Genomic DNA, 112,688 nt, shown 5'->3' with positions numbered 1-112,688 from the left:
TGCCGCAGGGTGCTACCCGCCACTCTGCCTGCCCCACTCTCCGCCACTCTGAGTCCAGCCCTCTGGGTTTATCTGTGCAAATGTGGGGCCGCAGGGTCTGCTAGTGCTCGGACTGCATGCGCCATTTGTCCCACACTCCGCCAGTCTCAGTCCCGCCACAGCCACGCGAGTCCTCTCCACCCCGGTGCCCGTCTCCGCCCCTCCTACCAGTCTGGATGAATGTTTATTTTCTATTTCCTTGGTGTTGGTCCCCCTTGCTGTTCGATTTTCTGTCAGTTCTGGTTGTGCGAGGAGGCGCAGTGTGTCTACCTACGCCGCCATCTTGGTTCCTCTCTAGGCATTCAGTTTTTTTTTTTTTTAAACAATCAATGATTCTGACAATATCCCTAAAAGGCAAATGGCATAATGAGAATAGAGAAAGGTGTGGGATCCATGTCTGGCAATGAGCTATTGTGCCCTCCCCCTACTCCCAGAGGGCATTTGGCAACAGTTGTGGAGCTTAACAAATTGCTCTTTAATTACTATGCAGATGGTCTGTTTCATCTGCATAGTGTGGTTTTACTACAGTTAAATGCCATTGGACTTTGTTTTGGTGCATATAGATGTTAGCCATGTACTTCTTATTAGGGTAATTAGAATTGTATATATAAATATACATGATAGAGATGAGGCACGTGAAGTCTGTAGAACATGACTTGCTCAAGTGCTACACTGCAAACATTGCTGAGGTGAACCCATATCTAAGATCACTTAGTTTCAAAACTGTTTTTATTTTTCACTATATATAGCCTCTTTTATGAGAAGGGGTACATTCTTATCAGAAAGGAGTGGGTTATGAGTACCTGTTAGTTGTGAATACCTCTCTAGTCACAGATAACCTTCAGCAGACTACTTCATAGCATTATGTTTATAGGGAAATGCAGTCTTATGGAATGTGCAAAGGCATGGATTATAATTGCAAGAACAGCTTTGGGAATCATTGGCTGAGATTCTCTATTGCTATCCCCACTTAATAAATATAAAGTCACTGAATCTCTTTGTTTTTGTTTCCCAGTAGTAAATGGGGATATTGACTATCTCCTAGAGTTGTAGTGGGCTTTAAAATAGAATATACAGGTAAACGCAACAGTGTTTGTCACATAGTACACCAATTAATGCTAGATATAATTGCTAGTTATGTGGTTGAAGTAAGACCACCTTTTGGTGATTCACCCTGGCTCATTATAAATGAGTTCCTTTTGGGATTTTGGGTTAGAAGACATGTGGCTTGCATTTTCCAGGCCTTGACCAGTGTGACTCACTTGGTTGGTAGTTCTGCAAACCAAAAGGTCTCCAGTTTGATTCCAGGTCAGGACACATGCTTGGGTTGAGGGCCAGATCCCTGGTTGGGGGTGTGAGAGAGGCAACTGATTGACGTTTCTCACATCAATGCTTCTCTCCCTTTCTCCCTTCCTTTGCTCTCTCTAAAATTAATTAATTAATTTTTTAAAAAAGAATTGGCCAGAAAGCTTTGGAGAAGTGACAGTTTACCCATTATCTTAAGACTTTTTATGCAGATGGTCATCTGGGACCTGTAAAGAACTTGCCATTATTACTGTCTGTAACTACATGGTTCCAAGGGGACAGATTCTATTCAAGTGAGAGAATTATGAAAAATATGTGATTATTCCTATCAAAGACAAGATTTGAAGCATGGAGTTTTTAATACCCCTCCGTATGTGAATAACATTTTATCTCAACTCAAAGCAGATGCAAGGGACTGCTTAGTAAATTCTGTATGCGTTGTGTGGCACAGTAACCCATGGTATTTAGTGTGTGCACACAGGATAGTTGAAACCTGAGTCTGCAGGGAGGTACTAAGGCCATGAGAGGCAGTTGTCAGGGTACTTTGGATGATACTATTTTATTATTCCAAATCCATCTTACTGTCACCCCTTTGTTGATTGAATAATCATTGGACAGAATGAGTCTTGCCTGGGAATTTAGTCTTGAGCTATGAGAAAGGAAAAGATACAGAAATAGATTTGAGCTGTCCTCCCTATACTAAGCTGTTGCTTTCAAAAGGAAGAGAATAAAAAATAATGTAGCTGGTACTGACTAGTATTGGCTCAACTACATCCTGTGGGAAGAGGTTTTCTGTAAAAGGTACTACCTATTTTTTGATATAGTAATTAGACATCTATTTTGGGGTTTTAACACAAGAGCTCGGTGTTCGCAGCCACCGTCGCTCTCTAACACCAGCACCTCCTACAGCTCGCCGAGCTCCAGCTGAAGGAGAAGTGGGGTAAGTAAAGAGGTGCCTATACCATGGCTGGTACAAAGCAGATTGCCCGCAATTCGACCGGTGGTAAAGCAGCGAGGAAGCAACTGGCTACCAAAGCCGCTCGCAAGAGTGCGCCCTCTACTGGACGGGTGAAGAAACCTCATCGTTACATGACGCAGATCCTGGCCAGCAAGATCTGTTGTTGTGGTTGCCATATACACATACACATGGACTACAGAGGTCCTGTGGGGGAAAAGGGACTGCGCAGCCACTCTCTCAAGAGAAGAGGGCCTCTGAGCGCCTCGGCCACTCCCTCAAGAGGGGAGCACAGGACCCTTGCCTTGACAAGCTTTTATTGTTTTTCTAGGCCCCTTACATCAAAGAAGGTCCTCCTTTACTATACAAAGGTTTGTTTTGGGTGGTTATCTCTGCAGACACAGGAGAGGGTGTCACTGAATACCTCAAAGGAGGACATTTGTAATGTAAAAGGGAGAAGTGGTCCAAACCTAGGTTCCATACCTGGAAGGTCTAGCCCAGATTTTAGGAAGATAAAGATACTCAGTAACCATTTGCTGCCTCAATTCAGGGTGAGGGAGTTTTAGAAACAGCAAGTCTCATAGCAGTCCAGGTACAACGCAGGCCTGATTTCCCACTGGAGAACTTATCCATAGACGTGGGTCCTGCCCACCAACCTCGCTCCCCACTGGCTTTTCCAAGTGGGGGCTGAGCCACATTTCCCACGCTTGGAACAGTTCCCCAAATCTCCCCCCTTGTTTTTAGTTAGGACCACTATAGGTCCCACAAAGCTTGCAACTTGCTGGTCTCTCTCACAACCCTGGGAAAATAACTTGCAAATGCAGCGAAGTACACAGAGTATTAACATAATCAGTAAGCAACCAGTGGCTCCAAAGACCCACATTCTGGTTAAGTTCATCAAACAAGTTTTTTGGGTTTAGCCAGCCGAGATTGTCATGGAGGGTTTGGAAAACCTCTTGCTTAGTTAGGTGTTGAATGTCCTGCAGCTGCTGATGTAATTCTAGCTGTAATTTATCCATTTGTCCTTTCAAATTGGTAGAAAAAGTCCCTCTAGGTGATGTTGACTATCACTCCAGCAGTACTGGATGGAATTGCACTTCAGGGTGGGTGAGGTACAGCTTGCAGAATCCTGGATCAGAAGAGTCCAGTGGGGTGGAGGTGGGTCGCTGCCAGGGAAGCCTTTTCTCATCTGGCTTCACCCTCTTCAATGCAGCTCCAAAGGTCCTTCTGGAGAGAAAAAACAAGCATACCCTCTTCCCCAAGTTTATAGTGCAACTGGGCCTTCCCATTTCCTTCCCCTAATGGGTCTCTGTATGAGACCAAGGGGTGTGGGACTGCAGGCCTGTTTTGCCCAAGGTGTTTGTCTATGGGTGACTTTAAATTATCATCACAACTCAAAAAAATTGTAGGTGTATATTGCCAGCATGGTTAAAATCCTGGGGGGTACTGAGTAACTTCTGTTTACCAAATTATTTGAGGTCGCAACCCTCTGGGGTTAGCACAGAGAGCAGGGTGAGGTGCATTCCCCAGAGTGAGGAGGTCCCTGCCCCAGGAATTAAGTGGGGTGGGGAGGAAGTAAGACTGAATTCGTCCAAATTGCCTACTTGGACCAAAACAATTAAGAGACTACACACCTTTCCAGGGTTGAGAAATGTCCCCATTCTAGTTATGGAAATGTAAACATTATAGAAATCCCTTTTTCAAAATTAAGCACGCTGGGGCCTCCCCTTGGAGACGTGCAATGTGCACCAGTTTTAAGTCTGCTGCTAGGTGCCCGAGGAGGCTGGGTGCTGCGCGGAACCGCAGCCCCGGGGCGCCCCAGCAGGTCCCGATCATGCCGGTGCTGGGCACAGGGCGGTGGGGGGGGGAAGGAGGCTAACGGGACCAACGTCTCCTCCACCCTACCCGTCCTTGGCAGAAAAACCTGGCCATGATGCGCTGGGAGCGTGCATGCGCTGGCGCCAAGGCTGATAATGCTTTTCCGGGGCTACGACTAGTCCCACTGAGGAGACACTGTCCTCAAAGACTGAGGTAAACTTGCTTTAGCTCTTCTTGAGAGGCTGTAGCAATTAGGGTGTCTTCCATGGAATGATAAATTACACTTTGAGGAAACTGAGTTTGTACTGGCTAAACAGCCTGATGAACAAAATGCTGGCGGATGGTAGGGCTATTGAACATGACCTGCGGCAAGACTTTGCACTGAAACCTCTCTAATGGTTGACAATTGTTAAATATTGGGCCTGGGTTCAGAGTTTGCAAGGAAAGTGGGAAAGATGAGGATGGAGGTGCTTTGCTTAAATATGTTTTAGAAAAGAGTGGTTATGCGCCAAGGGCCTTTTGTGACTAACCGTTCCCTCCGGGAGAATAGCCAGTTCTTCCCCAAGGAAATGATCAGTGTTTACAGGTACTGAGTTAAAAAATGGTGCATATTCTTCTGCAGAGAAGGGCTAGTTCTCCCCGGAAGACAATACACCTATATTTCATTTTTACAATAAAAGGTCATGGCTCCGGCATAAACAAGGAGGATTCTTAATATTTCTTTAATACATCACACCCCCCATTCCACTTGTAACATGCTTTAGATTGACAAATTGAGGAACACATTCCTAACCTTCAGAACCAGTTTTTTCTCCACTGGCAAATATACTTATTTATTTAAAAAAATTTAAATTCTTTCTGAGTAGAATCCTTATGATGTAACAACATTAGAGATCTCATTCTGTTTACCAGAGGTTTAGAAAAATATTTTGAGATTGAGCTATTCAGAAACAAAAATAAAATTCAAACAAACTGGTATTTTCAAATTAAATCCTCTAAAGGAGGGAGTTAGACACTAGCCTGAGAATCAAGCATAGCCTCATGGCTCTGAGAGCAATCTGAGCACTTTGATTAAAAGCATGAGGATCAAGCCTGTCCTGATCCACAGCAGTGGCAAAATCCCCAGACCCAAGCAGCATAGAGAGGGTGACAGGATTATTCATTTGTGAATTTTCGGCTGCTTGGTGGATGGCTCGCCGAGAGTACTCCGAATGCCAGACTGTGAACTGAGCTGGAGTTAAGACTGTCCTGGCCAGAGCAATCCAGTCACAAGGGGCCATTCTATAGTTGTCAGTGATGGCCTGGAATAGCCCGTTAGTATAAGGAGACTGAAGCCCATTTTCTCTAATGCTCCTTTTTAGATCCTTGTACAGGGAAAAAGGAAGGGGCTCATGGACATTTCTTTGACCCTTGACTATAATGGGGAAGGCTGAAAGGGCATCTAAATCTCCAGCCTCCGCTGCCTGCCAAAGGCACCTTCACATGGCCCTAACAGGATACCTGTCTGAATTTTCTGGCTCTTTTGGTGGAGAGTCATCCTGTGAGGAGGAACGCTTCCAGAGTTGAAGTAAGGAGCGACGGTTATGAGGCAGGTTCTCTGGTGGGGCTGCAGGCAGAACTTTCATAGCTGGTTCTTCCACTACATCACATATGACTCTCTTCTTTGAACTAGACTCCTTATCCTCCTCTGTGACTAGCTCCTGTTTCTTAGCCCACATGGACATGAGAGCAGTCTTGACTAACCCCCAAGTTATTGAGTTTTGGGGTCCGATAGAAACACCACTGTCCTGTAAAGATTTTAACTTATTGCCTGCTTCTTCCCAAACCTCGATACCTAAGGTTCCTTTGTCAGGAAAATCAGGATAATATTCCTTTATAGTTCGTAAAAGCTGCATGAGATGCTGTTCCTTTACCTTACAACTCGCTCCCCGGAGAAGCTGCTGTAACACTCGCAGGTAAACTTCCTGCTCTTTAGATAAAGCAGAGCCCATTCTTGCTATTAAAAAGGCTTTTAACTTTCGATTGTTGTCCTTTCAGATTCCGCCACCTATGGTGAACCCTAACTAGTTAGCTGTTAAGGGATAGAGTGTGGTGGGTCAAAATGTGCTGTTGGTGAAAGACCATCAGGGAGACGGGCACCGGACTTCCTGAGTACCCTAACCCTGCTTATGGGTCTCGGGTCCTCCCCAAGCTTTTAGAGCTGTGAGGATGGTGCTCGAAGCACTAGGTGACCAGCCTTTATATGATGTTGGAGGCCCCTATAAGGCCTCTGCACGTCTTGGGAATTGATCCCAGACACCCTCGCAAGGTTCCGACTCACGTGGGAACACCCGATTTCTCAGGTCGAGGGGAGGAAGTGCCTTTTGTCTTCAGAGCTTGGCGAATGCCAAAAGCTCTCATACAAAACCTGTGACTAACACTAAATTCTTCTGGAAAGTGATCTTCGGAGTCCGGCAGAAACCGAAACACTCATTCCCTATCCGCTTTTCCTTATGTAGGTGGACGGAGCAAAAAGGCAAAAATCGAAAGGACCACAAGAGGCGGCTTGAATGACAGATTTTACTGAGATGCTTTTAAAATATGCCTGTAACTAGTTGCTCTTTTTAAAGCTGATTAAAGGGAAAGTCTTTGCTCTTTCTCCCAAGCCTAGACCTAGTTGGGGGTTGTGCCATGGGGGATGGGCTTGTGAGTGTTTTCACAGTGTGCCTCTCCTTGCATGGACTTTTGCTTGCGGCTGGCAGGGAAACCTAGTGTTCTGTCCTGGTCCACGTCGAGCTTATCCTCTCACGGGTGTCTTCTAGCGGCGAGTGCCCTTGTGGCTTTTAACTGCTCGACCCGTGCCCGCGAGATTGCGGCAGATGCTTGGGAGAGAGAGCAAGGCTCCTGCTTACTAAAGAAGGTACAGTTGCAAAGTGGTCACGAGCGAGGGCGACCTGGGAAGGAAACCCCTTTTCCCCTGAATCCAATACACCCTACGGCATAACCAAAAAGCACTCGGTGCTGTCATCCCTTACCCGGGCTATTGCACGCAAATCCCACGAAGTTGGTGTGTTGACCACAACTGGGGCTTGTAGCCCTGGGTCTCTGTTCCTGGGTGCCAGATGACGAAGATCCCGGCCAGCAAGATCTGTTGTTGTGGTTGCCATGTACACATACACACGGACTACAGAAATCCTGTGGAGAAAAAAGGGCTGCGTGGCCGCTCTCTAAGTTAAAGAGAGGGCCCCTGACCCCCGCCTGGACAGGCTTTTATTGTTTTTCTGGGCACATTACATTTAGGGCGATCCTCATTTACTATGCACAGGTTCACCACAGGTGATTACCTTTTAAGGAGGACAAAGGACAGGACACTGCTAATTACTTCAAAGAGAAGGATGTTACAGCTCAAGGGGGAAGTTGCTCACACTCCATACTTGGGTGGTTTAGCACAGACTTTAGGAAGATGAAGATACTCAGTAAACATTTGCTGCCTCAATTCAGGGTGAGGGAGTTTTAGCAAGACCAAGTCTCATAGCAGGCTAGGTATAATGCAGGCCTGATTTCCCACGGGAGAACCTGTCCACGGACGTGGGTCCTGCCCGCCAACCTCGCTCCCAACTGGCTTTTCCGAGTGGGGGCTGAGCCACATTTTCCACGCTTGCAACGGTTCCCCACATTCCATTCTCCTAAGAATTCCTGCTTCTCCACTGATCACATTATTTACTTCACTTAATTTCCTGATAGTAAAGTACATGTTTCTCCATATGTAATCATACATTCATTTGTGGGATTATTTGAATAATGTCTGTCTTCCCTGTCCAGGAAAGAGAATAGGAGCCAAGGTTGATTTTTCTTTTTACATTTTTATTGTTGACACTAATATAGATGTCCCCATTTCCCCCACCCTTTGCTCACCTCCACCCAGCCCCCCACCTTAGGCAATCCTCACACTGTTGTCTGTGTCTATGGGTCATGCATATATGTTCTTTGCCTAATCTCTTCCAGTCTCCCATTTCCCCCTGAGATCTGTCTGTTCCATGTATCCATGCTTCTGTTTTTATTTTGTTTATCAGTTTATCTTGTACATTAGATTCCACATATAAGTGAGAACACATGGTATTTGTATTTTTAAAAAATATATTTATTGATTATGCTATTACAGTTGTCCCATTTCCCCCCCTTCACTCCACTCCATCCTGCACACCCCATCCCATCCACATTCCCCCCCTATAATTCATGTCCATGGGTCACACTTATAAGTTCTTTGGCTTCTACATTTCCTATACTATTCTTACTCTCCGCCTGTCTATTTTCTACCTACCATTTATGCTACTTATTCCCTGTACCTTTCCCCGTCTCTCCCCCTCCCACTCCCCTGTTCATAACCCTCCATGTGATCTCCATTTCTGTGGTTCTGTTCCAGTTATAGTTGCTTGCTCAGTTTACTTTTGTTTTTGTTTTAGGTGTGGTTGTTAATAACTGTGAGTTTGCTGTCATTTTTACTGTTCATATTTTTTATCTTCTTTTTCTTAGATAAGTCCCTTTAACATTTCATATAATAAGGGCTTGGTGATGATGAACTTTAACTTGACCTTATCTGAGAAGCACTTTATCTGCCCTTCCATTCTAAATGAAGGCTTTGCTGGATACAGTAATCTTGGAAGTAGGTCCTTGCCTTTCATGACTTGGAATACTTTTTGCCAGCCCATTCTTGCCTGTAGGGTCTCTTTTGAGAATTCAGCTGACAGTCTCATGGGAACTCCTTTGTAGGTAACTGTGTCCTTTTCTCTTGCTGCTTCTAAAATTGTCTCCTTCTCTTTCATCCTGGGTAATGTAATTATGATGTGCCTTGGTGTGTTCCTCCTTGGGTCCAGCTTCTTTGGGACTCTCTGAGCTTCCTGGACTTCCTGGAAGTCTATTTCCTTTGCCAGAGTAGGGAAGTTCTCCTTCATTATTTGTTCAAATAAGTTTTCAATTTTTTGTTCTTCCTCTTCTCCTCTGGTTCCCCTATAATTCGGATGTTGGAATGTTTAAAGATGTCCTGGAGCTTCTTAAGCCTCTCCTCATTTTTTTGAATTCTTGTTTCTTCATTCTTTTCTGGTTAGATGTTTCTTTCTTCCTTCTAGTCCACACCGTTGATTTGAGTCCCAGTTTCCTTCCCATCACTACTGGTTCCCTGTACATTTTCCTTTGTGTCTCTTAGCATAGCCTTCATTTTTTCATCTAATTTGTGACCAAATTCAACCAGTCCTGTGACCTTCATGATTACCAGTGTTTTGAACTGTGCATCTAATAGGTTGGCTATCTCTTCGTTGCTTAGTTGTATTTTTTGTGGAGCTTTGATCTGTTCTTTCATTTGGGCCATTTATTTTTTTGTCTTGGTGAGCCTGTCACGTACAGGGGGTGGAGCCTTAGGTATTCACTAGGGCCGGTAAGGCTGGTAGATGCTCTGTGATGCTGTATGTGGGGGAGGGGCCGAGAGGGAGCAGTGGTGCTTGCTCCACTCTCTGCCGGATTTTAGTCACTCCCTCCACTACTCACAATCAAATTGGGCCCCTCTGGTGCTGATTCCCGAATGGGTGGGCTTGTGTACGCCCTAGGCCCCTGTGGGTCTCTCCAATGACCTCTCCTGTGAGGCTGGGAGTGTCTCCTGCTGCCGCCCCAACCCCCACGAGTGTTTTCAATCAGAGGTTTGAGGCTTTATTTCCCCTGCGCTGGAACCCTGAGTTGTGTAGTCTGCTTCACTCCCAAATCGTTACTCCTGGTTTATCTATGCGCGAATGTGGGGCCGAGGGGTCTGCCAGCCACCACCTTGTGGGGTCTGCTAGCTGCAGCCTGGCCTGCCCCGTTCCACAATCCGCCACCTCGCTGGGTCCGTCAGCCGCCGCTTTGTCGCAAGTCCTCTCCACCCCGGCTGCCCGTCTCTGCCCCTCCTACCGGTCTGGATGAATGTTTCTTCTTTATCTCCTTGGTTGTTGGAATTCCATACAGTTTGATTTTCTGTCAGTTCTGGTTGTTTTTTGTTTTTAAATTGTTGTCCTTCTTTTGGTTGTGCGAGGAGGCACAGTTTGTCTACTTACACCTCCATCTTGGCCGGAAGCCTGGTATTTGTATTTTTCTGACTGGCTTATTTCACTCAGCATAGTCATCTACATGTCTATCCATGCTGTCACAGTAGGTAAGATGTAGTTTTTTAAAATTACTGTGTATCATTCATTTGTGTAAATTTACCATAGCTTTTTAAAAATCATTAATTTGAGTGAGAAAGGGAGAGAGAGAGAGAGAGAGAGAGAGAGAGAGAGAGGAGAGAGAGCAATTTATTGTTTTGCTTATCCATGCCTTCACTAGTTGATTCTTGTATGTGCCTTGACTGGAGATTGAATCTACAATCTTGGCATATCAAGATCATGATCTAACCAATTGAGCTCTGAGGTCAGGGCCTACCACAGCTTTTTTATCCACTCATCTACTGATGGGCACTTGTGCTGTTTCAAAATCTTGGCTATTGTAAATAACAGTGCAATGAACATAGGGGTGCATATATTCTTTCAAATTGGTGTTTTGGATATATAGGATATATTCCCAGAAATGGGATCACTGGATCAAAAGACAGTTCCATTTTTAGTTTTTTGAGGAAATCCATACTGTTTTCCACAGTGGCTGCACCAGTCTGCATTCCCTCCAACAGTGCATGAGTATTTCCATTTTTCCACATCCTTGCCAGCACTTTTTGTTTGTCGATTTATTAATGGTAGCAAATTCTGGCAGGTGTGAGGTGATACCTCATTGTGGTTTTAATTTGCATCTCTCTGATGATTAGTGATGTTGCATAAGTCCTCCTCAGAGAAATGTCTATTCATATCCTTTGCCCATTTTTTAATTGGATTGTTTGTTTTCCTGGTGTTGAGTTGGATGAGTTATTTATATATTTTGGAGATTAAATCCTTGTCTGATGTGTTATTGGCAAATACGTTCTCCCATTCAGTGGGCTCCCTTTTCATTTTGTTGATGGCTTATTTTATTGTGCAGAAGCTTTTTAGTTTGATGTAGATCCATTTGTTTGTTTTTTCCTTTGTTTCCCTGCCCTAGGAGATATATCAACAAAAATATAACCACATGAGATGTCTGAGATTTTGCTGCCTATGTTTTCTTCTAGAATTTGTATGGTTTCGTGCCTACATTTAAATCTTCTATCCATTTTGAATTTATTCTTGTATATGGTGTAAATCGGTGGTGTAGTTTCATTTTTTCCCCCATATACCTATCCAATTTTCCCAACACCAGTTAATGGAGATACTGCCTTTACTGCATTGTATGCTCTTGCCTCCTTTGTCAAATATTAATTGATTATAAAGATGCGGGTTGAATTCTGGGCTCCCTGTTCTCTTCCATTGTTATATATGCCTGTTTTTATGCCAGTACCAGGCTGTTTTGATTACTATGGCCTTATAATACAGTTTAATATCTGTTATTGTCATACCTCCAACTTTGTTTTTTCTTAAGATTGCTGAGGCTATTTGGGGTCTTTTGTGGTTCCATATAAATTTTGGAATATTTGTTCTTTATCTGTGAAATATGCCATTGGTATTCTAATAAGAACTGTGTTGATGCAGAGCCCCCTGAGGCAGGCTGCTGGCAGCTCCAACTTGAACCAAACTCCACCTCCCACACCCGCCACCTGGCCTCTTTGTTGCCACCCACCCCAAGGGAGCTCCTTCACAGGGGAGCCCGGCCAAGTTCCAATCCCTCACCTGGGATCCTGAGCTGGGTCAGAGACAGTACTCAGAGGAATGTGTCTGCCACTGCCCAAAGACGGGGATGACCCTGGAGCATGTGGGCACCAAGGGCAGCCCTTACCTCTTTAGGCCCCACAGAGGCCAGGGCCAGGAGAGTGAGCACTATCAGAGCTGTGTGCAGCTGGCCCAGCCACGTGGCCTGGACAATCTGGGTCACAGCCCCTTGAATTTGGCAAGCGGCCCTCGGGTGGGCAGAGCAATGGCAACAGCCAACAAAGCAACCCTCATGGAGTGGAAGGTCAAGGTGTGCAGCGACTGAACCCACCATGTGGCCAAGCAACCTGCGCATGATCGCCTTCTAAAAACCCGGGTCCTGAAGATCTGAGAGGAGCACAGTGGCATGACCACATACAGCGACACCGTGAACAAGATGACGATGGGCCACTACTGGAGCAAAGAGGAACAGAAGCAGCACCTGATCCGGGCCCAGGAGCAGTGGAAGTGGCATGAGTTCATGATTCAGAGCCAGCTGGAGTGCCTGAGGGAACAGCAGAATGGTGACAGCAAGGCTGAGCTCAACATTATTGCCTTGTGCCACTGCAAAACCATGAAGAAGTGGAACAAGAAGATCCTAGACAACTGATTCACTATCCAGGAGATGCTGGCACACGACACTTGATTGGGTGACGGCAAGCAGGCCTACAACCCTCTGCTCTCAGTTACCATTGTCTGAGCCACCCAGATAGGAGCCAGCTGTACTTCATACACCAGCCCTCTGCCCCAGCCCAACTTCAGTGAGCCTCCAGGGACCCCGCCCCATAATGTGCTTTAGAATCTAGTGTGTGCCTGTATGTGCACAGGTGTGCACACAGGACTTTATTACCAGAGAGAAGCCTCTGAGGAGGAGCAGGGGCACTCCTTCAGTTGTGTGCATGTGTGTATGCAATATGAGCCCAGGCACATGCATGTGCACACACTCATGTACACCCCTCCAGAGCTCTCTCAGTTTGGGAACTTGGGCACAGGGAAGTTGAGCTGAAAAGGAGGTGAATAGGGTTGTCCTAAGCACAGGGGAATGTCCACCTTATGAGCTGAGCATTCTCTCCCCCTGCTGGGAGCCTCCACCATTTGTAGACAAAGGCAACCTTGATTTTTGTGGTTTTTATTTAAAAAAGATTTTATTTATTTATTTTTAGAGAAAGGGGAAGGGAGGAAGAGAAGTGAAACATCAATATGAGAGAGAAACATTGATCAGTTGCCTCTAATACACTCCCAGACTGGGTACCTGGCCTGCAACCCAGGCATGTGCCCTGACCCAGAATAGAACTGGCAACCTTTCACTTTGTGGGACAACACCCAACCAACTGAGCCACACTGGTCAGGACACAAAATAGAATTTTTAAAAGGAAGGTTTATAATGATAAAATCAGGGAAGGAAAGGAGGAAAGGAAGATGCACCAAAGAACACACAATTTAATTCATTAACATAGATTTGCACTTTATTGTAATTTTGCATCCTGAGATAATAAAATTTTTATATCTGACAAGTGAATGATGACAGAAGCAGCAGTGAGAGTTTCAGAGAGGCAGGTATTCTTCATTTTGGCACAGCTGTATATAGGTTGAGTTCTTGCTGGGGGGTTACTCCAGAACTCAAAGGAGAAAAATGAATTCATTCCACAGGCTATGTAACAAGACAAGATGCACGAAAGTTCTTGGTTTGCATGGACATAGCCACTTTTATTTTTTTTTAGTAAAGTTGTCCCAACAGGAATCCTCTGCCAAAAAGTAGAAATCCTAGGTTTTTCAAACAGTTGTTTTGATCAATGCCTGCTTCCTGGCTACCAGGATTTCTTGTTTTTGCAACCTAGACTCATATTTACATGTAGTTAGTCCAAGGATGGCAAAGTAGCTTGTAGATTATATAATTTCAAACATTTCTGACTTGTTTCAAAATCCAGGCATTAAAACAATTTTATACTACTTGCTTACTAGAAAAATGGCAAATTAAGAAAATTAAGCCAAGATAAATGCAAAGGAAATAAGCAGGAATAAAAGGAACTTTGAAAAACTATTGTCGTGACACATCACATTGAGTTTATACACAGAACTACTTTGAGACTTAGAAATTGATATTTACTCTAATGCTAGAACATGACATTTTAACATTTTGCACATGTGCAATCCTGTGTGTGTGTGTATGCTTTATACGTACACACCCAAATAAATCAGCTTGGTTATATAATCCTTAAACAAACAAACAAACAAAAACCTGAAGGCAAATTCAAACACGAAGTTTTATAGTTCAATCTACCCAAAATACATCAATGCACACAATCTAGCACTTCATTATTTAGGGATTAGGTAAGCAACCTGTGGAAAGAGTCAAATAATCTTAGTTCCTTTATAAAAGTGGCTCCCAACATTTCACCATAAGAATTCTTTTATTATTCCTCCCCCATTTTTCAAGTGTTTTGTTTACTAAATTGCATGTAACAGATTTTCTCATTTTTTATTAATCAAAATCATAACTGCCATTCACAGCTTTGGATCAGTGTATGATAACTAGTATTAGACAGAATTGAAAAAATATACACAAAATACATGGAAATTCATGTTTTAGTTGGCTTGTGCAACAGAAATATTCTGAGTAAATATGATTTCTAGTATACTTCTTGAAAAATTGAAAAAGGTTCAAGGATGCCTTTACTATTGTCTTCATCTGCCTCAAGTTGGGAACCACTAGTTTATAACTACCTGTTTTTCTTCCCTAAATCAAGCGTTAACATAACATAATGTAACATAACATACAATTACCCATGTTAACACATAGGGGATTGATAAAATTCACTACTGAAAAATAGATTAATTGCAACACTCATTCTGTAGGGTTTGACTGAGAAAGAAAACATAGATTTAAAGCAATACATTTAAAAATTACAAAATTATGATATCCAGTACATTTTCCAGTCGACTTCAAGAAGCACATTAATATATGAAAATATCCTCAATTCCCCTGTGAGGTAGGTCCATATTATTGTCCCCACTTACACAAGGAGGACATGAGATACAGAGGAATTAAGTAGCAGACTAAGAATTGAACCAACCAGAAGTGACTTGGGTTTGATTCCATACCACTTTCCTTTCCATCTAATATTATCAATTTGTTCCAATAGGTCTTTGTGAGGATATGGAGCTTATTAAGCTACTGAAACAATATTGTATAAGATATGAAACTCTTTTTGCATTAATGTCAAAGTAGATCCTTCCCTATCTCCATTGTTGTTACAGCTATAATTCTTGTCTGGATACCAACTACATAGTGAGATTCCACAAAGGCAAAGACCACAGACCTCAGTCCTCAGTTCCTGGGAAATTACATTCATCCTCATTACCATATAGGGCTGAGGTCTAGCAGGCATCAGGTTCTTTAAGTCTGTGTGATATGAATAACATATAAACTAGGAGCCAGTTGGTGAATCAAACTTTTACTGTGTGCAAGGCACTGTGAGAGTTCCTACCAAGGGTAGTAGATCTGAAAAAAAACCATTCTGAGATTCTGTAGGGTAAGAATTTCCTAAGGATTCCTAGAATCACAAAATACGATTAGGTAATCTTTAATTTTCAGCCCACCTCTAGGTTCAACCCCATGATTTTACAGATAAAGAGATTGGCATGTAATTTAAGTGACTTTCCTGGAGCCCGTAAGATTAGATTATTTTTTCACATAGTATGAACCTGACAGAGTCCATAGAAAATGAAATATATTCTCAGGTTGCCATCATCAAAATGAAAAGGCAGGCTCTGAGTCAGAGAAGATAAATTTGGGGCAAGATGAGAATATCTGTCTGTCTGTCTATCTATCTTACCTATCTATCTATCTATCATTTATTTCTATCCTTATTTTTAGTGCATGTATTACATAAACAGGTAATGTTAATAAACCTATTTCTTTTTTGTGGAAAATTTCCCTGTAGTTCATCATTTAAAGGAATACAATTTGATAACTGTTGCAAAATGGATTTTTAAATTAGAATTTTATAGGCATAAGATGACCTAATTTCAATAAATTTGAACATTTTACCATCAAATTAGCAAAAAAATTTCCACTGTTTGAAACTCCTCCCATTAAATGGAGATATATATATATATATATATATATATATATATACACATATATATATAAAATTTCTATATACTCCTAGGTCAAAGTCAATTCTAAGGAAATATTGTTTTAAGTAGTGAGATTTGATTTTGTAAGTGGTGGTTTATTTGTAAACAATATCAAAATGCTAATGATTTTTAAAGCTCATACATTTGAAAAAAACCTATCTATTCAAAGGCTTAGAACTTCACTCCAAATATTAAAAAAACACATAAATTTCATTGGAAATGGTAGAGTACTAAATATTAACACGGTTTGATTAACTGAACAAACATTAGTGTTTATAGGTCATAATAGTAAGAATAGTATGTCTATTAAATACTTAAGTGGGTTTTGGTGGGGCTTCAATCCAAGACCATTGTTATTCAAGAACCATGTTAAATTATATTTTCACTAGCACTAGAATTAAACTGGTTTTGAAAGTGACTGATCATCTTGTTCTGTAATAATGTTGTCACTAATGGATCACATGACTGGGGAAAAACAAGGAAAAGAGGATTTAAATATTAAGAAGAAATATAATGTGTCAGTGAAATATACTTAGTTGAAAAGATGGTTTTAAATCTAATGTTTATCAATTTATCCATTCTGCTTCCTTCCACATAAAATGTTATCTTTGTTCAAAAAAGACAAGGCACTTCTCCATCTACTGCTAACATTTAACTACAATGGTCTCTGTCCTAAATTACCATGAGGGGTTAAAAGGGAACAAAGAATAACTAAAGAAGGTTAAAGTTTATTTCATTTTATATACAATTTGGGTGTTTAAAAGGGTAATGGAGTAGAGATGCATAAGGGAAAGTTAGAGAAGAGCCAATTTTAATGTGCAACCTTAAAGCTTTGTGAAATTTATATACTTTGGCAAATACATGTTATTTTCTCTGGAAATAACAATAGCAGATTTCATAAAGGAATACGCACCAAAGAAATTCAAACTTACTTTTTTCAAAAACAACTTTCACAAAAATATTTTACTAACTTGATGAAAACATCTGAGTGTATACTATCCTGAGGATAAAAGAAAAAGAGGTCGACAGGGGAGGAATTAATGACCACAGCATGCTGTATCATTTCAGTATTCACTTTTTGCCAATTTCATTGAAAAGAAAACAGCCCCTTACAAAGCACTCCAACATACACAAATGTTAATCAGCCTTGTCCAGAGGCAAATAGTTTGAAAAAGCAGTCACATAAAGTAAAAAAGAATACTGGATATTTTTGGAATAGTCAAGAAAATAAGATGAGTCAACCAGCATAATGATCAATAAAATAATAAATTTAAGAGCAATTAGAGTAGGCTTTAAAATTAAGTTTATACATCCTGGCACATAGTTTTTGTAAAAAATACTAATGTCAATTGAATTATACTGTCACCTCCAGATGCATTCTATTCCTTTATCAATATTTATATCATGGAAAGCCAATTCACTACTTTCTGCTATTCTTTGAGTAAAACCAAGTGTGATTTATACATGGTAGAAAAGTTACTATGACCACCATATGAGTAAATTCTAAGTTCATAGGAAAAAATAAGATTTTATGGGTTGACACATAAAAGTATTCACTTGACACATTCTATAATTAGAAATTAGTGATAATTAGAAATTTTGTATTATTTTGCAAATCAATTTTGGTATTAAACTGTCATACTTTGAAACATAAACCTAATGATATTAGCTGGAACATAAACCACAGATACAATTTTTCCCTGACCTTAGCTATAAAACAAGACATTTGGTATGCATTTTCAGAGGTTTCCACCTTGCTTATAAAAATACACCTTCAATTGTGCAGCAGACAGACACATGATATTTGCAGGCACACACAACATATGAAAAGTTAGATTCTCAGTGGCTGGGTGTCACGGTAATGGGACTCTGCAGAGGGAGGTGAAAATGTGTTTATGCAAAAATTATAGTCACACACTAAATAAGGTTTCTTTTCCCCCTCTTCTATTACTGGTATAAGACTCACTTTCAAAGTGGGCAAAAATTTTCAAAGTGGTTTTAAAAGGTCTGACTTTGTATGAAGAAACGATTCTTCTTTTCACTGGGAAAAATGTTTGCTTAGAAAACTTTACTAAAAGCAATAAGAATAAGTTGATAAATAAAATATTATAATTTTATTTTTAGCACTAGGAATTCAAAATAATGCCTACATATAGGCATCCATTTGCAATTGAATTAACACAATTTAGAGCTTTTTTATTACGTTAAAAATTCAAATTCTAGAAGAATTAGACTGCAATGCTCTCACTTATCTTTTTTAAAAAAGGATTTTATTTATTTGTTTTTAGAGAGGGGAAGGGATGGAGAAAGAGAGGGAGAGAAACATCAATGTGTGGTTGTCTCTCATGCTCCCCCTACTGGGGACCTGGCTCACAACCCAGGCATGTGCCCTGACTGGGAATCGAACTGGCGACGCTTTGGTTCGCAGGCCTGCACTCAATCCATTGAGCCACACCAGCCAGGGCTCACATATTCTTTTATTTTTTTTCACATATTCTTTTTAAAAAAAGATTTTCTTTCTTTATTTTTAAAGAAATGGGAAGGGAGGGAGGAATAGAGGGAGAGAAACATTGATAAGAAAGAGAAACATCAATTGTTGTCTCTTGCACAGCTGGGGACCTGGCCAACAACCTAGGCAACCTAGGCACCTGCCCTGACTGGGAATCGAACTGGTGGCCTTTTGGTTTGCAGGACAACACCCAAACCACTGAGCCACATCACTTATTTTAATTGAGAGGAGAGATAGAGATATATGCACATACCAATGAAAAGTGTACATGTGGGGTGAATTTATAAACTAAAATGTTTTTGCCTATATACTTATCTTTCCTTCATGGACAAAGACAACAGTATTGTGATTACCAGAGGGAAGGGGGTTGGGGGGAGGTAGAAGAGGGTAAAGGGGAACGAATGGTGATAGAACGAGACTTGACTCTGGGTAATAAACACACAATACAATATACAGATGATGTATTGTAGAATTACTAAAAATACTCACCTTTCCTTATTAATAATATCCAAATGTTTAAAAAATCCTCAAAATAAGATTAAGAATGTTTTATTAATTGTGATTTACCCACCACATACATATTCTTCAGGTACAGCTTTTCAATGAATGGGCTTTCTCTTTCCCAAAGCAGAATATTAGAACCCCAGAAGGGCATTAGCAGTGGCTTTCATGGGGGTCTAGACACCATCTAAGCCATTTGAAATCTCAAAACACTTCCTACAGCTGAGAATTGTGTGTCTTTTCAAATGCAGAAAAGGAAACATTAAGGGTAATAAATGAGAATAGTGAGGCTGTAAAATGTGTCAGATGCCAAATGAATTCTTTTGGGGGTGGGAATGGAGGACAAAATGAGAATCACTGAATTAAATAGAAAAAAAATCAGGGTCTTGGTTTCAGGTGCAATGCAGAGTATCTTAGACAGTGATTTCAGTTTTAATCAACTCATTACAAAGGGCAACCTTGTCCTACAGTTGAAATTTTTCGCATACTTATTATGGCTTTGCCATACAACAGCATGTTAACAATCTGTACATTCAAAAGGATGCTTACAAACTTCATTCATATTAAAATCTATGCAGAATTGTTGGCAATACAGTAAGAATAATATTAAATTCTGTAAACCATGGCATATCACATTTTACATTATGCAAAGAGACAATATTTACAAGTCTTTAGGAGTTTAAATATTTTATCCACTAACATAAATGATAATTTAGCTAAGTGCAGGACAAAACCAGTGTTATTAATTGCATGTCCTTTGAAAGCAGATAAGAATAAAACCATTTCTAAAAGCTACCAAAAGCTTCTTTATGTCTGTTCAATAAGGGATTACAGAGCATTAAAGTAGCCTAGAAAAATGATGCATATTTAGAAACAGTGAGTATGAAAATTATAAGGCAGCATGCTCAAAACAAGTTTTTGTTTTTTTAACGCCAGTACTAATTAATGTTTTATCTTTAATAACAACTATACATATACACGTGTATTTATTTAAAAACAGAGTGCAAAACACAAGCCTCATTTAACAAAAAAAAGATGTGCAAATTTTCTTTTTAAACCAACACAAATAAAAGAGTGAGGAGAATATTCTACCATTATAAAGAATAAGTTGAAGAGAGCAATGAGACCATCTTCATTCCAAGATCACCTACAAGGCACTAAGGGTAGGAAATGACAGGTAACACAGAAGTGACTGAATAAAATTCCTCAGTCAGGTCGGAATATGGGATATTTTGGTAAGAATTCTATTAGTATTACCTGAAAAATAAAAGCAGACAACAATATATTGACAAAATAATTTTCATTTACTATAACTTATATATAACCCAAAAAGTCTATAATCATTTTTCTTCTACTATAAAGTATGTGAAATATATAAAACAGTTATAAAAAGAACTTACCACACATTTTCATTAGATAATAAATTAAATCAAAACTGTTGGACCATAGCAACAGTTTTTATTATCTGACTTACAATAACTATTTTTTTAGGTACAAAAAAGTAAACCCTATTACATTATTATGTCCTTTCATACCTTCCCTGCACCCCCCTTCTTTTAGCAAAGTGGAATGGATTAAAATTGTGCTATCCAGATTAGAAAAATACCTTTATCTGTATTACAACTACATATTTTTCAATTCGAGTTGCTATTTGATTGAGTATTACTATCTTTTACAAGTTGTTTATAAAAAATAATAGTGTCCAAATGGATTGATTAAAATACATTAATTAAAGGTTTGAAAATATAATTATGAAAACCTAAGATATTTATGAACTTATATAAATTTAACACGTAATTTTATAATAGTAGATTTTAGGTTTGTGGTCCTTTGTACATTTTCTCCCCGAAAGTATGCAAAGTGAAGAAAGATACCATGATAATCCTTATTTAGGAAATGGAAATGCAATATTTATTATTAAATATATACTACATGGCAGCAACATGAAACAAATAAATTTCATATTCTTTTCAATGTTAATAATGCTGAATTTGTCACATTGGTTATATGTGAAATTATGTTTTATGATTAAGATGCATAGCTTTCAGTAAAAAATACAGGGTCCAGCACAAATAACGCTCCTTTTTATTACAAAGTCATAAGTATGTGATTCTGTAACATAACAATATCACATTCAAGCACACCATATGACATTTTAGGTCAAATGTTCAAATTGCTGTCCATCTCACGAGAGACATTCACACACCCTACCAACCACACTCAAGCAGGTGTTAATTCTGCCAGACCCTGTATAGAAACTATGGTTTCTTCACTAAAAGTTAAATATAAGCTAAGTTAAAAAAAAAAGCCAGAAAAATAAATACAGAATTCAGAAGTCAGTTCCTACGTTATGCAAGTTTTGCCAAGGTTACATTTAGAAATATTTTGTTCAACACCAGCTGTGCCCATTGCTGTATGCAATGATGTGCACCTATGTTGAAAGAACATTAAGGTTGTGCAATATTTTCATCTGAGCACATTAGCTGAGATTTTTCTAAGATCTAAATAACTGCTAGCTTTCAAGATATTTTATGTTGGCTACAAATCTAAAGAAGGTGAAAGAAAACCCTCTATGTTACAACTGACAAAAGTTCAGGATGAGGAGAAAAGCGGTAGAAAGATGATTTGACAAATGATAAATATGGTAAAATGTAACAATTAGAATGAGATCCAAAAAAGTTGAATTAAAAACAACTGTATACTTACATACTCCATCATATTGCTAGTTTCACATTTCCTTTTAGTCAACTTCCAGTGTAAAGCAAGCTAAGAAAGTACAGTTTGTTAAGCATTTTGATATCAATTTATACTAATAATTACCTATACATTTGAATAAATTACAGAAAACAATCTAGGAATAAGCGTAAGATCCAAATCATAGCATTTTAAATTACTTGGTAAAGAATATACATTAAACATTCAGTATTAATTCTCTAGTTCATTCTTTTGTGACCTGAGAAATCCCCACTTTTTCAATTTAATAATACAAATATATGAATGGGGCACTTATTTGTTTAAACTTCTTACCTTGTGATATAATCTGTTATTTTCCCATTCTAACAACTTCTGAATTGATCTTCTGGTCTGAGAGAAAGAATCAAGACTTTGTTACAAGATGGCTTGAGCAGCTTTGTAAACTATGTGTAGCTATATTTTTCTGCTTACTTGTAAGATCTCATTATTTTCTCCTCTTGTTTTTCTTATTAGAAATCAGAAACAAAACAAAACAAAACAATGTAACTCACAGAAACTGCCAAAAGAGGAGCAATGTTTTGACTGGTTATTATACTATTATAAGATTGCCCTTTCTCCCTCTCATATACAGGGTCCAGCACAAATAATGCCCCTTTTTTATTACATAAAAATCTTTTATTACAGCCCTGGCTGGTGTGGCTCAGTGGATTCAGCACTGGCCTGCAAACCAAGGGGTCACCGGTTCGATTCCCAGTCAGGGCACATGCCTGGGTTATGGGCCAGGTCCCCAGTAGAGGGTGCGTGAGGCAACCACACATTGATATTTTTCTCTTTCTCTTTCTCCCTCCCTTCCCTTCTCAATAGACAAACAAACCAATAAATAAAATCTTTTATTACAAAATCATAAGTGTGGAATTCTGTAACACAACAATATCACACTCAAACACACCATATGACATTTTAGGTGAAATGTTCCAATTGCTGTCTACCTCATGAGAGACATTCACGTATTCTACCAACCACACTCAAGCCTTACTTCTGCTGGACCTTGTATAAACACACATACATACACGAATATGTGAAATTTTAATATATGCATTTCAAAATGAAATATGTACAAATTACTGTTGTGAGTTCATTCACTGAATTATTGTGAAAACATCATTAACACTGCTAGAAGTCCATTTATAGATTTAATCTACATTTTCATGTACTTTTTCGCAGGGGTATTTTTTCAGTATGCATGCAGTATGCGAAGTTAATCCAATTTCTCACAGAATAATTTCCTATCAGAGCTCCTAGCACAATGCCTGGCATACAGTAGTCAGTCAGGGTCTACCGGTTCAATAAAAGCAAGTCAATATACATCAGAATATCCACTGAAAAGAACATGTTAAAAACAGCCAGTCAGAAACTTGCATTGGGAGGTAAAATATAAACAAGAGAAACAACACTGTAGTAAACAGAAGGGCAGAGGCTAAGTTTTTCCATTTGGAGTGCATATATTTTGTAAGGAGAAAAAAAGTTTTCAAAACACTTGAAAACATTAAAGTACAATATTACTGGGCATTTTTGATTTTTATTTGAAGAGTTTTATAAAGTTCCTGGTAAAAAGGTCATCAGGCATTGTTAAATTTTAAAACTACTCCCTAAAATTAAATGATTTACAAATCAGACTATATCACTGAAGTGATTTCCAAAGCACCAACACAAGAAATTACTCTAACTGTTCAGTTATGTAAATTAACAACCAATGGCAACAATACCAGCTAGAGTTTACCATGGGGACCTTGTACTTGACAGAATCTCTTTAAACAAAATCAAATAGTTAACAAAGAAAGAGATTAAATTAGTAATTATAAATCTTTCCACAAGGAAAAACCCAGGTCCAGATGGCTTCAATGAGGTATTCTCCTAGTTAAAGAAGAAATAGTACTATGAATATAAATACAAAATTCTCAACAAAACACTAGCAAGCTGAATCTACCAACATATGAAAGATTATATACCAGGACCAGGTGGAATTTATCCAAGGAACACAAAAATATGTTGATGTAGTACATTATATTAATAGGACAAAGGACAAAAATCACATGACCATATTCATTAAAATTTAGAAAGCTCATCAAGATTTAGAAAAAGCATTGGACAGAAATCCTATACCCACTCATAATAAAAATCCTAAGAAATAGAAATAAAGGAAACTTCCTCAACCTGATACAGGGCATCTATGAAAAATGTACAGCTAACATCATTCTTAACAGAAGGAGACTAAATGTTTTCCTCCTAAGATTAGTAATAAGATGTCTCCTTCCACTACTTTTTTTCAACATTGTACCAGAAGTTATAGCCACTGTAATTACACAAATACAAAAAATAAAAAGAATCTAGATAGGAAAAGAAAAGTGAAATCTTCATTTGCAAACAACATGATCTTTTATAGAAAAAACCTTAAGGAATTCCCTAAAACACTACTAGAACTAATAAGTTCAGCAAGTTTGCAAGAAATAAGATTGGTATAGGTAGAAATATGGATCCAATGATCTTCACACCTTGAAATTAACACCTGAAAATGTTATGTTACATTGCAAAAAGGACATAGGAGGTATAATTAAAATTACTAATAGTTTGACTTTAAAATAGAGAGATTACCCTGGATTATTTTGGCAGACCCAATGTAATTCTATGAGCCCTTAAAAGCAGATAATCTTTTTCTGGCTGATGGAAGGATAGTCAGAGGGGTTTGAAGCACAAGAAAAACTTGAATCACCATTGCTGGCTTTAAGATGATAAAGGCCACAGAGAATATATAAGATAGAAATAGTTTCTGCCAAAACCTGAATTAGCTGAGAAGCAAATTCTTTTACAGAATATCCAGAGAGGAATGCAGCCCTGCCAGTACCTTTATTTTGGCCTTGTGAGATCTGAGTAAGAGAAGTCAACTGAGCTACACTGTATCCAGACATTTGACTGTTAAATACTAAAAGGGGGTTGTTTTAAGCCATTAATTTTGTAGAAACTGGTTACACTAGATGGAAAAATAATGTAAGGGTCAACATAAAAAAATCAATTGTATTTCTTTACACTTAGGAAAGAACAATCTCAAAGCGAAAGTAAAAAGGCAATGCCATTCACAGTAGAACTAAGAATAAAATATTTAAGAATAAATTTAACAAAAAGTGTAAATTCTGTAAACTGAAAACTAAAAAATTGTTAAGATAAATTAAAGAATACATAAATAAACAGAAAGATATCTCATGTTCATGAATCAAAAACATTTACAACAAATGGTGCTGGCACAATTAAATATCTAAAAGAAAAATGATAACTCAAAACTCTACTTCATACTATTCACAAAAATTAACTCAAAATGGATTAAAGACTTAATTGTAAGAGGTGAAACTTCAAAACAAGTAGGAGTAAATCTTTGTGATAAGTTAGGCAAAGTTTTCTCAGATATGATGCAAAAACCACAAAAAAATTAAAAGTAAGAAATTTTACTTAATTAAAATGCAAAACTTGTGTGTGTCAAAGATACCAGCAAGAAAGTGAGACCTGCCCTGGATGGAGTAGCTTAGTGGACTGGGCGCAAGCTGCAAGCCGAGGGGTTGCTGGTTCAATTCCCAGTCAGGGCACATGCCTGGGTTTCGGGCCAGGTCCTCAGTGGGGGGACCTCATGGGAGGCAGCCACGCATTGATGTTTCTCTCCCTCTTTCTCCCTTCCCATCTCTCTAAAAGTAAATAAATAAATAAATAAATAAATAAGACCTCTTCCCAATGGCCACGTGAAGACCTTTCACAAAAGAAATTAAAAAGACAATTACATTTACAATAGCATCAAAAGAATAAAATAATAAACTGAAGTAAGTAGGTAAAAGACATACACAGGAAAGTACAAAACACTGATAAAATAAAGACATAAATGCAAAGACATCTTGTATTCATGGATTGGAAGACTTAACATTGTTAAGATAACAATATTATCAAAAAATGGAAGGCCAAGATTGCAGAAGATTAGTAGGATTTGTCTTGTACTGCCTTCTAGAACCAAACTGAAAATAAAAATAGAAAGATCCAAGATGGTGGAAGAGTAATTAGAAGCTACACTACCTCCACTCAGGACCAATCTAGAATTACAACTAAATTGTAGAGAAAGTATCCTGAATAACCAACTGAACACTAGTTGGAGAGAAGCCTTATAATGAAGGACAGAATCCACTTCACCACAGCCTGACTTATAGGGAGTCCGTGGAGGCATGAGAGGTCTAGTTGGGCATCCATGGGTGGCAACTGAAGTTCCAGAGGGATATTTCAGCAGCCGGGGAGCTCCCCCTGAGAAGTGTGGGGTCTAAACCTCAAGCTGGGCTCCCTAGCCTACAACACCAGAGCCAAAAAGAAACACAGATAACATCCAGCTGTGAAAAGCAGCAAGGTTTTTATCTGTCAGAGAGAGATAGCTGGATGTAGAGTGCCTCTTAAAGGGCCAAAGCACAAAATTTCATTTGTAGCCACTTACCCCAGGCTCCCACAGAAAGAGAGAAAAGTGGACTAGAGACATGTGAGGACTGTGTGTGGCTGATGGCTCTGGGGAGAGAACTGAAGAAACAGCCTCCAGGATTCTTGTGCTGAGTCATTCCCCATACTGTAGAAGCCATCTTTCTCAGGCAGAGCACTCCCCTCCAAGTGGCATCAGCCTGAGGGGAAGCAGGAGCTCCGCACAAAGGAATTATTCTGCCCTACTTTGTGGAGCTTAATCAAGGCTGCTGATTACAGCTTGAGGCTATATCACTGATCAGTTTAACAACTAAGGCAGAAAATACAAAGCAGCAGCCAAAATGGAAAGACAAAGAAATGGACCCCAAATGAAAGAACAAGAGAATTCTCCAGAAGAACTAGATGAAATGGAGGCAAGAAATTCATCACATAGAGAGTTTAGAGTGATGATTATAAGGATACTCAATAGCATGAAAAAGACATAGAAACCATAAGAAAGACCAGTGAGAAATAATGCAATATCTGAAATAAATAATACACGGGGAGGAATAAACAATATGTTAGATGAAGGAGAGGATCAAATCAGTGATTTAGAAGACAAGGTAGAAAAGAACACTCAAGCAGAGCAGCAAAAAGAAAAAAGAATTTAACTCCGATCACTTGGTTGAGAGCCCACTGCAGTAACCGTTATGCCTCAGGACCCCACAGAAAAAAAGAATTTAAAAATATGAGCTTAAAAAACATTTCGGACAACACTGAAGTATAACAACATTCACATCATGGGAACACAAGAAGGAGAAGAGTGCGAACAAGGGATCAAGAACCTATTTGTAGAAATAATGACCGAACACTTCCTTAAATCTGGTGAAGAGAAAAGACACACAAGTCCAGGAAGCTCAGAGAGTCCCAAACAAGTTGAACCCAAAGAGGCCTACATCGAGATGCATCATAATTAAATTGGCAATGTTTAAGACAAAGCGAGAGTCCTAAAAGCTACAAGAAAAAAGCATGTAGTTACATACAAAGGCGCACCAATTAGACTGTCATCTGATTTCTCAACAGAAACTTTCAGGCCAGAAGGACGTGGCATGAAATATTCAAGGTGGTGAAAAGCAAGGACCTACAACCAAGACTACTTTACCCAGGAGGGTTATCATTTAAAATCGAAGGAGAAATAAGGAGCTTCTCAGAAAAAAAAAAAGATAAAGGAGTTAACACCAAACTAGTGCTGCAACAAATGTTAGAGGGGTTGCTTGAAGAAGAAGAAGAAAAAGAGAAAGAAAAAGGACAGCAAAATAGTCTAACAATAAAATGACACTAAATATGTATCTATAAATAATACCTTAAATGTAAATGGCTGAAGCTTTACCCAAAAGAAACAGGGTAGCTGAATGGATAAGAAAACAAGACCCAAATATATGCTGCCTCCAAGAGACTGATCTCAGATCAAAAGATACACACAGACTAAAAGTAAAGGAGTGGGAAAAGATATTTCATGCAAATGGAAAGGAAAAAAGAAGCTGGGGTAGCAGTACTTATATATGACAGAGCAGACTTTAAAACCAAGGCTAGTAAGAGAAAGGACACTACATAACAACAAAGAGAACAATCCAACAAAAGGACATAACCCTAGTAAACATTTAGGCACCCACCATAGGAGCACCTAAATATGTAAAGCAGATCTTAATGGACATAAGGGAGAGAACAACAGAAATACAGTCATAGTTGGAGATTTTAAGACTCTATTGACTACAATGGATAGATCTTCCAGACAGAAAATCAACAAGGAGACAGCAGCCTTATCCACACTCTAGATCAAATGGATTTAATTGATGTCTTCAGAGCATTTTACCCCAAAGCAGCAGAATGTCATACTTCTCAAGTACACATGGAATGTTTTCTAGGAGAGACCACATGCTAGGACACAAACCAAGTCTCAATAACTTCAAAATGATTGAAATCATATCAAGCATCTTCTTTGACTAAAATGCTATGAAACTAGAAATCAATCACAAGAACAGTGAAAAACATGTGAAGACATGGAAACTAAGTAGCATGTTATTAAACAGTGAATGGGTCAACAATGAGATCAAGGAAGAAATCAAAAGATACCTTGAGGCCCAGAGACATATGAAAAGATGCTCAGCATCACTAGCCATCAGAGAGATGCAAATTAAAACCACAATGAGGTACCATCTCACACCAGTCAGAGTGGCCAGCATAAACAAATCCACAAACAAATGTTGGAGAGGATGCGGAGAAAAGGGAACCCTAGTGCACTGTTGGTGGGAATGCAGACTGGTGAGGCCACTGTGGAAAACAATATGGAATTTCCTCAGAAAACTAAAAATGGAACTGCCCTTTGACCCAGCAATTCCGCTGCTGGGATTATACCCTAAGAACCCTGAAACACCAATCCAAAAGAACCTGTGCACCCCAATGTTCATAGCAGCACAATTTACAATAGCCAAGTACTGGAAGCAACCTAAGTGCCCATCAGCAAACGAGTGGATCCAAAAACTATGGTATATTTACACAATGGAATTCTACGCAGCAGAGAGAAAGAAGGAGCTTATACCCTTTGCAACAGCATGGATGAAACTGGAGAGCATTATGCTAAGTGAAATAAGCCAGGCAGTGAGGGACAGATACCATATGATCTCACCTTTAACTGGAACATAATCAACAAAGGAAAAGAGCAAGCAAAATACAACCAGAGACATTGAGGGGGGGGACAGTCTAGCAGTGGCCAGGGGGGAGTGGGGTGGGGACAGTGGGAAGAGGGGATTGCAGGAGCTATTATAAAGGACACATGGACAAAATCGGGGGGGGATGGTGGGGGTGGGGGAGGGAGGTGAGTTCGGCTGGGGTGGGGGGGAGGTAAGGGGAGAAAAGGCATACTACTGTAATTGAATAACAATAAAAAAATAAATTAAAAAAAAAGATACCTTGAAACAAATGAAAACGAGGACACAGCAATCCATAATCTGTGGGACACTGGGACAGCAATCCTAAGAGGGAAATTCATAGCATTATAGGCCTATCTCAAAAAAAAAAAAAAAAAAAAAAAAAGAAAGAAAGAAAGAAAGAAAGAAAGAAAGAGAAAGAGCTCAAATAAACGATCTAACTTTGCACTTAAAGAAACTTGAAAAAGAAAAACAAACAAAGCCTAAAGTGAGTACAAGGAAGGAAATAATAAAGATCAGAGCAGAAATAAATAGTCTAAAAAAAAAGATACAAAATTTCAATGAATCCAAGAGCCGGTTCTCTGAAAAGATAAGCAAAATTGAAAAACCTTTAACCAGACTCATCAGGAAAAAGAAAGAGGACCCAAATAAAATCAGAAATGAAAGAGAAGAAATAATAACTAACCCCAAATAAATACAAAGGATTGTAAGAAAATATTAAAAACAAATATATGCTAAGAAACTTGACAACCTGGACAAAATGGATAAATTCCTAGAAGCATACAATCCTCCCAAACTAAATCAGGAAGAATCAGAGAATCTGAATAGACAGATGATGACACTAGTGAAATTGAAGCAGTAATAAAAAAAAACTCCCAAGAAACAAAAACCCGAGACTGGATTGCTTCACAGGTCAATTTTACTAAACATTCCAAGAAGAAACACCTCTACTTCTCAAAATATTTCATAAAATTCAACAGGAGGACAGGCTCCCAAACTCATTTTATGAGGCCAACACTATTCTAATTCCAAAACCAGAAAAAGACACTACAAAGAAAGGAAATTATAGGTCAATGTCCCTGATGAACATAGATGCTAAAATCCTCAACAAAATATTAGCAAACCCAATTAGCAACCGCAATGTATCAAACAGATCATACACCACGATCATGTGGCATTTATTCTGGGAATTCAAGGTTGGTACAACATTCATAAATCAACAAATGTGATACACCACGTAAACAAAATGAAGGATACTAACCACATGATCATATCAATAGATGCAGAAAAAACTTTTGATAAAATCCAGAACCCATTTATGATAAAAACTCTCAGCAAAGTGGGACCAGAGGGAACACACCTAAACATAATAAAGGCCATATATAATATACCCACTGATGGCATCATACTCAATGGGCAAAAACTACAAGTGTTCCCCTTAAGATCAGGAACAAGACAGGGATGTCCACTTTCACCACTCTTATTCAACATAGTACTGGAAGTCCTAGCCAAGCAATCAGACAAGAAGTAGTAAAAAAGGCATCCAAATTGGAAAGGAAGAAGTAAAACAGTCATTACTTGCAGATGACATGATGAGTCCCAGAGATTCCACCAAGAAACTACTAGAACTGATAAATGAATTCAGCAAAGTAGCAGGATACAAAATTAATATCCAGAAATCAGTTCCATTTTATATACCAATAATGAACTAACAGAAATGGAAATTAAGAAAATCTATTCACACGTGCTTCAAAAAGAATATCATACTTAGGAATAAACCTAAACAAGAATGTAAAAGACCTGTACTCAGAGCATTATAAGATGCTGAAGAAAGAAACTGAAGAAGATACAAATAAGTGGAAGTACATACCGTGTTCATGGATAGAAAGAATTAACATCATTAAAATATCCATACTCCACAAAGCAATCTATAGAGTCAACGTGATTCCTATGAAGAGTCTAATGATGTACTTGACAGAACTAGGACAAATATTTCAAAAATTTATATGGAACTACAAAAGGCCCTACAAAGGCCTTTTTGTGATTCTGAGAAAGAAGAACAAAGTTGGAGTAATCATGCTACCTAATATCAAGCATTACTAAAGGGCCATAGTAAACAAAATAGCATGGTACCAGCATAAAAATAGACACATAGATCAGTGAAACAGAATAGAGAGCCCAGAAATAAACCCACACCTTTATAATCAATTAATATTTGACAGAGGAAGCAAGCACATACAATGGGCTAAAGATTGTTTAGTCAATAGATGGTTTTGGGAAAATTTGATAGATATGTGCAGTAATATGAAACTTGACCACTGTCTTATACCACACACAAGAATAAACTCAAATTTGATGAAATACTTAAATGTTAGGCCCAAAACCATAAAAATCATAGAAGAAAACATAGGCAGCAAAATCTTGGACATTGGTTGTAGCAGTATTTTATTGGATATATCTTCCTTGGCAAGGGAAACAAAAGAAAAAATAAACAAATGAGACTGTATCAAACTAATAAGTTTTGCACAGCAAAGGAACTCATCAACAAAATGAAAATATAACCCACTGAATGGGAGAACATATTCGCTGACATATCTGATAAGGGGTTAACATCCAAAATTTATAAAATACTTACAAAATTCAACACCCCCCAAAAACAAACAATTAAAATATGGGCAAAAGACCTGAATAGACACTTCTCCAAAGAGGACATAGACATGGCCAACAGACATATGAAAAGATGCTTGATGTCACTAACCATCAGAGAAATGCAAATTAAAATCACAATGAGATATCATCTTACATATGTCAGAATGGCTATTATCAATAAATCAACAAACAAGTTCTGTTGAGGATGTGGAGAGAGGGGAACCCTTTTGCACTGCTGGTGGAAATGCAGATTGGTATAGCCACTGTGGAAAGCGGTATGGAGATACCTCAAAAAATTAAAGATGGATCTGCCATTTGACCCAGTGATCCCACTTCTGGGAATATATCCGAAGGAACCCAAAACACTAATTTGAAAGAACATAAACACCCCTATGTTCATTGCAGCATTATTTTTAATCACCAAGATAGGGAAACAGCTCAAGTGTCCATCAGTAGATGAATGGATGAAACATCTATGGGACATTTACACAGTGGAATACTACCCAGCCATAAAAAAGAGAAAATTTTACCCTTTGCGACAGTATGGATGGACTTGCAGAACATTATGCTAAGGGAAATAAGCCAGTCATAGAAAGAGAAATATCATATGATATCACCCGTATGTGGAATCTAATGAACAAACTAAACTAACAAGGAAAATGGGGACAGACTCACAGATGGAGAGCAGAATTGACAGCTAGTGGCAGGGGAAGGTTAGGGCATGGAGGGATTGAGCAAAAAGGAAAAAGGACTCATGGACATGGACAACAGTGTGGTAACTGCTGGGGGGAGAGAATATAAGGGGACTAAATGCTAATGGGAAAAAATACAATAAAGATTAAATAAAAAAAGAAAAAGAAAGAGGCAAACATCCACCCGAAATAAACATATGAAGACTTTCTGAAGAGGAGACACTTAACCAAGGATGGGCAGAAACCACCTCAAGAGTGGTAGAAAGGGCAGGGATGCAAAAAGTGGCAGTGGGCAAAGTTGGCTGAATGGTTGTGGGAGTTTCTCCCAGAGAGGTTGAGCCTGGATCTCAGACTGGGCTCTCAAACACAGACCACAGGGTTGGGAATCACCCATCCACACAGCATCCAGCAGTGAAAGGCCCTACCATTTGTGCCCACTGGAGAGAGAAGGAGCCCTCTGGACAGAAAGCCACCTTTTTGGTTTTTCTTTTTTCCTCTCTTATGTTACAAGGAGCCAATGAACAAGTTTTATGTTCCCAGCCACTCATCTTTGGCATGGGTGAAGGACCGGCAGCACAGTCTCAAGTGGCATGAGGAGAGTCTGGAGTGGGAGGCTTGGGGGAGAGGTATGGGGAAACAATTGCTGGGTTCAGGTGCTAAGACATACCTCCATACCACAACAGCCATTTTTCTCTTTTTTAAAAAAAATATATTTATTGATTATGCTATTACAGTTGTCCCTTTTCCGCCCCTTCACTCAACTCCATCCTGCCCACCCCCGCCCTCCCACATTCCCCCCCTATAGTTCATGTCCATGGGTCATACTTATAAGTTCTTTGGCTTCTACATTTCCTACACTATTCTTACCCTCCCCTGTCTATTTTCTACCTATCATCTATGCTACTTATTCTCTGTACCTTTCCCCCCTCTCCCCCTCCCACTCCCCTATTCACAACCCTCCATGTGGTCTCCATCTCTATGGTTCAGTTCCTGTTCTAGTTGTTTGCCTAGTTTGCTCTTGTTTTTTTTTTTTTTTTAGGTGTGGTCGTTAATAACTGTGAGTTTGCTGTCATTTTTACTGTTCATATTTTTTATCTTCTTTTTCTTAGGTAACTCCCTTTAACATTTCATATAATAAGGGCTTGGTGATGATGAACTTCTTTAACTTGACCTTATCTGAGAAGCACTTTATCTGCCCTTCCATTCTAAATGATAGCTTTGCTGGATAGAGTAATCTTGGATGTAGGTCCTTGCCTTTCATGACTTGGTATACTTCTTGCCAGCCCCTTCTTGCCTGTAAGATCTCTTTGGAGAAATCAGCTGACAGTCTTATGGGAAGTCCTTTGTAGGTAACTGTCTCCTTTTCTCTTGCTGCTTCTAAGATTCTCTCCTTCTGTGTAATCTTGGCTAATGTAATTATGCCTTGGTGCCTTGGTGTGTTCCTCCTTGGGTCCAGCTTCTTTGGGACTCTCTGAGCTTCCTGGACTTCCTGAAGTCTATTTCCTTTGCCAGACTGGGGAAGTTCTCCTTCATTAACTGTTCAAATAAGTTTTCAAGTTTTTGTTCTTCCTCTTCTCCTTCTGGCACCCCTAGAATTCGGATGTTGGAACGTTTCAAGATGTCCTAGCCTCTCCTCATTTTTTTGAATTCTTGTTTCTTCATTCTTTTCTGGTTGGATGTTTCTTTCTTCCTTCTGGCCCACACTGTTGATTTGAGTCCCAGTTTCCTTCGCATCACTATTGGTTCCCTGTACATTTTCCTTTGTGTCTCTTAGCATAGGCTTCATTTTTTCATCTACTTTTCAAACAAATTCAACCAATTCTGTGAGTGTATTGATAACCAGTGTTTTGAACTGTGCATCCGATAGGTTGGCTATCTCTTCCTTGCTTAGTTTTATTTTTTCTGGAGCTTTGAAGTGTCCTGTCATTTGGGCCTTTTTTTTTTTGTCTTGATGCGTCTGTTACTTAAAGGGGCGGAGCCTTAGGTGTTCCCGGGGCGGGGTGGGGTAACACTGGTCGCTGTGCTGTGATGCTGTACGTGGGGGAGGGGCTGAGAGGGAGCAATGGCGCCCGCTCCACTCTCTGCTGGACCTCAATCTTTCACTCCACTACCCACAATCAAACTGGGCCCCTCTGGTGCTGGTTCCTGAGCGGGTGGGCTTGTGCACGCCCTAGGACCCTGTGGGTCTCTGCAATGACCTCCCCTGTGAGGCTGGGAGTCTCTCCTGCTGCCGCCCCAACCACAACGGGCGTTTTCAATCAGAGGTCTGAGGCTTTATTTCCCCGCACTGGAGCCCTAGGTTGCATGGTCTGCTTCGCTCCCCACCGGTTTGTCCAGTTTATCTGTGTGTGAATGTGGGGCCGCGGGGTGCTACCCGCCGCTCTGCCTGCCCCGTTCTCCGCCACTCTGAGTCCGGCCCTCTCGGTTTATCTGTACGCGAATGTGGGGCCTCAGGGTCTGCCAGTGGTCAGACTGCCTGCCCCATTCGTCCCACACTCCGCCAGTCTCAGTCCCACCACGGCAACGCGAGTCCTCTCTGCCCCGGCTGCCCGTCTCTTCCCCTCCTACCAGTCTGGATGAATGTTTATTTTTTATTTCCTTGGTGTTGGACTTCCTTGCCGTTCGATTTTCTGTCAGTTCTGGCTGTTCAAGGAGGCGCAGTGTGTCTACCTATGCCGCCATCTTGGTTCTCCGCAACAGACATTTTTCTTGAGAAGAGCAAGCCCCTCCCAAGGGAAAGACAATTACCAGACTTTGTACAAATTCCAGCCTCTGGAATCTTCCAAGCCCCTCGTCCTCTGGAATTCCACTTGCCACACCCTCTGGAATCCTGCTTGCCCACCTTGCAGCTTTTTAAAAGAAATTTAAGAAATTCTTTTTCTTACTATCCTCCAACCTGCATCTTATCTCCTACTGAGGCAATAGTAACATAGGTGGACTCAGGGGTGTTAGACTGGCTTTAGGGCATGGGCATCCCATACACTTTTCAAGGAACCAGACTGGTGCTTCCTCTCAGGAGAGAGCCTAGGAACACCCTCCCAGTTTCCGGCAGACCCAACCTCTTGGCTCTGGAGGCCCCACTCGCTTTCCTACTAGGGGCTTTGCCGAGTTCTGGGAAATAATAAGGGACAGACTCATATGTGTGGTGCAGAGATTGGGGAACACTCCCACCAGCTTCCCTGAAGTCTACAGGGTACCTTCCATCAGAGATCGAGGGCTCCCATGCTCCCAATTCCACCAGAGGCCTTTGCAGAAATAGACAAGTCAGTGGCTAGACTAAGACTAAAGGCAGGGCCACAGGCAGAGGCAGGTGGAGGTGGTTCCTATGGTCCCCTCAGTCAGAGTTGACCCACCTCTGGGCCCTGTGCTAATAGAAAGCCAGTGTCGCAGAGCAGCAAGGTCCATCCCAGATGCAGTGAAGCCCAAAGGAGACAGCCACAAACTGTGGATTGCTTGTAGCTTCAAACAGGCTGGTGAGGACTAAATGTGGACAGCATCTGACATTGGCTTACAGCAGTTTCAAACAACCTCAGAGTAGTATCCCCAGGGAGAACCCGGCAGGCAAGCACTAAATTCTGTTGAGACAAATTCCTTTTTGTTCTTTTTCATTATTTTTCTTTTGCATACCTTTCTATCATTTTTTTCTTTTTAAAAAAAAATTGTTGTTGTTGTTCAGGTACAGTTGTCTCCATTTTCACTCTACCACGCTGGCCCCACCCCACCCATCCCTGCCTCCCACCTTCAAACCTACCCTCTTTGGCTTTGTCCATGTGTCCTTTATACATGTTCCTTGATCGCCCTTCCCCTATTGTCCCCCATTATCCCTCTCCCTCCTCCCCTCTGGTTACTGTCAGTTCTTTATTTCAACGTCTCTGGTTGTTTGCTTATTTTTTTTCTTATTTTCTCTAGTTTTGTAGTTTTAAATCTTCTATGTTATTCTTCCCTTTTCTTACTCCATTTTGCCTTCTTCCTTCCTTTTCTTATGTTTTTAAAATTTTATTTTTCCCTTTCTTTGATCTTTAATGGAGATTCCCTGTTTCTATTCCTTATTCTTATTGTCTACTTCCTCTAACCATTCAAAATCATTTTTCTTTCCTTTGGTCATCTCATATTTTTTTTTTCTTATAATATTCTTAGTGTCCTTTCACCTTCATTATTCTTTGTTCTTTTGTCATTGATTTTGCTGTTGTTGTTGGGGGGTATTTTTGCTTCTCTGGATTTTGTTTTCTGTACTGTTTTGTTCTGTCAGCACCTTTACAACAGTGTTCAAGACATGTTGGGGATTGAGCCTCTCAGACAGCCAGATGGTGGGAAGAATGCACCAACGAATGGGCCAACAACAATCAAGAACCAAGTATAACAGGAGAGCACACATAAACTGCATAAGGGGCATTCCTAGAGTATCCAGCTCAGGAAATCAAGGAGACTGCATTACTGAGTCCCATGGACTTCTATCACATGAGGCCACTCCACGAAGACAGGGAGTCAAAGCAGATCTATCTAATTAGTAGAAACAAACAAAAAGAGTCAGCTAAAATGGGGAGACAAAGAACCCCCAAACTAAAGAAAAGGAGCTAAATGAAATTGAGGCAAGCAATTTATCATAGACCTCAAAATAATGGTAATAAGGATGTTCAAGGAACTTAATGAGAATTACAAGGAAATTAGTGGGAGCTACATCAGATGAAAAAGGACATAGAAACCATGAATAAGAACCAGTTGGAAGTGAAGAATGAAATATCTGAAATGAATAATACACTAGAAGGAATTCAAAGCAGGCCACATGAAGCAGAAGATCAAATCAATGATTTGGAAGACAAGGTAGAAAAAAAACACCCAGTCAGAGCAACAAAACAAAAAAAGGCTTAAAAAGAATGACGATGGCATGAGGGAATTTTGGGACAACATGAAACAACAATATTCACCTAATAGGGATACTAGAAAGAGAAGAAAGTGAGCAAGGGATAGAAAATCTGTTTGAAGAAATAATGAAAAAAAAATTCCCTAACCTTCATGAGAGGCAACCACACATTGATGTTTCTTTCCCTCTCTCGCTCCCTTCTCCTATCTCTGAAAATAAATAAATAAACAAATAAATTTTAAAAACCAAATGGAATTTTGGTGTTGAGGAGTACAATAACTGAAAACAAGCAATTCAGTATAAGGGCACAAGAGTACATTTGAACAGGAGCAATGATCAATGAAGAGAGACCAAAAGATATGCAATATCAGCAACACAAAACAGAAATGGTAAATACCATTAAGTATACCAAAGGGGAGCATATATTCAGAATACAGCATCAAGACAAGAGCAAGAATAAAATAAAAGAAATATTTAGTTAAGTCTTGGCTGGTGTGGCTCAATGGATTGAGTGCTGGCCTGTGAAGTGAAAGGTCACTGGTTGAATCCCTGGTCAGGGCAGATGCATGGGTTGAAGGCCAGGTCCCTAGTTGAAGGTATATAAGAGGCAACCAATCAATGTTTCTCTTACACCTCCATGTTTCTCTCTGTCTCTTTCTCCCTCCCTTCCCTTCTCTCTAAAAATAAATAAATAAAAACATTAAAATGTAGGATTATTGATATGCTAAGGTAGTATAACAGATAATATCATATGAAACACTCAATTACTCCCGGACTTCCGGCCAAGATGGAGGCATAGGTAGACACACTGTACCTCCTCGAACAACCAAAAGAAGGACAACAACAATTTAAAAACAAAAAACAACCAGAACTGACAGAAAATTGAACTGCGGGGTCTGACAACCCAGGAGATAAAGAAGAAACATTCATCTAGACTGGTAGGAGGGGTGGAGATGGGCAGCTGGGCAGAGAGTACTTACGGCAAGGTGGCGGCTGGCGGACCCAGCAAGGTGGTGGATTGTGGAGTGAGGTGCGCAAAGCTGCAGCTGGCCGGCGAGGCAGCGCCTGGTGGACCAGGTGACAGACTGCGCAACCCAGAGTTCCAGCTCTGGGAAATAAAGCCTTAAACCACTGACTGAAAACACCTGTGGGGGTTGACGCGGCAGTGGGAGAAACTCCCAGCCTCACAGGAGAGTTCGCTGGAGAGACCCACAGGGGCCTAGACTGTACACAAACCCACCCACTCGGGAATCAGCACCAGAAGGGCCCAATTTGATTGTGGGTAGCGGAGGGAGTGACTAAAAACTGGCAGAGAGTGGAGCAAGTGCCATTGCTCCCTATCGGACCCCTCCCCAACATACAGCGTCACAGTGCAACAAGGAGCATTACCCAGCCCCGATGAATACCTAAGGCTCCACCCTTTTATGTAACAGGCACGCCAAGACAAAAAAAAATGGCCCAAATGAAAGAACAGATCAAAGCTCCAGAACAAATACCACTGAGCAACGAAGAGATAGCCAACTTATCAGATGCACACTTCAAAACACTGGTAATCACAAAGCTCACAGAATTGGTTGAATTTGTTTGAAAAGTAGATGAAAAACTGAAGGCTATGCTAAGAGAAACAAAGGAAAATGACAGGGAACCAATAGTCATGGGAAGGAAACTGGGACTCAAATCAACGGTGTGGACTAGAAGGAAGAAAGAAACATCCAACCAGAAAAGAATGAAGAAACAAGAGTTCGGAAAAATGAGGAGAGGCTTAGGAACCTCCAGGACATCTTGAAACGTTCCAACATCTGAATTATAGGGGTACTAGAAGGAGAAGAGGAAGAACAAAAAATTGAAAACTTATTTGAACAAATAATGAAGGAGAACTTCCCTACTCTGGCAAAGGAAATAGACTTCCAGGAAGTCCAGGAAGCTCAGAGAGTCCCAAAGAAGCTGGACCCAAGGAGGAACACACAAAGGCACATCGTAATTACATTACCCAAGATGAAAGAGAAGGAGAGAATCTTAGAAGCAGCAAGAGAAAAGGACACAGTTACCTACAAAGGAGTTCCCATAAGACTGTCAGCTGAATTCTCAAAAGACACCTTACAGGCAAGAATGGGCTGGCAAGAAGTATTCCTAGTCATGAAAGGCAAGGACCTACATCCAAGATTGCTCTATCCAGCAAAGCCTTCATTTAGAATGGAAGGGCAGATAAAGTGCTTCTCAGATAAGGTCCAGTTCAAGGAGTTCATCATCACCAAGCCCTTATTATATGAAATGTTAAAGGGATTTATCTAAGAAAAAGAAGATAAAAGATATGAACAGTAAAAAGGACAGCAAACTCACAGTTATTAACAACCATGCCTAAAACAAAAACAAAAGAAAACTGAGCAAGGAACTAGAACAGGAACAGAACCACAGCAATGGAGATCACATGGAGGGTTATGAACAGGGGAGTGGGAGGGGGAAAGAGGGGGGAAAGGTACAGAGAATAAGTAGCATAAATGGTAGGTAGAAAATAGACAGGGGGAGGGTAAGAATAGTATAGGAAATGGAGAAGCCAAAGAACTTATATGTATGACCCATGGACATGAACTACAGTGGGGAAGGTGGGTGGGAGGGGGTGTGCTGGATGGAGTGGAGTGAAGGGAGGGGAATGGAAAAACTGTAATAGCATAATCAATAAAATATATTAAAAAAAGAAATACTCAATTATTCCAGAGAAGGTCAAAAAATACTGGAAGCCAAAAATATAAACAAAGACCACCAGGAGAAAAGAATAGAAAAAAATAACAGACATGGCAATTATTTTCCCAATATACCAATAATCATAATACTTCAATTAAAAGACAGAGACTGTCAGAGTGGACCCAAAAATAGGACTCAACTATGTGTGGTCTACAAGACGCCTATTTTGAATGTAAAGACAAAACAGACTCGACTGCCGGTATAGATGACAGCGTAGGCAAACATGGCTTGCCTCTTTGTACAACCACATCGAAATTACAACTAAAATATAGAACCGTCATTCAGAACAGTCAAAAATCAAGTTGAATGGAAGTCTGACAACTACAGAATTAAAGAAACCACATCAATCCAGATTGGTAAGAGTGGTGCAGTCATGGATTGGGCTGGTCCCACATCCACATGTGGTGGATAAAAATTCAGGAGAAATATCTTGGGAGTGAGGATTCCCAGCCCCATACCAGGATTCTCAGTCCAGGGTTTCAGTGCCATGGAGATAAATCCCCACAACTTCTGGCTGCAAAAACCAGTGGGAATTGAGTTGGTGGAAGAAACGTCTGGAGCCCCATGCAGTTCCTCTTAATGAACCCACACACAGACTCACCTACTCAGACTCACTCCCTCTGTGCTCCAGCACTGGGGTGGCAGCTTTAGGGGCACCAGTGGCATGTAGGGGGAGGCTGAGCTATTTGGCATTAAGGCCAGCACAGCTGTTGCCCCTTTTCTGGGCAATTTTCCACAGAGCTGGCAGGCTGGTGCCTATCTGAGACTCCATCAACCTGACTAACACTGTTTGACCCACTTTGGAGATCCGCAGAAATGGTGCCCCACCCAGCGTACAGGCCCACCCAAGCTGCTTTTCCATATGAATAGCTGGTAGTACAATTTGATAAAAACCTGGCTCATGCTTCATACTTCTTAAATCCTCTCAAAAAAGCAACAGTTGGCCTCAGTGAGCCCCAGGCCTGGCACTAGCAGCAGCCTGCTTAGATTCACAGTTTGGCTTTGCCTGGGAGTCTCTAAGCCTAGCACAAGTAGTGGCTATCTCAGATTGCATTACAGCTCAGCCAGGGTGGCCTGGGGCAGAACACAGCTGGGGGCTGACCTTGGCCTGTACCACCCAGGGAAACCCCAGGGCCAGTGCACCCAGGGGACAGCTACAGACAACATCGTACCCCTGTAGGACACCCTGCCCCTGTAGGACATTCACCACACTCTGGGTCATAAAAACACATCTTAACATATTGCAAAAATAGAAATCATACAATGTATGCTCTCAGACTACACTAGAATTAAAATAGAAACCAATAATTGAAAGATAGCTGGAAAATTTCAAAATGCTTGGTGCTTAAATAGCATACTTCTAAATAATATACGGGGAAGGAAGAAATCTCAGGAAAAAAATTAAAGATAGTTTGAATTAGCTCTGAGTAGTGTGGCTCAGTAGGCTGGGTATCCTCCCACAAACAAAAAGGTTGCCAGTTTGATTCCCAGTCAGGGCACATGCCTGGGTTGCGGGCCAGGTCCCTGGTTGCAAGAGGCAATTGATCGATGCTTCTCTCTCATACTGATGTTTCTCTTCTTCTCATTATCCCTCCCTTGCCCTCTCTCTCTAAAAATAAAAAAATAAATTCTTACAAAATTAAAAATAGAACTGTGTTATGACCCAGTGATTCTAACTTCTGGGGATTTATCTGAAGAACGCCAAAACAATAATTTGAACGAATATATGCACCTTTATGTTCACTGCAGCATTACTTACAATAACCATGATATGAAAGCAACCAAAGTGACCGTCAGGAAACGAGTGGGTAAAACAGCAGTGGTACATACACACAATGGAATATTACTCAGCCATGAAAATGAATGAAATCTTACCATTTGTAACAGTATAGATGGACCTAGAAGTTATTATGCTCAGTGAAATAAATCAGCCAGAGAGACAAATACCATATGATTTCACTTAGATGTGGAATGAAGGAACAAAATAAAAGAATGAAACAGAAACAGACTCATAGATACAGAGAGAGAACTGGTGGTTGCCAGAGGGGAGGGGATGTTGGGTGAAAGAGGTGAAGGAACTAAGCACAAATTTCTACCTACAAAATAGTCATGGGGAAATAAGTAAAGCATGAAAAATATAGTTTAATATTGTGATAACTATGTAAGGTACCAGTAGGGATACTGGAAACATAAAGGGGAACACTTTGTAAAGTATATGATTGTATAACCACTAAGGTGTATATCTGAAACCAATGCATAATAAAAAAAAATAAAGACTCCACCAAGAAACTACTAGAACTGGAAAATGAATTCAGTAAAGTATCAGAATATAAGATAAATATTCAGCAATACTTTCCATTTTACACACTAATAATGAACTATCAGAAAGAGAAATTAAGAAAACAATCCTACTTAAAACTTCATTAAAAAATAAAATACCTAGGAATAAACTTAACTTAGGTGATAAATACCCTGTACTGGGAAAAGTATAAATTTATGACATTAACAAAGGAAATTAAAGAAGATACAAATAAATGAAAGCATATACTCTGCTCATGGAAAAAGAAGAATTAACTTTGTTAACATGTCCCTACTACCCAAAGCAATCTATAGATTCAGTGCAATCCCTATGAAAATACCAATAGTGTATTTCACAGAACTAGAATAAGTATTCTAAAATTTACAGAGAACCACAAAAGACTGCAAATAGTCACAGAAATCTTAGTGAAGAACAAATCTGTAGGTATCACAGTACCTTTTTATCAAACTGTACTACAAGATTATAGTAATCAAAAGGGCATGGTAGCGGCATAAAAAAGACACATAGATCAATGGACCAAAATAGAGAATTCAGAAAGACACCCATACTTCTATGTTCAACTGCTATATGACAACAGAAGCAAGAACATATGTTGCTGTAAAGGCAGTCTATTCAAAATGGTGATGGAAAAACAGCAAAGATACATGAAAAAAAAAAACTATACTAAAACTTAAATATAAGACTTGAAATAGAAGAAACTATAGGCTGTACATTTCTTTTTTTAAGTATATTTTATTGATTATGCTATTACAGTTGTCCCATTTTTTTCTCCCTTTTATTCCCCTCCGCCCTGCACTGCCCATCCTACCAGCATTACTGTCCCTCTTTAGTTCATGTCCATGGGTCAAATATATAAGTTCTTTGGCTTCTCCATTTCTTATACTATTCTTAACCTCCCCCTGTCTATTTTATACCTATTTATGCTTCTTATTCTTGGTACCTTTCCCCCCATTCTCCCCCTCCCCGCTGATAAGCCTCCATGTGATCTCCATTTCTGTGATTTTATTCCTGTTCTAGTTGTTTGCTTAGTTTGCTTTTGTTTTTGTTTTAGGCGTGGTTGTTAATAACTGAATATGCTGTCATTTTTACTGTTCATATTTTTAATCTTCTTTTTCTTAGATAAATCCCTTTAACATTTCATATAATAAGGGCTATGTGATGATGAACTCCTTGAACTGGACCTTATCTGAGAAGCACTTTATCTGCCCTTCCATTCTAAATGATAGCTTTGCTGGATAGAGTAATCTTGGATGTAGGTCCTTGCCTTTCATGATTTTGAGTACTTCTTTCCAGCCCCTTCTTGCCTGCAAGGTTTCTTTTGAGAAATCAGCTGATAGTTTTATGGGAACTCCTTTGTAGGTAACTTTGTTCTTTTCTCTTACTGCTTTTAGGATTCTCTCCTTATCTTTCATCTTGGGTAATGTAATTATGATGAACCTTGGTATGTTCCTCTTTTGGTTCAACTTCTTTGGGACTCTCTGGGCTTCCTGGACTTCCTGGAAGTCTATTTCCTTCACCAGATTGGGGAAGTTCTCCATTATTTGTTCTAATAAGTTTTTAATTTCTTGCTCTTCCTCTTCTCCTTCTGGCACCCCTATGATTCAAATGTTGGAACGTTTAAAGTTGTCCCAGAGGTTCCCAAGCCTCTCCTCATTTTTTTGAATTCTTGTTTCTTCATTCTGTTCTAGTTGAAAGTTTATTTCTTCCTTCTGCTCCAAACAATTGATTTGAGTCCTGGTTTTCTTCCCTTCACTGTTGGTTCCCTGTATATTTTTCTTCACTTCACTTTCCATAGCTTTCACTTTTTCCTGTATTTTGCAACTATACTGAACCATTTCTGCAAGCATCCTGTTTACCAGTGTTTTGAACTCTGCATCAGACAGGTTGGCTATCTCTTCATCTCTTACTTGCTTCTCTGGAGTTTTGATTTGTTCTTTCATTTGGGCCGTATTTCTTTGTCTTGGCACAGCTAGTATGTTGTAAGTGGCAGAGCCTTAGGTATTCTTCAGGGCAGGGCCACCCACATCGGTGCTTTGTGGTGCTGTATGTGGGAAAGGGGTCAGAGAGGGAACAATGTCGCTTGCTTGGCTCTCATCTCATTCATCCTGCTTTCATTCATTTCCCTTCATTTTATATAACATGTAGTCATGGAATCTGACCAAAGCCAAGAGAGACTAGGAGGAGCTCAAGGCACCCTTATCTCTATTTCTTTTCTTCCACCTCATTTGCTAGGAAAAATGTCCAGGAAGTACACTAGCTACAAACAACAACAAAACAGTTCATAAGGCAGACTGTTTACACAGAAGTTCTTTTCTTGGAAACATTCTACAATCATTAGTTCACAGAGTAGCCTTGTGAAATATGGCAGAATAATCATATTATTTCCATTTTATATGGCGGAGAAACAGAAATGACTTCCACAAAGCTAGATACCTCATTAGAGACAGCTAGAGCAAGATGAGAAACTATAGCCCACTATCTGAGTTGCTCCCTGTTTTTTGTAACTAAAGTTTTACTGAAACAGAGCAATACTCACTTACTTACATATTGCTTAGTGCTGCTTCCACACTAAAATAGCAGTGTCAGAGAACTCTGACCCACAAAGCCTAAAAGTATTTACCGTTTGGTCTGTTAAGAAAATCTCTGCGAACCTCCACTACAAAATTAAAACTCAGTGGGTTGACTGCTTACCATATCATTTATCCCAGTGTTTGTTTTAGGAATAGGAAATGTTTTTTTAGGAATAGGAAATTTGACCTAAGAAACATGATGTTGTGAAGAGAATAAAGAATTACAAGAGACAAAAACAAATCAAAGCCAAAAAAAAAAGATTATTTTCCTGGGTGTGCCATTTACTGTGTGACACTTAGAAAGTCACTTTACTACTCTGGATCTGTTTCCACACCTGAAAAATTGAGGGATTTGGGCCATATGAATGTTAATTATCTTTCCAATTAAACTATTATAGTCTACACCAGCAATTTCAACCTTTTTCACTTCATGGCACATAAACTAATTACTAAAATTCTGTGGCACACCAAAAAATATGTTTTTTGCCAATCTGATAAAAATAGGTGTAATTTTGATTCATTCACACCAGGCAGCTATTGTTGTGTTGGCTGTTGTCATTTTTAATTTGACAACTTAAGGGAAAAGAGGTCAGTGCCCCGACTAAAAAGTCAGATATTGCATGTTTTAAAAATTCTTGCAGCACACCAGTTGAAAATTGCTTATCTACACAACTTAGTTTATAGATTGGGAAGCAATAGTGAAGGCATAAAGATTCTTAAATTGTTGCATTTTATTTTTTATTTCTCCATGTGGTTGAAAAAGCAGTAAGGCACCTTAATTCTCTTCATCATCACAACAATCTTAAAAGTAATATTATCTTGATTTTATAGGTGAGGAAACTAAGGCTCTAGAAAGGACTGTCTTGCAAAATGTTACCAGCACGTGATTATTGGTTCATTGTCTAGTGTATTAACAGCATAGCATGTATAAAATCAAGGGCCGTAACTGTAAAGTGTACAGAGTAAGACAGATAATGTAAATTCTGTTTGGTTCTGTGGTGAACCAGAGACCACATGTCCTGCTTAAAGGGAGCAGCTGCTATTCAGCTAGGGCTAATTGCTGAAATACTGTCATGTGGGTTCAATATTGCCAGATATTTAGATTTTACAGGAGAAGCTAGATGTCTCAATTTTTATTTTAAATATTCCAATTTTTAAATGCTGGCAATTGATTTAAATGTTTAAAAAACAAAGTTGGCGGGATTTGGTCCACATGATGATAGTTTACAAATGTAAATTTTTTATGTCTGATCTTATTTATTTGTTACTTAGAAAATCTAATTTTTCAGTGGACTCAGACTTAGAGGTAAAAGCTCTCAAAGAGGATAGCTTACAGCTCTTGGCAATCTGTTCCGGGCATTTTTCTTTGGCATCCCTCATGCTCTTAGCCAAAAGTTTAGCATATTCTGTGTCCTCTTCTTTATTTTTCTTAATACATTGTTTCTTCAGAGGAACATGCCAATGTTTGTCTTGTAGGATGTGTGGAATGACAAGACACTGAATCTTGGGTGCATTGGTCCTAGGTTTCTCTTTAAAAAATATTTTATTTATTTTTAGAGAAAGGGGAAGAGGGGGAGAAAGAGAGGGAGAGAAACATCAATTGGTTGCCTCTCGTGCGCCCTTAGCTGGGGACCTGGCCCACAACTCAGGCATGTGCCTTGACTGGGAATTGAACCAGCAACCTTTCAGTGCGTAGGCTGGCGTTCAATATACTGAACCACACCAGCCAGGGCAGTCCTAGGTTTCTTACCATCTTTGTTTAGGGGTTTTCTTACTACATGTTGGTGGACATCATCTTTTGAGAGATTGAAAAGTTTGTGGATTCTGCTAGCTCTTTTGAGCCCCAGGTGACACGGCAGAGTAGTATCTATGAGACCAGAAATATCTTTCTCCCTCTTTTCTACAATGCCGAAGTTGAGAACACTGAGATTGGCATTCACACTGCAACCCTGACAAATCTGAGCTTTCTCTCTCTAGTCCTCCTTGGTCTATAATAAGAATTCCCCTTAGCAGACGGATGCAACCATGGGTCAAGACATCCTGCTTCATGGGGAAAACTTGTTTGTCATTCCCATCACTGATTAGAACCATATAACCCTTCCATTCTTCACCCAAAGTGTCAGCAACTTCTGTGGCCATATACTTCTCATAAAAGGTATGAAGTTTGCATTCATAGTCCACTTGAATAAGTTTCTTGCAGCCATTGGCTGGAAAAGAGATGTTCAGTTTCATCCTGAAGCAGCAGACGACCTCCAAGGCTCCATGAAAAAGAGCATAAACTTTTTTTTAATGGAAAGATTAGTGATTTAAGAATATACTGATACCTCAACATCAATGTGAATTCTTCATTAACCAAAGTAATGGGGAATAGGGAGAATCACAGCATCAGTATCAATCTCATTTTCCATTGAATATTCTATCAGAAGTACTCATAATAAAATCACGTGATTAAAAAAATTGCTTCTCTTTATTTCAGGCCTTGTGATGAAGGTATTAATAAACATACAAAGAGTAAGCAGTTCACCAGAAAAAAAATAGATCCTAGATAATATTAAAATGAAAAAAATCAGTTCTTAAGTAATTGAAATAGACTATATTTGCATGATGAAAAATCCAAATATAATTAATGTATATTGAATAATATTGAATAATGTTATTTTTAATATGCATTAAAAATAATGGGGATGGATAGGAGTTATTGATTTGTAACTTTTAAAAGACATGACAATTTGGGAAAGAAATTTATGTTGTCATTTTTTAACTTATAGAAAGCCATTTGAGAATATTGTACATGCTTTTTCAAACAAAAGACTAAGCTATATTTAAAGTAAAGCTCTGACCTACTTACTAATAGTTGCCAAGTGAATTAATAAAATGTTTAACTTTCCATTCAAAAAGCTATAGGTGTGACAGTATTTTATTATTTTTTAAAGTACTCATTAAAGAGAGCAGGAGAAAGATGGAAAGGAAGAAATGAGTACATCTTTGGAACTTTTTGGCCTTTATGAAATAACCACACCACTAATTATATTTCCGTGAGGTACTGTGATTTTGAATATAGTTCAGTAGGTTAATTATTATTTAAAAGTTTAAATAAAATCATCAACGTGGTACTGGAAAAAGAAATTTAAGCAAAATGAATTAATTTTCCTCATTGTAGTCAATTAAAAAGTTTAAAGATATCTACCCACTGGGGAAAAGACACTCAAAGACCATAATAAAATGTTAAGAAGATGAGATTAAGATAGTAGCCTTAAATTGTGACAAAACTAGCAATGTCATATTGAATGTTGTTTCAACATGTTCAAAATGAAGCAGGATTCCAGCCCCCCACAAACTTTTTAGTTTGCTCTCACTTCTGGCTTTCTTCAGATCAGAAGAATCTCTCCCATTTACATGTAGTTTGGAAATGCTTTAAATCACAGTTTGGGGTTTTGTAAAAAGAATAAGTAGCCTAATTATTTACATTTATTTAAGTACCCCACTAACAATACTCTTACTTAAAATGATGGGAACTCATATGAAGTGATAAAGTGTCAATAAAGGCTGGACAAATTTCTTAATCTCTCTGTCCCACAGCTTATCTCTCAAATGAGGATAGAATTGTTGTCAGAATTAAATAAATCATACAACATACTTGGCATATAGCTAGTGTTTAACAAAGATTAGTTTTTATCATTATTATACAATAAATGGTTACTCACTCTTTTGTTGAGACAAATAACAGGCCACAGGCTGCAACCCAGTGTGCAACAACAGCAGAGACAACCACATAGCAGCCATTTCACATTGACTGGGAGAGCCTTTTTCAAACATGCATTCACACGGCCAATGCTGGTCTTAAACTCTTCCGGGGCAACCTACAACAAGGGTACAATCTTAAAAGGTTGTGGGCAACTTTCCACTATTTATATCTAAACCTAAAGAAAATGTTTGTCTTATTACAAGTACTTTAAGGAATTACAGGTTCAAATATATTTCTTCTCTACCTTCCCCAATAAATATATATTACATACTCCTGGATGAGAAAGCAAAAACAATATAATTTCATGTTTGCAGAATTTATTCTGATGTTCAAAAACAATCTCTGAAATACCAACAATAAAATGACAACAATAGAATTGGTGGTAAAGGATACACATCAAGGTGTTTTCTTACCAAATATTCTCAATATTAAGGCAATATTATTTATAGTTTCCAGTCACTCTGACTAGCAGTTGAGTAAGATCAGGACCTACATACTACCAGAGGAAATGGAATTAAAATTAGACTTCAGCAATGTTCTTAGATAATGTTTAAAAAGACAACTCTCAAACCTTTTCACCCTGGCAAATTTGCAACATAACAATTTTAACACTTGGCATTGTTTCCATTGTTTGTAGATAAAAGCTACACTAGTAAAAGTTTCTGAGCTGATTACATGCAAGGACTGGTCTTAAGACATAGCAGAGTTACTCTCAGTCAGCCAGCCGGAGGGAAGGACCCACCAAAGAATGACCCAACAACAATCTAAACCCAATTACAACCAGAGCCAACAAAAACAGCATAAAGGGCATCCCAAGAGCATCGAGATCAAGACATCAAGGACACTGCACCATTGTATCACACAGGTTTCCTACCACAGAAGTCTACACCATGAAGACAGGGAGTTAAAGCAGATCAATCTAACACATAGAAACAAACAAGAGTCCCCCCTAAGATGGGGATACAAAGAAGGAACTCCCAATCAAAAGGAAAGGAGGAATCCCCAGAAAGAGTGCTAAATGAAATAGAGGCAAGCAAGCTACCAAATATTGAGCACAAAATAATGGTTATAAGGAAGTTCAATGAGCTCAGTGAGAACTACAAAGAACTCCAGGGAAGCTACAAAGAACTTACTGTGAACTACACCAGCATGAAAAAGGGCATAGAAACTATCAATAAGAGCCAGGAGGAAATGAAGAATACAATTTCTGAATTGAAGAACACAGCAGAAGGAATTAAGAGCAGGCTAGATGAAGCAGAGGATTAAATTAGTGAGCTGGAGGACAAGGTAGAAAAAATTTACAGACAGCAACAAAATGAAAAACAACTAAAAAAGAATGAAAGGGGTTTAAGGGAGATGAAGGACAACATGAAACGTAATAATATGCATATCATAGGAATAACAGAAGGAGAAGAGGAAGGGATAGGAAACCTATTTGAAAAAGTAATGAGAGAAAACTTCCCTAACGTGATGAGAGAAAAAGTTACACAAGCCCAGGAAGCACAGAGGATCCAAATCAAGATGAATCCAAAGAGACCCAATCCAAAACATGTCATAATTAAAATGGCAAATTTAAAGACAAAGAGAGAATATTAAAGGCAACAAGGGAGAAACAGCCAGTAACATACAAGGGAGCCCCAATGAGGCTATCAGCAGAAACACTACAAGCCAGAAGAGAATGGCAATAAATATTCCAAGTAATAAGCAAAGGACTGCAACCAAGACTACTCTACCCAGAAAGACTCTCATTTAAAATGGAAGGCAAAAAAAGAACTCTCCAGATTAAAAAAAAAAAAAAAAAGACTGAAAGAACACATCACCACCAAACCACATTGCAAGACATGCTAAAGGGATGGCTTTAAGAAGATGAAGAAAGAGAGAGAGAGAGAGGAACACAAGAACTAAAGAAAAATGGCAATGAATAAATACCTAACAATAATAACCTTAAATGTAAATGGATTAAATGCTCCAATCGAAAGACACAGGGTAGCTGAATGGATAAGAAAACATGACCCACTACATGCTGTCTATAAGAGAACTACCTCAAAATAAAAGACCTACAAGACTGAAAGTGAAGTGGTGGAAAAAAATGTTCCAAACAAATGGCCCTAAAAAAAAGCTGGGGTGGCAATATTTATATCAGACAAAATAGACTTCAAAACAAAGGCCATAAAAAGAGACAAAGGAAGACACTACATAATGCTTATGGGAACAATTCATCAAGAAGATATAAACATTCTAACCGTATATGCACCCAACACAGGAACACCAAAATATATAAGGAAAACTTGGACGACTTTAAGAAAGATATTCATAGCAACACATTCATCATAGGGGATTTTAATACCCTATTGTCAACAATGGATAGATCTTCCAAGCAAAGGATCAGCAAGGATATTGTGGCATTGAACAACGTGCTAGATCAAATGATCTTAATTGATATATACAGAACCTTTCACCCCAAAGAATCAAAATATATATTCTTTTCAGATGCACATGGAACATTTTCAAACACAGACCACATCATAGGACACAAAACAAGCCTCAACAAACTCAAGAAAATTGAAATCACCTGAAGCATCTTCTCAGCTGACAATGGCTTGAAACCAGAAACCAACATCAAGGAAAAAAACCCAAAACATTCAAATTCATGGAAACCGAATAACATGCTATTAAATAACGAGTGTGTTAATAATGATATAGGGAAGAAATCAAAAGTTTCTGGAAAAAAGAAAATGAACGCACAACAGTTCAAAACCTATGGGACACAGCAAAGGAAGTCCTGAGAGGGAAGTTCATAGCATTACAGGCCTACCTTAAAAAGACAGAAACATTTCAAACAAACAACCTAACACTACGCCTAAAAAACATAGAAGCGTTTAAAATAAATAACCTAACCCTAAATCTACAAGAACTAGAGGAAGAACAACAAACAAAGCCCAGAGCAAGTAGAAGGAAGGAAATAACCAAGATCAGAGCAGAATTAAATGACATAGAGACTAAAAGAAGAATTCTAAGGGTCAATAAATCCAGGAGCCGATTCTTTGAAAAGATAAACAAAACTGCAATCCTTTAAGCAGACTAATCAAGAAAAAAAGAGAGGAGCCAAATAAATAAAATCAGAAACAAAAGAGGAGAAATTATAACCAATACCACAGAAACACAGAGGCTTGTAAGAAATTACTAGGAAAAACTATATGCCAAGAAATTTGAAAACCTGGGCAAAATGGACAAATTTCTAGAAACATATAATCTCCTAAAACTGAATCAAGAAGAAACAGAAAGTCTGCATAGATCAGTAACAATTACTGGAATTAAAGCAGTAATCAAAAAACTCCCAGCACACAAAGCCCTGGACCAGACGGCTTCACAGGCAAATTTTACCAAATATTTAGGGAAGAGCTAATGCCTAGTCTTCTCAAACTATTGCAAAAAAATTTCAAGAAGAAGGAAGACTCCTAAACTTTTTTTATGAGGCTAGTATTATCCTAACTCCAAAACCAGGTAAAGACTCAACAAAGAGAGAAAACTACAAGCCAATAGCACTGATCAACATAATGCTAAAATCCTCAACAAAATATTGGCAAACTGGATCCAGCAAAACATTCAAAAGATCATCCACAACTAAGTGGGACTCATCCCAGGGATGAAAGGATGGTATAATATTCATAAACCAATAAACATAATACACAACATAAACAAAGTAAAGACAAAATACACATGATCATATCAATAGACACTGAAAAAGCATTTGATAAAGTACAGCACCCATTTACGATAAAAACGCTCAGCAAAGTGGGAGTAGGGGGACCATACCTCAACATAATAAAGGTCTTATATGAGAAACCTACGGCCAACATCATACTCAACAGGCAAAAACTAAAAGCTTTCCCACTAAGATCACGAACAAGACAAGGATGTGTCTTGTCTTGTTTTACCACTTCTATTCAATGTAGTATTCAATATAGTATTGGATGTTCTAGCCCACAGTGATCATACAAGAAAAAGAAATAGAAGGCATCCAGATTTGAAAGGGGGAAGTAAAACTGTAATTATTTGTAGACAACATGATGGTGTACATAGATCCTACAGGTTCCACCAAAAAACTACTCCATCTAAAAAGTGAATTTGGCAAAATAGCAGGATGCAAAGTCAGTATTTAGAACTCTGAGGCATTTTTGTATGCCAACAGTGAAGTATCAGAAACAGAAACTAGGAAAAGAATCCCATTTACTATAGCAACAAGAAAAATAAAGTACCTAGGAATAAATTCAACCAAAGAGGCAAAAGACCCGTACTTGGAAAACTATGGAACACTAAAGAAACAAATTAAGGAAGGTACAAACAAATAGAAGCATGTACTGTGTTGATGGATGGGAAGAAAAACATCATTAAAATGTCCATACTACCCAAAGTAATCTATAGATTCAATGCAATCCCTATTAAAATACCAATGACATATTTCAAGGATTTAGAACAAGTATTTCAAAACTTTATATGAAACCAAAAATGACCCCGAACAGCCACAGCAATCTTAAGAAAGAAGAAAAAGTAGGAGGGATCACAATACCTGATATCAAACTATACTACAAGGCCACTGTAATCAAAACAGTCTGGTACTGGCATAAGAACAGACACACAGATCAGTGGAACAGAATAGAGAGCTCAGAAATAAAACCATGTCTCTATGGTCAATTAATATTTGACAAAGAGGACAGAAGCATAAAATGGAGAAAAACAGCCTCTTCAACAAATGGTGCTGGGAAATCTGGAATAGTATATGCAAAAAAAATGAAACTACACCATCAACCTACACCATACATCAGAATAAACTCAAAATGGACAAAAGACTTAAACATAAGCTGCGACATTATAAAAGTCCTAGAGGAAAACATAGGCAGTAAAATTTCAGATATCCCATGTAGCAATATTTTCGCTGATACATCCTCTAAGGCAAGGGAAATAAAGGAAAGAATAAACAAATGGGACTACATCAAATTGAAAAGCTTCTGCATGGCTAAAGAAAACATTATCAAAATGAAAAGGGAACCAACTGTATGCGAAAACATATTTGCCAACGATACCTTGGACAAGGGTTTGATTTCCAAAATACATAAAGAACTATATGACTCAATGCCAGGAAGACAAACAATCCAATTAAAAAATGGTGGGGAGAAAAGGCAAACAACTGTAATTGAATAACAATAAAAATTTTTAAAAAATGGGCAAAGGACCTGAACAGACAATTCTCCAAGGAGGATATACAGAGGGCCCAGAGACATATGAAAGGATGCTCAGCATCACTAGCCAACAGAGAAATGCAAATTAAAACCACAATGAGACACCACTTCACACCAGTCAGAATGGCCATCATTAACAAATCAATGAACTAGTGCTGGCGAGGATGCACAGAAAAGGGAACCCTAGTGCACTGTTGGTGGGAATGCAGACTGGTGCAGCCACTGTGGAAAACAGTATGGAATTTCCTCAGAAAACTAAAAATGGAACTGCCTTTTGACCCAGCAATTCCATTGCTGGGATTATACCCTAGGAATCCTGAAACACCAATCCAAAAGAACCTGTGCAACCTGATGTTCATAGCAGCACAATTTACAATAGCCAAGTACTGGAAGCAACCTAAGTGCCCATCAGCAAACGAGTGGATCAAAACACTGTGGTACATTTACACAATGGAAGACTACGCAGCAGAAAGAAAGAAGGAGCTCCTACCCTTTGCGAAAGCATGGATGGAATTGGATAACATTATACTAAGTGAAATAAGCCAGGCGGTGAGGGACAAATGCCATATGATCTCACCTTTAACAGGAACCTAATCAACAAAACAAACAAGCAAGCAAAATATAACCAGAGGCATTGAAATTAAGACCAAACTGACAGTAACCAGAGGGGAGAGGGGAGGGGATAATAGGGGGAAAAGGGTGAAGGGTTTACAGGAACAACTATAAAGGACACATGGATGAAAACAAAGGGGGGTATGGAAACAGGGGAGGGAGGTGGGGATAGTTGGAGTAGTGGGGAGGGATGGGGGAAAAGGCAGAAAACTGTACCTGAACAACAATAAAATTCAAAAGTATTTAATAAAAAAAAAGAGAGAAAGAAAGAAAATACATTAAAAAAATAGAAAGCTGTCAGACAGTAAAATCTAGGAGAAAAAATCCAGCATCTGACTGGGCAAGCAAAACTTATGAAACTGTTAGGAAAAAGCTGTTGTAAAATAAATCCCTGATTAGCATGTTTGGTATAAAAAATATAGAGTTTTACAATTCTTCTAAGAAAAAATATACTCCTGGAATCACTTTATTAAATTTGTGTCTTTTAATCAAAACTATAAAAAATATACCTGTTAGCAGATGTTGGAAAGATATATGACCACAGAACTGAGCAGTATCACAATTAAAACATCAATTATATTAGCTTTATTAGAATCATTTGTGCTACCCAATAAGGTTAATTGCTTAACCCATAAATTTGACTTTTTTCCTAATATGTTAACTAACAACAATTATGAAATTGTGAGGCTCAAAGTTTGTATTTACATGGGTAAATTAATTTTGTATTCCATCTAGATGGTTGGCAATATGATGTAAAGAGAGTTAATGAGTAAAAAGAATTCCAATTAAAAGACTAAATTTCCAAGGAAGATATGAAAATAACTTCAGAGAACTATGACTTATAACTGAAAATATTAAACACTAGCAGGGTAAGCACATTAGACAAAAAAATCCAGAGTTTTAGTAATTTATTAGCTATGGCAAATTTGAGGCAAAATCATTGAATTTTTCTGAGTTTTAGTTTTCCATCTATATAAAATGAGAATAATAGTCTTTGTTTTACATATCTGACAGGGAATAGGAATTATACATTAGAAAGAACCTCCTGACGGAATGCTTTGAAAAAGGAAGTCAGTGAATCCTATCTCTGGCTAAATTTAGAGAAAGAAAAGCAAAGCTCTTTTACATGAAGTCTTATTCAAACAACTTGGCTATACATTTAATTATAAACAAAGGATAATGTGCTACATTTTGAATTCAAATCCAATGCTGTTCAATTCTTTAAGTCTTCAGAGCAAAAAGGATATTCTTTTTATTTTATATTAAAGCAATTTTTATAAGAGTTTCAGTTTATTTGACCCAAACTGAGGACACGCCATGACATGATGCAAGATGCTCTTAAAAGGTGTTCTTTTTAAAAGATTTTTAAAATTTATTTTTAGAGAGGGGAAGGGAGGGAGAAAGAAAGGAAGAGAAACATCAATGTGAGGGTGCCTCTTGCGTACCCTGCACTGGGGACCTGGCCCACAACCCAGGCATATGCCCTAGACTGGGAATAGAACTGTCAACTCTTTGGTTTGCAGGCTGGTACTCAATCCACTGTGCCACACCAGCCAGGGCTAAAGTAATAAAATAAATATATTAAAATGAAAACTTACTAAAATTTCAAACTACAATCTGCATTTTGACTTTTCAAAAGCAGCCAGAATTGTCTTTGAAAAAAATCTATTTGGGTAAAAATAAAAGTCATAAAACAAAGATCAAGATAGAGGAAATTAGAACTAGTTAACTACTGATTTTAAACAATGTAAAAGAAATGTTTAGTTAACTGTGTGGAATCAGAGTTAATAAAATATCACTCACTCACTTCCATATAATTGAATATCTCTAGTAATGAAGGTTAAATTAATGCCCTTCACTTTCTAGCCAAACAGTGGGATGTAAACATCTAATTCCTTTTGACATTCCTGGAAAGAGAAAAGAAAACCACACCATAAAGGTGGGGAAATCATCATACCATATATTTTTATTTTTATTTTTATTTTAGAGAGGGGAAAGGAGGGAGGAGAGGGAGAAAAACAATGTGAGAGAGAAACATCAACTGGCTGCCTTCGGTATGCACCCTGACTAGGGACTAAACCTGCAACCTAGGCATGTGGCCTGACCAGGAATCAAACTGGTGACCTTTTTGCTTGGCGGGTTGATGCCCAACCAACTGAGACACACTGGCCGAGGCAGGGTCATAATATTTTATAACAGGATATAAAATACTCTGTAAAAAGAAGAAAATGTAAGCAAAGCCCAGCAGGACTGGTTTGTTTCATTCAATCAAGGGGGGCATAATCCTATCAATCGGCTGTCATACTGGATCATAAAAATAAAGGTTGATTTTATGGTTTATAGTTCCTAACACTGTACATTAATCTCCCCATAACACCATTTAATGGTTTAAGCTGAGGATCAGAAATTTTTTAAATTTTTTATTTATTTAGTTTTAGAGAGAAAGGAAGAGAAGGAGAAAGAGAGGGAGAGAAACACCTGTGTGTGGTTGCCTCTCGAGCGCCCCCTTCTGGGGACGGGGCCCGCATCCCAGGCATGTACTCTGACTGGGAATTGAACTGGCAACCCTTTGGTTCGCAGGCCCGCACTAAATCCACTGAGCTAAACCAGCCAGGAGAAACTTTGATTTTTTTCTAAAATTCCATGTATCTTTCATTTTCTGAACAGAATCTGAATGTATATGCCTGCTTGATATGTCCTAATATGACAGGAGGTCTTATCTTTAGTGAAATGATGGAAAGAATCTTTTCTGCATTTAATATAAGAGATTATCTTTATTTGTATTTAATATTTTTATGCTTGCATAATAATGTGTTTATTTTTAAAATTTTTTATTGTACTTTTCTATTGCCATTTAGTCCCCTTATACTCCATCCCCCCCAATCACCACACTGTTGTCTATGTCCAAGCTTTATTTATATTTAAAGTATTAACACACCAGCACAAAATTAATTTTGAACCACAGAGCTTGTCGAAGTGGTTTTTTAGGTTTTCAGAATGCACTTTATGCAATTTTGCTTAGTTGAGGCATAAAAGCTATTTAGAATCTGATTCATGCTGTCAGGCATATTTTGTAAATGGTAGATTCATTTTTCTATTTTAGCTAATGCATTTATTTATTCATTTTAAATATTTTTACACGAAGGATGCTATATCTGGAATTCAGACCTTTTTTTTTCTTTTAGGTTTTGTTTTCAGATACATGTAAATTCTATTTTCCTCTTCCCCCCAGTTATCAGAGAAGCATTTTCGTAATCAAAAATAACCTATACAAATGAAACAGTGCCTACTAGAGAAAAATTATTTCATTAAAGAGAGAATGAATAAAGCTAATGTTACCACCACAACTTTCAAAAATCAGGCTTTCAGAATTGGTTTTGGTGCTTTTTAAAAAAATCACCAAACAGTAAACTAAGGAAACCATTATGGTATCATTTATGCCTTATCCAATACATGAAAAATTGTGTGCACTTTAGATAATGCACACTAGGATAAAATATCCAATCATTATAATATGTGCTACAAAAATGGTCACCTGGAAAGAATGGATGTCTTTAAGAACAGTTCACGTCCAGATCATTTAAGTTGTCTACAAGAGTACTGAAAGAGCTTGAAATTCTTACTCCTCTAGTTTAAAAAACTGTACTTTTGGGCTGGTAAAGTTTTTAATTTTAGAAGGCTTGGAGAGAAACAAAGAGTTGTGAGTAAATATAACTGGCTTATTTCAAAGATAGGTAATTCTCGTGCCTGGGAACTCTTTTCTGTGACACACTTTTCTGTTTATTCATTTTTCTAGAATTTCCTAAACTCGTAATTCAAACTTTAAAACAAACTAAACTAGTAATGAAGTTGGATATTACTGCCCAGACAACACATGCAAACAGCATCAAAGGAAAGATAAAGAACAAATTTTCCATTGGAAATGTTTTAATTCACATCCTCTTTAATTTTGAATGTGCTATCTTTCCACAAACATATTAGTATTCAAGAGATTTTTTCATAACAATTTCTTTCATTTGAAGAAAACATTTATGATTAATTCATATAAAACAAGACTAAGTCTGAACTGCTACTTTAATTGAATTATTCTAAATGATCAGGATAGGAAGGTAGAACATAGTAAAGAGTGAGGTCAAAATCTCACACCAAACAGTTTTCTGTATCCTAAAAAGTTATATGGTCACATATTTTCTAATGTCAAATTAACCAGGGACTATCTCTACCCACTTATTATTGTATGGAATGCTTTGTTATACTTCAGGAGAGATATAAAAGGTCCAAAGTCAGGAGGGCAAATTATTGGTGGGATCAAGGAATAAACCATTACTCAGATGAAGAATGTAAAAGTAACAAAAGCAATTAAAAATTCAAAGTTGGTAAATAGAGAAAATTGGGTAAACCATCATGGTGAAACTGGGATACACTGATATACAATGGTCACAAACTTACACTGGGAAGCTATAAGTACCTAACAATATACTAGAAATTTTACATATGCTCTCTCATTTAATCTTTACAAGAAGACAAGTACTATTATCATCGTTTCTATTTTTCACATATGAACAGAGGCTCAGAGAAGTAGCTTGCCTAAGGCCACAAAGCCAGTAAATGACAAACTTTGTATTATAACCCCGATCTGACTTCAAAGCCTGTTGAATTACTCTATACTGTCTTAAGCTAGTTCCCATTTTTTAGGGAGAGAATGAAGCAAATAAAGTATAAAATACTTTTTAAGGTTAAATGAAATAAAATTTATTATGATCTCAGTGATAACCTTTAGAAAAAAACAGTTTTGTTGTCCCCAGCCCCTCCGCCATGAGGCTGGGGAGAAGATTGGGAATAGAACAAAAGTGAGGAGAATAAGCAATTGGATAATTTATCATGACAAAAAAGAGCCATTATTAGTAGAAATATTTTATCTCATTCTCAAAGAGTTTAGACTGAGAGAACAAATTGAAAGTAAATTAAGGTTTACCAGAGGGAAAGAGGGGTAGAAGAGGGGGAAGGGGATAAATGGTGATGGAAAGAGACTTGAGTTTGGGTGGTGAACCCACAATACAATATACAGGTGATGTATGATAGAAGTGTACACTTGAAACCTATATAATTTTATTAACCAAGGTCACCCCAATAAATTCAATCATAATTTTAAAAAGTAAATTAAGGTTTAAATAGGCACTATAGTCACATGGTTCAAAAATCAAAATAATACTGAAAGATATTCAGAAATGGTTTCATCCTTACCCTTGCCTCCATTCATCTCATTCCTCTTCTCCCATGAAGGTAATGATTTGTGTTAGTTTCATGTGTATCCTTCTAGAATTACTTCAAATAATTATCAATATGCTTATTTCTCTCCTTTATTACACATACTAAAACACAGATTTGTACCTTGCTTTCCTCAATTGTAATAAGAGCAAAATTAACACTAAAATAGCATATTAAAGCCTTTAAGAGAATAAAATGATTTTAAATATGACCAAAATCTATATTGACAAATAACATTATTCTAGTAGTAAAATTAAACAGGATCATATTAAATTACAGGTTTCAAAATTCAAAAAAATTAACTTCTTTTAACCCTGAATCAACATTTCAGCTACCAAGCACTTAGCTCTTAAACATTTGAAAATTACTGAGTATTTTGTAACATAATGGTTTTCTCTTTCTTCATCTATGTTTTCTCAAGTAACAAACATGTGTAAATAATCTTTTGCCTTAGTCAGAGCCTTTTCCTTTGGACATAGAAGTCAGCATTACTGTTGTAAGAGGAGTTTCCAAAAATTGTTTCAAAACCTAGCAAGTCTTTGACTATTCAATCTCCATGCTAGAAGAAACTACTGAATGTAAAAGGGCCAGGGAACAGAATGAAAATAATTTCTTGCAGTGAGTTCAATTTTAGAAACTCAAATTATCTAAAAGGTAGAAAGATAACCAAAAATTTGATGCTTTTGATATGTAACAAAATTAGACCACAGGACAGTTTTGAAGAGTGTTACAAAGTTAAACAATAACTTTGTTCACTCTAAAACATTGGAAATTAAATTTGTCTGCATCCGCTGAAACCGGGGGTTCTCCACACACTTTGCATCCAGAGTGAGACACATGCACACTGATAGGGGACATGTGCAGATTGATGGTAGCTAGGCTCCAACTGGGGCTGCTGTTCTACCCATGCAGATTTATAAAATCAAACAACTGCTGTATCAACTTCCAGTAACCCCTCCCACAATACCTCAACTACCCTAAGCCCAGCGAATGTGACCATGAGGCAAGTAAGTGGTGGTGCTCTGCAGTCAACAGCCAGTCTCATTCTTTCTTATACATCTCTATTGTTTTTTATTTTTGTTCAGGTACAGTTGTCTCCATCCCCCCCCCCATCAATTCAAAAGAACCTATGCACACCAATGTTCACAGCAGCACAATTTACAAATAGCCAAGTGCTGGAAGGAACCCACATCTCTATTGTTGAGACTTGGCCAAGAAACATCTATCTTTCCCCATCTTCTAAACCTAATCCAAATGGCAACTAGACATCCAGTGTGACAAGGAAAAAACAAGTCTTCATTGATTCTGCTAATTCCACAACTAATTTTATTGACACAGAAAATGTTGAGGATCTCCAATATTTTTATTATAGGCTTTTTCATTGTGGTAAAACGTATATAACAAAACTTATTATTTTAACCACTTTTTGGCTCATGATTCCAAATCTGATTGGTTTGAAGAGCATGTGCAGGGTTTGATTAGATGATGAATGTTAATATTAAATCTGCAGGAGTTTCATGTACAAGATGAAGAAACACATCTAAAATTGGTTCAGAGATGATTTCCTTAAATGTGGATTAAGAAGTATGGACACATAAAGCTCTACCTTGAAAATGAATAGATTTTATCTTATCTAGAGATAAAGGATGGGATTTGGAACAGAGCCATTTTTCATTTGGTTCATTAAAGCTATAAGGCCATAAAACAGGTAATGCAAAAAGCTTCCATGGTTCTATTTATATGTACATTAGAAGAGACTTCCAGGTGTTCTTGTAAATCCTCAATGTATCACTTTACATTACTCATTTAATGCCCATATAACTCTAGATATCTAGATAAAGTTTTACATTGTTAAGCTCTTACTGTTCTCTTGGGTACTGAACTCTGTCCTCTGAGGCTTTGTGTTTGACATTGCATTTGACTTCTTATGTAGTAACTGGTATGTGCCAGGACAATGATGAATTGGAATCTACCCCAAATCCAAACATAATGAATAAATTTTGCTTGTATACTTATCACATACTCCTATTCAACAAGAATGCCAGATTCATTCTGCCTAACTAATTCCAAAGGGTACAAGACCTTTTTACTTCTGCATATATTGAATACTTTTTACAATTAAAAATGATTTGTTTTGAAGGTAAAATAGGCAAATCTTAAAATGGAAAAAGCAAATATGTGAGGGAGTCAAAACTGTAAATAAGGTATTTGGGAAGCAAAGACTGGAAACTTACCTATATTAAATTCATAAAAACTTTTAGACTCTTTCTGTACATACTTTATATTTAAAACTATGAATCAGAATAGCCACATTTGGAACACTTTCTATTATTGGTCAATATTTTCAGATAGTTAGAACTTTATCCTAAACCTAATGTGGGCTTGATTCTGGAAAGTAAATCTTTTCACAACTGCCTGGATGCACAGAAAGCTTTTGAAATTAGACACTCCCTAAAGTCTCATTCTCATGGTCACACACCGATTGATGCTTAAATGTTCCAGTATCTAATATGGCCACAGTAGTCTTGATAACCAAAGTCACTGTTTTCTATCTTTAGAAACCTACCCAGGAATGCCACATCCAACAGATCTCAAGCTACTGTGTATAAGAATGAACATTCCCTTTTGTTTCATAACTGAATGCTGTACATCTATTTTGGATTGTATATTGTGTTTGTGCATTTATGCTTTGATTCTTAGTAACTTCTCATATTATTTATAAACTGTAAATAAAAAGAAATGGCTGAAAGAGCAAAAAATAAAAATAAAACATGAGAAATTACTAACTAAAATGAAAACAGTTATATCAATAGCTAGCAGGGCTGAAAAAAATAGGATAACTGTAAAAACTGAACAAGTAAGTAAATAATGGCTGGCATTAATGGACAATGAACAAAATAACTGGTCATATGCACAACCTTCAGTCACAGATGACGCAGCTTCCAACTACCCTGCCCTTTTGTAATTAAATTTCATTACCACCGAGTCAAACATTTGTCATAACACTGAATAAGCCATAAAACAATATTTTTAGAATTGAAAAGTTCAAAGCAAAATGTCACTTACCTTCCCTGTTAGAACTGAAGGAAATTCAGTATCAAACTTGTTGCTCAGGCCAAACCTTAAAAACAAAGACAGAACAAAATATATTCTACCCAGCATATTTAACTGTATCCCATTTTTTAAAAAAAGTACAAAGCCATGCATTTTTCTTTTGGTGTTGTGATTTTAAAATGTGTCCTAAAATAATTTTATATTTATAGAAAATAAACCTTTGACTATTAATTCAAATTAATACTAAAAGGAACTAACTAGATCCATGATATGGAATTAAAAATAATAAATTAGGGAAACACTGATATATAACTGGAAATATAATTTTTAAAAAGATTTCATTTATTTATTTTTAGAGAGGAGATGGGAGGGAGAGACGGAGAGAAACATTAATATGTGGTTGCCTCTCAAGTGCCCCCTACTGGGGACCTGGCCCACAACCCAGGCATGTGCCCTGACTGAGAATTGAACCAGCAACCCTTGGGTTTGCAGGCAAGTGATTGATCCACTGAGCCACACCAGCCAGGGCTGGAAGTGTAATATTTGACTGAAATGTTTCTCTTAAAATACATTTTAGTTGATAACTGTTGGGATTGGCTGATGGGTAGTATGTGAGAGTGGATTTTACTACTCTTTCTACTTTTGTGTATGTATGAAAATTTTCCTAATAAAAACTAATAAGACCCTTGGAATCATAGAGTTCAATAACGTATAATCAATAGTTACTATTGAGAAACTCAAAGATTGATCATTATGAATGGCTTTTATGTATATGTTTAACCCATTTTAAGAAAACAGATGCCAGCCTTGAAAGCTCTGAATCTCTTCAAGTACGCTCATTGAAAGCTGTAGTAGGAAGTCACAATGAATTTTATAAGCCTTCCTTCACGTATTTGTTGATTTTCGAAGGCATAACAAAGGTCACTTCCTACATGATAGATGATACATCATAGTGACTACAATTTTATGTTCGTGATTAATGGGTTGTAAGCAAAAAGAAAAAGATACTAACATTTATTATCAACCTTTTGTGAGGTAGGCAATAATAGTAACAGTTACCAGTAACTATGGATTTACCATGGGTTAGATACTCTGCTAGGTCAATACACTACTACTTCTAGACTTTACAACTCTGCAGGAGAAGTATTGTTATCGTGGTTTTACAGACACTCAATTTTTTTTTAGACACCCAATTTTTTTTCAAAAAGTACTTAATTAAATGACTTGCCCAAAGTTACATAACTAGTAAGGCGTGTACCAAAATTCAACTGCCAATCTTTTAAGTTCTTCTTGTCCTACATTAAGCTCCTAGAAAACAAAAACTACTGTTTGTTTTGCTATCTTCCATTATGCTCAGAGGGTATTTAATAAAGTCTGTTGAATAATAACCTAGTATACAATGTTTGATTTAACTGATTTATGGCATGGTCTTAGGGTCACTTTAAAGATGTTAAGAATCCAATGTCCTATTAAAACTCTATGTAAGAATACTATATTCTCTTTGTATTAATATGGTAATAGCTACTTTTAAAGGACAGAAGCCAGTCTTAAAAACAAAAAATCTACATTTAGGATCTAGTAGCAAAGCTCATATCTGTGCATAAATATACCATACATGTATATTTATGAGAACAGATACAGCAGTGTAGCCAAACTTAAAACGATAGTATACCCTGTACATGAATTTTTATGGAACTTTAATATGCTGTTTGAGAAACTGACATTCTAGTATTAAATATATATTTTCAATTATGTACTAACTCAGCAATCAATAATAATACAACAAATATTTAATAGAGCAAGAAATGTATTTCATTTAAATCATATTTAGCTGAATAGTAACTTTATCACTAGTCAAAAAGATATAATTTAATTTATTATTCCACAAAGAGTAAATTCATATTGTGGAATATATACAAGTTTCACTTTCAGGAAGTAGCCATGATGCATTTTAAAGTACAGCTCTATTTCTTTTATCTTGTCTAAATGCCTTTTAGGTGCAATGTCAATAACATGTTCCTACCTCCATTACATTGCTGCCATTTTAACTTTTCCTAGCTGCCATGCTTTTACTAAATATCAAATATGTAGAATATATAGACAGATATATATCTGTCTTCCAAAGTGTGTCAAATATTTCTATTATTTAAAAAATTCTTAGCTTTACTATTCTCTCTTTGCATTTATCACAAGACAAATGAACCTTCTTTTCCACTGTTTTCATTTCCTTAATATCCCCCTTTCTTGTTTCTTTGCCTTTTGAAATTTAGACTTGTGGTGTTGTCACTTTACTGAAAACAACCTTTTATTCTTTCAGAATAAGTTCATCTTGTCTTATTTTTTGCTAAATTCAATGTCCTCTTCTCAGAACTTTCCCCTTGACTTTGCAGCTTGTGATACTGTTGATCACACCCTTCCTAACACTCTTCCATTCTTTCACTTTCCTGTAACACTTCTTCCTTTTCCCCAAATTTAGGTTTTAGTCATCTGCTTGTCTTTCTAAGGAAGCTACAACAGTTTATCTATATTTAATAACTTTTACAATTACTTTTATGCTGATGACCCATCAAATCTGTATCTCTAGTTTTATATTTTCTAACATGCTGTTGTGTCTAATCTCTAATTGCATACTGAAAATTTCCATTTGGATATATCGCTACAAAATGGCAAACATGTCTAAAATTAAGTATTATCTTTTATTGGAACTGGCTGCCCTTTTCAAAAATTCCTCATCTCCATCAATGGCACATTGACTGTCTTTAACCTAGGCTATGGTATCATTTTTTGCACCTTTCCTCTGCTTTTTTTTTTTTTTTTTTTTTTTGCATGTTACTTGTATTCAGGTAGTTCCAACTCTTGTTATTTGTTCCTTTGAAATCATTCTCATAATGACTCCTTCCTTTCCAGTGCCACTTCTATGTTGGCGCTCATCTTTGTTCATGTGATTCCTCTTGCTTCCTCTCCCTAGTTTAAATCCTATGCAGACTTCAAGGCTGAAGTCAAGTTCCGATGCCTTGAATGCTCAAGCCTTTATGGATTCTCCCCTTTTCTGAACATTCACAGCCACATCTAATATGTACCATACAACTCAACAATTAACAAATTTACTTTTATTTTGGTGTTCCACATCAATATCTTAAAGGCAATTTTCCTATTAACTTTGTAAAATAAGGCCTGTACTATGTTTTTCTGTATTCTTCACAGTGTTTAGCCCAGTGCTCAAGTTCTCAAGAAATACTTGCTATAGTCACATTACCAATGTTCTAGTCTAATATAAAAAGAGATTGTTTTTTCTACAATATAAAAACGTATATTAGAAATGGTAAGAAAAGTATCATTTTACTTCTTAAAATATTCCTTTATATGAGCTACATATACCTACTTCAAAAAAGTATAAAGATAGGCAAAGTAGGCCCAATACACTTTCATAATTTTGGCTAAAAAGCAGTAGCAATCCTGTTCTTGCCTACTAGGGATTTCCTCTTTAACTTTCTTTATTTGATACTCAACACTGAAAAAGACTACTTAACTCAAATGACCTTAGGCATAACATTTCACTTAGTAACTATTAAAAAATGTTGAAATGGCTGCTGCTGAATAAAAAGCTCAGCTATTTCATTAACAAACCATTAAGTTAAGAACTGTGAGTCCATAGAGGTCAGACAAGTGCATCCACCCATTACTGATTAGTGATAGATATCAGCCAAGATGTGGGGTTCTTCAGCATTAGGCAAACAGGCACTTCGGAACTGCTCATGCTGTCATTTTATGGACTTCATTAAATATAGAGCCTGTGTTTGAGGTAGTCCCAGCTGGTGGCTCCTAATGATTGTATTTTATTTGTCAAATGTCTTCAATGCTCCAAACTTTAATTTCTTAGACAATTCTTTAGAGTAAAGGAAATTAAAGCAAAGAAGGATGGGTCCTCTTAGCTGTTCTTCCCTTCCTCTCTATACCCCTTGCTGTTTTTAATTCTTTTGAAAATGTCTATACAGCAGTCTTTGAAAACCTTGCACAAATTAAAGTTCATGTGTTTGGGTTGTTTAAGAAAAGAAATCAAAGTATAGTAAAATTCTGCTAACAACAAACACCATTTAACTAGAAAACTATGCACTTATAGTAACACTGATTCTGAAGCATGCGCACTGAACTTTATTTACTATACCAAGGAAAATAAAAATTTATTTCATACGACTCAGAGATTTTCAAAAAGTATTGTTAAAGCTGATCTCTCATATGGAAACGATCATGTCTTGCCACACTGTAAAATGGAAAATGTCACCATAGCTTCAGTATTCTCAAAGTCTAAATCTCATAAAATATTTACATTATACAAACACAAATTAACAATGTATCACTGTAATTCCTCAAAGAGAGCTATTAACAGAAAAGGCATTCCATTCACTGATTTGAGAAGTATTAATATTTGTAGTGCTCTCTAAGTTTTTGCAGAAATGCACTGGTTGGCAAATTTGGCCCTTTTCAATTCTATATTCAATCACTTCAGCTCTTTTAGATTAACTTTAATGAGACAATTTTATAAATACCTGAGAAATGGGAACCTATCATCTCTAACTTCTATACAGAGATGTACTATCAAAGGTAAATATCTATATATTTTAAGTAATATAAAGAGTGTGGTAATGCTTACAAATAGGAAAAAAACTCATGATATACAATTTTCTTTGTGTTTCAATATATTGGATCCAAATAGTTATCCTAAAAATATCAAGAAGAAAAGTGATAGGTACTAAATTATATCACTCAGAAACACTTCATACTTCCAAGAAACATTTCATTATTTTTGTTTCTAGAACCTCAAATTGGTGGGAGTTAATTTAACCATATTTTTTGAGGGGGATTTAGAAAAAGACCCCTAAATTCCCATTCATGATCATTATCTCAGAATTGGAATTATAATTATTGTGGTTAAGTCATTCTATTTCTTAAGAAATTATAATTGATTATATGTTAAAAGATTAGTGTCTTGTTAAAGTAACTAGAAAACCAATATATTAGGAAGATACAAGTAGATGGGTATTCTGGTACATAAGGGCTTGCTTAACAAAGTTTTCAGAGGTAAAGTCATTCCATACCCTCCCATCACTGGTGATATTATTGTATCCATACATACCTATGCTCAGAAACACAAATACTCCCCATAGCATGATTCAACTAACTAGTATTTGTTGAGGGCCTATAATATAGTATGCACTATCGTGTTACTAAAGTGAATCAATATGGAGTGTTACTGAAGTGAACCAATATTCATTCAACTCACTTTTACTGAGAGTCTACTCCAGGGCAGGAGCTAAGGATTCAGAGGGAACCAGAAATTGTTCCTGCCATTGTAGCTTACAATTTAGTGGGGGCAGAGAAGACTTGCAGGAGTTGGAGACATACAGAAAACTGGGGTGAGGGCAGTGGGTACTAGAATACTAGATGAAGGCCCCATCTTAGAGGCAAAGAGATAAGAAACAGCATGCTATGAACAGGGAAATATAAGCAGTAAATGGAAATGTCAGGAGATTAGGCTCTTAGATCAGCAGGGTTCAGTTCAATATGCCACACCATGGAGCTTAGAATCTATCCTACAAGTAAAGGGAAAACAAAATAGTCAAGCAGGAAAGTGGTGTCTTAGTCTAGCAGAAGGCTGGGGATGGATATGAATGTGACAAAGATGAAGGCAAGATGACTAGTTAATGTGATGAAAGAGGCATGAATCAGGGAAGTGGTGGTACAGAGAATAATAATAGTCTCAGCCATTATTGTTAATACTTCCTGATTGTCTGGTTGTGAAAATTGTGAGAGAAAGAGGAACCAAGGATGAATAATGAGATCAGTGGAGGTACATTTAGTTGAGATGGAGAGTACAGAAATATTAGGGGGTTTTTTTAGGGGCTGGGATAGATGTGTGTTTGTGTGGGGGAAATGAGTTCTACACTGACTATGTTGGATTTAAGATCACAGTGGGCCATAAGGTGAGGAAAACCAGATAAGAGTCTGAACAGAGAGTCTGGTACAGAGATATATATTTGGGAGATATCGAATAATTGAAACCATGAGAATCAAGATGAAACCATCTAGGGAGAGTAAGGAATGAGAAGAATAGAAGGCTGAGAACAAAACGCTAGAGATCACTAGTATTCAAGGGGCAAGAGAGGAAGAGAAGCCCATGAATGAGACAGGTATAGTCAGAAAAATACAAGGAGAATGAGGAGAGTGAAGTGGGCAAGGAATTCCTGGCTTTGTTTGGCTAGAAAAATGTTTTCTTTTTAAATTAGAATTTAAATACCTTTAGGCAAAGCATATTTTCCAGTTCAAGTAAGGCCCCATTATTACTCATGCTGCATCATTTTCTGTGACCTATCTTGCCTCTGAAAGTCTGTGTGTTTGTAACCCCCAGAGTAGAAGCCTCCAAGAAAGAGGGAGTCATTATAAATGTCATATACAACCATGAGGACCAAAAAGATAGGGAATAAAATTTGCCCATTAATTTAGCAATAAGAGGGTCATGGTGATCTTAAGGTCACTTCATCTGTGGTCACAGTGGTAGAATCCAGATTACAGAGGGAAGAGGAGAAGATGGATATGGTGAATGTAGCTAGTCTTAAGAAATTTGGCCCTGGCTGGCATGGGTCAGTGGATTGAATGCTGGACTGCGAAGCAAAGCGTTGTTGGTTTGATTCCCAGTTAGGACACATGCCTGGGTTGCAGGTCAGGTCCCCACAAGGGGGCGCACGAGAGGCAACCACACATTGATGTTTCTCTCCCTCTCTTTCTCCCTCCCTTCCCCTCTGTCCAAAAATAAATAAATAAAAATCTTTTAAAACATTTGGAGAAGGAAGGGAGACTAGACAGTAGCTAGAAGGGAATGTAGGTCTAGGAGACCTTTTGTTTTATTTTGTTTTTTTAAAAATTAGACTCTTAATGTGTTTACAAACTGAGCCAGTAGAAAGGCATAGAGTCATAATATTAGAGAGACAGGGTCTTCCTGACGGAGCAAAATCTGGGAGGAGGCTGCAAGAGAAGGGTATGAAAGGCATAAGTGGAGGGATGAGCTTTGGACAAGTGGAGAGACTCCTTGACCTCACAGTTTGGAGGAAGATAGCACAGGAATTCAGACCTAAGTAAGATCCAATGCAGGTTTTTCAGCAGGAAAATGACATGATTAAACTGTGTTTTAAGAAAATTAGTTTGGCACAAGCATGCAGAATAGATTGGAATGGGGACAGGTGGCAGTCTCTGGCAATAATTCAAGCGGGAGATGATGGCAACCCAAACTAGAGTGGTGCCAGTAGAATGGACAAAATAAAAAATATAATAGACATTTCAAAATGCATGATGACATAATTCTGGGACTGACTGGCATAAGACAATTAAAGGGAGGAGGAAGAGGTAAAATGACACAAGGATTTGGTGGTATCAGGGTCAGAAATGGGGCTACTGGTTTACACAGCCAATATGAGGGAAAAGGCTGGGTTTAAGATACACTGAAGTTTGAAGTGATTGTTTCTTTTCAAAGTTTAAATTTTGAGAGCCAAGAGTCATCATAAAATAGATGACTATACAAAGAATGGAAAAGAAGGAGGTGGGAGAGAATAAGAAATATTTCATTTAGATAGGGGAACTCTAACACTCCCATGCCAGAAAAAAATTAAACAGCTGTTTATATTTTAGATGTCTCAGAATTAGATTAACTACTTTACCTGATATAACGAAGGTTTTCCTACCATTGACAGAGTCTCAGATCAAGTTAAACTTTCTCCTAAACATTTCATTGTTTTCAAATCCCAGACATTTGACATGAAATGGTGAGAGAATGTGTACAATACAAGATAATTTTCCGAACTATATGCATTGGTTAACAATTTAATTACTGGTGTGTGGTGTGCTGCTTTTCAGATTTTGGCTTCAGTTAATACCAACAGTTGCTACCAGCACCACTACTTCACACTCCTAATTCTGGATTTTTAAAAAAAAATTTGAGAGAGAGGGGAAGGGAGGAAGAAAGAGGAGAGAAACATTAATGTGTGGTTGCCTCTCATAAGCCCCCTACTGGGGACCTGGCCTGTAACCCAGGCATGTGCCCTGACTGGGAATTGAACTAGCCTCTCCTTGCTTTGTGGCCCAGCGCTCAATCCACTGAGGCACACCAGCCAAGGCCTAAGTCTGGAATTTTTAAGCTGGGAGGGACATTATACCTATGACAAGGTCCTGGGCATGGCAAGTGTCAGTGCTTTGCTTTTAATTACAAATAGGTTGGTAAGTACTATACCATGGTTGTTTGAAGAGTAGAGTGGAACTACAAATAAGTTTCAAAGAACTAAAATTCTGTTTTCTTGGTCCTTGTCTGTTCTCTGAATTTTAAAAAATAATGAAGGGAAAGAGTGCTAGAATATAAAATATGGCTTGGAATAAAAAACCTTCTTCTGCTCAGTAGTATGAAATAATATGCATGAAAGTAAACTTTGTGCCAGAATCATAATTATTTTGAGTAAAAAAAATGTTTCTTTAGTGATAAAAGGTATGAAAGTAAAAACATTTCAGAAAGCTGGCTTCTAGTCATTGTAGTGTGTCAGTGACATTCTTGGACAAAAACAAAACCCTGTTAAAATTGCCTAACAAAAAAGCAGATCTAAAAATGTCCCCAAATTCTTCCACAATTTAAAAATCTTTCTTATTTCATGCAAATATCACAAAAGTATTGCAATCTAAATACTGAACATGTTAAAATTAAATGTTAACATGAAAGGGAGAGGTGCTGCATATTATAACAAACTATTTCAGGTGATATAAATTCAGCTGAAAGTCAAAGGGGGCTACGGGAGCTGTTATCAAAATTAGAGGAGTATGACTTGATAGTAAAAAAATAGCTCTATTTTGAGGATGCAGTAAAAGATAGCATAGTTAAGAGGATGAACATAACACAATATTGAAATTTTCAAGTATTTACAGCCCAAGCACATAAAAATGAGAAAGCAGTCTTCAAAGCCCAGAGAACCACTAAAATTTTCTTTTGCTTTGCAACTACTATGCTATGAGGTTCCCCATTTTATTTTCTCAAATGTTATTCAAGATTTCAATTTTTTAAAATGTCAGTCTGCATAAGTTCTCAAGAAGTCATCTTTGGCTTTTGTGGGACTAATTTCCATATACACTTAATGTTTTAATACTTAATGTTTAGGCATACAAAATCTCTTGCAAGTATCTTAAATTATCTCAGAGCTAAAAGGTTTTAGAAACCATCTATCCCAAAACCCTAATTTTACACATGGAAAGACAAAGCTCAGAATGGGAAATAACCTGACCAAGGTCATAGGGCCAGAAAGAAGCAAAGCTCGGACTAACACCTAAGAGTCCTCATTTTCAGTCCATTACTCTTTCTACTTTTCATGATGATGTTCCACCTGAACTTCTAATTGTGTGATATTTACAGAAAGTCAGAGTGAGGGTGATCAAGACGTGGAAGGGATAACTGTATTCATTCATATAAGGACTAGATAGGAAGAATGGGTGGATGAATATTTTGGTGAGTGGGCACCCTATATTATTACAAAATATATCATATTTCTGTTTTGAAGAAACCAGGTCACATGTCACAGTCGTCACCGTATTTCGCCAGACAGCAATCTTAGCAGCAAAGAGTCTTCTGATGTATCCTGCAGTTCATAAGAGTGTTCACTTGCCAGCATACACAGAGAAATAAGGAGACTCACCCTTAGTCTAATCCTTCTGACTCCCAAACCCATCACTTCCCCGTCCTATGCTCACTCTTTACCAGGCATTGGTGCATTACATTTGCATTCTCACTTCGTTTACACCGGTCTCCCTCTATTTCTCCATTTACATCAGGTGCCCTTTGCTAACTGTATGCCTCATTAAGCCCTCCCCCACTCCACTAACCCCTTGATCACCTTCTCATTTCTCTGTCTCCAAATCTCAGTCTTTTAAAACCCCATGATCCCCTTTCGCTTACACGGTGATGTGGCCGGCGCCCCGCACCAATACAGGGTCAGGGGCATATCTCCGCAGATGCTCCTCGCTCACTACGCGAGGCGGTGGCGGCATCTCCTCCTCCTGATCCTTCTCTTCTTCTTCCTCCTCCTCTTCCTCCTCATCTTCCTCGTCATCGTCGGGCCCCGATACCGACGACGACGACGACGACGACGTTGTCGCTTCTTCCTCCTCCTCTTCCTCCTCCTCCAGTTCCGAGATGGTGTCGAACTCCGCCATGTTGGGAAGCAGGATGCTCATCACGTGACGTCTCGATCACCGCCACCCTTACGTAGAAGAGTCTGAACCTGCTGAAATGCTTGAAGAGGAGGGGGAACGAAATGAAGAGAAAGAGGAGTATGGTAGGGATAGGACTTGAGGAGATGCGCCTGCGTATTGGGGCAGACAGGATGGGGGTTTCAGTGTACGCTTGCGCGGCTCTAAACGGAGAGGGACGTTAGAGGTGAACTCCAAGGAATTACGGAGGTGCGATCTGTGGGTGCTGGTTTGTGGTCTTCTGCTGCTTTTATCCAGGGGTGCTTATCTTATGGTTTTATTTCCTGCTAATTAATAGTGAGTATTATTACCCACATCCACACCCACCCCACAGTGTAGGGAAGGCGTATTCTATAAAAGTAAGGTTTGAACTTTGCCCCAAATTTGTAAACGTGTATACCAATTCTTTACGTTTCTTCGTCATTACAATTTAAAATACTTTAGCATCAGAACTTCGTCACACTCTAGAAAGCATTTTTATGAACATTTAACTAAAGAGGAAACTTTGTATTACTACTTTTTTTCCTACCGTGTAGTACTTACAGAGGACTTTCTAAGCGAAGCACTGGAATGTACATATCTTTTTTAATTCTTTACAACCTTATTAAATATATACCATGATTATCTCATTTCACAAGTGGAAAACCTACGTGCAGAGACGATAATCAGTTCTGATTTTAAACTTCGAGGTTTCTTCTGATACCAAAAGTCTAGTAGTTAAAAGACTGAAGTTGTTTGGATAGGTATTGAAGAGTGGTGACTTTTGGGTGATTTCTTGAAAGATGTTTGAATTTTGGAGATTTGGGGGGGAGTGGTGGAGGAGAATGGTGTGGGGAGCATTCCAACCTAAGTAAATATTAATTAACATCATTCATTTTCCACAGACTGAGCTATATTCTTTCACATACAGTATATCAGTTAATCCTTAAACAATACTGTGAGGTAGGCATCTATTTTATAGATGGCACATCAAGTCTCAGGAAGTGTAAGTAACTTATCAAGGTCTATGGTTACCTTTTGTCCAAAATATTTTTTTTTTCAAATACTTTATTTTCACATCCACTAAAATGGTGTAGAGATTACATATTTTGAGTTTCCAATCCATGTATGAAACAATTTCATAGTTTCATGTCATAATTCAGGAATAATTAAGATAAGAAAGTCACATCTGTTAAGAATAAAACAAATGTTATAATACAGGTATTCAGTACTGACTTCACTGCTCTTTCTGCTACACTACAGCTGCATCCCAATTAGCTGGTGACACTGGAGTAACAGACATAGCCACACTTTAATTTAAGAGGAGCTTTACATTAGCAGTATAAACAAAGCATTTAGGATGTATGAGAGAGGAAGAAATTAGTTCTATAAGAGTTGTTGATCAAATTATCATTATTACTGAGGAGTTCGTTATTAAAATGAAAATTGTTTCACTCAAAAGCTTGATTATTTAAGAACTTTAAAAATAAGTTGTAACACTATCAATAAGCAACAAAATTTACTTTTTATTGTATTTTATCTACTAATGAGAAATTATAACTAAAGATGGAACCTTAAAATATTTTATAACAACTTTTTGGCCACACATACATGATATGTCTGCCTTTCTTACATATTAATAAAAAACATGTTATATGTCATTTATGGGACTGGCATACCTTAGACTTAAGATCAAATTAATGTTCTACAGCAGTTCTTTGCTTTCAAAAAACAAAACAAGCCATAAGCTGTACTAAAATTTTTCCAAACATATTATTATCCATAAATGTGCACTAAGTTAATGTCTAGAGAGAATATTTTGCTGGTTACTACTTAAATGATAGTTTTACCTTTTCACTATTCTGGATTATGCAGGAGGAGGTAACTTGAAAGAAAGAAAAGGAAAAGAGTAAAGGGGTGGACTTTGTGATTAGGTACTGGAACTATGGTAAAAGTGAAAAAATGATGTCTGTGGGGGTTGGGAGGGAAGGCCAAGAAGGGGGAAATTCCACTGCCAAAATGGAAGGAAGCTCATGACATTTAGCCAAATGTCTAAAGGACAGAGCAGTTGGGGGGGGGGTGCTGTGCTTGGAGGAACTCCCACATATAGTCAAATCTTCTCATCTGTTTCCCTGCATATACAGTGTACTAAAAAGGCATATGTGATTCCAAAGGTAATTTATTTTCCTGAACTATAGGGGAATTTGGAATTGGGCAAGCTGAGAAAAACACATTTTGCCAGTAAACACAAAAAAACAACATGATTTAAAAATGATAATTAAATACTCTGGTTTCTCTTTAGATCATATAAATCTTTTGCCTTTTACTAAAATGATAATTTAGCAACCTTCAAGAATAGTAAAACTAGGAGGGGATGTAAAATAAAGTAGGTTATGTAACTTTCTGCATGATGTGGTAAGGGAAGGGGGTAAGGCTTTCCTTCTGATTCATGGGGGGCCTGAGGCAAGAGGTCACAAATTTAATCATCAAGGGTGTTTCAATTTTAATATAACTGAAAGGAAGTATAACTTTTAAATACCATCTTTCTCTTATTTTTGTATCTATTTACTATTTTTCTATCTAGATACCATTTTTCTATCTATTTAAACATTTGATTCAGTGATTTTGGTAAATTTACAGTCACTAAACTATCACCACAAACTAATTAAAAAGATTTTTTTAACTTTTATTTTTGATTTCAGAGAGAGGGGAAGGGAGGCAGAAGGAGAGGGAAAGAAAAATCGATGTTAGAGAGAAACAGTGATTGGTTGCTTCCACAGGCTTCCTGACTGGGGACATAACCCACAACCGAGGCATGTGCCCTGACCAGGAATCGGACCAGTGACCTTTCAGTTTGTGGGACAACGCTCAACCAACTGAGCCACACCAGCCAGGGTTCACCACAAACTAATTTTTACACATATTTGTCACACCCAGAAGAAATCACTGTCCCATTTCAGCCATTCCGCACTCTCACCCCTAGGCCCAGGCAATAATTAATCTACTTTCTGTCTCTACAGATTTATTTTCTGCATATTTCACATAAATTGTATCATACAATAGGTGGTCTTCTGTGATCCACTTCTTTCTCTTAACATGATGTTTTTGAGGTTCATCCATGTTGTGCCTCGTATGAGTACATTTCTTTTTTTAAACACTTTAAATCTATTGAGATGAGATTAGTTAATAAAATTATATAGGTTTCAACTGTACAATTCTGTAATACATCATCTGTATATTTGTGTGTTTACTACTCAAAGTTAAATCTTGTTCCGTCACCATATATCTGACCCCCTTCATGCTTTACTACCTCCCCCCACCCCTCTTTCCCTCTGGTAACCACGATACTGTTGTTTGTATCTATGAATTTTTGTACTTCATTTCTTTTGATTGATAATACAATGCCATTTTAAGGATATATCACATTTTCTTTATGCATTCATTAATTGATGTCATTTTGCATTGCTTCCATCTTTTGCATATTATGACAATGTTGCTATGAAAATTATCTACTTATCCTTTTGTGAACACACGTTTTAATTCTCTAGGGGAGATACCTATGAGTGGAATTGCTGGGTCACATGGTAAGACTATGTTACATATAAGAAACTGCCAAACTGTTTCCAAAGGGGCTCAATCAGTCTACATGTCCACCAGCAATGTATGAAAGTTCTATTTTCTCCACATCCTCTAACATTTGTTTGTCTATCTTTGTGATTATAGCTATTCTTACAGTTTTACTTTGCATTTCCCTAATGGCTAATACTGTTGAGCATCCTTTAATGTGCTTGTTATCCATTTGTATACCTTCTTTTTTTTAGTTTACTTAGAAGCAAACGTTATGCTTTAATAAAAGCACTGTATTTTCTACTATATTGGCAAATACACAGAAGAGTAATTTAAAACATGGATTCAAACTATTGTTCTTACACCACGAACATATATCAGAATCACCTGTGGGGGTTTTAAACACATTCACGTTGAGACCCCACTCTTGGAGAAGGTTGTGACAGGACCTGGGTATATTTCAAAAGCTTTCCAGGCAGCTCTGACATTTTCCCCTGGTTCAGTCACTGACTTTAGGTTGACTAGAGCACTTTGGTTTTGGGGGGCCATTGTTTGGGGGTGTGGGGAGCTTTCCTTCCAGATTTATTAGCTGTAGTGAAGAACTTGGCCTCTGGCTTTTTGGGCATATGTCTTGGGTCTTTTTTTGGCCAACTGAGAGTTTCTCTCCTTCTCCACCTCTTCTTTGATTCTTGGCTTCTTCCCTGGGATTTTATCTGGACTCTTGGGCTCTGCTGCTTTCGGGGTCTCCAAAAGCTAAATTAGACTTTCTCTTCTTCCCACAAGATGTGTTGGAACCAGGAGTTTTTTTTGGATACTTCTTTCCTGTGGCATGTTTTTATATTTCTACTCTTTTCTTTGGTGGGAGTTTTTCCTATTGGGACCAGTAATGGAATTTCTTCTTTATATTTGTCTTGCACTTTATTTTGGGCTTTTACTCTGCAGGCCTCTTTCATCCCAGGTTTGGGGGTCTCTTTATTCTGGGGTCCAGGGTCCTTTACTGGACCACCACTAGTTTTAGAGGCTGCCTTCTTTGTAGTTAGGGCTGATGTAGCCTTCTAGCTTGTTTCATAAGCCTTCTGTTTCTTTTCTTCTTTTGTTTTTCATTATATTCTCTTTGCTTTTGTATTTTCTTTTCTTCTTTTTTCTTCTGACTAGGAGTGCACACTCCTTTGGCTTCATCCCAACTGCTGACAAATGAAGAAAAGATGGGAAGGGCAACTGATCTCTCACTTTTCACATACAAGAGTTTCAAACTCTCTCATTTCTCTGGCAATTTCTGTGAAAGCATTTTCGTGACAGCAACAATGTTTTCAGTGATGTGTTGAGCCTGCATTCCAGTATGACCAATTTGTAGAGTGCTGCAAGAACCACTTTTAGAGATGTTTAAGACAGTTCCACCTATCGATGTATTGATCTCTTTGGAAACATTCTTGGCTTTAAGGTTTACAGGTACTGGAACTTACCTTCTCTTACAGAAATGTCTCTCGAGGGTAAGAGCCACTTGATTCTTGCATCAGTAAGGAAGAGGCCTTACTAAAAGCATTGATTTGAGTCCCAGTTTCCTTCCCTTCACTGTTGGTTCACTGTATATTTTTCTCTATTTCACTTTGCATAGCCTTCACTTTTTCAGCTCTTCTGTGGCCATGTTCAACCATTTCTGTGAGCATCCTGGTTACCAGTGTTTTGAGCTCTGCATCTGATAGGTTGGCTGTCTCTTCATCGCGTAGTTCTGTTTTTGGAGTTTTGATCTGTGCTTTCATTTTAGCCATATATTTTTTTGTCTCAGAGCACCTGTTACATTGTAAGGGGTGTAACCTTAGGTATTCTTTAGGGCAGGACAACCCACATCTCTGTGTGGTGGCGCTGTATGTGGGTGAAGGGTCCCGGAGGGAACAATGCCACTTGCTCAGCTCTTGGCCAACTTTCAGTCACTTCCCTACTACCCATAAGCAAATTGGGCCCTTCTGGTGCTGATTCCTGGGTGGGTGGGCATGTGTACATTCTAGGACCCTGTGAGTCTCTCCAATGAACTCTCCTGTGAGACTAGGAGTTTCTCCCACCGCCACAGCCTCCACAGGTTTTTCAGTCTGAGGTTTTGAGGCTTGCTTTACCCACACTGGAACCCTGGGTAGTGCGATCTGTCTCACTCCCCGTTGTACCTCCCATTTTATCTGCATGCAAATGTGGGACCACATGGTCTGCCAGCCACCGCCTTGCCCACCCAGTCCTCCAGCCACAGCCTTGCCCTGTGTCCTCTCCGTCCTGGCTGTCTGTCTCCGCCCCTCCTACCTGTCTGAATGAATGTTTCTTCTTTAATTCCTTGGTTGTTGGACTTCCATACAGTTCAATCTTCTGGTAGTACTGGTCATTTTTTGTTTTTAAATTTGTTGTTGTCCTTGTTTTGGTTCTGCAAGGAGGCAAAGTGTATCTACCTACGCCTCCATCTTGCCTGGAAGTCAACAAAATTGTTTTGAATGAAGTTAAAGACAACTAAGTGCCACTAGAGCCATCTCACAGAAAAAAACAGATGAACTTTTTGGCCAATCCAATATTATGCTACCTGATATCAAGCTATACTACAAAGCTATAGTTATCATAAAAATGGACACAGATCAAGGGAAAAGAATAGACTGTTTAGAAATAAATCCACACCTATATTGTCAAATTAACCTATGACAAAGGAGACAAGAACATGTAATGGGTCCTAGGTGGTGTGGCTCAGTGGATTGAGTGCAGGCCTGCGAACCAAACAGTCGCCATTTGGATTCCCAGTCAGGGTACATGTCTGGGTTGCAGGCTAGGTCCCCAGTTAGGGGACACACGAGAGGCAACCACATATTGATGTTTCTCTCCCTCTCTTTCTCCCTCTCTTCCCCTCTGTAAAATAAATAAATAAATAAATAAATAAATAAATAAATAAATAAATAAAATCTTAAAAAAAAGAACATACAATGAGGTAAATACATACAGTGGTGTTGGGAAATTGGACAGATATATGCAAAAGAAATTAAACTAGACCACATTTTTATACCATATGTAAGAATAAACGCAAATGGATTAAATACTTAAATGTATGACCTGAACCCATAAAACTCCTAGAGGAAAACCTAGGCAAGTATACTCTCCGGCATTGCTTTTAGATATATTTTTTCTGATGTGTCTTCTCAAGCAAGTGAAAGAGAAGGAACAGTAAACAAATAGGACAGCATCAAATTTAAAAATTTTTGCACAGCAAAGGAAACCATCAACAGATTAAAAGACAGCCTACTGAATGGGAAAATATATCAGCCAATGACACATCTGATAAAGGGTTAATAACCAACACAACACCAATAAACAAACAAACCAATAAAAAATGTACCAATGACCTGAATAGTTGCTTCTCCAAAGCACACATACAGGTGGCCAATAGGTGTATGAAAATGTGCAACATCACTAATTGTCAGAGAAATGCAAATTAAAACCACAATGAGATATCAGCTCAGATATAGTGATACTTGTCAGAATGTCTTTTGTTAATAAATCAACAAACTAATAGTTTTGGGGAAGACTGGAGGAAATGTAATCCTGGTATACTGTTGGTGGGAATGCAGGTTGGTGTAACCATTATGGAAAACAGTATGGAGGTTCTTCAAAAAATTAAAAATGGAACTGCCTCATAACCCAGCAATTCCAGTTTTGGGTATATATTCAAAGAAACTCAAAACACTAATTCAATAGAATATATGCACCTTTATGTCCATTGCAGCATTATTTACAATGCCAAGATATGGAGGCAACCCAAGTGCCCATCAATAGATGAGTGGATAAAAATAGTGGTGGTGTATATATACAACAGAGTCCTACTCAGCCATAGAAAAGAAGGAAATTCTACCATTTGTGACAACATGGATGGACCTAATGGTATTATGCCAAGTGAAGTCAGTCAGAGAAAGACAAATACCATATGATTTCACTCATGTGTGGAATCTAAAGAGCAAAACAAACAGAAACAGACTCACAGATACATAGATCAGACTGATGGTTGCCAGAGGACAGTATTGGGGGCTGGGTGAAAAAGGTAAAGGGATTAGGAACTACAAGTTGGTAGTCAACAAATAGTCATAGGGATGTAAAGTACAGCATAGGCAATATAGTCAACAATATTATAAGAACTTACATATGGTGCCAGGTAGAAATATTATGGAAACACTTTATAAAGTATATGATTGTCTAACCACTATGCTGTACACCCAAATCTAATGCAAAATAATATTGAATGTCAACTATAATTGAAATAAAAACCCAATAAAATATTTAGGAATAAATTGAACCAAGTAAGTGAAACCCTTGTATAAGAAAACTACAAGACTTTGATTAAAGAAATTGAAGAACACATAAGCAAATGAAAAGATAAACTGTGACCATGAATTGGAAGAATTAATATTGTTAAAATGCCCATACTACCAAAGCCATCTGTTGATTGAATGCAATCCTTATGAAAATTCCAATGGCAGATTCCACGGAAATGGAAGAAATAATCTTCAAATGTATATGGAAACACAAATAACAAAGCAATCTTGAGAAAGAACAAATATGGAGGCATCATACTTCTTGATTTCAAACTATACTACAAACCTATAGCAAGCAAAACATTGTGATTGTGGTATATAAATAAACACATGAATCAATGGAACAGAATCAGGTGCCCAGGAGTAAACCTTCACATACACAGTCAACTAATATATGACAAGGGAGCCAAGAATACTCAAAGGGGAAAAATCATCTCTTCAATAAATTGTGTTGAGAAAACTGGATATAAACATATGCAGAAAAATGAAATTGGACCCCTATCTGCAGCATTATTTATGGTCAAGATATGGAAGCAACGCAAATGCCCATCAATAGAGAATGGATAAAAAAGTGGTAGTACACGTATACAATGGGATATTCCTTGGTCACAAAAAAAAAAAAAAAAAGAAAAGAAATCTTACTGGGGACCAAATCCACAGCCCAGACATGTGCCTTGACTGGGAATTGAACTTACAACCCTTCAGTTTAAGGGACAATATTCCAACCAACTGACCCACACCCGCCTGGGCTACCACAGCTTTTTTTTTTTAATCCACTCATCTCCTGATGGGTATCTGGGCTGTTTCCAGATCTTGGCTTTCCGGGTTCCCTCTCTGTCTTGAGTCTTTCCCACAGCCCCTGCCCATTCCTGGGATTTGTCAGTTTCCTCAGAACAGCAATGAATTGCCCAACATCATTAAACATCTTATCCCATGATTGAGATCAAAATATGGATATCAGTGTCCCATACTAGGTGTTGGGGAGTAGACTGGAGTATCTTTGTTTTCATTCCTGCAGTGAGTGTAGCCAGATCTGGGTCTTCAAAGACGGACATACATAGCTTGTTTTATTCTCAACCCCCTAATAATTTGTGTCTCCTCTATAGATTTCCAGTGTTCTACAGGCCCAGGGAGATTTCCCCTTATTGGGCCAAGCCTCCCTGTAGGCTAAAATAATCCAATGTATAGAACCTCCTGAGCGCCATGTAGGTATTGTCAGATGGCAGGGTGTGTGATGATGCTCATTTTCTCTGCCTTCTGCCTACTCAGAAAAATGCCATTGCACTCCCTTTCCATCCCTTAACTTCATTAACCATGCCTGGATAATCTCCTTGGCCTTTTGCTGGAACTTGGCAGCTATATCAATAAGCACAGCAAGAGTATATTCTCTCATTGTAAATGTTTCCTGAATTGGGGGCTACCCCTCTGGCTGGAGTTGTTGCTGTGTTTTGCTCTCCTTTGTATTAGGGGTCAATAGGGGGCATTTTGTCCAATTCACTGTCAATTACCGCAGCATCTTCCTCTTCACTCTCCTCACTTTCCCAATGGATTCTACCACCTAATGCTTTGTCGCAGCACTCAGACCTTAATTTATGGCAGTTTACACTCTCCTAGCTTTGCATTTATTATCCCACCTTTTCTGTCAGCTCTGAAAGCTAGCAGAGGAGTGGACAACCACTGATCGTACTCTAACCTGAGCTATTCTCAACTTTCTAACTCAAGCTTCAGCCTCTACTTGGACATTGGTGGCCAGCCAAACTGTCCACAATAGAGGCCAGCCCAATACAGCAGCCATTCAGTTTTCTTCTCGGCTGCAGTGCTCTATGTGCAGTTCCTCAAACAAGTACCTGAAGTTGGCCAGCATTTTGAGGGCATCCTTGTACTTACATTGTAGTTGACAAGCAACTAACATATGGGACACCCCTTCCCACATTGAAGTCAATGACCATCTTGGGATTTCCCCCACAGATGCTTCATTCCCAAAGCCCAGTTTCTCAGGTGTCCTGGCTGGCTCACCAAGAGGCAGATCACTTCAGATTGGTCTGTGGCAGTTTTAACAAACAGGGAAAATTACATATGAGGCTAGTCTTGGGTGGCTGCATGTTGAGTAGATCTCCATACATGTCTGCTAGAATTGTTAAAGTTTGTATAGAGGTCTTAATTGAGTTCAAGTTCAGTCATCTACACCATCCAGATGGGCTCAACAGCCTATTGCTCTCTCAAGGCTGTGTTGTTTTTTAAATATATTTTATTGATTATGCCATTACAGTTGTCCCAATTTTACCCTCTTTGTCCCCCTCTACCTAGTACTCCCCATTCTCTCTGGCAATCCCCCCTTAGTTCATGTCCGTGAGTCATGCATGTAAGTTACTTGGCTACTACATTTCCTGTATGGTTCTTAAGATCCCCTTGCCTACTCTGTACCTACCAATTTGTACTTCTTTTTTAAAAGATTTTATTTATTTTTTTTATACAGAGGGGAAGGGAGGAAGAGAGGAAGAGAAACATCAATGTGTGGTTGCTTCTTGTGTGCCCCCTACTGGGGACCTGGCTCACAACCCAGGTATGTGCCCTGACTGGGAATCGAACCAGCGACCCCTTGCTTCGTAGGCTGGCAATCAATCCACTGAGCCAGGGCCCAATTTGTACTTCTTAATCCCTGTACCTTTTTCCTCATTCTTCCCCTTCCCACTCCCTACTGGATGGTAACCATTCAAATGATCTCCACATTTATGATTCTGTTTGTGTGCTTGTTCACTTAGTTTGTTTTTTAGATTAAATTGTTGATAGTTGTGAATTTATTGCCATTTTAATGTTTACAGTTTTGATCTTTTTCTTAAATAAATCCTTTTAACATCTCATATAATAATGGCTTGGTGATGATGAACTCCTTTAACCTGACCTTATCTGGGAAGCAATTTATCTGTCCTTCTATTCTAAATGATAGCTTTGCTGGATAGAATAATCTAGGTTGTAGGTCCTTGCTTTTCATGACTTTGAATACTTCTTGGCAGTCCCTTCTAGCCTGCAAAGTTTCTTTTGAGAAATCAGCTGATATTTTTATGGGAACTCCTTTGTAGGTAACTGTCTCCTTTTCTCTTGCTACGCTTAAGATTCTCTCTTTGTCTTTAACTGTTGGCATTTTAATTATGATGTGTCTTGGTGTGGTCTTCTTTGCATCCAACTTGTTTGGGAGTCTCTGTGCTTCCTGCAGTTGTATGTCCATTTCCTTCACCAAATTAGGGAAGTTTTCTTTCATTATTTTTTCAAGTAAGTTTTCAGTTTCTTGCTCCTTCTCTTCTCCTTCCGGCACCCCTGTGATTCAAATGTTGGTATGCTTGAAGTTGTCCCAGAGGCTCCTTACCCTATCCTCCTTTTTTGCATTCTTTTTTCTTCTTGCTGTTCTGATTGAATTTTTTCTTCCTTGTGTTCCAAAAACTTGATTTGATTTTCAGCTTCATCCACTTCACTGTTGACTCCCTGTAAATTTTTCTTTATTTCATTTAGTATAACCTTTATTTCTGCCTGGGTCTTTTTTATGTTGTTGACTTAACCAATGAGTTCCTTGAGCATCCTAATAACCAGTGTTTTGAACTCTGCATCTGATAAGTTCCTTATCTCCACTTTGTGTAGTTCTTTTTCTGGAGTTCTGATTTGTTCTTTCATTCGGGTCATGTTTCTTTGTCTCCTCGTTTTGGCAGGCTCCCTGTGTTTGTTTCTATGTATTAGGTAGATCTGCTTTGACTCTATCTTGGTAGCATGGCCTAATGTAAAAAGCACCTGTAAGTTGGATGGGGTGGAGCCTGATGAAATTGCCAGGTTGGGACAACCAATGTGAACGAGTTTGTTGGAGTCTCAGATGTGGTGCCACCTGCTCTGTATCTCTGTGTCAGGGGAGGGCTCAGAAAAGGGACAATGGCTGCTACCTGGTCTGTGAAGTTTTGTCTGGGAGGAAAATGTCCCCTGGCACTTGCTCTGATGCCAGACACTTCAGTTTCTCCCCATATGTCACTGGTGCCCTTCCAGCTGCTGCTCCAGTGCTGGAGCCCAGAGGGAGTGAGTCTGTGTAAGACCTAAGATGGTGTGGACCCTTTAAGAAGAGACACTTGAGAATCCCAGTTTCTTCCACTGCCCTAACCCCTACTGGCTTTTATTGTCAGAAGTTATAGGGACTTAACTTCCTGGAACTTGAACCCTGGGCTAGGTGGTCTGGTGTGGAGCTGGGATCCCTTGCTCCCAAGATATCCTCTCAATTTTTTATCCACCACATGTAGATGTGGGACTGCCTGCTCCGAGTCTGCATCTCTGTCCCTGCTACCAGTCTGAATGACTGTGACTTCTTTAATTCCTTGTTTGTTGGACTTCCGTACAGCTCAATTTTCTGACAATTCTGGATGATAGTTGTTTTGTAGTCTAATTGTAATTTTTGCTGTGGTTATTCAAGGAGGAAAGCTGTGTTTACCTATGCCTGCATCTTGACTGGAAGTCCTCAAGGCTGTGTTTTTGAAAACAGCTCCCATTGATGGAACATTGGGCAGAACATATGTTCCAAAGACTGCAGTGGGGGTGAGGAGCCTCTGATTGCTCAAGTCCAGCTCCCTGGTCAATTGACATATCCTTTCAATTACGTCCTTCGACACCTACTGTAATTGTGGATTCATCTATTTAACCTTTCAATTCTATTAGTTTTTGCTTCACACGTTTTGCAGTTCTGCTGTTTGGTACCATGCATTTAGTATTGTTATACATTCTTGGTGGATTAGCCTGTCTATTATAAAATGTCCCTCTACTTAATAATCTTCTTCGTTTTAAAATGTACTTTATCTGATATTAATATAGATAAATATTATATTTATATAAGTAGAAATATATTCATATTTCTCTGCTTTATTTCAGTATTTTAAACAGCATAAAGTTACATAATGTATTTTATTTGACTCTGACAATCCCAGTCTTTTAATTGATGTATTTTGATAATTTGGATTTCTTAAAGTTTTTGATATGTTAGCACTTAAATTAGCTATTTTATTTTTTTGGTTTCTATGTGTTCTGTCTGCTTTTTGTTTCTCTCTTTCCTATTAGGGTTACTTAAACATAGTTGTAGAGCTCCATTTTGATTAATTTATAGTGTTTTGGAGTGCCTCTCTTTGTACAGCTATTTTACTGGTTGCTGTTGGTATTACATTGTGAACAAAAAGGGGCAAGCCTGACAAGCCCAATAACTGAAAGTAACTACATGAGTTGTTTTGATAAAAAAAATTTCTAACTGATCAGGTTATAATGAAAAATTGTATCATAAGATATATATGATACATTAATCTTTACCTTGAGCATACCCTTTTCATTGTTTTTGTGCATTTAGGATAACACACTTAAAATGTTTGGATGATCTCTTCTCCAAACCTCGAGAAATAAATCCCCAGGATACTGAGTCAAATGATCCCAACATTTCTCATTATTATATGTTTTACATGCATATCTCTATAAAGTATTTTAAATTTTAACTACCTTGTGCCTGCCAATTTAAAAGAAATATGTATCTATTCATTTTACTTTTCATTTAATGTAAAGATTTCCCAACTTTACTTTCCCCTGCCTCCTTAATCTACCACCAAGGGATCTCATGTACTTTTCTTTATATCTTTTACTTTGATTCTAATAGACAAAATCAACTGCAAAACTTCTATTCCTTAAAAAATTTTCTCAATCCTTTCGAGATTTTGCTTCCAGGTACGACCCTCAGCCCTTTGGCTCAAATAAACACCTAAACCTTTCTTTAGGTTTGGAATTTCTTTCATCAACATTTACTTCAGCAACTGTGAAGGGACTCCAAAGAAAATGACCCAGGACTACCCTGTAAACCAAGATCTAGTGCTAAGTACCAGCAGGGACCCATTGTGCCCCACTGGCTCTCTATTTCACATTGGGCGACCTTGTGTGATTTCTCTTTTGCAGTCTTGGATTTGCTGGCTCTTTGGTTGCAGGTCCTGACTTTAAGCTGTTCTTAGAAAATCCTCAAGGTGGCGCTAAAAGATAAGGGCAAAGAAGAAAGGGTGGTTTCAGGATTTCAATTGGTATTGCTTTCTGAGAGTCTGAACAACAAAAAAAATCTTTATGAGAGACTGAACTCTCATAAAAAAATCTTTATGAGAAACTGACACTGCGATCCACAACATAACATCTGTAGAAATTTGTTCAGACTATACAGATTTCTAAAGGAAACTAAATTTACAATGGGAAATTGTGCTTCCAAGGTGGACACCACCTATTACTACTTCTATGGGATTCACGCACAATTCATATGTAGATTTCACATGATCATATTTACAGAAATGAGGAGCATTTGATATACCTAAGAAGATTTTTCTGTGTGCTCAATTGGAAAAGCCGGTTCTGAAATGAGACAGAATGAATGGGAAACTTCCTTCATTTTGAAATTAAAATCTCTTCCCTCCAGGAAGTTAGTAAGAAAATTTTACAGATGGTCTCTGAATTTAAGAAGGTTTCTAAAGCTACTCACTACCAACGACAGACCACGCCAACTGTACCACTGTGTCCTTTAACCTCTGAACCCCATTGTCCAGATTCCCCTTCCCTTCATCCTTGTTCTCGGCTTTCTTCTCTTTCTTCTTTGCTGCTTCTGCTGACTGAAAAAGAAACTAAAAATAGAGAAACATACCAGGACAAACTAGAACATCCAGAAATTCTGGCAGCTCCCTTTAGAGAAAAGCCAGTAGCAAGAAAGCATTTTTCCCTTGGGAGGCAGTTACTCCAGGTGCTGGCATGTGCCACAGGAGTTTGCTACCACATGAGAAAGACTACTTTTTTCCTCCAGAGGAACTTTCCATGATGTGGCTTTAGAATGTCTTGGGATTTTGATAATTACCAGTTGTCTTGCTTGCTGCATAGAATTTAATAACTCTGTAGCCTGTTTTCCATTCTTTATAGACTGCCTAGAGGAAGTTAAGAAGCCTCATTGTTTCCATAACATTCCAAGTCATGAGCTATACCAAAGGTAGAGAGACTGTAAAAATAAAATTTGCCCATTTGATCTTTAGCCAACTGGCAAGCTTAAGTTAGAGTAATTAATTCACCTTAGTGGGCAGATCTTATTTCTGGAAAATAAGAACTTTTAATTACATCCACCAGGGTAGATCCAGCTTGCTAATGCCCAGTTCATTTTTGAGATAAAATCCATCTGTAAGTCAACTTAGGTCAGCATTGTCACTAGGACATTCCTGTAAATCATCCCTAGGAGCAAGAAGGTGACCAGAAAGTAAAATGCAATCTTGAGTTTCCTCATTTTGTAAAGATTGTAGCAAAATTGTTAGGTTAAGACTGTTTCATTAAACTAAAGTAATATTAGGTGCAGAAAGCAAGAGTACTTCATAAAAAGCCAGTTGGTTGGCAGAGATGTGCTGAGTGTGATAAGTGTTCAGTAAGGTTGAACAGAATGAGGACCATAAATGGTGAAAGGAGAGGCCATAATTATTTGTTTTATTTGTTTGTATAATATGGCTAGAGCAGCGATGGCCCTTATATAGAGGAGTCCTTTTTTATTGAGTTTAACTGTTAATATAACATCCTATAGGTCTTTGATGATCATCACGTTTCTCTGAATATAAAACATCTTTACAGAACATTTTTTTGTAAAAACATAAGAGTAAAACGATAATTGTCTATAAATGATAAAAGACCTAAAATTGGCCATGGTTAAAGATTTGGTGAGAGTCCACTTGCATATATACATGCATAAAAATAATGTGGTTGATTTAGTAATCCATTCCAATTTTAGTTTGACCACAGTGAGACATTACTTCACACCTGTCAGAATGGCTATCATCAATAAATCAAGAAATAAGAAGTGCAAGTGAGGATGCAGAGAAAAGGAAACTGTCATATACTGTTGGTGGCATTATGTATCAGTGCAGCCACTGTAGAAAACAGAATAGATGTTTTTCAAAAATTTAAAAATGGAGCTGCCACTTGATTCATGTACTTCCATTTTGGTGTGTTTATCTGAAGAAAACAAAAACACAAATTTGAAACAATATATTCATCTGTTTATTGCAGCACTACTAGTAGTAGCCAAGATATGGAAGCAACCTAGATGTCCACAAGTAGATGAATGTATACAGAATAAGTGCTATATGTAAATGAGGGGATATTATTCAGCAATAATAAAGAATGAAATCTTGCCATTTGCAACAACATGGATGGATCTAGAGGATATTGTGCTAAGCGAAATAAGTTAAACAGAGAAAGTCAAATACAGTATGATTTTACCTATATGTAGAATCTGAAAAAACCCAAAATAAATGAATAAACACAATAAAATAAAGAGACCCACAGATATAGGGAATAAGCTAATGTTTCCCAAGGGGAGGGCACTGAGAGAATGGGAACAAAAAAACCCTCCAAAACAAAAGTGACTTTGTTTTGGTAATCCTTAGCAGTTGCTCTAGTTATTTCTGAAATTTGGTGGGGTTTTTTGCTGTTTTCTTCAGTGTATATCCCTAATATTTTATGTTGAATTCTTAAGAAGATTTAATTTATTTATGTTTAGAGAGAGAGGAAGGGAGGGAGACACAGAGGGAGACAAACATCGATGTGAGAGAGAAACATGGATTGGTTGCTTCCTGTATGTGTCCCAATCAGGACCGAACCTGTATCCCAGGCATGTATCCCAACCAAGAATCAAACCAGTGACCTTTTGCTTTGTGGGACAACACCCAACCAACTGAGCCACACCGGTCAGGGTTATATGTTGAATTCTTACAGCATTTCTTTAAATTTTTAAAATCCTCACCTGAAGACATGTTTTTCTCCCATTGATTTTAGAGAGAGGAAAGGGTAGGGGCGGGGATAGATAGGTAGAAGTGAGAGAAATGTGGATTGGTTACCTCCCATACATGCCCCAACCAGGGTTGGAACCTACAACCCAGGTATGTGCCCTGATCAGGAATTGAACCCACAGCTTTCTTGTGTACTGGATGATGCTCCAACCAACTGACCACCTGGCCAAGGCTACAGCATCTCTTTCTTTAATATACTTTATAGTCAAACTTTAAGCAATTTGCAATTACTTTAAAACAGTTAATGATCATTTTGTTTTCTTTTGAAATATAGTTTGTGAAATATAAAATGTTCATGTAGTATTAAGAACAATGATAAGATATAATCCAAGCAGTGGAATTGCTGGGTCAAAAGGCAGTTCCACTTTTAGTTTTCTGACAAAATTCCATACTGTTTTCCACACTGGCTGTACCAGTCTTCCTTCCCACCAACAGTGTACTAGGGTCTAGGGTTCCCTTTTCTCCATAACCTCACCATCACTTGTTGTTTGTTGATTTGTTTATGATGGCCACTCTGAGTGGTGTGAAGTGGTATCTCTTTGTGGTTTTAATTTGCATCTTTCTGATGGCTAGTGATGCTGAGCATCCTTTCATATATCTCTGCTCCCTCTGTATGTCCTCCTAGGTGAAGTGTCTGTTCAGGTCCTTTGCCCATTTTTTAATTGGATTGTTTGTCTTCCTGGTGTGGAGTTGTGTGAGTTCTTTATATATTTTGGAGACCCTGAGTATCCTGAAACACCAATTCAGAAGATCCTATACACCCCAATGTTCATAGCAGCTCAATTTACAATAGCCAAGTGCTAGAAACAACCTAAGTGCCCTTCAGTAAATGAGTGGATCAAAAAACTGTGGTACATTTACACAATGGAATACTACATAGCAGAAAGAATGAAGGAATTCCTACCCTTCATGACAGCATGGATGGAACTGGAGAGCATTATGGTCAGTGAAATAAGCCAAGCAGTGAAAGGCAAATACCATATGATCTCACCAATTAGTAGAACCTAATCAACAAAACAACCTAGCAAAATATAAACATGGAAATAAAGAACAAACTGACAGTAACCAGAGGGGTGGGGGGAGGGAAATAATTGGGCAAAGAAGGGGAACGGTCATCAAGGAACATGTATAAAAAACCCATGGACTAAGACAGTGGGGAGAGGGAGGATTGAATGTGGGAGGTGAGGGTGGGTAGGGCAGGGAAGGGTAATGGGGGAGATGAGGACAACTGTAATTGCACAACAATAAAAGGGAAAAAAGAACAATGATAAATATTTATAACACTCACCCCCCCCCCACACACACACAAAAGAAAAAAAAAGAAATGCTGTCGGAATGGCTTCCTTTTCTGTTGTGGCTTTTTTTTCTCCATGTTAGTGTATACCAGCTGACTCCCTTAGGGCAGGGTCCACATTGGGCTGGGTGAAGGTGTTTCTTCCTTTTCCCGGGCTCCCCAGTGGTGAGTCCTTCTGAGCCTGAACCTCAGTTAATGAGTTCTTCCCATTGCCTTCCTCCATTGCTTCGAGGACACCAGGAATCAATGGGAAGGGTCTTCTGTGCTCAAACTGAATGGAAGCATGTGACTTTGCTTCATGCTGTCCCCTCCTTCTCCCACCCCACACTCATCAGCCTCTCCTGGCTCCATCCACACCATCTATCCTGTCAGTAACCCCTGTTCAACCTTATCCTCTTCTTAGTCTCTACCTTTTATCCCAGTTCCTTGAATCAAAGCATCTGTTAAGCACTCTACTGGATTCTGGATGCTAGCCCTCTCCTGGAATCTTCCCCCTTAGTTCCTCATTCTGCAGCCTGGGAGTCCATTCCACCCTTATTTTCTTTATCTGAAGTTCTTGGAGTCCAACCCCAAACTCCACCAACATCTTCCTTTTTAAAAAATTTTACTGATTAAACAAATTGTTAGTCCTTAGATTGATTTATTTTGAAATTGGCTCCTTTGTTAGGACACAGATATTTCCAGAGGTGTGAGGACATTATCTCACATTTATATTTTACTCTTACTCTGTGCTGGAAACAAGCTAAGAACCTTATACAGGTATTTCCTTTAATCCTTATCACAACCCAGAGAATGATTTTTATCTTTTTGTTAGATGAGGAAGGGTAAAAGTAGATAACAGTAACAATGATGGAGGGACTGAGAAATAGTGCAAAGAGGAATGTAAAAAAGGGTAGAATTGTAACCAATAATCTATAAAAGTAAAGACTGTAGAGTCATGTAAAATGCTCAATTAAAATAAAAAGACAGTAAAATAGTGCAATACAAAAATAAGAACAAAGAAAAGTGTAACAAACAGAAAACAGTAACAAGTATGTTAAATATTAATTTAATTATGTCATTGATTGAATGTCAATGACCTAAATGCATTAAATAATACAGATTGTCAGAGTGAATGAAAAAACAAGACCCAAGTACATGGAGAAAAGCACACTATTCTAACACCAATCCAGAGAAGACAGGTGTAGCTATATTAATATCGGAGAGAGTACTTCATTTTTTATTTTTATTTATTTTTAATATAATTAATTTATTTTTTAAAATATATTTATTGATTATGCTATTACAGTTGTCCCATTTCCTGCCCCCTCACTCCACTCCATCCTGCCCACCCCCTCCCTCCCACATTCCCCCCCTATAGTTCATGTCCATGGGTCATACTTATAAGTTCTTTGGCTTCTACATTTCCTACACTATTCTTACCCTCCCACTGTCTATTTTCTACCTATCATCTATGCTACTTATTCTCTGTACCTTTCCCCCCCTTTCCCCCTCCCACTCCCCTATTGACAACCCTCCATGTGATCTCCATCTCTATGGTTCTGTTCCTGTTCTAGTTGTTTGCCTAGTTTGCTCTTGTTTTTGTTTTAGGTGTGGTTGTTAATACCTGTGAGTTTGCTGTCATTTTTACTGTTCCTATTTTTGATCTTCTTTTTCTTAGTTAAGTCCCTTTAACATTTCATATAATGGCTTGGGGATGATGAACTTCTTTAACTTGACCTTATCTGAGAAGCACTTTATTTGCCCTTCCATTCTAAATGAAAGCTTTGCTGGATACAGTAATCTTGGATGTAGGTCCTTGCCTTTCATGACTTGGAATACTTCTTGCCAGCCCCTTCTTGCCTGTAAGGTCTCTTTGGAAATCAGCTGACAGTCTTATGGGAAGTCCTTTGTAGGTAACTGTCTCCTTTTCTCTTGCTGCTTCTAAGATTCTCTCCTGTTTAATCTTAGGCAATGTAATTATGATGTGCCTTGGTGTGTTCCTCCTTGGGTCTAGCTTCTTTGGGACTCTCTGAGCTTCCTGGACTTCCCAAAAGTCTATTTCCTTTGCCAGATGAGGGAAGTTCTCCTTCATTATTTGTTCAGATAAGTTTTCAAGTTTTTGTTCTTCCTCTTCTCCTTCTGGCACCCCTAGAATTCTGATGTTGGAACGTTTCACAATGTCCTGGAGGTTCCTAAGCCTCTCCTCATTTTTCCGAATTCTTGCTTCTTCATTCTTTTCTGGTTGGATGTTTCTTTCTTCCTTCTGGTCCACACCGTTGATTTGAGTCCCAGTTTCCTTCGCATCACTATTGATTCCCTGTACAATTTCCTTTGTTTCTCTTAGCATAGGCTTCATTTTTTATCTGGTTTTCGAACAGATTCAACCAATTTTGTGAGCGTCTTGATAACCAGTGTTTTGAACTGTGCATCTGATAGGTTGGCTATCTCTTCGTCGCTTAGTTGTATTTTTTCTGGAGTTTTGAAGTGTTCTGTCATTTGGGCCTTTTTTTTTTTTTTTTTTTTGTCTTGGCGCTTCTGTTACTTTAAGGCGTGGAGCCTTAGATGTTCCCCGGGGTGGGGTAACGCTGGTCGCTGCGCTGTGATGCTGTAGATAGGGGAGGGGCCGAGAGGGAGCAATGGCGCCCGCTCCACTCTCCACCAGACCTCAATCTTTCACTCCGCTACCCACAATCAAACTGGGCCCCTGCGCTGGCTCCCGAGTGGGCGGGCCCGCGCACGCCCCAGGCCCCTGTGGGTCCCTCCAACGACCTCCCCCGCGAGGCTGGGAGTCTCCCCCGCCGCAGCCCCAACCCCCACGGGCGTTTTCAATCAGAGGTTTGAGGCTTTATTTCCCTGCAATGGAGCCCTGGGTTGCGTGGTCTGCTTCGCTCCCCGCCGTTTGTCGGGTTTATCTGTGCGCGAATGTGGGGCCGCGGGGTCTGCCAGTGGTCAGACTGCCTGCCCATTCGTCCCACACTCTGCCAGTCTGGGTCCCGCCACTGCAATGCCAGTCCTCTCCGCCCTGGCTGCCGGTCTCCGCCCCTCCTACTGGTCTGGATGAATGTTTATTTTTTATTTCCTTGCTGTCGGACTTCCTTGCCGTTCGATTTTCTGTCAGTTCTGGTTGTGCAAGGAGGCACAGTGTGTCTACCTACGCCGCCATCTTGGCTCTCTAATTTATTTAATTTTATTCAGTTACAATTGTCTGCATTTTCTCCCCTTCCCTCCACCCCACCCCAGCCAGTCCCACCTCCCTCCCCCACCTCTACCCTCCCCCTTGATTTTGTCCTTGTGTCCTTATAGTAGCTCCTATAGGCCCCTCTCCCTATTATCCCCTCCCCACTCCCCTGTGGCTATTGTTACAATGTGCTTAATTTCAATGTCTCTGGTTATATTTTGTTTGCTTTTTTCTTTTGTTGATTATGTTCCAGTTAAAGGTGAGATCATATGGTATTTGTCCCTCACCGCCTGGCTTATTTCACTTAGCATAATGCTCTCCAGTTCCATCCATGCCATTGCAAAGGGTATAAGCTCCTTCTTTCTCTCTGCTGTGTAGAATTCCACTGTGTAAATATACCATAGTTTTTGGATCCACTCGTTTGCTGATGGGCACTTAGGTTGCTTCCAGTACTTGGCTATTGTAAATTGTGCTGCTATGAACATTGGGGTGCATAGGTTATTTTGGATGGGTGTTTCAGGGTTCTTAGGGTATAATCCCAGCAGCGGAATTGCTGGGTCAAAGGGCAGTTCCAATTTTAGTTTTCTGAGAAAATTCCATACTGTTTTCTACAGTGGCCGCACCAGTCTGCATTCCCACCAACAGCGCACTAGGGTTCCCTTTTCTCCGCATCCTCTCCAACATTTGTTTGTTGATTTGTTTATGTTGGACACTCTGACTGGTGTGAGATGGTACCTCACTGTGGTTTTAATTTGCATGTCTCTGATGGCTAGTGATGCTGAGCATCTTTTCATATATCTCTGGGCCCTCAGAGAGACTACTTTAAAACAAGGAAACTTATCAGGGATAGAGAAGAGTGTTATATCATGATAGAGGGTCAGTTCTCTAGGAAGACATATCAATTCTTAGCATGTATGAGCCTAACAACAACATAAAATTATGCAGGGAAAAAATAGAATTGTAAAGAAAAATAGATGAATCCACTATCATAGTTGGAGACTTCAACACTTCTCTATCAGAAATCAACAGATATAGCAGGCAAAAATTCAGGAAGGACATAGCTGAACTCAACAACATCATTGGTAAATGTGGTATAATTAGCATCTATAGGCTACTTCATCTTACAAGAAAAGAATACATATTATTCTCCAGCTTACATAGAAAAGCCACTGAGATAGGTCTATACAACATACCTAAATAAATTTAAAAGAGTAGAAAACGTACAATGTCTGCTCTCAGACCACAATGGAATTAAAGTAGATATCAATAACAGAAACATAACTGCAAAATCTCAAAATATACAAAGATTAAGCACACTTCAAAATAACACATGGATCAAAGAAGAAATCTGAAGAGATATTGGAAAGTATTTTGAACAAATTGAAAATGAAAATACTACTTACCAAAATTTGTGGAATGAGTGAAAGCAATGCTCAGAGGTCAATTTATAGTATTAAATGTGTATTTTGGAAACCAATTAATGGACTAATAACCTAAGTTTTTATCTTGGGAAACTAGGAAAAGAAGAGCAAATTAAATACAAAGTAAGCAGAATAGCAGAAATGATAAGAATTAGAACAAGAATCAATGAAATTGGAAACAGGAAATCAATAGAAAAAAATCATTGAAACCAAAAACTAGTTCTTTTAAATGATAAAACTACATTGATAAGCTACTACCCAAGCTAAGAAAAAAAAAGAGATAAGAGAGAGGACATGAATTACTAATATCAAAAATGAAAGAGGGGACTTCTGGTCAAGATGAAGGTATACGTAGATACACTATGCCTCTTGCACAACCCAAAGAAGGACAACAACAAATTTAAAAACAAAAAATAACCAGAACTGCCAGAAAATCAAACTGTATGGAAGTCTAACAACCAAGGAGTTAAAGAAGAAATATTCACCCAGACCAGTAGGAGGGGCAGAGACGGGCACCTGGGGTGGAGTGGATGCACAGCAACGTGGTAGCTAGAGGACCTGAGTGGGCGAGGCAGCAGCTGGCAGACCAGGTGGTCCCACATATGTGTGCAGATAAAGTGGGAGGAACAACTGGGGAGCGAGACAGACCATGCAACCCAGGGTTCCAGCACAGGGAAATACAGCCTCTAAACCTCTGACTGAAAAAACCTGTTGGGGTTGTAGTGGCAAGAGAAACTCCCAGCCTCACAGGAGAGTTCGTTGGTGAGACCCAAGAGTCCTAGTATGTACACAAACCCACCCACCCAGAAATAAACACCAGAAGGGTCCAATTTGCTTGTGGGTAGCAAGGGAAGTGACTGAAAGTGGGCCGAGAGCCAAGGAAGCAGCATTGTTCCTTCTTGGACCACTCCCCCACATACAGCACCACAACACAGCACGTGGGTAGCCCCACCCTGATGAATACCTAAGGCTCTGCCCCTTACTGCATAACAGGCTCACTGAGACAAGGCAAATGGCCGAAATGAAAGAACAGATCAAAGCTCCAGAAAAAATACAACTAAGCAATGAAGCGATAGCAAACTGATCAGATGCACAGTTCAAAACACTGGTAATCAGGATGCTCACAGAAATGGTTGAGTATGGTTGCAAAAGAGAGGAAAAAGTTAAGGCTATGCAAAGTGTACTAAAGGAAAATGTACAGGGAACCAACCGTGATGGGAAGGAAACCAGGACTCAAATCCACGGTTTGGAGCAGAAGGAAAAAATAAGCATTCAACCAAAATAAAATGAAGAAACAAGAATTCAAAAAAGTGAGAAGAGGCTTAGGAACCTCTGGGAGAACTTTAAACATTCCAATATCTGATTCATAGGGGTGTCAGAAAGAGAAGAAGAACAAGAAATGGAAAAATTACTTGAATAAATAATGAAGGAGAACTTCCCCGATCTGGCAAAGGAAATAGACTTCCAGGAAGTCCAGGAAGCTCAGAGAGTCCCAAAAGCTGGACCCAAGGAGAAACACACCAAGGCACATCATAATTACATTACTCAAGAATACACAGAAGGAGAGAATCTTAGAAGCAGCAAGAGAAAAGGACACAGTTACCTACAAAGGACTTCCCATAAGACTCTCAGCTGATTTCTCAAAAGAGACCCTACAGGCAAGAAGGGGCTGGCAAGAAGTATTCCAAGTCATGAAAGGCAAGGACCTACTTCCAAGATTACTGTATCCAGCAAAGCTTTCATTTAGAATGGAAGGGCAAATAAAGTGCTTCTCAGAGAAGGCGAAGTTAAAGGAGTTCATTATCACCAAGCCCTTATTATATGAAATGTTAAAGGGACTTACCTAAGAAAAAGAAGATCAAAAATAGGAACAGTAAAAATGACAGCAAACTGACAGTTATTAACAACCACACCTAAAACCAAAACAAAAGAAAACTAAGCAAACAACTAGAACAGGAACAGAACCACAGCAATGGAGATCACATGGAGGGTTATGAACAGGGGAGTGGGAGGGGGAGAGAGGGAGGGAAGGTACAGGGAGTAAGTAGCATAAATGGTAGGTAGAAAATAGACAGGGGGAGGGTAAGAATAGTATAGGAAATGTAGAAGCCAAAGAACTTATATGTATGACCCATGGACATGAACTATAGGTGGGGAATGTGGGAGGGAGCAGGTGGGCAGGATGGAGTGGAGTGAAGGGGGGAAATGGGACAACTGTAATAGCATAATCAATAAATATAGTTAAAAAATAAAAAATGAAGTGGAAATTCTGTAGGATAGCAAAGTGAGTTTTGTCTCAGTTGTTGGCATTAGCCCTCTGATCTCTCTCTGGATCTGTCTTTGGTCCTTTCACAGCTCCAGGTCTTATTGTCTCACACTTGGGGGACAAAAAGCCTCTTGCTCACTTTAAACCCACCAAGTGGGCTCTGCGGGTCACCAAGTGGGCTCTGCGGGTCTTCCTGGATGCTGCAGGCAGAGGGGAGCTGGGCTCCGGTTTTGTTTTATTTTTGTTTTTGTTTTTGTTTTTGCTTTCCTGAGGTTCTGCAATGATGAGGGCTCGGTCTGGGCTACAATATTCACAGGTGCCCAGCCTCCAGCCCAAGTCCTCAGAGTGCTGTGCGGCCCTCACCGTCTGTATGCATGAGGCCAGCAACTTTAATCCATCTTTTGTGCCACCCTTTGATTAGTCTATGAGGACACGGAGTGGGACCAACTTTCACTCCTCCCTCTTTGCTGGCCTAAGTCCCTTCAAGGAAGATTAGTTCCCCTATTGAATTAACTCTCTCTGGGGACTGCTACCCCTCGGAGCCCCTGCTGCCCCACTTTGATCAGTCCCTCAGTCGCCCTGATTTGGAGCAAATCGTGCCCCTCCTCCTCCCTCTTCATTGGCCCATCTGCTGCTCCTGAGGGGTACTTGCACAGCAGCTGAGAGCCTTTATTTTTTTAAGCAAATTCTCCTTGGTTGCAGGCGGCCGTTCCTAACAAGCTCCCGGCTTTTCAAACAGCCCAATTCTGACCATTCCTAAGCCTACCTGGGTCATGGTCAGTCACAGCCCAACTCTTCTCCCATCTCCAGGTGTCACCGGGCTCCCCAATTTCTCAGGTACTGTCCCAGCTGGTGTCCATAGTCCCCTCTGTATCCTTATTCTCCCAGCAACTTATAGCATCCAGGTCTCTCCTGGCTCCAGACTGGCTTACCTGCTCTGGGAGGGGAGGGAGCTGCAAAGTTACAATGCTGACCTGGCTCTTCTCCAAAGCTCCTGCAGCAGCCCTGGGGACCTTCCCTTTGGCCTACAAAATCTCCTTACCATCCATTTTTAAACATCCTCTACAATCTTTGGCTTCCAAACTTCATATAATCTGGGATTCTGTTGGCTGTTCACTCTGTTCTTGAGAAGATTGGCCAGGTGTCTCAGTTGGGTGCAAGAGCAAGTGGGTTCAGCTCCCACCTACCTTGCTGCCATCTTCAAAGTCTTAGAGAGTCTTTTATTGATTTAGCAGGGAGCAAAGAATATTCTCGGGTCTGGATAATTTGACTCCTTAGTGCTATTTGACTTCTTTTTGCTTCCATAGTGGTAGCTGTAGAATGTCCTGGAATTTTGATAATTTTCAATTGTCTCAGTTGTTGTATGGCATCTAATAATTCTTCACCCAGTTCTGCATTCTTTATAAACTGCATTAAGAAAGTTAAGAAGCCTTGGTACTTTCATAACATTCCAAAGTCATGAGTTACACCAAAGGTATAGCAACTATTAGTGTAAATATTGGCTATTTGATCTTTGGCCAATTGACAAGCTTGAGTTAGAGCAATTAATTTGTCCTGCTGTGCGGATCTTATTTCAGGTAAAAACTTTCAATTACATCCACCATGGTAGTTACTGCATATCCAGCTCAGTAATGTCCTTCCTTGTCTTTGAGATAAGGGGCAAGAAGTTTGTCAGTAAGTAAAATGCTATCATGGATGTCTACATCCTATAAAGAAGGTAGTAAAGCTGCTGGTTTAAGAGTGTCACACTGCCTGGTGTGGCTCAGTGGATTGAGTGCCAGCTTGTGAATGGTCACACGTTCAATTCCCAGTCAGAGCACATGCCTGGGTTGCAGGCCGGGTCCCCAGTTGGAGGTGAGAAGCAGCCAATCGATGTATCCTTCACACATGGATGTTTCTCTCCTTTTCTTTTTCCCTCCCTTCCCCAGTCACTAAAAATAAAAAAAAAAATCTTTTTTAAAAAAGAGTGTCACACCTAGCTAAAGTAATATTAGGCACAGAAAACAGTAGTAATGCTGAGGACAGTGAGAGTTTAGCAAAGATTCAACAGAATAAGGAAGATAAGTGGTTAAAGAAGAACCCAAAGCTATCTTTTCTGTTTGCACAACATGGTTATAGCAGAGATGGCCCTCATACAGGGAGGGAGTCCTTTTGCTACTGAGTCTAATTGCTGGCTACTATATCTTATAGGGCTATAATGACCTCCATGTTTTTGAGTTAGAACACTTAGAGCATTTACTTTATATTTATTTATGAAAAGAAAGAAAATTTATAAATAGGGTGCTCCAAAGTGAGCTTTAGCTTCTTTAGAGCTTTTATATCTTGTTTCCCCTCCTGGGTTTTATGGGATTGGTAGTTCTGGTTTGAATAAGGCATACAGAGGTTGAGCCATTAATAAAAAATTTGGAATCTAGTTGCAACATATCCAATCAAACCTACATACTCTTAAGATGCTTCTTAGTTCTTGAAAGAAGAAAGGATAGGATTCCTCTGAATCTTTCATAGTTAATCAGTAGCACATTTTTAGATATAAGATGGTCAGGGTATTTTACTTCAGGTAAACAGACTTAAAGCTTGTCCTTTGAGACCCTATGTCCTTTTAGAGCTAGCTGTGGTAATAGGTAAATTGTATTATTTTGAGAGTCTAGTTATGCTCTAGAGCATAAAAGTAAATTATCCACATATTTGATTAGAGTGGAATGTTTAGGAAAATCAACATCATTTAAATTAGCCTTTTGTATATGATAGAAATAGTTGGGATTCTGTATATCCCTAGAGCAGTCCAAGTAAATTGGTGCTCTTCCCAGGTGAAGGCAAAGAGGTATTGATTGTCTTTCTCTATAGGAATGTTGAAAAGGACATTACATAAATCTGTTACTGAAAAATATTGGCTGTCCACAGGAATGACTCATAATAGGGTATGTAGATTTGGAATGATAGAATGTCTGGGAATAACTATTATATTTATAAATTTGAGATTCTGTACAAATCATCCTATTCCATTAGGTTTGGGGGGGGTTGTTTTGTTTTGTTTTTACTAGAAGGATAGAAGATTGCAGGGGCTCATCTTTCAATACATGGAAATTATACCCCCCCATTTAAGTAATCTTGTAAAATGGGCTTAATCCTAACCAGTGCAGCGGGTCTTAAAGGATATTAGGTGAATATTAGGTAGAGGCAAAGTATTGCCAATAGTTGTTTTGATAAGAGTGGCTGACTTGATCTTTCAATATCTTTACTGGGAATAGCCCAGAGCTCTATAGAAACATGCTGCAGCAAATGCTCAGTGTCGATATTAGTTTTCTTTTGTATAATTTGCTTTAAAAATCATGATTTTCTCAATTGGTTCAGTATCTGACCCATTTAGTTCTAAATTCATTTCATCATTCTGAGAAAAAGATATATGAGCATCATATCAGCTGAGTTAGGGCAGATTTGACTAGCAAAAATGTATGTTGCTTTGTAAGAATCTCTAGCTAAAACAAAATAAGTTCTCATTTAAAAATGGACATTGGTTAATTATTTATATCTACCATTTTTACCAAAATTTTAGTCCAAGGGAGAGGACAACCTATTGGGTAAGGTATAGAACAGATAAAGTAGCCCCAGTGTCTATAAGGGCCTTAGCAGTTACCCCTCTTATGGTAATTTCAATGTCTCCTAAAGTATTGGTAAGGAGGAGAAATGCCCCCTTGCAATCTTTGGAGCAACTTTATGTTTGCTCCTGTCTCCTTTCTTTATCTAAATCCCATTTCAGTTTTCTACAATCCTTCTTAAGGTGACCTAGTTTCGTATAGTAAAAGCAGATTTCCCTTTCCCCTTGTCAAATAGGTCTTTGGGAAGATCTGACCTGATTGTTTAGTTCCTGGAGTTGTAAATTCAAAGTTTTGAAGCTATATCCTTTTGTTCCTTTTGAATAGTTTAAATAATTGATCAGCCAGAGTTGCTAATTTATCAGGATATGTTGTTGTTGGCCAATTTAATTCAAGTTGTTTAATGACAGCTACAATCTCTTCATCTAATCCTTTCAGAAATGCCAAATTTAGCACTGGATCACTTGATGATCCTTAAAACTGTCTGAAGACAATCCTGAATATTGTTTGAAAGTTTTTTCAAAACATTCAAAGAAATCAAATACAGGTTCACCAGGTTTTTGGTGAAGCCAGTGGGCTAATTCCTTGTATTTTGCAGGTCTGTTTTTCTTTGTTAAAAAAGAATTCTCTATAGGAGTTTTCCAGCAGACCTTATCTAGCCATTCTGCTGCTTTTCTCTCAGAAACCAATAGGTGTATTTATTGGAATGGGTCAGAGTAGCCAGGATCATACATTCTAACAATTAAGTAACATTCCTTTGCAAATCCAACAGGGCCTTGGAGAGGATCATAAAAATCTTTAGTTGGATTCCTTAATTTTGCTTTATTCCAAGGGGAATAAATTACTAGTTGCTCTCCTTCTGATACTGGCTTTTCTCTAAAGGGAGCTGCTACAATTTCTGTTTTTTCCCTAGCCTATCCTGGTCTGGCTTTCTATTCTTATTTTCCTCTAATTGAGTAGATAGTAATGGTAGAGGAGGTGTAGAGGATGGAGGAGTAAGAGGGGGAAAAAAAGGTAGAGCCTGGAAAATGGAGCTCAGCCAGTAGTGGAGTGATTAGGTAAGGGGAGAGTGGGTATTGGCATTGAGTAGTTTCAGAAGCTTTCTTTAATTCAGAGATAGCCTCTAAAAGTTTATTAACTTCATAAAGAGAGGAAATCTTATCTGAGAGTTCACGGTGTTTGAAATGTTCTTATTAACTTCCTTAATAGAAGAAAATTTATTTGTGCTCCTTTTAGGAGCTTCTGTTTTCAGATCAAGGTAAGCTTTCCATTTATTCAGTTAGATTTTACAGCCTACTTCTTCCAATTGAATGCACCAAAAATGTATTTAGAGCTATCAAAAGAGCCCCTTTTCAGCCATCTTAAGCTGATGCCACTTTTATCCTATATTTTGCCATGTATAATGCACACCCACATTTTGTACACATTATACACAGGGTTATTATACCCATGGTATGTAATCACTATACCCATATATAATACACATCCTTTTTTCCCTCAAAAATTGAGCAAAAAGGTGCACATTATACATGGCAAAATATGGTAGTTAGATCTTCCTATTTTTAAAAAAATTATTTTATTGTTGTTCAATTACAATTGTCTGCATTTTCCCCATCCCTCCCCCATTTCTTTTTTTTTAAATTATTGTATTGTTGTTCAAGTACAGTTGTCTGCATTTACCCCAAAATATAACCAGAGACATTGAAATTAAGATCTTCCCATTTCTGTAGATACTTACAAGGTGAGTCTCCATAAAATTGTATATAAAAATTGCCAAAGTACTAAAGAGAGTTTGACTGTTGTGGGACTTGCTGGCATGATTTCTCATGTTAATGTTAATGTGTTTTTTGAACCAATTAAAAAATTAAAAGCAGACACATAAAAACAGGTCAAGTAAAGTATGGTACCACTAAAGCAGATAGGTTTGTGATTCTGAGAAAAGCTCACCAACCCAAGCTCACCTGATGCAAAGCAGGGAGCTGTTGGACTGGATACATAAGTAGGGCCACTCTGTGTCTGGATCTATGGGGTGGTCCTGGTTGGGCTTCTTCAGAATCCTGCCGCACTATGCGAAGTAAATATCAATGTAAGAATGTCTAAACCTGTGCAGAATTTTTTTGTACAGAATTTAAAAAAAATTTTTACTTGAGCCAAATAAAGGATACACCTGAAAGCAAGATATCAACAGATTGAGAAAAATGCTTTTCACAACGGCAGTTTGCAGCTTATTTTACACATTTGGAATTAAGGAGGGAACATAAGGAAAATTACAACAAAGTGGGAGAAAGCAAGACTATGAATGAATTACATGATACTTAACAAGATTAGTGCTCTCTTCAGTGTGGTTTTGCTTCTGAGGGATCTGAAAGGAGGAATTTCAAAGGTGTGTTAACCTAGATGCCCAGAAACAAAGGACAGGGCTTACTAAAGGCAAGATACACATTTTACTAAAGCCCTGACTGGTGCAACTCAGTGGGTTGAGTGTTGTCCTGCAAACCACAAAGCGGTCAGGCTAACAATTCTGTTCCCTGTTAGGGGACGTGCCTGGGTTGCGGGCCTGGTCCCCCGTTGGGAGCATGTGAGAGGCAACCACACATGGATATTTCTCTCCCTCTATCCCTCCCTCCCTCCCTGCCTCTCTCTGTAAAAATAAATAAATAAAATAAAATAAAATAAACATTTTACCAAAGAAGTTATATGCCTGGGGTTTGACTACCCCCCATGACCTGCCCAGTTAGGAATTTACAATCAGATAACTCTGTGAGATTACTTTTCATGCAACCTCTTTTTCATCACAGTGGAAAGAATAGCTTTTTAAACAAATGGTACTAGAACAAATAAATATCCATATGCAGAAAGTTTAACTCATACCATATGCAAAAATTAACTAAAAATGAATCACAGACCTAAAGTATAACAGCTAAAACTATAAAAATCTTTAGAAGAAAAGGAGAGAATCTTTGAGGCCTTGAGTTAAGCAGAAATTTCTTAGTTATGACACCAACCATAGTCCATTAAAAGGATAAACTGAATTTCATCAAAATGCAAACCTCTTATACTTCAAAGACACTATGTTAGTAGGTATAAAATCCTTTTAATGTGTTTTCCAGTATTTGAAGGATATCCACATACTGGTGAAGGATATTGCAAAACGCATATGTAATGAAGGACATATCCAGAATATGCATAGAACTCGTGCGTACCTCAGTAATAAAAAGCTATTCAAATCAATAAAAAATGGACAAAAGATTTGAAGACATTATACAAAAATACATATGAATAGCTAATAAGCATGTGAAAAAATGGTCATTATAGAAATGCAAATTAAGCCACAATGGGATATCATTTCATACCCAACAAACGGCTGAAATAAAAAGAACTGCACACAAATGTTCATAATTTATAATGGCCAAAATTAGAAACAACATGTATGTCTATCAACTGGTTAAAAAATAAAGTGTCATAAATCCATACACTTAAATACTATTCAGGGATAAAAAGAAATCAACTATGAATACATTCTATGGAATAAAGATTCCCCAAATCTTTATTCTCAGTGAAATAAGCCATACATACAGTCTATATATTGTATAATTCCATTTATATTAAATATCCAGAAAATGTAAAACTACAAAGACAGAAAATAGATTGACAGTTGCCTATGATAAGAGTAGGAAGTATAATGGGAATTAACATTAAATGTCCATGAAATATCATATTGGAATGGTGAATATATTCTAAAATTGATCAATGGTGATGGTTGTACAACTTGGTAAATTTAATTAAGAAATCATTAAGTTGTGCACTTGAAGAGGGTGCATTACATAATACACAAAGTGTGAACAAATATAGTTACTTTAAAAATAAATAATTTTGACATGAACATTATTTTACATGCTATTTTATGTATATGCCTAAATGTGAAATTGTTGGGTCCTAGAAGAGGTATGTGATAGCACCAAATAGTTTCCCAAACAAACTATTTATACCAATTTACACTCCTGATAGCAATATCTGAGAGTTCCCATTTCTCTACATCCTTGCCAAAGTTTGGAATTCTTAGCCTTTTTCATTTTAGCCACTGTCAATTCTCTTTATATAGTAATCATTCATTTGTTGTATGTATATAACACCTATTTTTTATTTTTAAAAGATTTTACTTATTTTTTATAGAGAGGAAATAGGAGGGAAAGAGAAGGAGAGAAACATTGATTAGCTGCCTCTCTTACACCCCCAAATTGGGACCTGGCCTACAACCCAGGCATGTGCCCTGACCAGGAATTGAACCAGCAACCCTTTGGTTTGCACTGTGGTGCTCAACCCACTGGGCCACACCAGCTAGGCCTGTATGTTATACATATTTCACCTATTTTTGCTTAATGCTCATCTTATAATATTGTTTATATTTTTGTTGGTTTGTTTTTTTCAACATTGTTATTGTGGTAAAATGTACGTAACATAAAATCGACCATTTTATTAACCAGTTTTAGATGTACAGTTCAGTGGCATTAAGTACAACCAAATTATTGTGTGATCATCATGAACATCCAGACTTTTTTTTAAAAAAAACCAAAACTCTGTACCCATTAAACGAAATCTATTGTTTTCACCTGCTTCCAGATTCTGGCAGCCACCATTCTACATTCTATCTCCATGAATTTGACTGCTCCAGATATATCATATGAATGGAATCATACAATATTTGCTTTTTTGTGTGTCTGGATTATTTGAGCATAATGTCTTCAAAGTTCATTTATGTTGTAATATATGTCACAATTTCTGTATATGTATACATAATATGTAGTATAAGTCAGAATTGGAAATCTCAGGGGGAACACTTTGTAAAGTACGTGATTGTCTAACCACTATGTTGTACACCTGAAATTAATATAAAATAATATTGACTGTAAACTATAATGAAAAAAAATTAAATAAATGCAAAAATAATTTTCTAAGGCTGAAAAATGTTTCATTTTGTATATTTTATATAATACATATATAACATCTCATTTATTCATTTTTTGATAATGGACATTTGGATTGTTTCCACCTTTTGGCTATTGGAAAAATACTGCTATGAACATAGGTAGAAAAATATTTGTTTGAGACCCTGCCGTCAATTATTTTGGTTATATATCCAGAAGTGGAGTTGTTGGATCATATGAGAATTCTATGTTCACTTTTTTTGTGTACCCATTAAACTGTTTTCTGCAGTGGCTGCATCATTTTACATTCCTTAACAATGCATAATGTTTCAAATTTCTCTACATCCTGGCAGACACTTGCTATTTTTTTTTTTTGGTGGTGGCTGTTTTAATGGTGTGAAGAGGCCTGTCACTGTGGTTTTAATTTGAATTTCCCTAATTAGTGATGGCCAACATTTTTCACATGCCATTTGCATCTCTTCTTTGTAGAAATGTCTGTTCAAGTCCTTAGGGCATTTTAAAATTATTTGTTTTTTTCTTATTGTTGTTGAGTTGTAAGTGTCCTTAATGTATTCTGGATATTAATCCTCTATAGGACATATGATTTGCAAATATTTTTATCCACTCCACAGGTTGCCTTTCAACTTTGTTGGTAGAATCCTATGATGCAAAAAAGGTTTCTATTAAAGAAATTCTATTTATCTATTTTTTCATTTTTACCTATGCTTTTAGTGTCATATACTTTAGTTTTATGTAATGAAACACATAATTTTCTTTGTGGCTTCTGTAACTGCATTTATGACAATGAAGATACTTTAGTCTTAAAATTTGGTGAACATAGTTTCCTTTGTCCTTTAATAGTTTAGTTTAACTATATAATATTTAAAAAAACAATGGATTTGTCTACCTTGACTGGTGTGGCTCAGTTGGTTGGTAGTTATTTCACAAAGCGAAAGGTTGCTGGTTCGATTCTCTGTCAGGGTGCATGCCAAGGTTGTGGGTTTGGTCCCCGGTCAGGGTGCATGCCAGAGGCAACAATCGATGTTTCTTTCCCTCTCTTTCTCTTTCCCTTCTCCTCTCTCTAAAAATAAATAAATGAAATATTAAAAATAGATTTTCTTTTGAAATTACATTCTTGGAAAATATTTAAGGACATTGGAATGTGTTCATGATAGAAAAAAGTTTATAAAAGAGTCTATCCAGTTTTATTTTTAAAAATTCCAGCCTAAACACAACACATATATACACAAGTTAGACTAAAAGGACCAAAATGTACTTTCTCTCAGGGTTGTGAGATTGCTAGTGATTTCTGTTATACTTTAAAGATTTTCTCATTTTCCAAATTAAAAAAAGTGAGCATATATTGTATTTATTCTCAGAAAATTACAAGGAATGTTGCAACTATAGAACCAAAAAAATAAAACTTGGAATGCAGGGAACTCAATTATGGAACTACCAGAATGATATATTACCCTGAAAATTAAATTTTGGAATTCAATTTTCTTTATAATACAGAGATGAAATAGTTTAAAAAGGAAAATTTAGCTACATAATAAAAGAATTTGTAATATACAATCATATCTAAACAGGATTGAGCCCTGCTATCGTAACACAATACAGGTTGTTTAAATCTGAAAAATAGACATCACCAATGATTCCTACCCAGAGGAAATTCTGTAATGACTGCATATAATATTCCATCTTAGTAATACCATATCATATATTTAACCATGACTTTAATGCTAACATTTAGATTATTTTCAATAACTCAAAAGTGTCAAGCAAATGTTATGACTTTTTAAAAAAATACTACTTTATATTTGAGCATTTCTTTTAAAAATTTCTTAGAGCTTTAAAGCCAACAACAAGAAAGAGTGAGTGTCAAATCAGTAATAGTACTGGGTTATTGATAAGCCAGGCAACTGGTTTATAGTCTTCACTTTTTACATTTTTAAATGTTTATTTATTTTTGTTGTTCACTTCTTTATTGTGTTCACTTGTCTTACAGTTGGATACAGCAGTTTGACTCTTAATCATGGAACCTCTTTCATCCTAACCCCCACCTACCCCCCACCAGCTACCAACCCAGAGAAATGTTTCAAGAATTTCCCATTCTAAATTACTGCTCACTTATAGAACTTTTGAAAAATACAGAAAAACAGACTATAGGATATTTAAATCACTGGCAGTTACAGCACCCTGAGAGCAGCATTGCTAATTGTTTACTTTTTTCCTTTTAGCCTCTCCTTATAATCTCCTCCACCATCTATCACTCCCCTTCCCAGAGCCCAGGGCTAAAATCAAAGGGACAGAGTTAGGAGGGGTGGATGCCTTGTCATCTCCCCTTGTCCAAAATTTTAGTTACAATTTTCTTTTAGCTCTTTTAAAATTATAAAAGTATAATACCAGTTGAAAACTGAAAGGATAATCTAATAATATATGGGTTTCCAGGAAAATCGGGGGGTGGGGTGGGGTGTTGACTGGTGGAGGATAAGGGAGAGGTGAATGAATCAGCCATATTCTGGGAAGGTGAGTGGAGTTGGAAACTTGATAGATCTAATAATTTATTGGCTCAGGGTGTGTCAATTACTACAGCCCAGCAAATGAGGTTAGAGCAGAATTGGGGGGGGGGGAGGGAGTGACGCAGCAAGCCATTGGCACCAAGAAAATCTAGCCAAGAGACAGCTGCGTTATCATATTGCAGCACCATTTTTTTTTATTGCAACCGGCTGCTGTTTGCAGAGGTCCACCCACTGCGGCTCTCTGCACTCTTCCTCCCGCACCTGCAGGACGCATCATAGAGCCCATCGTGGTTCTCTGCACCCCAGCCCAGGCCATCGCCGAATCTGCCCTGGTCTCACAACCTCAGCACCGCCTTCACCCCGGCAGCAGTCTCAACGGTTGTTTTCGCAGACCAGCAGCTACCACTAGTTCCACCTCTGCCAAAGGCACCGCCGCTTCTGATATTCGGTGAGTCTTTTCCTGCGGAGGTCAGATCTCCTGGTCTTGGAGGTACCCACATTAGGCGTGTATTGTTCTTTGAAAAATGTCCAAGTCAGCCGACCACAAGGAATTTTTAGAGTCCAGGCAAGAGGAGGCTGGTAATAAGGTGATGGTGGAGGGGCTGGGGAAACTGCTGGAGAGCGGTGAAAATGCTGCAGCTCGGCCTGGAGATGATGGGGAGAGCGGCGAAGAAGCCGCCTCTTGGCCTGGGGAAGAAGGGAGAAAATATGAAGATGCTGCTGGGTCTGGGGAAGGCGGGGTAAAAAGTGAAGACGCAGATGAGGACTCAGATCCAGACTGTCCAAAAGGACTTATTGGTTATCTTTTAGATACAGACTTTGTTGAAAGTCTACCTGTCAAAGTTAAGTACCGTGTGTTAGCCCTCAAAAAGCTTCAAACTAGAGTGGCGAATCTAGAATCCAAATTCCTGAGGGAATTTCATGGAATTGAGAGAAAGTTTGCTGAAATGTATCAGCCCTTGTTGGAAAAAAGACGTCAGATCATCAACGCAATCTATGAGCCTACAGAAGAGGAATGTGAATATAAATCAGACTATGAGGACTATGATGATGAGGAGATGTATGATGAGGAAGAAATGTGTGGTAATGAAGAGGGTCTGGTACGTGAATACATGGATGAGGATGATGGTTATGAGGAAGATTATTATGATTATGCTGTTAAGGGGGAGGAGGAGGAGGATGACGGTGACGATGACGACGATGATGATGACGACGAAGATGATGACATCAAGGCTACTGGGGAAGATAATAAAGAAGAAGATCCTAAAGGAATTCCTGATTTTTGGCTGACTGTCTTAAAAAATGTTGACACGGTCACTCCTTTGATTAAGAAATATGATGAGCCTATTCTGAAGCTCCTAACAGATATTAAAGTGAAGCTTTCAGATCCTGGTGAGCCTCTCAGTTTCACACTAGAGTTTCACTTCAAACCTAATGAATATTTCAAAAATGCGCTGTTGACAAAGACCTATGTACTGAAGTCAAGGCTAGCATATTATGATCCCCATCCCTATAGGGGAACTGCGATTGAGTATTGCACAGGCTGTGAGATAGATTGGAATGAAGGAAAGAATGTCACTTTGAAAACCATCAAAAAGAAACAGAAACATCGGATCTGGGGAACAATCCGAACTGTCACTGAACATTTCCCCAAGGATTCATTCTTCAATTTCTTTACTCCTTATGGAATCAGTTCAAATGGAAAGGATGGAAACGATGATTTTTTACTTGGTCACAATTTACGTACTTACATAATCCCAAGATCAGTATTATTTTTCTCAGGTGATGCACTTGAATCTCAGCAGGAGGGGGTAGTTAGGGAAGTTAACGATGAAATTTATGACAAAATTATTTATGATAATTGGATGGCTGCAATTGAGGAGGTTAAAACCTGTTGCAAAAACCTTGGGGCAATGGTAGAAGACATTGATCGCTAAGGCAGAGTCTACATGGCCCTGAAATTAACAGCCTTAGATATAGTTACTCAAAATAAAAGAATTTGTCTTGTGTTCTGAATTTTTCTTATAGAGTTAGTTAAAGCATATGTCTCAGACATATAAAAGATGTTCAAATGCTAATTCATTTGACCCTGCATTTTAGTAGGAGAATGCTTTCAAGAAATGTACACTGTGGTAAATGATTTAAGACATTAATATAGTGTGGTGTACTTTAATCCTTCTGAAATCCTTTTGTCATGTAACTATTAATCTGTGGCTGTGGATAATACCCAGACTGCTAAATGAGATCAATATTTATTTGGAAAGAAAATCTTGGAGAACCCACCAAGGTTTTTTTTGCTATTGTTGTTGTTTATTTATTATTGTTTTTTCAGTCCTTTAGCTAATGGATTTAATTTTGCTGTGCCTGTTTCATTTTGCAATAAAAATACAATAGAATTTAAAACTTAAGTGCTTAAGAAGAAGCCTGCAATGCATATGGTTAAGAATTTCAGGCAAAACCAACTTTATTATTAATAACAGCTTGTTCATAGGCTCTTATATTATGTGATCATAATAAATAATGAAACTTAGTCATATTGAAGTTATTGTTTATCAGTGAAGTGTTAATCACAGTATTTTTCAAAAGATTGCCACATATTTCTGTGTAATTGTGTAAACTGTAATTACAGTATATAAGTTTTCTTTTCCTATAGTACATTTAATCATTCCTTGAAAGTGTTTAGCATTTTGAAAAGATTTTTCATGTTCTTTCCCTGGAAAATGAAATGAATAAACATTTCATTGTTTTATGTTTTAAAACTGGTCTTTTATCTGATTATAAAAGTATTATGTTCATTGGAGGATATTTGGAAAATACAAAAAATACACTAATTAAAACTAAAATGCATACTTCCACTCCTCAAAGATAAGCACTGTTAATGTTGTCATTTATTTTTTTACTGTTATTTTTCTATGTGTATATATGCAAGCAAATTTACTAACACTATACTTACATGTGGAAAGAAGTAAGTTTTTATTGTTTATAAGTGATCTAGTCTTAATCCTGAGTCCACCTCTACCACCCAGGATTTTAGGAAAACAAAAATCTCAAATTTAACCAATCCAGTAAACTCATTACTATTTAGTAATTTAAACACTCTATATAAACAAAAAGGTCCTATGTGTTAGTCTATATTTCAGATTTACCTACCCTTCCGCCATGTTATCTGGATGCATAGGGTCTTACATTGCTTTATGGCGAGGGGAGTGTACGCTGGCTGGGGACAATGGGATGTGGTTGATCAGAGAGCTAACTTTATTTCAGAGCTACTTTGCCTTCCTCAGGTGTGAAAACCCATATATTTGGGTTTCCCCTTTGGCAGACTCTGTGAAAGTCACATCTATCCCTCTGGGACAACAGGAAATGTCTTTGTGCACACTTGTGATCATTTATTTATTTTTCTTTTTAAAATTTGTCAATTACAGTTGATATTCAATGTTATATCAGTTTCCGGTGTACAGTATAGAGATTAGACAATCACATACAAAGTGGTCCCCCCAATATTTTCAGTACCTACCTGGTTCCATACATAGTTATTATAATATTATTGTTATTATTATTCAGTTTATTTATTTATTTACTTATTTACTTATTTGAGAGAGAGGAAGGGAGGGAGAAAGAGAGAGAGAAAAACATCAAGTCAAAGAGAAACATTAATTGGTTGCCTCTCATATGCATACTGACAGGGGACCAAACTCCCACCTAGGCATGTGCCCTGACATGGAATCGAACTAGCAACATTTTGCTTTGTGGGACAATGCTCAACCAACAGAGACACACTGGTCTGGACACTTATGATATTATTGACTATATTCCCTACATTGTACTTTTCCATCCCCATGACTATTTTGTAACTACTA

General features: G+C 38.2%; 2 protein-coding genes and 2 pseudogenes across 2 annotated transcripts; 1 reads left to right on the top strand and 3 right to left on the bottom strand.

The window, feature by feature from the left end:
* Positions 1–19,984: 19,984 nt before the first annotated feature.
* On the bottom strand, positions 19,985–73,052 carry CHIC1 (cysteine rich hydrophobic domain 1). Its single transcript, XM_024555290.4, has 6 exons — positions 72,623–73,052; positions 62,656–62,710; positions 48,429–48,584; positions 22,043–22,099; positions 21,722–21,781; positions 19,985–20,272 (listed from the first exon to the last, which is right to left on the bottom strand). The coding sequence occupies exons 1-6, from the start codon at positions 72,898–72,900 to the stop codon at positions 20,222–20,224; spliced, it is 657 nt and encodes a 218-aa protein (XP_024411058.1). The 5' UTR covers positions 72,901–73,052; the 3' UTR covers positions 19,985–20,221.
* Positions 45,555–46,956, bottom strand: LOC112300100 (small ribosomal subunit protein eS6-like; annotated as a pseudogene).
* Positions 73,053–76,982: 3,930 nt separating the features above from the next.
* On the bottom strand, positions 76,983–78,627 carry LOC112300012 (ribosomal L1 domain-containing protein 1-like; annotated as a pseudogene).
* Positions 78,628–108,956: 30,329 nt separating this feature from the next.
* NAP1L2 (nucleosome assembly protein 1 like 2) lies at positions 108,957–112,045 on the top strand. Its single transcript, XM_024555254.3, has one exon. It carries the CDS (start codon positions 109,353–109,355, stop codon positions 110,763–110,765), a length of 1,413 nt encoding a protein of 470 aa, XP_024411022.1. The 5' UTR covers positions 108,957–109,352; the 3' UTR covers positions 110,766–112,045.
* The last annotated feature ends 643 nt before the right edge of the window (positions 112,046–112,688 follow it).

Source organism: Desmodus rotundus, chromosome X (assembly GCF_022682495.2).
Source record: "Desmodus rotundus isolate HL8 chromosome X, HLdesRot8A.1, whole genome shotgun sequence".
NCBI classification, from domain to species: domain Eukaryota; kingdom Metazoa; phylum Chordata; class Mammalia; order Chiroptera; family Phyllostomidae; genus Desmodus; species Desmodus rotundus.
The sequence above is the reverse complement of the archived record's forward strand: the minus strand, read 5'-3'. Positions and strand labels throughout refer to the sequence as shown.

Excerpts from the sequence above, each read along its gene's own strand:
- CHIC1 (XM_024555290.4), bottom strand. The coding sequence starts at position 72,900 with ATGAGCATCCTGCTTCCCAACATGGCGGAGTTCGACACCATCTCGGAA. Across the intron at positions 22,100-48,428 it reads TTATTTGTCTCAACAAAAGA|ACCAGAAGATCAATTCAGAA; the intron begins GTGAGTAACCAT and ends TCTTTCTCTCAG. Across the intron at positions 20,273-21,721 it reads CTAGCAATATGATGGAGTAT|GTAATACTAATAGAATTCTT; the intron begins GTAAGTATACAG and ends TTTATTTTTCAG.
- NAP1L2 (XM_024555254.3), top strand. The coding sequence starts at position 109,353 with ATGTCCAAGTCAGCCGACCACAAGGAATTTTTAGAGTCCAGGCAAGAG.